General features: G+C 39.6%; 7 protein-coding genes across 7 annotated transcripts; all 7 read left to right on the top strand.

Moving 5' to 3' along the window:
• Positions 1-12,876: 12,876 nt before the first annotated feature.
• On the top strand, positions 12,877-13,809 carry LOC129402447 (olfactory receptor 2G3-like). The gene has a single exon (XM_055129049.1). It carries the CDS (start codon positions 12,877-12,879, stop codon positions 13,807-13,809), a length of 933 nt encoding a protein of 310 aa, XP_054985024.1.
• Positions 13,810-23,986: 10,177 nt separating this feature from the next.
• Positions 23,987-24,919, top strand: LOC129402444 (olfactory receptor 2G3-like). The gene has a single exon (XM_055129027.1). The coding sequence runs from the start codon at positions 23,987-23,989 to the stop codon at positions 24,917-24,919; it is 933 nt and encodes a 310-aa protein (XP_054985002.1).
• A 16,817-nt stretch (positions 24,920-41,736) lies between these two features.
• On the top strand, positions 41,737-60,306 carry LOC129402443 (olfactory receptor 2G3-like). Its single transcript, XM_055129024.1, has 3 exons — positions 41,737-42,647; positions 48,400-48,409; positions 59,860-60,306. Exons 1-3 carry the CDS (start codon positions 41,737-41,739, stop codon positions 60,304-60,306), a joined length of 1,368 nt encoding a protein of 455 aa, XP_054984999.1.
• Positions 60,307-69,506: 9,200 nt separating this feature from the next.
• LOC129402440 (olfactory receptor 2G3-like) lies at positions 69,507-70,436 on the top strand. Its single transcript, XM_055129020.1, has one exon. It carries the CDS (start codon positions 69,507-69,509, stop codon positions 70,434-70,436), a length of 930 nt encoding a protein of 309 aa, XP_054984995.1.
• A 14,096-nt stretch (positions 70,437-84,532) lies between these two features.
• Positions 84,533-85,456, top strand: LOC101540535 (olfactory receptor 2G3-like). The gene has a single exon (XM_004622106.2). It carries the CDS (start codon positions 84,533-84,535, stop codon positions 85,454-85,456), a length of 924 nt encoding a protein of 307 aa, XP_004622163.2.
• Positions 85,457-99,152: 13,696 nt separating this feature from the next.
• On the top strand, positions 99,153-103,011 carry LOC129402437 (olfactory receptor 2G3-like). The gene is made up of 2 exons (XM_055129011.1): positions 99,153-100,053; positions 102,902-103,011. The coding sequence occupies exons 1-2, from the start codon at positions 99,153-99,155 to the stop codon at positions 103,009-103,011; spliced, it is 1,011 nt and encodes a 336-aa protein (XP_054984986.1).
• Positions 103,012-114,463: 11,452 nt separating this feature from the next.
• On the top strand, positions 114,464-115,396 carry LOC129402436 (olfactory receptor 2G3-like). The gene has a single exon (XM_055129001.1). The coding sequence runs from the start codon at positions 114,464-114,466 to the stop codon at positions 115,394-115,396; it is 933 nt and encodes a 310-aa protein (XP_054984976.1).
• The last annotated feature ends 15,979 nt before the right edge of the window (positions 115,397-131,375 follow it).

The raw sequence follows: 131,375 nt of genomic DNA, 5'->3' as shown, positions 1-131,375 counted from the left end.
AAAGGCGAAATCATAAAATTATTATTATATTAAAAAAAGCAAAATATTTGATATGATCAGTTTTACTTTGTATTCAGAAGCATGGGTTATATCTTTCAATACTATGCATTTTCTATCTTGATATCAAAAAGAGAAAAAATATGTTGTATATAGAAGCAGTGAATTTTTTACTTTCTGGCATTTGTAGTAAAAGGAATAGAGGGCCAAATTTTGTTAAAGATTGTCCACTAAACATTTACAGAAGTTTTCCCAATAACTTTCCTATGTTCAATTTCACTTTGTTGTCACATGATAAACAGAAGACTTGGCTGATATTGGATAAATTGAATTATTCAAAGTAATTTTTTTTTTTTTTGCTTTTTGGGTCACAACCAGCGATGCTCAGGGGTTACTCCTGGCTTTGCACTCAGGAATTACTCCTGGCAGTGCTTGGGGGACCATATGGGATGCCGGGGATCGAACCCGGGTCGGCCTCGTGCAAGGCAAACGCCCTACCTGCTGTACTATTGCTCCGGCCCCTCAAAATAAATTTTTTAATACAAACTTTTACATAAAATTTCTGTTTCCAAGAACTTGCTGGCAATTACTGAGGGCTCATTGTTTTCTTTGTAACTGTTCATGACTAAAAGGGATAGAGCAGAACACTAAGTATAAATAAAGAATTAAAATATTCTTCAAACATTTGTGAAATTGGAGTTTATTTTATTATGAGAACAAAAAGTCACAGATTGCTTAAGTTAAATACAATATGAAAGAGTTGGTAAAACTAAGGATGAAAAATTCAGATATTTAATAGAGGCAAGAAAAGAAGCAAAATCGAATATCTTTGGAAGATTCTTGGAGAAATGTAAGAAAAATGTTTTTGCTGAGACTGCAGAACAGAAAGTCAAAGTGTACTCTTTGTAACTCCCCGCACTCAATATTTTTTATTTATTTATTTATTTTTAGCAAAGGGTATGGAGCAATAGTACAGCACGTAGGGTGTTTGCCTTGCATGAAGCTGACCCGGGTTTGATTTCTCCGACCCTCCAGCAGGTACTGAGAGTGTCCCTCCCACACTGCAGAAACTGGAAAGCTACCCGGGGTGTATTTGATATGCCAAACACAGTAACAAGTTTCACAATGGAGAAGTTACTGGTGCCCACTTGAGCAAATCAATGAACGGGAGGACAGTGCTACAGTGCTACAGTGAAGGGTATGAGTGTACATCAGTTTCCCATGATAGATCTAAAGTTCATTTTTGCTTTCTTTCTCCTTCTCAATATCCCATAAGATCTGCCTTCTTCCCTTATCTCACTTCCTCCATTCTTATCTTAGTCTCATCATACAAGTGAATATTTGGTGGAAATGTGTCAGAAATTTAAATGCACACTTAAGATGTGTTTGAACTTTTTTAAGATCCTGGGGTTTGGGTCATACCCAGTGGTGCTACAGACTATTTCTGGAGGCTCCCTGGCAGTGTTGGGGGGCGGGTGTTGGGGAGCGGGGTGAGGGGGGAGACAAACCATGTTTGATGCTAAAGATCTAACAGTGGTTATTCACATGTAAGGCAAGTTTTTGTTTTTTTTTTTTACTTCCTGTACAATCTTTGGGCTGGAGTGATAGCACAGCGGGTTGGCATTTGCCTTGCACGCGTCTAATCTGGGTTTGATTTCTCTGCCCTTCTTGGAGAGCCCGACAAGCTACCAGGAGTATCTTGCCCGTAGGGCAGAGCCTGGCAAGCTACCTGTGTGTATTTGATGTGCCAAAAACAGTAACAAGTCTCATGATGGAGTCGTTACTGGTGCTGAGCAAATCGATGAACAATGAATGAGACTGATACAGTGATTTTTCATAAGCTGTAAATTAACTAAATTCATTATAAGCTTCTGACAGCCTTTTCCTCTTCACTCTCTATTTTCCTCCCTGATAAACTTTACCTCACTAGTCTCGTCTGCAAATCTCTCTGCTGATGCAATTAGCCTCCTTCTCTCTCTCTGTACAGTCCTGCTCTTGCTAGCACCTGCTGAAGCATCCCAGGGCAGCTTGCCAAAATGTCCGGCACGAATGACCATTATTTCTCCCTTAGTTAGTGCTTCTCTGAGTTCTTCTCAAGAGCTGAGTTTAGGACCCATAGCCTACACATGATCCTCTTTCTAACCCTGTGACAATATTTCTAAAATTCTTTTTCTGACCAAGATCATGTACTTCCTCAATGGCAGTGTCCACCCAGACTTTATCGTGGTGACCTTCTCTGACCAGCATCACTTGGAAAACATCCTCTTTTTTGTGTTAGAGCTGGTGTCCTACCTCACAACTCTGCTGGGGAACCCGCTCATCATTCTGGTATCTCCTGTAGACCCCAAACTCCACCCCCCATGTACTCTTCCTCACTCAGCTCTCCCTGGTTGGCATTTGCTTTACCACCAGCTTTGGCCCCTGGCTGCTGTCTAACCCGAGAGGTGGCAAGGCCATCACTGTCCCTGGCTGTGCCGTTCGGCTCCTCCCAGTTCTGTGGTTGGGCTCCATTGAATGTGACCTCCAGGCTGTGATGACCTAAGATCGCTCTGAGGCTCTGCAGACCTTTCTTGGATGTGCAGTGCAGGAACCACGCTCATCCAGGGTACCACTGGCCTCCTGATACCTCGCTGAGGACACCAGTTAATCTATACTTTCTTCTGAAAGGTTCCCTTGATGCTTAAGCTTGCAGGTGTGGACACCCACTTCAATGTGGTCCAGTTGTTTTTCACTTAGTCTTGCTCTTTCTGCCTTATCACGGATCTTGATTTCTTAAGGATTTATTGTCAAGGCAGTTGACAAGAATGGCTCCTATGCCCAGAAACACAGCAAATTTATCTCCCTCTTCTATACCATTGTAGTATACCCAACCAAGCCCCTCATTTGCGCCCTGAAGAATAAGGATGTGACATGTGCTGTTGGAAGACTATTTTGCAGAAACCCAGATTAGTGAGAAATGCAGCAGTGCACAAGAACTGATCAAATATTTAGTGGAATCCACCTCAGCAAAATCACCTAAGACATCTTGTGGGATCTTTCACTCAAAATGAACTCACGAGGAATGTATGCACCTTTCAGGGCCTGCACAAATATGACTTGCATGGCCTGCAAGGTTGCATGTTTTTTTTTTCCTCTTTCACTCCACCTGGGTACTTTTTTTCACACTAGTGTCTCTAATATGTCTCCCCTTCCTGCCCCTCCCTCTCCCCCTACCTCTAAGGCAGACAATTTCCCCCATACTCTCTCTCTCCTTTTGGGCAGTATGGTTTGCAATACAGACACTGAGAGGTCATCATGTTCAGTCGTTTGTCTACTTTCAGCACACACCTCCCATCTGGAGTGATCCTTCCAGCTATCATTGACTTACTGATCTTTTCTATTTTCCTTCTTACTGCATGTTCTTGGTTTCAGATCCATCAATATGTTCTGGTCTCTTTCCCAGATTCTTTAAAAAAATTTTTATTTTATTTTATAAGTTACTTCACAATATTTGATTACATTTAATATTCAAACACCAATCCCATGACCATTGCACCTTCCCACCACCATATTCTGGATGTTTCCATCCCAAGCCCCAATCCCAGTCCTATAACAAAAAGGAAAGAATATATTTTGCATTGTTTGTTATGAAGAATTGCTGAACATGCTTACAAAAAAGTGTTCATATAGAAAACAGTGTGAAGATTGTTCCATTTCGGCAGGAACTATTAAGACATTCAATAGGATGTCACTAATATTGTTAATGTTTGGGTGATGTGAGCTTTAGTATTTATGTCTGAAAATATGTATATATACATATATATATTTCCCACTATGATTTGTTGCCTATTGTCTGGATCCCATCAAATATGGCATGGGAATTATGGAAAATGGGGAGGGAATGCTCCCTCTGGGGTGCCCCGAGTGAAAACAGCCTGGCACGGAGTCTGGTGGCTTGGTTAGGGTGGCCTCATTTTATGCTCCCTTCTGAGAGAAGCAGCCTTGAGTTCTGGATGGAGGCCGATGAGGGGATTATCGGGCGAGAGCAGGAGGTGGTTTATGGGTGTGACCCCTGGGTCTCACCCGGGTCTCATTGAGCCGAGTGTCCAAGGTTACAAAGTTCCTAGGTCCCATTGAGCCAAGTGTCCAAGGTTACAAAGTTCCGCAAAATCAAATTAGTAAATAAAAAGTAGTTGTATTTCTCTATATATATAAGGAAGTGGAAGAGGGAAATAAGACAAGAGATTCCATTAAAAATAGTTCAAAATTTGAAACGAGTCAGTTTAATAGAGGCAAAAATTATTGAAAATTGCAAGCCACAATTGAAAAATATATTAAATGACAGCAGGAAGTGGAAAAATATTTCAAGTGCATGGATTGGAAGACTTTATAAAGTCAAAATGACCACCCTATGCCAAAAGTATAGATTCATTGTAATTCTCATCAAACTTCTAATGACATTTTTTAAGAACTTAAAAAATAAGAGAACATATCATGCCAGTGAGAATGATATATATCAAAAAGAACGCAAACAACCTGAGTTGGCAAGGATGTGGTAAAAAGGAACTCTCATACACTGTTGGCAGGAATGTTGTCTATTTCAGTCCATTCGGAAAACAATATGGAGATTCTTCAAAAAAATTCTAAATAGGGGCTGGAGCGATAGCACAGCGGGGAGGGCATTTGCCTTGCACGCGGCCAACCCAGGTTCGATTCCCAGCATCCCATATGGTCCTCTGAGCACCGCCAGCGTTAATTCCTGAGTGCAGACCAGGAGTAACTGCTGTGCATTGCAGGGTGGGACCCAAAAAGAAAAAAAAATTCTAAATAGAACTCCCAATGATTCTGACAATACTTCTTGATGTCTACCCCTAAGAAGATAAGGGAGGGGTGGTGCAAGATGAGGTGGTCTGGAGGAAATATAGGGACAAAAGAAGGAGTGTTGAACATTTCTGGAGTGTAGAATACTGCATGTGTATATCTGAGTCACTACAACCAACACTACAGTTAAACTTAAGAATGTGCCTGTCAAGGAGATAGGGTGGGGGGGGAGGGAAATTGCAGTCATTGGTGGAGGAATGTGGACACTGATATTGGGACTGGTGTTGGAACACTCTATGCCTGAAACCCTCTTGTCAGCAACTTTTAACGTCACAGTGCCTAAATAAAAACGACATAAACATAAAACACACTGGAAAAGAGAAACAAAAAAAGACAAGGAAAACAAGTCAATTAACTTGATGATCCATGATACTGAGCTTCTTAAAATAAATTTGATGCTTTTATTATTAAACCATAGTTGAAGCACTGTAGTTGTAAAAACTTATAGAAATTTAAAAATATTCAGGCTTGCTAAAACCTTTTTTTCATACTAGCAATCAAACCCAGGACCTCACACATGAAAGTAAGGTGCTCTACTGGTGAACCACATCTTCAGTTCAAGGATTACTAATGAACATTCCTAATTCCAATAAAAATTTGTCTCATTAATTTGATTATATAGATAATTAAATTCTTGTTTGAAAGTGGTATTGAACTCTTCCCAGTTCTTTGGATTTACTCCTGACTATTGCTCAGGTATAACTCCTTGCAGTGCTCAGGGGACCATATGCAGTGCTGGAGATCTACTAGGGCAGATCCTGTGCAAGGCCTTAATGCCTGTACTATCTCTCTGGCCCTGATTCCTTATTGCCCAGGCAATTTCTAATAGCAAAGACATTGTTTGCCCACACCTATCTTTTTCTCATTCATCCCCTACAAAGAATATACTAAGATATACTCTGGACAGTGAAATGAGGTGAGGGAATTTATCTCTGATATCATCATTAGAGGCAGAAACATTCACTTGAGAACTGCATTCTTTTAAGCTTCACCCCTGAGAAAAACTTGCTCCGGACACTCTCAAACTCCACGTTAATGAGCATCTTGGAGATACAGGTCCCCAAGTATTTTTCTCTAATGTACTTTTATCCTGGGATTATTGGCTAAGTAGTATTTACTTTCAGGCAGTTTGTAAGCATTGGTCAGAGATATTCACTTCAGGGAGACATTCTAACTTGTGAAAGTCATTCCAGCAGCCTTCTTTTCTGCATTGTGGTGAAAATAAAAGAACTAAGGGGGTGACCTAGAGGAGTAAGTAAGCTTCCCGTTCTCACATCTCTCTCTCTCTCTCTCTCTCTCTCTCTCTCTCTCTCTATCTCTGGTTTTGCCTCCACTTAAATCACCAACTCAACTACTTGAACAATTTACTTAGTCTCATCTATAGATTCTTGACGAGGAGTTATTCTGAGGTCTGACCTCGATGCAGCTTTACCAAATATAACCATTGCTCATATCACAAGAATAATTAGAAAAGTGTCTGGGGGAAAAGCAGTTGAGTTTCTGTCAAAGAAAAACCATCTTTTATCTAACCTATGTCTCCCATTTTCAAATAACTCAATATAGCTTTAGTTCATATTTCAGAGTTTGGAAATATAAATTTTACAGTCAAGTTATGGGGTTGAACATATAGGCATATATACATATATATATAAAACACATACACAAACACTGATTTTTTTTATAGCACGATATACTCTAATTATTTTGACAAGCACAAACGCTAATTTTTGGTTCTTCAATTTCTCAGATCTTCACTTCCTTTTGTTCCACATGAACATAAGTATCAACACATATATCCTAGTCTTGAGCTGTGAAAGGGCAAATGCCTCCACTTCTCATCTCCAATTTCTAGGTGGGAGAAAGTATAGATAGTCTTCAACTTAGTTTGGTCATAAAGTTAGTCAGATATAAGGAAGTGTAGAAGTACAGAAGGTCTTCTTGGAAGAGCTCTTTATAACTGCTTGAAAGATTTTAGAATACTGTAATAGAAAAATATGAGAATAATTAAATTTTATTTTACTAGGGATTCTGATATAAATAGTCCAGTCTTAAGCACATTTCTTAATGTTATGTTCTTGATGAAAATATGAGTTTGTTTCTATAATATTTCCTAAATCTAAAATTATATTAAATTTAGTGATAGTGAAATTTGATGGCAAATTAGAGAATTAGTAATTCCTAAATTATCTAGTTTGAAAAATGTGAATTCAAATTTTGAAAGATATTACTTCTAAACAAATTCCATTGTTTCCCACTATATTTAAACACTGTGATTTATAAAGTTTTTCATGATAACTTTTTGCAGGATTCAATATTCCAACCTCAATCTCCCACTATTGTTTCCATTTTCCCAAACACCCCGCAAGCCTGCCTCTGTAGCAGATCAACACTGATTTATTTTATATTCCTTTAGACAAATTCAAGTTTAAGCTGGATTCTAATTTTAAACAGTGTAAAAATTATGTTGTTTTCTAAAAATCATGAGACTATCATGCTATCATTTGATCTGATTTTTAAAATTTTTGTTGTTTTCTCTCTCTACCTCTCCTTCCCTTTCTCTCTTACTCTCTCTTTTGTTTTAGGGTCATCCTTGGGGTGCTCAGGGCTTACTCATAGATCTGAGTTCAGGTCTTGTTCTGAGAAGGGTTTGGGGGACCAGATGTGATGCTGGGATGGATTTGGGTCAGCTCTGTGCAAGGCAAGTTCCCTACACACTGTACTGTCTCTCCAGCCTGATGAACTTACTGTTGTTTTTTTTTTTAACAATTGAAATATAAATTTTAATGATAAAAGCTAAGGCACGTAGAATGGGAAAAATTTGTACTTGCTGTTAAGTAGCGTTTGGAATATATGGTATATGGACATTTCTATAGTATGATTTTTAGTGTCTGAGTAGAATTTATTATTAGTTACACAAATATATTTATTTTAAAATTCAAAAAATTAAAAAAAACTTTATTAAAGCACTGCAATTTTTAAAGTAATTGACTTTGGACACACAGCATTCTGGCACAGATTCCACCAAAAATGTCCCGGGGGTTGGACCCCCAATCCTCACACTGACTCCTTGGCAGACACAGTGAAAATTTGGGGTTTGGATCTCTTGTTTCCAGTGTTGTTGGGTTTGTGCTTTGGATATACAGCTATATAAATTTAAACATTTAGCTTTAGAATGAAAATATTTAGAGAATCCTTACATATTTTTGGAGGGAATGTAAAATGGTACAGCAATTCTGGAAAATAGTACGACTTAAAAAATTATACATATATGAGTATTATAATTTACACATATAGAGTATTTCAAAAATAGTATGACTTGGGACTAGAGCGATAGCACAGCGGGTAGGGCATTTGCCTTGCATGCGGCCAACCCGGGTTTGAATCCCAGCATCCCATATGGTCCCTTGAGCACCGCCAAGGGTAATTCCTGAGTGCAGAGCCAGAAGTAACCCCTGTGCATTGCCAGGTGTGACCCAAAAAGCAAAAAAAAATAGTATGACTTAAAAATTAATTTATACATATATGAGTATTTATAATTTATACACATAGAGTATTTAAAAAATCTATCTGCATAGACCAAGTTCACTGAAATTATGCACAATAGATTAGAAATGAGAACATCTGGGAAAGGGGTGTGAGGGGGCTGAAGAAGAGAAATGAGAATTACCTAAATGTCTTCCAAGTTATTAATTAAGATCATATGTTTTATATACACATATCAATCATTTTAGTAATAAGTAGGATTCCAACATTAGTACAACCTGTATAAATCAGAGGAACATCATTATGCTACATGAGGTGAAGCAGACAGAGAAAGACAAATACTATATGGCATCAGATATATGAGGAGCCTAAAATAAGACAAAGCCAATACCCTAAGAACAGGAAATAGAATAGGATGGTGGTATCCAATGTCTGGAGGGAAAGGAAGTGAGGATAATATCAGTAAGGGGTACAGCTGCTTACTAGAAAAAATAAGTTCTGAGGAGTCAATGTTCAGCAGGCTGGTCATAGTTAATAAAATGGTGTTGTGCACTTGGAATGTACTTAAATCAAAATCTTAAGCATATGCAACATACATCCAGATACAAAAGTGAACGATATTGAACATATGAGAGGCTAGATGTTAATTATCTTATTTGTGATCGTTCTTCTATATGAGTGGCCATCGAGTCATCCTGGTGGATACTTGTAATATAATAATTATATTTGTGAATTATTCCTTAACACATTAATTAAATAAAATTACTATAGTAAATAAAAATCTAGAATTATATTTATCAAATTTACCTTTTTGAATTTTATACACAACCAAATGAAATGACAATTCTAGGTTTCAAAATTTCTAAAAGTAAATAATTGAATAAGATATGCCCATAAAAGTGATAGCACAGCTTCTAGGGAATTTGCCTTGTAGGCAGCTGACCGAGGTTTGATCCCCGGCATCCCATATGTCCCCTGAACTATGTGAGGATTCTTTAGTGCAGAACCAGGAGCAATCCCTGAGCTTACTGGGCGTGATGCAAAAAGAATAAAAAAAGAAAAAAAGAGGCACAGATTAGGATATTAAAATGGTAAGAGTATAAAATTAGAAATTGAGCTTCCATTCGACCCAGCAATGGCACTTCTGGGAATATATCACAGAGATGCAAAAAAGTATAGTCAAAGTGACATCTGCACCTATATGTTCATTGCAGCACTGTTCACAATAGCCAGAATGTGGAAAAAATCAAAGTGCCAGAGAACAGATGACTGGTTAACTCCACAGTTTGGAAGCTGGCCTCACATGCTAGGTGAAGAAGCAGCTCAGAATCTGGAAAAATCCTGAGTGTCCGAGAACAGGTGACTGATTAACTCCGCAGCTTGGAAGCTGGCCTCACATGCTAGGTGAAGAAGCTGCTCTGATAGAGAAGGGATCACCAAGCAAAGGGTGCTAGGCGGGCCCACTAGGCATGGGAGATATGGGCTGAAAATAGACTACAGACTGAACATGATGCCCACTTAATACCTCTGTAGCAAACTACAACACCCAAAAAGAGCGAGAGCAAAAGGGAATGCCCTGACACAGAGGCAGGGTGGGGTGAAGGGGTCAGGGTGGGGATAGTGGGAGGGATGCTGGGCCCATGGGTGGTATTAAATGGGCACTGGTGGAGGGATGGGTACTGGATCATTGTATGACTGAAACCTAAGCATGAAAACTTGTAAGTCTGTAAACTTTATCTCACAGTGATTCACTAATAATAATAATAAAAAGAATATTTTATACTTAACAAATTTTATTCCCCAGAACAATGCAGACAGGTGGCAGAACACCAGTGCTTCATCTATGCATGTGCATGGGTGAGTTTTTACATTTTTTCTCCCCAATTTCTGCACTGGAGATTGAACCCAGGACCCCACAAGCTTTCAAGCACATACTTTAATGCTAAGACACATATGTGGATCTTTGAACCTATTTTTTTAAAAAAAAATATTTATTTATTTATTTATTTATTTATTTATTATTGAACCACCATGAGAACAGTTACAAAGCTTTTAGGTTTAAGTCTCAGTCATACGATGATCAAACACCCATCCCTTCACCAGTGCACATGTTCTACCACCAAGAACCCCAGTATGCCCCCCATCCCACCCCCTACCCTGCCTGTTTGGCAGATGATTCTCACTTTACTCTCTCTTTACTTTGATTACGTTACATTTTCGACAGAAAACCCACTATTATTATTTGGAATTTTCCCCCAACAATCAGACCTGCCGAAAAGGCATCATTAGATCATATGTTTTCTATGGCTGATAACGAAGAGCATATGATGTCGCACAGCCATGAGAGCAGCCGCGTGGTTTTGAAATTCTGGTATTTTAGTAATTAAGTCCAGAGCTATTTCTGCCAGCAGTCGCTGTGTTCCGAGACTGGGTTGTGTGTTTGTGTGCCTCTAGGATCATGGCTGTTCAGGAGCGGAAGACCATTCACGGGAGGCTGCTCGGGGTCCAGTTTGGGTGGGAAGCAGGGCCTGTTCTGCCGCCCCTCCCCCATCACAAGATTTCCTGTGCACTCCATCACTGCAAGCTCCTACATCTCTGTCCAATTGAAAGGTGGCAGTTGCCATGCTGCGCAAAGGGAAAAGCCTGAGAACATACAAAAACCCTTCCCCTACCGGGGAGGCATGGGGCCATAGCTTAGTTCAAGTCCAGGAGCATGTCTGCCAGCAGCCGCCACATTCTGAGATTGGTCTGTGTGGCTCTGGGGTCATGGCCACTCAGAGGGGAAGGAGCTATTTCTAAATGTCTTTTTCTGTACATCAGGAAAGGTTTGGAGAAATAGTCCTGGTACCCACATACCGGATCCATGTTAGTAGAAGCTCAGTGTTGCAGGGATTTTATCTCCAGCAGGCGGGAGACAGCACCTTCTCCATCTGGGACACCCTAGTGTTATCAGCCGGGTCTTGGGTCTGGAGCATTCTCCAGTGTATGGTGCCCGCCGGCCAGTATTCTTCACTCTGAACTTATTGTTTTTAATTTGACTATTTTTTGGGATTTGGTTTACACCTGGTGGTGCTCAGGGCTTGCACCTGGCTCTGTGTTTAGATATAAATATTGGGAGACCATCTGGGCTGTGGTGCCAGGAAACAACTGGGTCAGATGCATGCAAGGTAAGTTCCTAAAGCCCTGCATGTCTCTCTGGCCCAAAGTTTATTAATATTATTTATTTTTTTATTTTATAAAATAGTTCACAATATTTGATTACATTTAAATTCAACCACCAATCCTCCACCATTACACATTCCCACAACCATATTTTGGATATTTCAATTCAGAACCCTAGCCCCTGTCCCAAAGAGAACTGAAATAATATGTTTAGTATTGTTTCTAACGAAAACCCCACTGAAAACACTCCAAATTGTTTCCTTAAAAGGAAGAGTGTGAAGATTGTTGTATTTCACCCAGGGGCCATTAAGCCCTTCTATAAGAGGTCACTAACATGTTGTTAAAGGTTGAGCCTTGTGGGCATATATATAAGTATATATATTTTATATATGTATATATATATGTGTAAGGGCTGGAGCGATAGCACAGCAGGTAGGGAGTTTGCCTTGCACACGGCTGACCAGGGTTCAATTCCTCCATCCATCTCGGAAGCCCAGCAAGCTACCGAGAGTATTTCGCCCACATGGCAGAGCCTGTCAAGCTCCAAGTGGTGTATTGGATATGCCAAAAACAGTAACAAGTCTCACAATGGAGACATTACTGGTGCCCACTCGAGCAAATTGATGAGCAATGGGATGACAGTGACAGTTCACAGTGACAGAATTATATATTTGTAAAAGAAATATGCCTCTAAGATTGGTTGCCTCCTACTTTGTACCACAACAGTGTGGTGCAGTGCTCTTGGAGTCCGGGTGGCGTGGAGTATGAAGTGTCCAGGAATAGGTTCACTCATGCTTGAGGCTGAGCCTAAGTGTGTGGAGAGCGGCCAAGAGCTGAAAGCAGTTGAGTTCTGGAGGTTTTCAGCTGCCAGGGCTTGGTCCCTTGGGGCAGGAAGGGGTCTCACTCGTCCCCCTCCGGGTGCCCGGAGTGAAATAACCTGGCATGAGGTCCAGTGAGTCCATATGGCGAGTGTCATGTTCTGCTCCCTTCTGGGAGAGAAGGACATGGACTCTGGGTGGTGGCCCATAATGAATTATCTGGCGCCAGTCAGAGGTGGCTTATGGGCATCACTACTGAGTGGCCAGAGATAGGGGATACCCAAACATTATTTTAAATCCTTTAGTTTTTGCCTGTCTTTTTAATCAAAATATTTGTGCATTACTGTACATATATATCTTCCTTTTCTTCCTCCTCTACTAGCAAAATTGTATAAATCAAACCTGAAGCTTTAATGATAATTATCACGGAATAATTATCCTTGATAAGGAACAGGAAATGGATCTAATGTGTATTGAGACAAAACAATAATATAAAGAATACTTTTTTTGAAAAAATTTCCTGTGTCCATATTTTCTTTTTTATCCCAACAGATCAATGGAACAAAACAATGAAACAGATGATGGATATTTTATCTTGCTTGGATTCTCAGACCAGCCCCGAGTGGAGTTCATCCTTTTTGTCGTGGTTTTGGTTTCCTACCTTCTGACGATTGTTGGGAACTCAGTCATCATTCTGGTTTGCCGTCTGGATGTAAAACTCCAGACACCCATGTATTTCTTCCTCACCAATCTCTCCTTACTAGACCTGGGCTTCACAACCAGCGCTGTCCCTCAGTTACTGTGGAATTTGAAGGGACCAGCCAAGACCATCACCTGGACTGGCTGTGCCATCCAACTCTATGTGTTCTTGTCCCTTGGTACCACGGAATGCATCATCCTCACTATCATGGCATTTGATCGCTATGTGGCTGTGTGCAAACCTCTCAATTACACCACCATCATGCACCCCTCCTTCTGCAAGGCCCTAGCTGGAGTAGCTTGGGTGAGTGGAATAGGAAATAGTCTCATCCAAGGCACCATCACCCTTCGGCTTCCTAGATGTGGGCGTCACCGCCTGGATCACTACTTATGTGAAGTGCCTGCCATAGTCAAGTTGGCATGTATTGACACACATGCAAATGAGGTTCAGCTTTTTGTTGCCACACTAGTTCTCATCCTTATTCCTATGTCACTGATACTGCTCTCCTATGGCCTCATTGTGCAAGCAGTGACAAAACTGAAGTCAGTCCAAGCTTGGCGCAAGGCTCTTGGGACCTGTGGCTCTCATCTGATAGTGGTGTCCTTCTTCTTTGGGACCAGCTCGGTCATATACATCAAACCACAGAAGTACTACGGCTATGTCGATGGGAAGTTCCTTACACTCTTCTATGGAGTTTTAACTCCCACCCTCAACCCCCTCATATATACTCTCAGGAATAAGGATGTGAAGGGAGCTCTGAGAAGACTGTTGAGAATAGATGAAAAGTGACTTTCTAAGCTGGAAAGTGACTTAAGACATATCTTCAGACAATTGCTCTAGCATATAGAATATATTGTTTATTATTTTTCTGTATGTAGATACAGTACAAATGACAGGGTTTTGAGAAAAACACTTATATTCACCTTGGAAGGTAATGAACATTTGAATGAATGTATGTTGTGTTCATGTACAAAAAAAAATTCGTGAAATTAAAAAAATTGAGTTTTTAAAACCATTCTCAGCGAAAAATTCATTTATAAGCATATACAGTAAGTATAATTTATTGCTTAAAATCTGGGTGGAATAAAATGATGGGCTAGGAACAAAAGGGAAATCATAAAATTATTATCATATTAAAATAAAGCAAAATCTTTGATGTGATCAATTATACTTTGTATTAAGAAGCATGGGTTATATCTTTCAATTCTATGCAAATTCTATTTTGATATCAAAAAGAGAAAAAATATCTTTCATATAGAAGCAGTGAATTTTTTACTTTCTGGTATTTGTAGTAAAAGGAATAGAGGGCAAAGTTTTGTTAAAGATTTTCCACTAAACATGTACAGAAGTTTTTCCAATAACTTTCCTATGTTCAATTTCACTTTGTTATCATATGATAAACAGAAAACTTGGCTGATATTGGATAAATTGAATTATTCACAATAAATTTTTTAATACAAAATTTTACATAAAATTCCTGTTTCCAAGAACTTGCTGGCAATTAGTGAGGGCTCATTGTTTTGTTTGTAACTGTGACTGAAAGGGTTAGAGCAGAACACTCAGTGGAAATAAGGAATTAAAATTTATATTCTTCAAACATTTGTGAAATTGGATTTTATTTTATTATGAGAACAAAGAGTCACAGATTGCTAAAGTTAAATACAATATGAGATAGTTGGTAAAACTAAGGATGGAAAATTCAGATATTTAATACAGGCAAAAAAGAAGGAAAATAGAATAGCTTTGGAAAATTCTTGGAGAAATGTAAGAAAAATGTTTTTGCTGAGACTGCAGAACAGAAAGTCAAAGTGTAATATTTGTAACTCCCAGGACTCTTTCTTTTTTTTTTTTTTTTAGCGAAGGGTATGGAGCAATAGCACAGCAGGTAGGGTGTTTGCCTTGCAGGAAGCTGACCCAGGTTTGATTTCTCCGACCCTCCAGCAGCTACTGAGAGTGTCCCACCCACACTGCAGAAACCGGAAAGCTACCCGTGGCATATCTGATATGCCAAACACAGTAACAAGTTTCACAATGGAGAAGTTACTGGTGCCCACTCGAGCAAATCAATGAACGGGAGGACAGTGCTACAGTGCTACAGTGAAGGGTATGAGTGTACATCAGTTTCCCATGATAGATCTAAAGTTCATTTTTGCTTTCTTCCGCCTTCTCAATATCCCATAGAATCTGCCTTCTTCCCTTATCTCACTTCCTCCATTCTTATCTTAGTCTCATCTTACAAGTGAATATTTGGTGGAAGTGTGTCAGAAATTTAAATGTACACTTAAGATGTGTTTGAATTTCTTTAAGATCCTGGGTTTGGGTCATACCCATTGGATCTCCAGGGCTATTCCTGGAGGCTCCGTGGCAGTGTAGGGGGCGGGGGAGGGGTAGGCAAACCATATTTGATGCTGAAAATCTAACTGTGGTTGGTCACATGCAAGGCAAGTTTTTGGTTTTGTTTTTTTCCTTCCTGTACTATCTCTGGGCTGGAGCCATAGCACAGCGGGTAGGGCGTTTGCCTGCATGTGGCCGATCCGGGTTTGATTCCTCTGCCCCTCTTGGAGAGCTCGACAAGCTACTAAGAGTATCTCGCCCGCTGGGCAGATCCTGAAAAGCTACCCGTGGCGTATTCCATGTGCCAAAAACAGTATCAAGTCTCATGATGGAGACGTTACTGGTGCCGAGCAAACCGATGAGCAACAAATGAGACTGATACAGTGATTTTTCATAAGCTGTAAATTAACTAAATTCATTATAAGCTTCTGACAGCCTTTTCCTCTTCACTCTCTATTTTCCTCCCTGATAAACTTTACCTCACTAGTCTTGTCCGTACCTGTCAGCAAATCTCTCTGCTGACACAATTAGCCTCCTTCTCTCTCTCTGTACAGTCCTGCCCTTGCTAGCACCTGCTGAAGCAACCAAGGGCACCTTGCCAAAATGTCCGGCACGAATGACCATTATTTCTCCCTCAGTCAGTGCTTCTCTGAGTTCTTCTCAAGAGCTGAGTTTAGGACCAGTAGCCTATACACGATCCTCTTTCTAATCCCGAGACAATATTCCTAAAATTCTTTTTCTGACCAAGATCATGGACTTCCTCAATGGCAGTGTCCACTCAGGATTTATCGTGGTGACCTTCTCTGACCAGCCTCACTTGGAAAACATCCTCTTTTTTGTGTTAGAGCTGGTGTCCTACCTCACAACGCTGCTGGGGAACACGCTCATCATTCTAGTCTCTCCCTTAGACCCCAAACTCCACCCCCCCATGTACTCTTCCTCACTCAGCTCTCCCTGGTTGGCATTTGCTTTACCACCAGCTTTGGCCCCTGGCTGCTGTCTAACCCGAGAGGTGGCAAGGCCATCACCGTCCCTGGCTGTGCCTTTCGGTTCCTCTCAGTTCTGTGGTTGGGCTCCACTGAATGTGTCCTCTAAGCTGTGATGACCTAAGATCGCTATGAGGCTCTGCAGACCTTTCTTGGATGTGCAGTGCAGGAAACACGCTCATCCAGGGTACCACCGGCCTCCTGATACCTCGCTTCAGATAACGGAGCATCTATACTTTCTTCTGCAAGGTGCCCTTGATGCTTAAGCTTGCAGGTGTGGACACCCACTTCAATGTGGTCCAGGTGTTCTTCATTGCATTAGTCTTGTTCTTTCTGCCTTTACCATGGATCTTGATTTCTTAAGGGTTCATTGTCAATGCAGTTGACAAGAATAGCTCCTATGCCTAGACACACAGCAATTTGATCTCCCTCTTCTATACTGTTGTGACCCCAACCCTCAAGCCCTCAAGGGAAGAAAAGATAAGGGGGTGGTGGTGCAAGATGAGGAGGTCTGGAGGAAATATAGGGACAAAAGAAGGACTGTTGAATATTTCTGGAGTGTAGAACACTACATGTATATATCTGAGCCACTACAACCAACACTACAGTTAAACTTAAGAATGTGCTTGTGAAGGAGACAGGGTGGGGAGGAAGGGAAACTGCGGTCATTGGTGGAGGAATGTGGACACTGATATTGGGACTGGTGTTAGAACACTCTATGCCTAAAACCCTCTTGTCAGCAACTTTTAAAGTCACAGTGCCTAGATAAGAACAACATAAGCATAAAACACACTGGAAAAGAGAAACAAAAAAAGACAAGGAAAACAAGTCAATAAACTTGATGATCAATGAAACTGAGTTTCTTTAAATAAAATTTGATGAGTTCATTATTAAATCATAGTGAAGGCACTGTAGTGGTAAAAATTTATAGAAATTTAAAAATATTCATGCTTATTGAAACCTTCTTTTTTTCCACCAACAACGAAACCCAGGACATCACAAATGAAAGTAAAGTGCTTTACTGATGAACCACATCTTCACTTTCTGATTACTAATGAACATACCTAATTACAAAAAAATTGTCTCATTTATCTGATTATATAGATAATTAAATCCTTTACTTGTTTGAAAGTGATATTGAGCTCCATCCAGTTCTTTGGATTTACTCCTGGCTACTGCTCAGGTATAACTCCTTGCAGTGCTCAGGGGACCATGTGCATGGCTGGAGATCTACTAGGGCAGATCCTGTGCAAGGCAAGCACCGTAATCCCTGTACTATCTCCCTGGCCCTGATTCCTTATTGCCCAGGCAATTCCTAATAGCAAAGTCATTGTTTCCCCACGCCTATCTTTTATCCGTTCATCCACTACAAAGAATATACTAACATATACTCTGAACAGTGAAATGAGGTGAGGGAATTTATCTCTGATATCATCGTTTAGAGACAGAAAAAGTTCACTAGAGAACTGCATTCTTTTAAGCTTCACCCCTGGGAAAAACTTGCTCCGGACACTCTCAAACTCCACATTAATGAGCAACTTGGAGATACAGGTCCCCGAGTATTTTTCTCTAATGTACTTTTATCCTGGGATTATTGGTTAGGAAATATTTACTTTCAGGCAGTTTGTAAGCATTGGTCAGAGATACTCACTTCAGGGAGACATTCTAATTTGTGAAAGTCATTCCAGCAGCTTTCTTTTCTGCATGGTTGTGAAAATAATAGAACTAAGTGGTTGACCTCGAGGAGTAAGTAAGCTTCCCGTTCTCACATCTCTCTCTTTCTCTTTTTCTCTCTCCCTCTATCTCTGGTTTTGACTTCACTTGCATCACCAACTCAACTACTTGAACCATTTACTTAGTCTCACCTGTAGTTTCTTTATGAGGAGTTATTCGAGGTCTGACCGGGATGCAGCTTTACCAAATATAGCCATTGCTCATCTCACAAGAATCATCAGACAAGTGTCACAGGGAAAAGCAATTGAATTTCCCTCAAAGAAAAAACATCTTTTATCTAACCCATGTCTCCCATTTTCAAATAGCTCAATATAGCTTTTGTTTATATTTCAGAGTTTGGAATGATAAATTTTGCAGTCATGTTTTGGGCTTGAATATATATATGTGTATATAAACACATACACAAAAACTAATTTTTAGAGCATATATACTCTAATTATTTTGCTAAGCACAAACACTAATTTTTGATTCTTCAATTTCTCAGATCTTCACTTCCTTTTGATCCACATACACACAAGTATCAACCCATACATCTTAGTCTTGAACTGTGAAAGGGCAAATGCCTCCACTTTTCATCTCCAATTTCTTGGTGGGAAAAAGTATAGATAGTCTTCAACTTAGTCAGGTCACAAAGCTAGTCAGATTTAAGGAAGTGTAGAAGTGCATGTCTTCTTGGTAGAGTTCCTTATAGCTGCTTAAAAGATTTTAGAATGCTGTATAAAAATATGAGAATAATTAAATTTTATTTTACTAGTGATTTTGATACAAATAATTCTGTCTTGGGGCTGGAGTGATATCACAGTAGGTAGGGTGTTTGCCTTCCCGACCCAGGTTCTATTCCCAGCATCCCATATGGTACCCCGAGCATCGCCAGGAGTGATTCCTGAGTGCAGAGTCAGGACTCAGCCCTGAGCATTGCCAGATGTGACCCAAAAAGCCAAAAAAAGAAAAAAACTCAAATAGTTCAGACTTAAGCACCTCTCTTAATGTTATGTTCTTTATGAAAATATGAAAATTTGTTTCGATAATTTTTCCTAAAATTGAAATTGAATTAAATTTAGTGATCTTGAAATTTGATGGCAAATTAGAGAATTAGTAATTCCTAAATTTATCTAGTTTGAGAAATGTGAATTCATATTTTGAAAGATACTACTTCTGAACAAATTCCATTATCCCCCACTTTATTTTAACACTGTGATTTATAAATTTGTTCATGGTAATTTTTTGGCAGGATTTAATATTCCAACATCAATCCTCCCACTATTTTTTCCATTTTCCAAAACACCCCTGTAGCAGGTCAACACTGATTTATTTTATATTCCTTAGGACAAATTCAAGTTTAAGCTGGATTCTAATTTTAAACTGTAAAAATTATGTTGTTTTCTAAAAATCATGAGACTAACGTGCTATCATTTGATCTGATTTTTTTGGTTTTATTGTATTCTCTCTCCCTTTCTCTCTTGCTCTCTCTTTTGTTTTAGGGTCATCCTTGGGGTGCTCAGGGCTTAGTCATAGCTCTGAGTTTAGGTCTGTTCCTGGAGGGAATTGGGGGACCAGATGTGATGCTGGGATGGATTTGGATCAGCTGTGTACAAGGCAATTCCCTACAAACTGTACTCTCTTCAGCCTCATATACTTATTTTTTTTAAACAATTGAAATATAAATTTTAATGATAAAAGCTAAGGCACGTAGATTGGGAAAAATTAGTATTTGCTGTTAAGTATCATTTGAAATATATGGTATATGGGAATTTCTATAGTATGATTTTTAGTGTCTGAGTAGAATTTATTACTAGTTACACAAATATATTTATTTTAAAATTAAAAAAATTAAAGCATCGTAATTTTTAAAGTAATTCCATTTGGAGACACTGCATTTTAGCATAGATCCCACCAAGGTGTCCCGGGGGTTGGTCCCAATTCTCACACTGACTCCTTGGCAGACACAGTGTAAAATTGGGGTTTGGATCTGCTGTTTTCAGTGTTGTTGGTTTTGTGGTTTGGATATACAGCTATATAAATTTAAACATTTAGCTTTAATATGAAAAAAATTAAGGAATCCTTATATATTTTTAGAGGGAATGTAAAATGGTACAGCAATTCTGGAAAATAGTATGACAAAAATTAATTTATACATATATGAGTATTAAGTCAGTATTTCAAAAATCTATCTGCATAGACCAAATTCACTGAAATTATGCACAATAGATAAGAAATGAGAACATCTGGGAAAGGGGTGTGAGGGGGCAAAACAAGAGAAATGAGAATTATCTAAATGTCCTCTAAGGGATTAATGAAGATAATCTGTTTTATATACATATATCAATCATTTTAGTAATAAGTAGGAATTCCAACATTAGCTACAAACTGTGCAAATCAGAGGAACATCATTATGCTACATGAGGTGAAGCAGCCAGAGAAAGACAAATACTATATGGCATCAGGTATATGAGGAGCCTAAAATAAGACAAAGTCAATACCCTAAGAACAGGGAATAGAATAGGATGGTGCTGTCCAATGTCTGGAGGGAAAGGAAGGGAGGATAATATCAGTAAAGGGCACAGCTGCTTACTAGAAAAAGAATAAGTTCTGAGCAGTCAATGTTCAGCAGTCTGGCCATAGATAATAAAATGGTATTGTGCACTTGGAATGTACTTAAATCAAAATCTTAAGCATATGCAACATATATCCAGACACAAAAGTGAACGATATTGAACATGTGAGAGGCTAGATGTTAATTATCTTATTTGTGATCATTCTTCCATATGAGTGACCGTTGAGTCATCCTGGTGGATACTTGTAATATAATAATTATAGTTGTGAATTTATCCTTAACAGATTAATTAAATAAAATTTAGGACAGTAAATTAAAATCTAGAATTATTTTTACTGAATTTACCTTTTAGAATTACAAACACAACTGAATGAAATGACAATTCTAGCTTTCACAATTCTGAAAAATAAATAATCTAATAATATATGTCCATAAGAGTGATAGTACTGCTTCTAGGGGATTTGCCTTGTAGGCAGCCGACCGGGGTTTGATCTCTGGCATCCCAGATGGTCCCCTGAACTCTGCTAGATTCCTTAGTGCAGAACCAAAAGCAACCCCTGAGCACCACTGGGTGTGATGCAAAAAGAAAAAAAAAGTAAAAATGGGGCACTGATCAAGTTATTAAAATGGTAAGAGAATAAAATTAGAAAATGAGCTCCTATTTGATCCAGCAATACCACTTCTGGGAATATATCCTGGAGATGCAAAAATGTATAGTAAAAGTGATATCTGCACCTATATGTTCATTGCAGCACTGTTCACAATAGCCAGAATCTGGAAAAAATCCAAGTGTCTGAGAAAAGGTGACTGGTTAACTCCACAGCTTGGAAGCTGGCCTCACATGCTAGGTGAAGAAGCAGCTCTGATAGAGAAGGGATCACCAAGCAAAGGGTGCTAGGCGGGCCCACTAGGGATGGGAGATATGGGCTGAAAATAGACTATAGACTGAGCATGATGCCCACTTAATACCTCTGTAGCAAGCCACAACACCCCAAAAGAGAGAGAGAGCAAAAGAGAATTCCCTGCCACAGAGGCAGCGTATGGTGAAGGGGACAGGGTGGGGGTGGTGGGAGGGATGCTGGGACCATTGGTGGTGATAAATGGGCACTGGTAGAGGGATGGGTACTGGATCATTGTATGACTGAAACCTAAGCATGAAAACTTGTAAGTCTGTAAACTTTATCTCACAGTGATTCACTAATAATAATAATAAAAAGAATATTTTATACTTAACAAATTTTATTACCCAGAACAATGCAGACAGGTGGCAGAATGCCAGTGCTTCTTCTACGCATGTGCATGGGTGAGTTTTTACATTTTTTCTCCCCAATTTCTGCACTGGAGATTGAACCCAGGACCACACAAGCTTTCAAGTACATACTTTATTGCTAAGGCACATATGTGGATCTTTGAACCTATTTTAAAACATTTTATTTATTTATTTGTTATTTTTTATTGAATCACCATGAGAACAGTTACAAAGCTTTTAGGTTTAAGTCTCAGTCATACGATGATCAAACACCCATCCCTTCACCAGTGCACATGTTCCACCACCAAGAACCCCAGTATGCCCCCCCCATCCTACTCCCCACCCTGCCTGTTTGGCAGATGATTTTCACTTTACTCTCTCTTTACTTTGATTACGTTCAATACTCAACAGAAAATCCACTATTATTATTTGGAATTTCCCCCCAACAATCAGAGCTGCCGAAAAGGCATCATTAGATCATATGTTTTCTATGGCTGATAATGAAGAGGATATGATGTTGCATGGCCATGAGAGCAGCCATGTGGTTTTGTAATTCTGGTATTTTAGTAATTAAGTCCAGAGTTATTTCTGCCGGCAGTTGCTGTGTTCCGCGACTGGTTTGTGTGTTTGTGTGCCTCTGGGATCATGGCTGTTTAGGAGCGGAGGAGCCGTTCATGGGAGGCTGCTCGGGGTCCAGTTTGGGTGGGAAGCAGGGCCTGTTCTGTACCCCCCCCATCACAAGATTTCTTGTGCTCCCCATCACTGCATGCTCCTATCTCTCAGTCCAATTGTCTCTGGAAGGTGGCGGTGGCCATGCTGCTGCAAAGGGTAAAAGCTTGAGGGACAGACAAAACCCTTCCCCTACCGGGGAGTCATGCGGCCGTAGCTTATCCAGGAGCATTTCTGCCAGCAGCTGCCCATTCCGAGATTGGTCTCTGTGCTTCTGGGATCGTGGCTGTTCAGAGGGAAAGGAGCTGTTCCTGAATGGTTTTCTTTTTCCTCTATCAGGAAAGGTTTGGAGAAATAGTCCTGGTCCCCACATACCGGGTCCATGTTAGTATAAGCTCAGTGTGGCCGGGATTCCATCTGGAGCAGGCGGGAGACTGCACCTTCTCCGTCTGGGGCACCCTAGTGTTATCTGCCAAGTCTGGGGTCTGAGCACTCTCAGGGTGTGGTGCCCACCGGCCAGGATTCTCCACTCTGAACTTATTGTTTTTAATTTGACTATTTTTGGGGTTTGGTTCACACCTGGTGGAAACAACTGGGTCGGATGCATGCAAGGTAAGTACTTAAATCCCTGTACATCTCTCTGGCCCAAACATTATTCATATTATTTATTTTTTTATTTTATAAAGTAGTTCACAATATTAGATGAGCAATGGGATGACAGTGACAGTTCACAGTGACAGCACTATATATCTGTAAAACAAATATGCCTCTAAGATTGGGTGCCTCCTGCTTTGTGGTTCATCCGTGTGGTGCAGTGCTCTTGGAGTCCGGGTGGCGTGGGGTATGAAGTGTCCAGGAATAGGTTCACTCGTGAGAGAGGCTGGGCCTAAGTGTGTGGAGAGTGGCCGAGAGCTGGGAGCAGTTGAGTTCTGGAGGTTTTCAGCTTCCAGGGCTTGACCCCTTGGGGCAGGAAGGGGTCTCACTCGTCCCCCTCCGGGTGCCCTGAGTGAAACAACCTAGCATGAGGTCCAGTGTGTCCATATGGCGAGTGTCATGTTCTGCTCCCTTCTGGGAGAGAAGGACATGGACTCTGGGTGGTGGCCCATGATGAATTATCTGGTGCCAGTCAGAGGTGGCTTATAGGCGTCACTGCTGAGTTGCGGGAGATAGGGGGATACCCAAATATTATTTCAAATCCTTTAGTTTTTGTCTAAGTATATTTTTAATCAAAATATTTGTGCATTACTGTATATCTGTATCTTCCTTTATTTCCTCTTCTATTAGAAAAATTGCATAACTCAAACCTGAAGCTTTAATGATAATTATCAAGGAATAGGAAATGGATATTATGTGTATTGAGACAAAAATAATAATAAAAATAATACTTTTTTTGGATAAAATTTCCTCTATTCATTTTTTCTTTTTTATCCCAACAGACCAATGGAACAAAACAATGAAACAGATGATGGATATTTTATCCTCCTCGGATTCTCAGACCAGCCCCGAGTGGAGTTCATCCTTTTTGTGGTGGTTTTGGTCTCCTACCTTCTGACGATTGTTGGGAACTCAGTCATCATCCTGGTTTCCCGTCTGGATGCAAAACTCCAGACACCCATGTATTTCTTCCTCACCAATCTCTCCTTACTAGACCTGGGCTTCACGACCAGTGCTGTCCCTCAGTTACTGTGGAATTTGAAGGGACCATCCAAGACCATCACCTGGACTGGCTGCGTCATCCAACTCTACGTGTTCTTGGCCCTGGGTTCCACAGAATGTGTCCTCCTGACTATCATGGCATTTGATCGCTATGTAGCTGTGTGCAAACCTCTCAATTACACCACCATCATGCACCCCTCCTTCTGCAAGGCCCTAGCAGGAATAGCATGGGCGTGTGGAATAGGAAATAGTCTCATCCAAGTATCGATCACGCTCCGACTTCCTCGATGTGGGCGTCACCGTCTGGATCACTTCTTATGTGAAGTGCCTGCCATGGTCAAGTTGTCATGTATTGACACACATGCAAATGAGGTTCAGCTTTTTGTGGCCACACTAGTTCTCATCCTTATTCCTGTGTTATTGATACTGCTCTCCTATGGCCTCATTGTGCAAGCAGTGATCAAACTTAGGTCAGTCCAAGCTTTTCGTAAGGCTCTTGGGACCTGTGGCTCTCATCTGATAGTGGTGTCCTTCTTCTTTGGGGCCGGCTCAGTCATATACATCAAACCACAGAAGTACTATGGCTATGTCGACGGAAAGTTTCTTACACTATTTTATGGAATTTTTTCTCCAACCCTCAATCCCCTCATATATACTCTCAGGAATAAGGATGTGAAAGGAGCTATGATGAGATTGTTGAGAATAGAAAAAATGTGACTTTCTTAGCTAGAAATTGACTTAAGACATATCGTCAGACAATTGCTCTTGCATATAGAATATACCCATTTATTATTTTTTGTATGTATGTACAGTATAAATAACATGTTTTTTAAAAAAACACTTATATTCTCTTTGGAAGGTCATGGAACTTTGTATGAATGTGTATGTTGTGTGTATGAACAAAAGTAAGAAATTGAGAGATTAAAAAACGAGTTTTTAAAATAATTCTCAAGAAAAAATTTTTTTACCAGCATATACATTAAGTATAATATATTGCTTAAATCTAGGTGGAATAAAATGATGGGATAGCAACAGAGGGGAAACGATAAAATTATTATTATATTGAAATAAAGCAAAATAGTATCTTTGATGTGATCAGTTATAGTTTGTAATAAGAAACATGTAAACTGGAGAAATAGCACAATCGGTAGGACATTTGCCCTGAATGCAGGGGACCTGGTTTTGATTCCTCTGTCCCTCTTGGAGAGCCCGGCAAGCTACCAAGAGTATCCTGCCTGCACGCCACAAGCTGGCAAGCTACCCATGGCTTATTCGGTATACCAAAAACAGTAACAAGTCTCACCATGGAGACGTTTCGGTTCCTGCTCGAGCAAATCAATAAACAACAGGATGACAGTGCAGCTGTTCGAAGAAACATGGGTTATATCTTTCAATACTATGAATATTCTATTTTAATATCAAAAAGGGAAAAAATATATTGCATATAGAAGCATTGAAGTTTTTACTTCCTGGTAGTTTTGTTAACAAATAGATGGCCAAGTTTTGTTAAAGATTGTCCACTATAAAAGTACAGAACTTTTTCCAATAACTTTTCTATGTTCAACTTCACTTTGTTGTCACATGATAAAAAAGAAAACTTAGCTTATATTGGACAAACTGAATCATTCAAAATAATTTTTTTAATACAAACTTTTACATAAAATTTTTGTTTCCAAGAACTTGCTGGCAATTAGTGAGGGCTCATTGTATTGTTTGTAACTGTTTGTGACTGAACGGGAAAGAGCAGAACACTAAGTGGAAGTAAAGAATTAAAATATGTATTCTTCAAACATTTTGAAATTGTAGTGTATTGTATTATGAGAACAAAGAGTCACAGATATCTAAAGTTAAATAAAATGTGAGAGAGGAGATAAAACTCAGAGTGAAAAATATAGATATTTAATAGAGGCAAGAAAAGAAGGAAAATAGAATATCTTTGGAACATTCTTGGAAAAATGTAAGAAAAACGTTTTTGCTGAGACTGAAGAAGAGAAAGTCAAAGTGTCATCTTTGTAACTCCCAGGACTCAATTTTCTTCTTTTAGTGAAGAGTATGAGTGTACATCAGTTTCCCATGATAGATCTAAAGTTCTTTTTCGCTTTCTTCCTCCTTTTCAATATCCTACAGAATCTGCCTTCTTTCCTTACCTCACTTCCTCCATTTCTTATCTTAATCTCACTCATCTTACAATTGAATATTTGGTGGAAATGTGTCAGAAATTTAAATGCAAACTCAAGAATGTGTTTAAATTTCTTTAAGACCCCGGGGTTTGGTTCATAAACCAAACAGTGGTGCTCCAGGGCTATTCCTGGGGGCTCCCTGGCAGTGTTGGGGGCGGGGCGAGGGGGAGACAAACCATATTTGATGCTGGAGATCTAACCGTAGTTGGTCACATGCAAGGCAAGTTTTTGTTCTTGTTTTTAACTTCCTGTGCTATCTCTCCGGTTCTGCATTGTGTTTTAAATTAATTTAAAACATAATAAATGAGGTTATCGTGTTAAAAAAAATATCAGGTTGGTGGAAAACCTGGAATTTTATGCTCATATGGAGTCATTTAAAGTAGAATGGAATCACCTATGGGAAAAAGTTTACAGGGCAATTAAAGCTAAAGATAAAAGGTAGAAAAATATGACAAAATAAGATCTGAATAAGCCAGTTAAGCTATTTTTATCCATGTGATCACATATATCAAGATGTTAAAGTGCTTCAAAAGCTGGCATGTGAACTGCAAGATCTTTGTGGGCCTGAAGGGAAGGGCTATTGTAAAGCAGAGAGTGTGTTTCATTGCTAAGGGCATTTGCACTCACAATTAAACTCTGACCTTCCAACCAGACATGCTCCCAAACTCTTCAGCTCAGAACAAAGGGCGAGGAATGTGAATGAGATAAAAGGAATAAGCTGAGACGATGCTGGGGTATAAGATGAAGACTTTTGGGGTCTGGAGAGGTAGTACAGGGATTCAAGTCAACTTCCCTTGCATGTGGGCGGCCCACCATGGTTTGAATCTCCAATACCACATGTTGTCCGCTGAGCCTTGCAGGAGTCCCATTTGAGCACAGAGCTATGAATAGCCCCAAAGCACCACCAGCTGTGAGCCAAACTGAAGCAAAGCAAAAATGCCCACCGTGCTGGGAAGATGTACTGTGGGTAAGCAACTTGTTTTGCACAGAGTCGATCCCATTTGATATCCAGCATGGCATATGGTCCCCGGAGCACCACCAAAAGAGATACCCACTCACAGAACCAGCAGTAAACTCTGAGCACTGCTGGGTGTGGCCCAACCCTCCCCTTCCAACAAAAGTTTAAAAAGATTTTTTTATGCACAGATCTAAATACGCCAACCTAAACATGCGCAGGGATTTCACATAGAGTTAGTGTTTAGTTAGGTCTCTATAATATTTCCTTTAATGACAGTTATGGCTTCAGGTATCATTTTAATTCTTTAATTCCTTTCAAGTTCATGTTTAAGTTCTTTTAAATAGGTGTTCAATTTTATACATTGGCATGTGGCTATTCAGTCTTCCCAGATCGTTTATCAAAAAAGAACATTGTTTTTTTTTTTTTTTTTAAAGAATATTCTTTCCTGTTGATTATTCTTGTTTTCCTTGTCAAGAGTTTTCTTACCAGGTGTAAGAGTTTATTTCAGGGCTTTTGCTTCAGTATCACTGGTCTACGTATTTATTTTTTAAATGCCCAGTAACATCATTTTTCAGTTATGGTAGCTTTGTAGTGTTTGAAATCAGAAACTGCATTGCCTCCCCCATTTGTCATTTTCAGATTGCTTTTGGTATTTTTTCACTTTTCTTGGTTTTATATGTTTATAAAATAGAGAATATGTTTTATTCTCTATTTCCATGAAAGTGCCATGAGATGTTTCTCACCACACTGCTATCAAACGTATAAAAAGCACTCACAAAACTTAACAGAGGGGGCCAGAAAGATAGTACATTGAGTAGGTCACTTGCCTTGCACATGGCCTACCTGGGTTCAATCCCTGGCACCCTGTATGGTTCTCCAAAGCCCACCAGGGAATTTATGGTGTTGTTTAGAGTCTCCAGAATCTCATATAACTTTCTTGTGAGTTGATTTTCTTTTCATTAATTTTTGACATGTAACATTATTACATAATATAAACAGATATAAGTTATCATCATTGATAATAGCTTAATATATTTATTCCCATGATTAATTTCACAACAAGTAATAGAACTTTCTCAGAACATATCTATTCCATTATGAAAGAATGTTGAGGCAATGTTTTTTGTGACTTTTATTGATGACATGTAAGAAAGTCCCTATATATCCTAAACGTGACGTACATGAAAAATTTAGTGAGTATGTTTTTTATAAGTACATTGAAATCTGCATATTTATAATTATTTGTACTTTCAAAAAATCCATTAAGACCTTGGTTTCCTTAGTCTTTTAAGAAGTGAAAATTACAGTAACTTTGATGTAGACTGAGGAAACTTTTAAAAACTCCCACCAAAGACCTCTCTTTTCCTGATCCTTATTCTCTTTATTCAGACTCCATGACTCCTTCATTGAACACGAGAGATGAGAAAGCTGGGTAGCTTCTCAAGCACTGCACATCAAGAGGGCAAAGAGGCTTGTTCCAAATACATTATTAAATCAACATCATTAATAAAGTGGTGCAAGGTGTGCAATACTAACATATTTTGAATAGTAGTGAAATTATACACCTACTATATATAGTAGTTTAAACTAATGTTAAAAGATGGTGGACTAATTAGTTAACTACTTTTTAAATGACAATTAAATTGTAATTAGAAATTTTGTGTTTATGCTGATCAAATGTTTAGATGACTCTTATTATTATTGCTTCCAAGAAATAAATGTTTGCCATATTATAAGCTATAAGAAAAGTAACTTCAATTTTCTTTAGAAACTATTATTGACTAATATAAAAAACTTAAAATGTTCACTTGAAAATAATGAAAAATTGAAATGTTATTTACCCTTATTGTTCACATATACTGTAAATACTTTGATGTGCCTGTTTTCCCCAATTTAATTTGAGTGATTTTTCATAGGGCTGGAGTGATAGCATAGTGGGTAGGGCATTTGACTTGCACGTGTCTGACCCGGGTTCGATTCCTCAGTCCCTCTCAGAGAGCCAGGCAAGCTACTGCGAGTATCCCGCCCACATGGCAGAGCCTGGCAAGCTCCCTGTGGTGTATGCAATATGCCAAAAACAGTAAAAACAAGTCTCACAATGGAGACATTACTGGTGCCCGCTCAAGCAAATCAATGAGCAACGGGTGACAGAGTATCACTTGTATCATTTGTCATCCTGTTGATCCTCGATTTGCTCTAATGGGCACCAGTAAGTCTCCATTCATCCCTGTCTCGTGCTAGTGTAGGCCAATGACATCTGCTCACTCCAGGAACAGGAAGAGTATCAAACCATTAAATCAGGATGCCGGAGGGCAGTCATCTTGGTCTTGTAGTTGGGGAAGGACAGATGAGGATTGCGAATACTTTTCCCGGCTTCTGCCGCATCGGCCAACACTGCTGCTCTTCTCTCTTTGAGGACTTCCTTTACCGCTTCTCTGCACAGTGTTGCAAGCTTGGACGTTAGCTGTCATTGCCTGAGGCTCGTGCCAAACCACGTAGGCGAATAAGCTCAAGAGTTTCCAAGGACAGGCGTCTGTTTGTGGCTTTTCCACTCTCGGTATTCTCTGCATAGTGATGGAGGTGCTGAATGTCGATGTTGTCAATGACAACATCTTCCCACGTAGCCACAATGGTGCCAAAGAACTCCCAATTGGTGGTCATTCTGGGAATTCTCTTCTTAAACTTAAACTTTGCAGACCTTTCTCCCTGCTCTGTGAAGTAGAATTTTGCATGAAGGAGACCGTGGTCTGATCCCGTTTGAAATTTTGGAACAACAACATCAGCCAGGAAAAACCTTCAGTTGAATATGATGTGGTCAATTTTATTGTGGAACTGTCCACCGGGAGACTCCCATGTCCAACGTTTAGATTTGGCCTTCTGGAACTGTGAGTTACCATGGATGGTCTTGGTTGACATGATTAACTCAGACAGTTTCTCACTGTCCATTCATTCCATTCTAGGCCATGGGTCCCAATGTGGAGTTCTTTGGGCAACCTTCTCAGTCCTATCTTGGCATTAAAATTGATATTGTACAAGGTGTGGTCTTCTTTATAGAACTTCTCCAGCTCCATGTAGAACTTCTCAATTTCTTCTTCATCATAGTTGGATGGTGGTGCATAGATGACGAAGATGAAACTGCCGGCAGTGAGTCACATCTATGCAAGCATAATTGTCCGATTCAGGTTGTTAGGCATTCGAATGAATCAGTGCTCATGGCCAAGTTTATGTTGACAAGGACACCTACGCCACAGACACCTCTGCGGTCACATGTTCCAAGGACCAGTTCTTCTCCAGTGTTGAAAATGGCGTGATGTGTTCGATACCTTCTCAGGCAATTTCTAATAGCAAAGGCATTGATTCTCTACAACTATCTTCGGTCAGACCAATGATGTCGTACTTGATCTTCTGCACTTGCACCATCAGGTCCTCGATGGATCCTTCTGATGCCAGCGTACATGCATTGAATGTACAGACAGTCAGTCATTTTAGTCTTTCTTTGTTTTGGCAGTCTAGTTTGTCCCTGAGGTTTTATCAGCCTCTCCTTGCTCATCCTTCTTAATGCTGCCATATTGGTTTCTCTCTCTCTCTCAGGCAAATGAGGCTCATTGTTGTTACTGTTTTTGGCACATCAAGTATGCCATTGGTGGCTTGCCAGGCTCTGCCGTGCGGGTGGGGTACTCTCGGTAAGCTTACCGGGCTCTCCGAGTGGGATGGAGGCTTTTAGGGTGGCCTCCAATTGCCCTTACAGGTGTTTCTATGGTTCATGCTATATTTGAACCCTATATAATATGGTATGGGAATTATGGAAAATGGGCATTAAGTGTCTTATGTTGGGTGGTGGAGGTAGTGGAGTTCTGCTTCTGAGGCATTTATCTGGCTCTGGCAGGGTGGGGCATCTGGGTTTGATCCCTGGAGCACCGGAGATTGGAGGAGGCCGACAGAGGATCTTGTTTCCGGGTCTCGTTGAGTCTGGAGTCCAAGGTCTCGAAGTTCTGCTTACCTGGTTGTGTGGGGCTTCACACATGGGTGAGGTTCAGCCCGAGTGTCCGGAAAGCGGCCTTGAGTGTCGCTGTGGCTGGGTAGTGGAGGTGACAGTGATGCAGTGACTTTTCATAAGCTGTAAATTCACTAAATTCATTATATGCTTCTGACAATCTTTCCCTTTTTGCTATTTTCCTCCCTGATGAACTTTACTTCACTAGTCTTGTCCGTACCTGTCAGCAAATCTCTCTGCTGATGCAATTAGCCTCCTTCTCTCTCTCTGTACAGTCCTGCCCTTGCGAGCACCTGCTGAAGCATCCAAGGGCAGCTTGCCAAAATGTCCGGCACGAATGACCATTATTTCTCCCTTAGTCAGTGCTTCTCTGAGTTCTTCTCAAGAGCTGAGTTTAGGATCCGTAGCCTACGCACGGTCCTCTTTCTAACCCTATGAGAATATTCCTAAAATTTTTTTTCTGAACAAGATCATGGACTTCCTCAATAGCAGTGTCCACCCAGACTTTGTCGTGGTGACCTTCTCTGACCAGCTGCACTGGGAAAAAATCCCCTTTTTTTGTAATAGAGCTGGTGTATTTACCTCACGACTCAGCTGGGGAACACACTCATCATTTTGGTCTCTTCCGTAGACCCCAAACCCCACCCTCCCTCCCATGTACTCTTCCTCACTCAGCTCTCCCTGTTTGGCATTTGCTTTATCACCAGCATTGGCCTCCAGCTGTTGTGGAACCCGAGAGGTGGCAAGGCCATCACAATCCCTGGCTGCGATGTTCATCTGGCCAGTCCCTGTGGTTGGGCTCCATCGAATGTGTCCTCCTGGCTGTGATGGCATTTTATTGCTATGAGGCTCTGCAGGCCTTTCTTGGATGTGCAGCGCAGGAAACATGCTCATCCAGGGTACCACCGGCCTCCTGATACCTCGCTGCGGACACCAGTGCATCTATAATTTCTTCTGCAAAGTGCCCTTGATGCTTAAGTGCTTGGGTGTGGACACCCACTCCAACACAGTCCAGGTGTTCTTTGTTGCCTTAGTCTCGCTCTTTCTACCCTTATCATGGATCTTTATTTCTTCAGGATTTATTGTCAAGGCAGTTGACAAGAATAGCTTCTATGCCCAGACACACAGCAAATTTATCTCCCTCTTCTATATGGTTGTGACCCCAACCTTCAAGCCCCTCATTTGCACCCTGAGGAATAAGGATGTGACGTGCTGTTGGAAGACTATTTTGCAGAAGCCCAGATTTGTGAGAAATGCAGCAGTGCACGTGAAGTGATCCAATATTAAGAGGAATCCACCACAGCAAAACCACTTAAGACATCTTGTGGGATTGCTAACTCAAAATGAACTCGTGAGGAATGTATGCAGCTTTCAGGGCCTGCCTGCACAAATATAACTTGCATGGACCGCAAGATTGCATGTTACTTTCTCCCCTTCCTTCTACCAGGGTACAGTTCCCACCACCAATGTCCCCAGTATCCCTCCCCCAGCCTCTATGGTAGAAAATTTCCCACATAGTCTCTCTCTCCTTTTGGGCACTATGATTTTAAATACAGATACCAAGAGGCCATCATGTTTGGTCCTTTGTCTACTTTCAGCACACATCTCCCATCCGGAGGGATCCCTCCAACCATTGACTTAGTGATGCCTTCTCTATTCCTACCGATTGCATGTTCTTTCTTTCAGAGCTGTCAACCTGCTCTAATCTCTTTCCCAGAATCTTTTTTATTTTTTAAAAAATTTTATTTATTTTTAATTAGAGAATCACCGTGAGGGTACAGTTACAGATTTATACACTTTTGTGCTTATGCTTCCCTCATACAAAGTTCGGGAACCCATCCCTTCACCAGTGCCCATTCTCCACCACCCGTAAACCCAGCGTCCCTCCCACCCTCCCCAATCCCATCTCCCCCCACCCCACCCTGCCACTGTGGCAGGGCATTCCCTTCTGTTCTCTCTCTCTATTTAGTTTCTACGGCCCGCAATAAAGGTGTTGAGTGGCCGCTGTGCTCAGTCTCTAGCCCTCATTCAGCCCGCAACTCCCTTCCCCGACATGGCCTTCGACTACAATATAGTTGGTGATCGCTTCTCTGAGTTGCCCTTTCCCCAGAACGTGACCAGAATCCCTTTTAATTTTTTTTATTTTATAAGTTACTTCACAATACTTGATTACATTTAATATTCAAACACCAATCCTGTGACCATTACACTTTCCCACCAACATATTTGGGATGTTTCCATCCCAAGCCCCAATCGGACTCCCAAAACACAAAGGAAAGAATACATTTTGTATTGTTTGTTATGAAGAATTGCTGAACATGCTTACAAAAGTGTTCATATAGAAAACAATTTGAAGATTGTTCTATTTTGGCATGAGCCACTAAGACATTCTACTGGATATCACTAACATATTGTTAAAGTTTGCATGATGTAAGCTTTGGTATATATGTCTGAAAATTTGTATATATTCATATATATATTTCCATTTATGATTTGTTGCCTATTGTCTGGACCCCATCAAATATGGTGTGGTAATTATGGAAAATGGGTAGGGGGTTCCTTATGATGTGTCTCGCAGCGACTTTCATGGCCACGCAGTCCAGGAATATTCTCATTCATATGTAAAGCTCGGCTCAAGTGTGTGGACAGTGGCCTGGAGAGTGGCGGCTGTTGGGTTGTATATGTTGGCTGCTGGGTTGGGTCACTTGGGGGAGGGTCTCTCACCCTCCTCCCTCTGGGGGGCCCTGACTGAAAACAGCCTGGCTCGGAGTCCAATGGCATGGTTATAGTTATAACCATGTTATAGGGTTATAGTTATATGGGCATTATTTATATGGTTATAAGGGCATTATTTTATGCTCCCTTCCGGGAGAAGCAGTCGTGAGTTCTGGACAGTGACTGATGAGAGTATTACTTGGCACGGGCAGGAGGTGGCGTATGGGTGTGACCCTGGGTCTCCAGAGACCCCAGGGAAATAGGCAGAGATGTCTGCTCCTGGTCCCATTGAGCCCAGTGTCAAGGTTACAAAGTTCTGCAAAATCAAATTAGTAAATAAAAATTAGTTGCATTTCTCTATTCACATAGAGAAGATGAAGAGAGAAATAAGAAAAGAGATTCCATTAAAAATAGTTCAAAATATCAAACATAATTTATAAACAAATTATAAATCAGTTTAATAGAGGCAAAAATGTATTGAAAATTGCAAGCCACAATTGAAAGATATATTAGAGGACACAGTAAGTGGAAAAGTATTTAAAGTGCATGGATTGGAAGACTTGAAAAAGTCAAAATGACCACCCTATGCCAAAAGTATAGATTCACTGAAATTCTCATCAAATTTCTTATGACATTCTTCAAGGACTTAGACAATAAGAGAGCATACCATGCCAGTAGAATGATATATATCAAAAAGAATGCAAACAAACTGTGTTCGCAAGGATGTGGTAAAAAAAGAACCTCTCATACACTGTTGGTGGGAATGTTGTCTATTCCAGTCCTTTTGGAAAAGAGTATGGAGATTCTTAAAAAACAGTCTAAATAGAACTCCCAATGATTCTGACTATACTTCTTGGTATCTACCCCTAAGAACAAAACATTCATTCAAGAATATACATGACATGCATAACTCTGTTTGTTGCACTCACTATTTCAATAGCCAGGTTTGGAAGCAACCCAGGCATCCAATAGTGGATGCATGGGTAATGAAGCTGTGGTATATAAAACTAAACAGCCACAAGGAAGGATGAAATCATGCAATTTTCTTCAAATTGGATTGAACTGGAGAATCTCCTGTTGAGTGAAGTAAGTCAGAAGGATAAGAACAAATACATGTTATTACTAATTTATGGTCTACGGTATGCCAGGTCAAGGGAATAGGAGGTAGAGGAGATGGGCAAACGCTTGGTCCTATATTACAAAACAAAAACACTAGGGAAGGAGAGATAAGGGGGTGGTGGTGCAAGATGAGGCGGTCTGGAAGAAATATAGGGACAAAAGTGGAGTGTTGAACATTTATGGAGTGTAGAATAGTGCATGTATATATATCTGAGCCACTACAACCAACACTACAGTTAAACTTAAGAATGTGCCTGTCAAGGATGTGAGGAGTGGGGAGGGAAACTGCAGTCATTGGTGGAGGAATGTGGACATGATGTTGGGACTGGTATTGGAACCCTGTATGCCTGAAACCCTCTTGTCAGCAACTTTTAAAGTCACAGTGCCTAAATAAAAACAACAGAAGCATACAACACACTGGAAAAGAGAAACAAAAAAAGACAAGGAAAATATATCAATAAACTTGATGATCCATAATACTGAGCTTCTTCAAATAAATTTGATGCATACATTACTAAACCATAGTTGAGGCACCAAAAGGGTAAAAATTTATAGAAATTTAAAAATATTCATGCTCATTAAAACCTTCTTTTTTTTTACACCAGTAATCAAACCTAGGACCTCACACATAAAAATAAAAAGTGCTCTACTAATGAACCACAGCTTCAGTTCTGTGCTTACCAATGAACATACTTAATTACAAAAAAACCCTCTCATTTATCTGATTATGTAGATAATTAAATTCTTTCCTTTTTTGGAAGTGGTATTGAGCTCCACCCAGTTTTTTTGATTTACTGCTGGCTCTGTGCTCAAGTATAACTCCTTGCAGTGCTCAGGAGACGATATGCAGTGCTGAAGATCTACTAGGGCAGATCCCATGCAAGGCAAGCACCTTAATCCCTGTACTAGCTCTCTGGCCCTGATTCCTTATTGCCCAGGAAATTTCTAATAGCATAGACATTGCCTCCCTACAACTATCTTTTTTCTTTCGTCCCTTACAAAGAATATACTAATATACACACTGGACAGTGTAATGAGGTGAGGAAATTTGATATCATCTGTCGGAGACAGAGCAAATTTCCCTTGAGAACTGCCTTCTTTTAAGCTTCACCCCTGGGAAATACTTGCTCCAGACACTCTCCAGCGCCACGTTAATGAGCAACTTGCAGATTTAGGTCCCCAGGTATTTTTCTCTAATGTACTTTAATCCTGGGATTATTGTCTAAGAAGTATTTACTTTCACCCAGTGTGTAAGCATTGGCCAAAGATATTCACAGGGAGACTTTCTTACTTGTGAAAATCATTCCAGCAGCCTTCTTTTCTGCATGGTTGTGAAAATGAAAGACCAAAGGGCGTGACCGGATGAGTAAGTAAGCTTTCAGTTCTCACATCTCTTTCTCTTTCCCTCTTTCTCCTCTCGCTCTCTGTTTCTCTCTCTCTCTCTCTCTCTCTCTCTCTCTCTCTTTGATTTTGTCTCCACTTGCATTGCCACCTCAACTACTTGAACATTTTACTTAGTCTCACCTATAGATTCTTGTCCAGGAGTACATTCTGAGGTCTGACCTTGATGCGTCTTTACCAAATATAACCATTGCTCATATCACAAGAATAATCAGAGAATTGTCTGGGGAAAAAGCAGTTGAATGTCTGTCAAAGAAAAACCATCTTTTATCTAACCCATGTCTCCCCTTTTCAAATAGCTCAATATAGCTTTTGCTCATATTTCAGAGTTTGGAAAGATAAATTTTACAGTCAGGTTATGGGGTTGAACATATAGGCATATATACATACATATATATATAAACACATACACAAACAAGATTTTTTTAGAGAATGATATACTCTAATTATTTTGACAAGCACAAACACTAATTTTTGGTTCTTCAATTTATCATATCTTCACTTCCTTTTAATCCACATACACACAAGTATCAACCCATCTATCTTAGACTTGAACTGTGGAAGGGCAAATGCCTCCACTTCTCATCTCCAGTTTCTAGGTGGGAGAAGGTATAGCTAGTCTTCAACTTAGTCAGGTCAGAAAGCTAGGCAGATATAAGGAAGTGTAGAAGTGCAGAAGGTCTTCTTGGAAGAGCTCCTTATAAGTGCTTAAAGGATTTTACAATGTGGTAATAGAGAAATATGAGAATAATTAGATTTTACTTTATTAGTGATTCTGATACAAATAGTTCAGTCTTAAGCACTTCTCTCTATGTTATGTTCATTATGAAAATTTGTTTCTATGATCTTTGCTAAATCTAAAATTGTGTTAAATTTAGTGATCTTTAAATTTGATGACAAATTAGAGAATTAGTATTTCCTAAATTTATCTGGTTTGAGAAATGTGAATTCATATTTTGAAAGATATTACTTCTAAAAAATTCAATTTCCCCCCTTTATTTAAACACGGTGATTTATAAAGTTGTTCATAATAACTTTTAGCAGGATTCAATATTCCACCTCAATCCCTCCACCATTGCTTCCATTTTCTCAAGCACCCCGGAGGCCTGGCCCTATAGCAGGTCAACACTAATTTATTTTATATTCCTTCAGAGAAATTTAAGTTTATGCTGGATTATAATTTTCAAGAGTTTGAAAGTTATGCTATTTTCTAGAAATCATGAGACTAACGTGCTATCATTTGATCTGATACTTTTGGTTTTACTGTATTCTCTCTCCTTCTCTCTCTCTTTCTCTGTTGCTCTCACTTTTGTTTTTGGTCATCCTGCTGGTGCTCAGGGCTTACTCATAGCTCTGAGTTCTTAGAAGGGTTTGGGGGACTCTATGTGATGATGGGGTGGATTTGGGTCAGCTCTGTGCAAGGCAAGCGCCCTACACACTGTACTCTCTCTCCAGTCTCATGAACTTATTTTTTTTTAAAACAATTGAAATATAAATTTTAGTGATAAAAGCTAAGGATAGTGGTTTTGGAAAATTTAGTATTTGCTGTTAAGTAGCATTTGTAATATATGGTATATGGAATTTCTATAGTATGATTTTTAGTATACTGAGTAGAGTTTATTATTAGTTACACAAATATATTTATTTTAAAATTCAAAAAAATTAAAAATACCTTGATTAAAGCACCGTAATTTTTAAAGTTATTGTATTTGGACACACAGCATTCTAGCACAGATCCCACCAAAAATTCTCCAGGGGGTTGGTCCCAATTCTCACAATGACTCCTTGGCAGACACAGTGTAAAATTTTGATTTTGGATCTGCTGTTTTCAGTGTTGTTAATTTTGTGGTTTGGATATACAGCTATATAAACTTAAACATTTAGCTTTTGAATAAAAATATTTAGAGAATCCTTACATATTTTTGGAGGGAATGTAAAATGGTACAGAAATTCTGGAAAATAGTATGACTTAAAAATTAATTTATACATATATGAGTATTAAACCAGTATTTCAAAAGTCTATCTGCATAGACCAAGTACAATAAAATTATGCACAATAGATAAGAAATGAGAACATCTGGGAAAGGGGTGTGAGGGGGCTGAAGAAAAGAAATGAGAATTATCTAAATGTCCTCCAAGTGATTAATTGAAATAATCTGTTTTATATACATATATCAATCATTTTAGTACTAAGTAGGAATTCCAACATTAGTACAACCTGTACAAATCAGAGGAACATCATTATGCTACATGAGTTGAAGCAGCCAGAGAAAGACAAATACTATATGGCATTAGATATATGAGAAACCTAAAGTAAGGCAAACCAATACCCTAAGAACAGGGAATAGAATAGGATGGTGCTGTTCAATGTCTGGAGGGAAAGGAAGGGAGGATAATATCAGTAAAGGTGCAGCTGCTTACTAGAAAAAGAATTAAGTTCTGAGGAGTCAATGTTCAGCAGGCTGCCCATAGTTAATAAAATGGTATTGTGCACTTGGAATGTACTTACATCAAAATCTTAAGCATATGCAACATACATCCACACACAAAAATAAGCAATATGGAACATATGAGAAACTAGATGTTAGTTATCATGTTTGTGATTATTCTTCATTACGAGTGACCATCGAGTCGTCCTGGTGGATACTTGCAATATAACAACTACATTTGTGAATAATTCCTTAACACTTTAATTAAACAAAATTAGGAAAGTAAATAAAAATCTAGAATTATATTTACTGAATTTAACTTTTTGAATTATAAACACAACTGAATGAAATGACAATTCTAGCTTTCACAATTCCTAAAAGTAAATAATCAAATAAGATATGCCCGTAAGAGTGATAGTGCAGCTTCTAGGGTATTTGCCTTGTAGGCAGCCATCTGGGGTTTGATCCCCGGCATCCCAGATGGTCCCCTGAGCTCTGCTAGGATTCCTTAGTGAAGAACCAGGAGCAGTCTCTGAGCACCACTTGGTGTGATGCAAAAAAGAAAAAATATCCACAGATGAGGATATTAAAAAAATAAGGAAATAGACATAAAAGAATATTTTTACTTCACAAATTTTATTACCCAGAACAATGCAGACAGGTGGCAGAATGCCAGTGCTTCATCTACGCATGTGCATGTGCATGGGTGAGTTTTTACATTTTTTCTCCCCAGTTTCTGCACTGGAGATTGAACTCAGGACTACATGAGCTTTCAAGCACATGCTTTATTGCTAAGGCACATATGTGGATCTTTGAACTTACTGTTTTTAATTTGACTATGTTTTGGGATTTGGTTCATACCTGGTGGTGCTCAGGGTTGCTCCTGGCTCTGTGTTCAGAGATCACTCTTGGGGGACTGTCTGGGATGTGGTGGCAGGAAACAAGTGGGGTCAGATGCATGCAAGGTAAGTACCTAAATCCCTTTACAATTCTCAGGCCTAAACATTATTAATATTATTTAATTTTTTATTTTATGAAGTAGTTCACAATATTTAATTACACTTAATATTCAACCACCAATCCACCACCATTACACCTTCCCACCAACCACCAAATTTCAGATGTTTCCATCCCGAACCCTAACCCCTGCCCCAAAGCAGAACTGAAATAATATATTTTGTATCATATTTTATGAAAACCCACTGAAAATGCTCCAAAAATTTCTTAGGGGGAAGCTTGTGAAGACTGTTTTATTTCACCCAGGGGCCATTAAGCCCTTCTAGAAGAGGTCACTAACATGTTGTTAAAGGTTCACACACACACATATTCAATATACATATATCTGTAAAACAAATATGCCTCTAAGATTGGTTGCCTCCTACTTTGTGCCACAACAGTGTGGTGCAGTGCTCTTGGAGTCCGGGTGGCCTGGGGTATGAAGTGTCCAGGAATAGGTTCACTTGTGAGTGAGGCTGGGCCTAAGTGTGTGGAGAGCGGCCGAGAGCTGGGAGCAGTTGAGTTCTGGAGGTTTTCGGCAGCCAGGGCTTGGCCCCTTGGGGCAGGAAGGAGTCTCACTAGTACCCTTCCGGGATGCCCCAAGTGGAACAACCTGGCACGAGGTCCAGTGTGTCCATATGGCGAGTGTCATGTTCTGCTCCCTTCTGGGAGAGAAGGACATGGACTCTTGGTGGTGGCCCATGATGAATTATCTGGTGCCAGTTAGAGGTGGCTTATGGGCGTCACTGCTGAGTTGCCGGAGATAGGGGGATACCCAGACATTATTTTACATCCTTTAGTTTTTGCCTAAGTGTCTTTTTAATCAAAATACTTGTGCATTGTAAGTGCATCAACCTGGAAAGTATCATGCTAAGTGAAATGAGCCAGAAAGAGAGGGACAGACATAGAAAGATTGCACTCATCTGTGGAATATAAAATAACAGAGTAGGAGACTAATACCCAAGAATAGCAGTATATAATCCCAGGTGGTTGGCTCTATAGTTTGGAAGTTGGCCTCACATGCTGGGGGAAATTCATCCCAGATAGAGAAGGGAACACACAGTAAAATGGGTTTGGAGATACCATGTGGGAAGGGAGATGCATGCTGCTGAAAGTAGACTAAAGCCTGAACATGATGGCCACCCAATGCCCCTACTGCAAACCACAACACCCAAAAGGAGAGAGAGAGAACAAATTGGAATTCCCTGCCACAGAGGCAGGGTGGGATGGGGGGGATTTGATTGGTGGGTGGGAAGGATACTGGGTTCATTGGTGGTGGAGAATGGACACGGGTGAAGGGATGGGCTCTCGAACATTGCATGAGGGAAAAACAAGCACAAAAATGTAGAATCTGTAATTGTACCCTCACTGTAACTCATTAATTAAAAAAAATTTAATAAAAAAAACAAAGATTCTTACCTATGCAATGCTAACGTTATATTGTTGTAAAAATAATCTAATCAACTGAGTTATATTTCAAATAAATTTCTATGAATAGATAAAAATAAATACAAGTGACACTGAAAAAAATATTTGTACATTACGGTATGCCTGTATCTTCCTTTACTTTCTCTTCTAATTGCAAAATTGCATAACTCAAACCTGAAGCTTTAATGATAATTACCAAGAATTACGAACTGGATCTAATATGTATTGAGACAAAAATGATGATAAAAGGAATACTTTTTATTTTTGGATAATTTTTCCTGTGTTCATTTTTTCTTTTTTATCCCAACAGACCAATGGAACAAAACAATGAAACAGATGATGGGTATCTTGTCTTGCTTGGATTCTCAGACCAGCCCCGAGTGGAGTTCATCCTTTTTGTGGTGGTTTTGGTCGCCTACCTTCTGACGATTGTTGGGAACTCAGCCATCATCCTAGTCTCCATCCTGGACGCAAAACTCCAGACACCCATGTATTTCTTCCTCAAAAATCTCTCCTTTCTTGACCTTTGCTTCCCCACTTGCACTGTCCCTCAGTTATTGTGGAATTTGAAGGGACCGGCTAAGACCATCACCTGGACTGGCTGCTCCATCCAACTCTACGTGGGCCTGTCCCTGGGTTCCACGGAATGTGTCCTCCTCACTATCATGGCATTTGATCGCTATGTAGCTGTGTGCAAACCTCTCAATTACACAACCATCATGCACCCCTCCTTCTGCAAGGCCCTAGCAGGAGTGGCATGGGTGAGTGGAATTGGAAATAGTCTTATCCAAGGAACGATCACGCTCCGACTTCCTCGATGTGGGCGCCGCCGTCTGGATCACTTCATATGTGAAGTGCCTGCCATAGTCAAGTTGTCATGTGTTGACACACATGCAAATGAGGTTCAGCTTTTTGTGGCCACACTAGTTCTCATCCTTATTCCTATGTCACTGATACTGCTCTCCTATGGCCTCATTGTGCAAGCAGTGGTAAAACTTAAGTCAGCCCAAGCTTGGCGCAAGGCTCTTGGGACCTGTGGCTCTCATCTGATAGTGGTGTCCTTCTTCTTTGGGACCAGTTCGGTCATATACATCAAACCACAGAAGTACTACGGCTATGTCGACGGAAAGTTCCTTACACTCTTCTATGCAGTTTTTACTCCCACACTCAATCCCCTCATATATACTCTCAGGAATAAGGATGTGAAGGGAGCTCTGAGGAGATTGTTGAGAATAGATGAAAAATGACTTTCTAAGCTGGAAAGTGACTTAATACGTATCATGAGACAATTGCTCTTGCCTATAGAATATATCCATTTATTATTTTTCTGTATGTAAAAATAACATGGTTTTGAAAAAAACACTTATGTTCACCTTTGAATGTCATTTAATCTGGTTTGTATGATTGTGTAAGTATTGTGCATGAACAAAAGTAAGAAATTGAGAGATTAAAAAAATGAGTTTTTTAGGTCATTCTCAAGAAATAACTCATTTACTAGCATACACAGTAAGTATACTTTATTGCTTAACTCTAGGTGGAATAACATGATAGGATAGTAACAGAGGTGAAATGGTAAAATTATTATTATGTTGAAATAAAGCAAAATAGTATTTTTGATGTGATCAGTTATAGTTTGTATTAAGAAACATGGGTTATATCTGCAAATACTATGAATTTTCTATTTTAATATTAAAAAGAGAAAAAATATATTGTATATACAAGCAGTGGATATTTCACTTTCTGTTAGATGTAGTGTTAAGGAATAGAGGGCCAAATTTTGTTAAAGATTTTCCACTAAAAAAGTATAGAAGTTTTTCCAATAAATTTTCTATGTTCAACTTCATTTTGTTGTCCCATGATTAAAAAAGAAAACTTAGCTGATATTGGTCAAACTGAATCATTCAAAATAATTATTTTAATACAAACTTTTACATAAAATTTTTGTTTCTAAGAACTTGCTGGCAATAATTGAGGGCTCATTGTATTGTTTGTAACTGTTTTTGACTGAATGGGAAAGAGCAGAACACTAAGTGGAAGTAAAGAATTAAAATATGTATTCTTCAAACATTTGTGAAATTGGAGTATATTGTATTATGAGCACAAAGAGTCATAGACTACTACAGTTAAATAAAATGTGAGAGAGGAGGTAAAACTCAGAGTGAAAAATATAGATAATAGAGGCAAGAAAAAAAGGAAAATAGAATATCTTTGGAAGATTCTTGGAAAAATGTAAGAAAAACATCTTTGCTGAGACTGAAGAAGAGAAAGTCAAAGTGTCATCTTTGTAACTCCCAGGATTCAATTTTCTTCTTTTAGTGAAGGTTATTAGTGTATATCTGTTTCCCATGATAGATCTAAAGTTCATTTTTGCTTTGTTCCTCAATAGCTCATAGAGTCTACCTTCTTTCCTTATCTTACTTCCTCCATTTCTTATCTTAGTCTCATCTTACAAGTGAATATTTGGTGGAAATGTGTCAGAAATTTATTTATTTATTTATTTAGCTTTTTGGGTCACACCCAACAATGCACAGGGGTTACTCCTGCTCTGCACTCAGGAATTACTCCTGGTGGTGCTCAGGGGACCATATAGGATGCTGGGAATTGAACCCTGGTCGGCATCATGCAAGGCAAGCGCCCTATCAGCTGTGCTATCGCTCCAGCCCCTTGTGTCAGAAATTTAAATGCAAACTCAGGAATGTGTTTAAATTTCTTTTAGACCTCAGGTTTGGTTCATACCCAGTGGTGCTCCAGGGCTATTCCTGGAGGCTCCCTGGCAGAGTTGGGGGTGGGGGGAGGGGGAGCAAACCACATTTGATGCTGGAGATATAGCTGTGGTTGGCCACATGCAAGGCAAGTTTTTGTTTTTGTTTTTAACCTCCTGTGATATCTCTCCAGTTCTGCATTGTGTTTAAAATTTAAAACATGGTAAATGAGTTTCTGGTGTTTAAAAAAAAGAAACAAGTAATCAAGTTGGTGGGACACCTGGAATTTTATGCTCATAGGGAGTCATTTAAGGTAGAGTAGAATCACCTGTGGGGAAAAGTTTATAGGGCAATTAAAGCTGTAGCTAAAATGGTAGAAAAATACAACAAAATAAGATATAATAAAGCCAGTTAAACTATTTTTATCAATCTGATCACATATATCAAGATGTCAAAGTGCCTCAAAAGCTGGCATGTGAACTGCAAGATCTTTGTGGGCCTGAAGGGAAGGGCTTCCTTCAGAGAGTGTGTTTCATTGCTAAGGGCATTCTCACTCACAATTAAACTCTGACCTTCAAAACAGACATGCTCCCAAACTCTTCATTTCAGAACAGAGGGTGAGGAAATGTGAATGAGATCAAAGGAATGAGTTGAGACAACTCTAGGGTATAAGATGAAGCCTTTTGGGGTCTGGAGAGGTAGTACAGGGATTAAAGCCGACTTTCCTTGCGTGTGGCTGGCCCACCGTGGTTTGAATCTCCAATACCAGGTATGGTCCACTGAGCTTTGCCAGGATTTCCATTTGAGCACAGAGCTATGAATAGCCCCAAAGCAGCACTGGGTGCAAAACCAAACTGAAGCAAAGCAAAAATGCCCACAGGGCTGGGAAGATGAACTTTGGGAAAGATACTTGTTTTGCACATGGCCGATCCCATTTGATATCCAGCATGGCATATAGTCCCCTCAGAGACCAAAAGAGATACCCAAGCACGGAACCAGGAGTAAACTCTGAGCACTGCTGGGTGTGGTCCAACCCCTCCCCTCCAACAAAAGTTTAAAAAGATTTTTTGTGCACAGACCTAAATACGCCAACCTGAATATGCACAGGAATTTCATGTAGAGTTAGTGTTGAGTTAGGTCTCTATAATACTCACTTTAATGACAGTTATGGCTTCAGGTATTATTTTAATTCTTTTATTCCTTGCAAGTTCATGTTTGTGATGTTTGTAAGTGTTTAAAATAGGTGTTCAATTTTATACATCTTCATGTGGCTATTCAGTCTTTCAGAACATTTATCAAAAAGAACATTCTTTTTATTTTATTTTAAATTTATTTATTTTTTAATCAGTGAATCATCATGAGGGTACAGTTACAGATTTACACATTTTGTACTTGTGTTTCCCTCATTCAATGTTTGAGCACCCATCCCTCCACCAATGTCCATTTTCCAACACCGATGAACCCAATATCCTTCCCGCCCCCCAATCCCATCTCCCCCTCCCCTCCCCACCCCACCTCTGTGGCAGGGCATTCCCTTTTGTTCTCTCTCTCCTTTTGGGTGTTGTGGTCTGCAATAGGGGTATTGAGTGGCCATTGTGTTCAATCTATAATCAACTTTCCGTATGCATCTCCCCTCCCGAGAGGGTCTTCCAACAACAGTTTACTTGGTGTTCCCTTCTCTGTCTGAACTGCCTCTTCCCCCAGCATGTGAGGGAAGCTCCAGGGCTTCCAAGCCATAGAGCCAATCTCCTGGTACTTATTTCTACTGTTCTTGGGTGTTAGTCTCCTACTCTGTCATTTTATATTCCACAGATGAGTGCAATCTTTCTATATCTGTCTCTCTCTTTCTGACTCATTTCACTTAGCATGATACCTTCCATGTCGATCCACTTATATGCAAAATTCATGACTTCATCTTTTCTAACAGCTGCATAGTGTTCCATTGTATAGATGTACCAAAGTTTCTTTAACCAGTCATCTGTTCTCAGGCACTCCGGTATTTTCCAGATTCCGGCTATTGTAAACAGTGCTGCAATGAACATATAGGTGCAGATGTCATTTTGATCATACTTTTTTGCTTCTCCGGGATATAATCCCAGAAGTGGTATTGCTGGGTCAAATGGGAGCTCAATTTCTAGTTTTTTGAGGAGCGTACATATTGTTTCCCAAAAGGCCTGGACCAATCAGCATTCCCACCAACAGTGTAGAAGGGTTCCTTTCTTCCCACATCCCCTCCAACAGCGGTTTTTTTTGTTCTTTTGAATGTGTGCCATTCTCTGTGCTGTGAGGTGGTATCTCATAGTTGTTTTGATCTGCATCTCTCTGATGATTAGTGATGAAGAGCAGTTTTCCATGTGCCTTTTGGCCATTAATATCTCTTCCTTGAGAAAGTTTCTGTTCATTTCTTTGCCCCATTTTCTGATGGGGTTGGATGTTTTCTTCTTGTAGAGTTCAGCCAGTGCCTTATATACCCTTGTATCAACCCTTTATCGTATGGGTATGGGTTAATATCCTTTCCCATTCTGTAGATAGTCTTTGTATTCTGGTCACTGCATCATTTGTGGTGCAGAAGTTTCTTAGTTTAATATAGTCCCATCTGTTTATCTGTTTCCCCTGGGTTGATGAGTTGTGTGTCATCTTTGAAGATAGCTTTAGCTTCAATATCCTCGAGGGTTTTGCCAACTTTGTCTTCAATGAACCTTATGGATTGTGGTCTGATGTTGAGGTCTTTAATCCATTTTCATCTGACTTTTGTGCATGGTGTCAGGTCGAGGTCTAAGCCCATTATTTTGCATGTGATTGTCCAGTTATGCCAGCACCATTTGTTAAAGAGGCTTTCTTTGCTCCACTTCACATTTCTTGCTTCCTTATCAAAGATCATACATTTGGTGTTGTGTGTAGGAATATTCCACCCTGTTCCCATGGTCTGTGGCTCTGCCTTTGTTCCAATACCATGCTGTTTTAATTATTACCGCTTTGTAGCAAAGTTTAAGGTTGGGGAGGGTGATGTCTCCCATCATCTTTTTCCCAAGAATTGTTTTAGCTATCCGTGGGCATTTGTTATTCCATATGAATATCAGGATTGCTTGATCCATTTCTTTGAAGAATTTCATGAGTATTTTTATAGGTATTGCGTTGAATCTGTATAATGCTTTGGGGAGTATTGCCATTTTGATAATGTTGATTCTCCCTATCCATGAGCAGGGGATATGTTTCCATTTCCTCGTATCCTCTTTTATTTCATGGAGTAGAATTTTATTGTTTTCTTTGTAGAGATCCTTTGCTTCCTTAGTTACGCTAATTCTGAAGTACTTGATTTTCTGGGGCATGATTGTGAATGAGATTGCTTTTTCATGTCCCTTTCCTCAGTCTCATTGTTTGCATATAGGAAGGCCATGGATATTTGGGTATTGATTTTATAGCCTGCAACTTTACTGTACAAGTCTGTTGTTTCTAAGAGTTTCTTAGTAGAGGTTTTAGGCTTCTCTAGATATAGTATCATATCGTCTGCGAATAGTGAGAGTTTGATCTCTTTCTTTCCTATCTGGATGTCCTTAATATCTTTTTCTTGCCTAACAGCTATTGAGCTATTGCAAGTACTTCCAGTACTATGTTGAACAGAAATAGTGAGAGTGGGCATCTTTGTCTTGTCCCTGATCTTAGAGGAATGGCCCTTAGTCTTTTTCTGTTGAGGATAATGCTTGTCATGGGTTTGTGGTAGATGGCTTTGACTATCTTGAGGAAAGTTCCTCCAAAACCCATTTTGGTGAGAGTTTTCATCATAAATGGGTGTTGGATCTTGTCAAATGCTTTCTCTGCATCTATTGATATGATCATGTGTTTTTTATCTTTACTTTTGTTGATACGATGGATTATGTTGATTGATTTCCGAATGCTAAACCATCCTTGCATCCTCAAGATGAATCCCACTTGGTCATGGTGTATGATATTTTTGATGAGTTGTTGGATTCTATTTGCTAATATTTTGTTGAGGATCTCTGTATCGGTATTCATCAGGGATATTAGTCTACAGTTTTCTTTTTTTGTGGTGTCTTTGTTTGCTTTTGGTATTCGGGAGATATGTGCCTCATAGAAACTGTTTGGGAGAGTTCCTGTTTCTTCAATTTCCTGGAAAAGCTTGAGGAGAACTGGCAATAGGTCCTCTTTAAATGTTTGGAAGAATTTGCCAGTGAATCCATCTGGACCTGGGCTTTTGTTTTTGGGGAGAGTTTTGATTACACTTTCAATTTCCTTGATATTAATGGATCTATTCAGGTATTCCAGGTCTTCTTGGTTCAGTCTTGGGAGATTGTAGGAATCAAGGAATTCATCCATTTCTTTTAAGTTCTTTTCTTTTGTGGCATACAGACCTTCAAAGTTGTCTCTGATGATCTTTTGAATCTCATTGGTTTCTGTTGTGATGTCCCCATTTTCATTTCTGATTCGATTTATTAGGGTTCTCTCTCTTTCTTTGTGAGTTTTGCTAGCGGTTTATCAATCTTGTTTATTTTCTCAAAGAACCAGCTCTTGGTTTCATTGACCTTTTGGACTGTTTTTTGGGTTTCCATGTCTTTAATTTCTGCTCTAAGTTTCTTTCGGCCGGGTTGGGGTTCCTTTTGTTGATATTTTTTAAGGTCTTGAGCTGTGAAGTCAAGTTATGTATGTAGGCCCTTCCTTCCTTTTTAAGGAATGCTTACAAAGCTATAATTTTTTCAATTAACACAGCTTTAGCTGCTTCCCATAGATTTTGGTAGCTCGTGTCTTCATTCTCATTTGTTTCTAGGTATCTTTTCATTTCTTCTTTGGCTTCCTTCCTGACCCACTCATTGTTCAACATTGAGTTGTTTAATTCCCAGTTGTTTGATTTTGTTCTCCGTGTCTGTGTGAGATTAGCTTCTATCTTCAGTGCATCATGGTCTGAAAAGATGGTTGATACAATATCTATTTTTCCTATTCTATTGAGGTATGTATTGTGGCCTAATACCTGGTCCGTTTTGGAAAATGTTCCGTGTGCACTGGAAAAGAATGTGTATTCTTTCTTTTTGGGGTGTAGGTCTATTAGGCCTCTATCTTCAATTTCTTCTTTCAGAGTCAGTGTTTACTTGTAGAGTTTTGTTCTTGTCGATCTATCCAGAGGTGATAAGGTGGTGTTGAATTCTCCAACACTATTGTGCTGTTAGTGATGTCCTCTTTAAAGTCTGTTAGGAGTTGTTTTAAGTATTTAGCTGGTCGTTCATTAGGTTTGTATATGTTTAAGAGTGTGATTTCTTCCTGTTGTAGATATCCCTTGATAAATAGAAAATGCCCTTCAGAACTGTCCCTTCTAATCTTTTTCAACCTAAAATCTATGTTGTTGGATACTAGTATGGCCACTCCAGCTTTTTTGAGGGAGTTGTTTGCCTGCAGGATTTTTTCCCCTTTTTTTGACTTTGAGCCTGTGTTTTCTCTGACTGTTCAGGTGTGTTTCTTGCAGGCAGCAGAATGTTGGGTTTAGTTTCTGGGTCCATTTTGCCACTCTATTTCCTTTGTTAGGTGCATTTAGGCAGTTGACATTGAGAGAGATTATTGTCATGGGGTTTTGTGTCATCTTTCTGTGGGGTTTGTTGTTCTTATGGGGTTCCTCCTTGTCTTACAATAGCCCCTTTAGTCCTTCTTTTAAGTTTGGTTTTGAGTCTATGAAGTTCCTAAGCTGTTGTTTATCCGAGAAATAGTGTGTGGTTCCTTTGAGTTTGAGTGAGAATTTAGCCGGATAAAGTATTCTTGGTGAGGTGTTATTTTCATTGAGTTTTTTCATTATGTCCCACCATTCTCTTTGGGCTTGGAGGGTTTCCTCTGATAGGTCTGCTGTAAATCTGAGGGGTGCTCCTTTGTATGTGATTTCCTTCCTTGACCTTGCTGCTGGTAGTATTGTTTCTCTATCCACAGCATCTGTCATTTTGACTATGATATGCCTTGGAGTCTTTTTATTCAGGTCTCTTTTTGCTGGTACTCTTTGGGCTCTTTGGATCTAGATGCCTGCCTTCTCCAGCTCTGGGAATTTCTTAGCAATGATATCTTTAACTGTGTTTATTTTTTCATTGGGGTTACCTCCCTGTGCTTCTGGTACACCAATGGTTCTTATGTCGTTCCTCTTGAGGTCACCCCCTAGGACTTTTTCTTTCTTTCTTTCTTTCTTTCTTTCTTTCTTTCTTTCTTTCTTTCTTTCTTTCTTTCTTTCTTTCTTTCTTTCTTTCTTTCTTTCTTTCTTTCTTTCTTTCTTTCTTTCTTTCTTTCTTTCTTTCTTCCTTCCTTCCTTCCTTCCTTCCTTCCTTCCTTCCTTCCTTCCTTCCTTCCTTCCTTCCTTCCTTCCTTCCTTCCTTCCTTCCTTCCTTCCTTCCTTCCTTCCTTCCTTCCTTCCTTCCTTCTTTCTTTCTTTCTTTCTTTCTTTCTTTCTTTCTTTCTTTCTTTCTTTCTTTCTTTCTTTCTTTCTTTCTTTCTTTCTTTCTTTCTTTCTTTCTTTCGACTTACAACTTTTTGTGCTTGTGTTTCAGTCATACAATGCTCGATTACCCATCCCTCCACCAGTGCCCATTCTCTACCACTGATGATCCCAGTATCCCTCCCACCCCACATCCCATCCCCCCACCCCACCTCGCCTCAGTGGCAGGGAGGGGATTCCCTTTTGTATTCTCTCTCCTTTTGGGTGTTGTGGTTTGCAATATAGGCATTGAGTGGCCATCGCGTTTGATCTATAGTCTATTTTCAGCGTACATCTCCCATCCCCAGCAAGTCCCTGAAGGACACTTCACCTGGTATTCCCTTCTCTATCTGAGCTGCCTTTTCCTCCAGTGTGTGAGGCCAGCTTCCAACCCATGGAGCCAAACTCCTGGTACTTATCTCTACTATTCTTGGGTGTTAGTCTCTTATTCTGTTATTTTATATTCCACAGATGAGTGCAATATTTCTATGTCTGTCTCTCTTCCTGACTCATTTCACTTAGCATGATGCTTTCCATGTTGATCCACTTATATGCGAAGGTCATGACTTCATCTTTCTTAACAGCACCATAGTATTCCATTGTGTAGATGTACCAAAGTTTCTTTAACCAGTCATCTGTTCTCGGGCTCTTGGGTTTTCTCCAGATTCTGGCTATTGTAAACAGTGGTGCAATGAACATTCAAGTGCAAATGTTGTTTCCACTATACTTTTTTGCCTCTCTGGGATATATTCCCAGGACTGGTATTGCTCGGTCAAATGGGAGCTCAATTTCAAATTTTTTGAGAAGCTTCCATACTGTTTTCCAAAAGGGCTGAACTAGTCGGCATTCCCACCAGCAGTGAAGGAGGGTCCCTTTATCCCCACATCCATGCCAACAGCAGTTGCTTTTGTTCTTTTGGATGTGTGCCAGTCTCTGTGGTGTGAGGTCGTATCTCATTGTTGTTTTGATCTGCATCTCTCTGATGATTAGTGATGAAGAGCATTTTTTCATGTGCCTTTTTGTCATTCATATTTCTTCCTTGAGAAAGTTTCTGTTCATTTCATTGCCTCATTTTTTGATAGTGTTGAATGTTTTCTTCTTGTGGAGTTCAACAAGTGCCTTATATATCCTTGATATCAGCCCCTTATTGGATGGGTATTGGGTTAATATCCTTTCCCATTCTGTAGATTGTCTTTGTATTCTGGTCACTGTATCTTTTGCAGTGCAGAAGCTTCTTAGTTTAAATATAGTCCCATTTGTTTATTTCTGTTTCCACTTGGTTGGTCAGTGGCATGTCAACTTTGAAGATACTGTTAGCTTCAATGTCGTGGAGGGTTTTGCCAACCTTGTCTTTAATGTACCCTATGGATTTTGGTCTTATGTTGGGATCTTTAATCCATTTTGATCTGACTTTTGTGCATGGTGTCAGGTCAAGGTCTAAGCTCATTTTTTTTGCATGTGGTTGTCTAGTTATGCCAACACCAATTGTTAAAGAGGCTTTCTTTGCTAACTTCACATTTCTTGCTCCTTTATCAAAGATTAGATGTTCATACATTTGGGGTTGTGTGTAGGGATATTCCACCCTGTTCCCTTGGTCTGTGTCTCTGCCTTTGTTCCAGTACCATGCTACTTTAGTTATTACCGCTTTGTAGTAGAGTTTGATGTTGGGGAGGGTGATGCCTCCCATCGTCTTTTTCCCAAGAATTGCTTTAGCTGTTCGTGGACATTTATTGTTCCATATGAATTTCAGGAGTATTTGTTCCATTTCTTTGGAGAATTTCATGGATATTCTTATAGTGATCGCATTGAATCTGTATAGTGCTTTGGAGAATATTGCCATTTTGGCAATGTTAATTCTTCCTATCCATGAGCAGGGAATATGTTTCCATTTCCTTGTGTCCTTTTTTATTTTGTGGAGTAACGTTTTATAGTTTTCTTTGTAGAGATCATTTACCTCAGTTAGGCTGATTCCGAGGTACTTGATTTTCTGGGCACGGTTGTGAATGGGATTTTTTTATGCCACTTTCCTCTGGCTCGTTATTTGCATATAGGACAGCCATGGATTTTTGGGTATTCATTTTGTAGCCTGCGGCTTTACTGAACAAGTCTATTGTTTCTAGAAGTTTCTTGGTAGAGGTTTTAGGATTCTCTAGTATAGTATCATGTCATCTGCGAATAGTGAGAACTTGATTTCTTTCTTTCCTATATGGATGCCCTTAATATATTTTTCTTGTCTTACAGCTATTGCAAGTACTTCCAGTACTATGTTGAACAGAAGTGTTGAGAGTGAGCATCCTTTTCTTGTCCCTAATCTTAGAGGGAAGGCCCTTAGTTTTTCTTCATTGAGGATAATGCTTGCCATGGGTTTGTGGTAACTGGCTTTGACTATTTTGAGGAAAGTTTCTCTTAAACCCATTTTGGTGAGAGTTTTTGTCATAAATGGATGTTGGATTTTGTAAAATGCTTTCTCTGCGTATTGGTATGATCATATGGTTTTTATCTTTGCTTTTGTTGATATAGTCCATTATGTTGATTGATTTCTGAATGTTAAACCATCCTTGCATTCGCAGGATGCATCCCATTTGGTTGTGTGTATGATCTTTTTGATGAGTTGTTGGATTCTATTTGCTAATATTTTGTTGAAGATCTTCGAATCCGTGTTTATCAGAGATATTGGCCAGTAGTCTTACCTGTTAGTGGTGTCTTTGTTTGCTTTTGTTATTAGAGAGATATGTGCTTCTTAGAAACTGTTTGGGTGAGTTCCTGTTTCTTCAATTTCCTGGAAAAGCTTGAGGAGAACTGGCAACAGGTCCTCTTTAAATGTTTGGATGAATTCACTAGTGAATCCATCTCGGCCTGGGCTTTTGTTTACTGGGAGACTTTTGAATACAGTTTCAACTTCCTTGATGTTGATGGGTCTATTCAGGTAATCCAGGTCTTCTTGGTTCACTCTTGGGAGATGATACAAATCTAGGAAATTATCCAATTCTTCTAGGTTCACTTGTTTCATGGCATACAGACCTTCAAAGTAGTCTCTGATGATCTTTTGAATTTCATTAGTTTCTGTTGTGATTTCCCCTTTTTCATTTCTGATTTGTTTTATTAGAGTTCTCTCTCTCTCTTTCTTTGTGAGTCTTTTAGTGGTTTATTAATCTTGTTTATTTCCTCAAAGAACCAGATCTTGGTTTCATTGACCTTTGGACTGTTTTTTGGGTTTTCATGTCTTTAATTTCTGCTCTGTTTCCTTCAGCTGGGTTGGGGTTCCTTTTGTTGATATTTTTTTAAGGTCTTGAGCTGTGAATTCAAGTTATGTATGTAGGCCCTTCCTTCCTTTCTGAGGAATGCTTGCAAAGCTATAATTTTTCCAATTAACACAGCTTTAGCTGCATCCCATAGATTTTGGTAGCTCTTGTCTTCATTCTCATTTGTTTCTATGTATTTTTTGATTTCTTCCTTGGCTTCATTCCTGACTCACTCATTGTTCAACATTGAGTTGTTTAATTCCCAGGTGTTTGATTTTGTTCTTCGTGTCTGTGTGAGATTAGCTTCTATCTTCAGTGCATTGTGGTCTGAAAAATTAGTTGATACAATTTATATCTTCTTGATTCTATTGAGATATGTTTTATGAGCCAGCACCTGGTCTACTTTAGAAAATGTTCTGTGTGCACTGAAAAGAATGTGCATTCTTTTTTTTTTATGGGTGTGAGGTCCTGTATATGTCTGTTAGACCTCCCTCTTCCTTCAGTGCCAGTGTTTCCTTGCTGAGTTTTGTTCTTGTTGATCTATCCAGAGGTGACAAGGTGGTGTTGAAGTCTCTGACTACTATTGTATTGCTAGAAATGTCCTCCTTAAAATCTGTTTGCAGTTGTTTTAAGTATTTAGATGGTCCCTCATTAGGTGCATATACATTTAAGAGTGTGATTTCTTTCTGTTGTACATAACCCTTGATAAATAGAAAATGGTCTTCACTGTCCTTTCTGATCTCTTTCAACCTGAAATCTATGTTTTCAGATACTAGTATGGCCACCCCAGATTTTTTTAGGAAGTTGTTTGCTCGGAAGATTGTTTTCCATACTTTAACTTTGAGTCTGTGTTTGTTCTGATTGTTCAGATATGTTTCTTGTAGGCAGCAGAATGTTGGTTTCAGTTTCCAGATCCATTTTGCCACTCTGTGTCTCTTGATGGGTGCATTTAGACCATTGACATGAGAGAGATTATTGTCATGGGGTTTTGCGCCATCTTTATATAAGGGTTTGTTGCATTTATGGGTGTTTTCTTCTTGTCTTTCAGAAGCCCTTTGAGTCCTTCTTTTAATTTGGTTTTGTGTCTATGAAGTTCCTGAGCTGTTGTTTATCTATAAAATGGTGTATTGTTACAACGAGTTTGAGTGAGAGTTGGATAAAGTTCCAATGAGTTTGAGTGAGAGCTAGATAAAGTATTCTTTGTGAGGCATTCATTTCGTTGAGTTTTTTCACTATATGCCACTGTCTTTGGGCTTGGATGGTTACCTCTGGTAGGTCTGCTGTAAATCTAAGGGGTGCACCTTTGTATGTGATTTCTGTTTTAGACCATGCTGCTTGCAGTATTGTGTCTCTATCCACAGCATCCATCTTTCTGACTATTATATGTCTTGGAGGGTTTTTGTTAGGGTTTCTTTTAGCTAGCACCCTTCTGCCTCCTTGGATCTGGATGCTTGCATTCTCTAACTCTAAGAACTTTTCAGTGATGATTTCTTTAATCATCATGTGGTTTTTTTAATTGTTTTTTTTTTCATTAGGGTTGCCTCCCTGTCCTTCCGGTACTTCGATGATTCTAATATTGTTCCTCTTGGAGTCATCTCCTTGGTCTCTGATTCACCTTAAAGCTATTTTGAGGTCTTTTCCCATTGTTTGTTGTTTCCTGTATGATTTCTGCTGTTCATCTTCAAGTTTGCTGATTCTGTCTTCAGCTATATACATTCTACTGTTGAGGGCACCTACTGAGTTTTTAATTTCATCTATAGAATCCTTCATTTGTGACATTTCTTTTTATAGCTTTATTATTTCTGCTCTCATTTCTTCCTGTATTTTCTCAGCTATCCGTTCCCCCATTTCTCTCATTTCTTCCTTTAATTTTCTGTATGACTGTTCCATTGATTCTTTGAGTTCCTTGAACATCCTCAGCATTTCATCTCAAAATTCTTTGTCGGAGAGAACATATTTGTGGGTACCCCCTGTTGAGGATTCGGGAACCTTTTCTGTGTCCTCTACTTGTAGTGGAGATTTGTGCTTTCTTCATGTTGTTGTGGGTAGATAGAGATAAAACCTTCAAGTTCACTGGCCCTGTTCCCTCTTATTGCAGGAAAGGATTCTGAATAAGCTCGCTGGATGGTAGTCAACCTTCTCCTCGTCGAGAGTATGTCTTTCCTCTTTGATATTATTTTGTGACTTATGATAGTCATCTAGTAAAGCATTGGAGGAGATATTCTTTCATATTGGGCTTTCTAAAATTTTTGTACACACTGGTCTTTTGGTGGAATTGGAGTAGGCCAGTGGATTATTGTATTGTGTTTGAGGTGGCCAGAATGTTTTCCACAGAATTAGATAATAAAGGTTGGGATGAGAGTTGAGAGTGCTGGGATTGGGAAATATAACTGCTGCTGAGTGAGTGGCCACCAGCCCCAGAGAAGGCCACTCCCACTTTTGAGGCGGCCACGCCCCCTCCATGGGAGGTTACACCCCCAGCCTGTCCAGATGTTAATGCCCGGGTCCACAGACCTATTGAGAAGAGCAAGAAGAGCATAGATAGTTGTGCAGGCACTGCAGGCAGAGGTGAAGGCAGATGCCCCCCTGAGCTGGTCCTGGCAGCAGTCTACATATATATACACATATGTATATATATATGTATATATATGTCTCTAATACCATATATGTATATATATGTCTCTCTCTATATATTTTTTAAATGCTTGGTAACATCATGTTTTAGTTACGGTAGCTTTTTAATGTGGTTTGAAATCAGAAACTGCAGTGCCTCCCCCACTTGACCTTGGCCTACCTGGGTTCAATCCCTGGCACCCCGTATGGTTACCCAAAGCCCACTAGGGATTTTATGGTGTTGTTTAGAGTCCAGACTCTCATATAACTTTCTTGTGAGTTCATTTTATTTTCATTAATTTTTGACATGCAACATGTAATATATATGTTCTGTAATATATATATTACAGAATATAATTAGACATAAGTTATCATCATTGATAACTGTATCACTTGATGCTGTTGCTCATCGATTTGCTCAAGCAGGCACCAGTAACTTCTCCATTGTGAGACTTGTTGTTACTGTTTTTGCCATATCAGATATGCCACGGGTAGCTTGCCAGGCTCTGCTGTGCAGGCGAGACACTCTCGGTAGCTTGCCAGGCTCTCTGAGAGGGGCAGAGGAATCGAGCCTGGGTCGGCTGCGTGCAAGGCAAATGACCTACCCACTGTACTATAGCTCCAGGAGTCACTAATGAGATTTAATGTTTTTAGGCTGTGGAGAAGGCTTAAAAGGGTTGGAGCACGTGCTTTGCATGTAGAAGCGCTAGGTTAGATCTCTATTCTCTGGGTTAGATTCCCACCACCACATGGTTCCCCAAGCACCAAGTACCACTGGCTATGGCACAAAATACCACTGAAACTTAGTATTTTGAAATCAGTGTTCTGAAAATGGAAAAGCACTATGTTATCACTATATGATAGGTCCAGAACATGAAAAAATGTCTTAGTACTGAGCTGTGCTGATTGAGTGGTTAAGGAGTTGGACTCGAAATCCAATGGGGACTCTCCATGCAGGTTCAATCCTGCTCACACGGATGTTTGTATCATCATTGATAATTGCTTAATATATTTATCCCACGATTAACTTTCACAACTATTAATAGAGCGTTTTCAGGATATGCTATTCCATTATGAAAGAATATTGAAGCAATGTTTATTGTCACTTTTATTATTGATGACATGTAAGAAAGTCCTTCTAATCCTAAATGTGAAGTGCATTAAAAATTTAGTGAGTATGTTTTGTATTATAAGTACATTAAAATCTTTAAATTTGTAAGTATTTGTTCTTTCAAAAATTCCATTAAGACCTTGGCTTCCTTAGTCTTTTTTTATTATTATATGTAGGAGCGCTGCTATTTATTCAGCCATTGTTTAAGGTGATTGAATTGGGCATAATTTCCACATTATCTTTTTAAAAATATTTTTAATTTATTAAGTTGGTACACAATGTTTGATTACACTCAATATTCAAACACCAATCCAATCACCATTACACCTATCTTCCACCAAATTCGGGATGTTTCCATCCCAAACCACAATCCCTGTCACAGGGATATATGAAGTAATATATTTCATATTGTTATGAAAAACTGCTGAACATGCTTACAAAAAAGTGTTCATATAGGAAACAGTGTGAAGATTATTCAATTTTGGCAGGAACCAGTAAGACATTCTATAGAGATTATTAACATGTTAATGTTTGGGTGGTATGAGCTTTGATATACATAACTGAAAATATATATATATATATTTTGCTCTATGATTTATTGCTTACTATCTGAACCCCATCAAACATGGTGTGGCAATTGTGGAGAACGGGTAAGGAGTGTTTTATGATGTGTTGCGCGGCCGCTTTTGCAGCTATGCAGTCCGGAATATGTTTACTCATATGTGAGGCTCTGCTCCATCACATGGGGTGTGGCCTTGAGCATGGAGGTGGTTGGGTTGTGGAGGTCTTTGGCTGCAGGAGCTGGATCCCTTGGGGAGGGGAGGGTACCGCGTGTGAAACAACCTGGTGTGGAGTCCATGGCATGGTTATGGGGGCCTCATGTCTGGGCAGTGGCCGATAACTAGATTATCTGGCGCCGGCAGGAGGTGGTTTATGGGCATGAACCTGGGGAGACTGGGGAAAGCGGACAGAGGATCTCCGCTCATGGTCCCATTGGGTCCAGAGTCCAAGGTCACAAAGTTCCACATTACCTGGGTTCCATAGGACTTCACTCATGCATGAGACTGGGCCAAAGCACGTGGGGAGTGACCTTGAGTGTGGCAGGGGTTCCTGCCTATGTCTGCTCTACGGGCCCTAACTGCATTTTTTGATCACTTTGAAGATTTATGGGTCTCTGAATAAAGGCCAATAAATGAGCTTGTATAGCTGAGCCGCTGGTGGTTTATGGGTGTGTCTCCCACATATCTAACTTTTGGCCGCTTAATTTCTTGGTAAACTTAGCTGCAAATTGTTTGAGTCTGGCCAAAGGCACAATAGCAATTTGGGGGTGTCTGGAAGTCTGAAGGCACCATCAGGCTGCTGATACACTCGCCCCACAGGTACAGGTTGACCTGCTGGCGGCATCATACCCCTCCTTAGTCTTTTAAGAAGTGAAAATTATAGTGACTTTGATGTAGACTGAGGTAACTTTTAAAACATCCCACCAAAGACCCCTCCTTTCCTGATCCTTCTTCTCTCTATTCAGAATCAAAGACTCCTTTTTGAACGTGCAAGATGAGAAAGCTGGGCAGCTTCTTAAGCACTACACATCCAGAGGGCAAAGAGGCTTGTTCCTAATACATTATTAAATCAACATCATTAACAAAGTGGTGCAGGGTGTGCAATACTAACATACACTTTGAATAGTTGTGAAATTATACATCTACTATATATATAGTAGTTTAAACTAGTGTTAAAAGATGGTGGACTTTCCTTTTAAGTTTAAACTAATGTTAAAGGATTGTGGACTTTCGGTCATACAAAAAATAACTTCAATTTTCTTTAGAAACTATGATTTACTAATTTAAAGCAATTAAAAATGTTCACTTTAAAATAATGAAGAACTTAAATGTTATTTACTCTTACTGTTCACATATGCTGTGAATAATTTGATGTGCCTGTTTTTCCCCAATTTAAGTGATATTTTCAATAAGCTGTAAATTAGCTAAATTTATTTTATGCTTTTGCAGCCTTTTTCTCTTCACTCTCTATTTCTCTCCCTGATAAACTTTATCTCACTAGTCTCGCCTTATCTCTCAGGAAAACTCTCTGCTGACGCAATTGGCCTCCTTCTGCCTCTCTGTACCCTTGCAAGCACCTGCTGAAGCACCCAAGGGCTCCTTGCTAAAATGTCTGGCACGAATGACCATTATTTCTCCCTCAGTCAGTGCTTCTCTGAATTCTTCTCAAGAGCTGAGTTTAGGACCCGTAGCCTACACCCGAACCTCTTTCTAACCCTGTGACAATATTCCTAAAATTCTTTTTCTAACCAGGGTCATGGATTTCCTCAAAGGCAGTGTCCACCCAGACTTTATCGTGGTGACCTTCTCCGACCAGCATCACTTGGAAAAAATCCTCTTTTTGTGTTAGAGCTGGCGTCCTACCTCACTCTGCTGGGGAACACGCTCATCATTCTGGTCTCTTCCATAGACCCCAAACTCCACCCCCCTCCCATGTACTCTTCCTCAGTCAGCTTTCCCTGGTTGTTATTTGCTTTACCACCAGCTTTGGCCCCCAGCTTCTGTGGAACCCGAGAGGTGGCAAGGTCATTGTTGTCCCTGGTTGCACTGTCCAGCTCCACGCGACCCTGGGTTGGGCACCACCTAGTGTGTCCTCTGGCCTATGATGGCTTTTGGTCGCTATGCGGCTCTGCAGGTGTTTCTTGGATGTATGGCCCAGGGTGGGAAATGTGCTCATCCAGAATAACACCGGCCTCTTGATATCTCCCTGAGGACACCGGCACATCTATAATTCTTTCTGCAAGGTGCCCTAGATGATTAAACTTGCGGGTATGGACACCCACTCCAACCGCTCCAGGTGTTCTTTCTTGCGTTAGTCTTGCTCTTTCTGCCCTTATCACGGATCCTGATTTCTTTAAGGAGTTATTCTCAAGGCAGTTGACAAAAATAGTTCCTACAACATATGCACAGCGAAATCCTCCTTGTAAGGTTGTGACCCCAACCCACAACCTCCTCATTTGCACGCTGAGGAATAAGGGTGTGAAACATGCTGTTGGAAGACTACTTTGCGCTGTTGGAAAACTACTTTCCCTTGTCGGAAGAATACTTTGCAGAAGCCCTGATTGTGAGAAATGCAGCAGTGCACACGGAGTGATCCAATACTAAGATGACTCCACCACAGCAAAACCACCTAAGACATCTTGTGGGATCTTTGACTCAAACACAAACTCATGAGGAATGTATATACCTTTCAGGGCCTGCACAAATGTGACTTGCATGTCCTGCAAGGTTGCATGTTCTTTTTTTCCCCCTTCCCTCCACCAGGGTATATTTTCCACCACCAATGCCCTCAGTATTCCTCCCCCTCATCATCCCACCCCTTCCCCTGCTTCTAAGGCAGACAGTTTCCCCCATTCTCTCTCTCTCTCTCTCCTTTTGGGCATTATGGTTTGTAATACAGATACTTAGAGGCCATCAAATTCAGTTGTTTGTCTACTTTCAGCACACATCTCCCATCCGGAGCGATCCTTCCTACTGTCATTGACTTAGTGATCCCTTCTCTACCCCTGCTGATTGCATGTTCTTGGTTTCAGAGAAGTCAGTCTGTTCTGGTCTCTTTCCCAGATTCTTTTTTAATTTTATAAGTTACTTCGCAATATTTGATTACATTTAATATTCAAACACCAATCCCACCACAATTACACCTTCCCACCACCAAATTCGGATGTTTCCATCCCAAGCCCCAATCCCAGTCCCAAAACACAAAGGAATGAATATATATATATATATATTTTTATTTATTTATTTTTAATTTTTTTATTGAGTCACCATGTGGAAAGTTACAAAGTTTTCAGGTTTAAATCTCAGTTATACAATGCTCGAATACCCATCCCTTCACCATTGCACATATTCCACCACCAAGAATCCCAGTATAGCTCCACCCCCACCACCACACCCCTAACCCCCCACGCCCCTAGCCCCCCCACCCTTAGCCCCCCTGCCTGTGTAACTAATAAATTTCACTTTACTTTCACTTTGATTGCATACAATATTTCAACAAAACTCACTATTATTGTTTGGAGAGTCTCTCCCCTAAAGTCAGACCTGCTGAAAAGGAAGCATTAGATAATTTGTTTTCCATTGCTGAGGATGAAGAGGTATGAGGTCAAGTGACCACACTTATCGGCCTCTCCGTTTTCGGTTTCTGTATTTTAGTATTTTAGTAACTAAGTCCAGAGAGAAAACTGCCAGAAGTTGCATCGTTGCCAACTTGTACTTCTCAGTTAGGAATGAATATATTTTGTACTGTTTGTTGTAAAGAATTTCTGAACATGCTTACAAAAACGTGTTCATTTAGAAAACAGTGGGCTGGAGTGCTAGCAGAAGTGGCAGGGCGTTTGCCTTGCACTTGGTCCACCTGGGCTCAATTCCTCCGGCCCTCTCAAAGAGCCCGGAAAGGTACCAAAAATATCTCGCCTACACGGCAGAGCCCAGCAAACTCCCTGTGGCGTATTCAATATGCCAAAAACAGTAACAATAAGTCTTACAATGGAGACGTTACTGGTGTCCACTTGAGAAAATCGATGAGCAACAGGATGACAGTGACAGTGGTAGAAAACAGTGTGAAGATTGTTTGACTTTGTCAGGAGCCATTAAGACATTCTCTAGGATATCAGTAACATGTTGTTAAATTTGCGTGATGTGAGCTTCGGTATATACGTCTGAAAGTATGTGAAGCTCGGCTCAAGTGTGTGGAAAGCAGCCTGGAGTGTGGCAGTGTTTGGGTTGTATTTGTTGGCTGTTGGGCTGGGTCCCTGGGGGCAGGGGGGTGGACTCTCACCCGCCTTTCTCTGTGGTGCCCCATGTGAAAACAGCCTGGTGCGGAGTCTGTTGGCAGGGTTAGGGTGACCTCATTTTATGCTCCCTTTTGGGAGAAGCAGCCATGGGTTCTGGATGGTGGCCGATGAGGGGATTGTCTGGCGTGGGCAGGAGATGGCTTGTGGGTGTGACACTGGGTCGCCAGAGACTGGGGGGTATGAGAAGAGGATCTCTGCTCCCAGGTCCCATTGAGCCCAGTGTCCAAGTTTACAAAGTTTCGCAAAATCAAAATAGTAAATAAAAATGGGTTGCATTTCTCTATACATATAAAGAAGTGGAAGAGAGAAATAAGGAAAGAGATCCACTAAAAATAGTTCAAAATATCAAACAACTATGAATTAGTTAAATAGAGGCAAAAACGTATTGCAAATTGCAAGCCACAATTGAAAGAAATTAGAGGACACCAGGAAGTGAAAAATAATTGAAGTACATGGATTAGAAGTCTTGATTAAGTCAAAATGACCACCCTACACTAACATGTGACAGGGACAAATGGAGACGTTACTGGCGCCTGCTCGAGCAAATCAAAGATCAATGGGACGACAAGTGATACAAGTGACCACCTATGCCAAAATATACAGACTCACTGAAATTGTCATCAAATTCTAATGACATTCTTCAAGGACTTAGACAATAAGAGAGCATATCATGCCCGTGAGAAAGACATGTATCAAAACAAATGCAAACAACCTGTGTTGGCAAGGATGTGGTAAAAAAGAACCTCTCATACACTGTTGGTGGGAATATTGTTTATTTCAGCCCTTTTGGAAAACAATGAAGATTCTTAAAAAAAAGTTTAAATAGAACTCCCAATGATCCTGAGTATAATTCTTGGTATCTACCCCTAAGAAAAAATCATTCATTCAAGAAGATATATGATATGCATCACTATGTTTGCTGCAGTCACTATTTCAATAACCAGGTTATGGAATCACCCAAGCATCCAATAATGGATGTGTGGATAATGAAGTTGTGGTATATAATACTAAAGAGTTAAAAGGAAGGATGAAATCATGCAATTTGCTTCAACTCCTATGGAACTGGAGAATCTCCTGTTGAGTGAAATAAGTCAGAAGGATAAGAACAGAACATGTTATTACAATTTGTGGTCTATAGGATTCCATGTCAAGGGAATAGAAGGTAGAAAATATGGACAGACACTTGGTCTGATTTTACAAAACAAAAACTCTAGCGATGGAGATTTAAGAGGGTGGTGATGCAAGATGAGGCGGTCTGGAGGAAATATAAGGACAAAAGAAGGAGTGTTGAACATTCCTGGAGTGTAGAATAGTGCATGTATATATCTGAGCCACTACAACCAACACTACAGTTAAACTTAAGAATGTGCCTGTCAAGGAGATAGGGTGGGGGTTGTGAGGGAAACTGCGGTCATTGATGGAGGAATGTGGACACTGATGTTGGGACTGGTATTGGAACCCTGTATGCCTGAAACCCTCCTGTCAGCAACTTTTAAAATCACAGTGCCTAAATAAAAACAACAGAAGCATAAAAAACATTGGAAAGTAAAAAGAAAAAAAGACAAGGAAATATGGTAATAAACTTGATGATCAATAATACTGAACTTCAAATAAATTTGATGCATTCATTAGTAAACCATAGTTGAGGCACTGAAGTGGTAAAAATTTATAGAAATTTAAAAATACTCATGTTCATTAAAACCTTCTTATTTTTACACCAGCAATAGAACCCAGGACCTCACACATGAAAGTAAAATTCTGTTCTGATGAATCACATCTTCAGTTCTATGCTTACTAATGAACACACCTAATTACAAAAAAAATTGTCTTATGTATTTGATTATATAATTAAATTCTTTTCCCTTTTGAAAGTGGTATTGAGCTCCATCCAGTTCTTTGGATTTACTCCTGGCTATTGCTCAGGTATAACTCCTTGCAGTGCTCAGGGGACCATGTGCATGGCTGGAGATCTACTAGGGCAGATCCTGTGCAATCAAGCACCTTAATCCCTGTAGTAGCTCTCTGGCCTTGATTCCTTATTTCCCAGGCAATTCCTAATAGAAAATACATGGGTTTCCTATAACCATCCTTTTTTCCTTCATCTCCTACAAAGAACATACTAATATATACACTGGACAGTGTAATGAGGTGAGGGAATTTATCTCTGATATCATCTGTCGGAGACAGAGCAAAGTTCCCTTGAGAATTGCATTCTTTGAAGATTCACCTTTGGGAAAAACTTGCTCCAGACACTCTCGAGCTCCACGTTAATGAGCGACTTGGAGATACAGGTCCCCAAGTATTTTTCTCTAATGTACTTTTATCCTGGGATTATTGTCTAAGAAATATTTACTTTCACCCAGTGTGTAAGCACTGGCCAGAGATATTCACAGGGAGACATTCTTACTTGTGAAAATCATTCGAGCAGCCTTCTTTTCTGCATGGTTGTGAAAATAAAAGACTGAGGAGGGTGACCCGAGGAGTAAGTAAGGTTTCATTTCTCACATCTCTCTTCCTTTCTCTGTCCCTCTCTCTCCTCTCTCTCTCCTTCTCTCTCCTCTCCTTCTCTCTCTCTGTTTCTCTCTCTTTGGTTTTTGTCCTGACACTTCACATGCATTGCCAAATCAACTACTTGAAAAATTTACTTAGACTAACCTATAGATTCTGGTCCAGGAGTACATTCTGAGGTCTGACCTTGATGCGTCTTTACCAAACATAACCATTGCTCATATCACAAGAATAATCAGAGAATTGTCTGGGGAAAGAGCAGTTGAATGTCTGTCAAAGAAAAACCATCTTTTATCTAACCCATGTCTCCCCTTTCAAAAAGCTCAATATAGCTTTTGTTCATATTTCAGAGTTTAGAAAGATAAATTTTACAGTCAAGTTATGTGTTATGGGGTTGAACATATAACCATATATACATATACATATATAAACACATACACAAACACTAATTTATAGAGCAAGATACTCTAATTATTTTGACAAACACAAACACTAATTTTTGATTCTTCACTTTCTCAGATCTTCACTTCCTTTTAATTCACGTACACACAAGTATCAACCCATCTATCTTAGACTTGAACTGAGAAAGGGCAAATGCCTCCACTTCTCATCTCCAGTTTCTAGGTGGGAGAAGGCATAGCTAGTCTTCAACTTAGTCAGGTCAGAAAGCTAGGCAGGTATAAGGGTGTATAGAAGTGGAGAAGGTCTTCTTGGAAGAGCTCCTTATAAGTGCTTAAAAGATTTTAGAATGCTGTAATAGAAAAATATAAAAATAATTAGATTTTATTTTATTCGTAATCCTGATACAAAGAGTTCAGTCTTAAGCACTTCTCTCTATGTTATGTTCTTTGTGAAAATATAAAAATTTATTTCTATGATCTTTGCTATTTCTAATATTGTATTAAATTTAGTGATCTTTAAATTTTATGGCAAATTAGAGAATTAGTATTTCCTGAATTTATCTAGTTTGAGAAATGTGAATTCATATTTTGAAAGATATTACTTCCCAAAAATTCAATTTTCCCCCACTTTATTTAAACACGGTGATTTATAAAGTTGTTCATGATAGCTTTTAGCAGGATTCAGTATTCCAACCTCAATCCCTCCACCATTGCTTCCATTTTCTCAAGCACCCCGAAAGCCTGGCCCTATAGCAGGTCAACACTAATTTATTTTATATTCCTTTAGACAAATTCAAGTTTATGCTGGATTCTAATTTTCAAGTGTGAAAGTTATGTTATTTTCTAGAAATCATGAGACTAACGTGCTATCATTTGATCTGATACTTTTGGTTTTATTGTATTCTCTCCTTCTCTCTCTCTTTCTCTCTTGCTCTCTCTTTTATTTTTGGTCATCCTGGTGGTGCTTAGGGCTTACTCATAGCTCTGAGTTCAAGTTTTGTTCCTAGAAAGGTTTGGGGGACTATATGTGATAACTGTACTCTCTCTTCAACCTCATGAACTTATTGTTTTTTTTAAACAATTGAAATATAAATTTTAATGATGAAGCTAAGGCACGTAGATTTGGAACGATTAGTATTTGCTGTTAAGGAGCATTTGGAATATATGGTATATGGAATTTCTATAGTATAATTTTTAGTGTTCTGAGTAGAATTTATTACTAGTTAACAAATATATTTATTTTAAAATCCAAAAAATTAAAAAAAGCTTTATTAAAGCACCGTAATTTTTAAAGTAATTGCGTTTGGACACACAGCATTCTAGCACAGATCCCACCAACAGTGCCCTGGGGGTTGGTCCCAATCCTCACACTGACTCCTTGGCAGACACAGTGTAAAATTTGGGGTTTGGATCTGCTGTTTTCAGTTTTGTTGATTTTGTGGTTTGGATATACAGCTATATAAATTTAAACATTTAGCTTTTGAATAAAAAAATTTAGAGAATCCTTACATATTTTTGGAGGGAATGTTAAATGGTACAGCAATTCTGGAAAATAGTATGACTTAAAAATTAATTTATACATAATTGAGTATTAAACCAGTATTTCAAAAATCTATCTGCATAGACCAAATTCACTGAAATTATGCAAAAAAATAGGAAATGAGAACATCTGGGAAACGGGTGTGAACGGGCTAAAGAAAAGAAATCAGAATTATCTAAATGTCCTCCAAGTGATTAATTAAAATAATCTGTTTTATATACATATATCAATCATTTTAGTAATAAGTAGGAATTCCAACACTAGGTACAACCTGTACAAATCAGAGGAACATCATTATGCTACATGAGGTGAAGCAGCCAGAGAAAGACAAATACTATATGGTATCAGATATATGAGAAACCTAAAGTAAGGCAAGCCAATACCCTAAAAACAGGGAATAGAATAGGATGGTGGTATCCAATGTCTGGAGGGAAAGGAAGGGAGGATAATATCAGTAAAGGGTATGGCTGCTTACAAGAAAAAAATAAGTTCTGAAGAGTCAATGTTCAGCAGGCTGCCCTTAGTTAATAAAATGGTATTGTGCACTTGGAATGTACTTAATCAAAATCTTAAGCATATGCAACATACATCCACACACAAAAATGAACAATATTGAACATATAAGAGGCTAGATGTTAGTTATCTTGTTTGTAATTATTCTTCAATACGAGTGACCAGGAGTCGTCCTGGTGGAGACTTGCAATATAATAACTATATTTGTGAATATATTTGTGAATAATTCCTTAACACTTTAATTAAACAAAATTAGGACAGTAAATAAAAATCTAGAATTAAATTTACCGAATTTATCTTTTTAAATTATAAACACAATTGAATGAAATGACAATTCTAGCTTTTACAATTCCTAAAAGTAAATAATCGAATAAGATATGCCCGTAAGAGTGATAGTGCAGCTTCTAGGGTATTTGCCTTGTAGGCAGCCATCTGGGGTTTGATCCCTGGCATCCCAGATGGTCCCCTGGGCTCTGCCAGGATTCCTAAGTGAAGAACCAGGAGCAGTCTCTGAGCACCACTTGGTGTGATGCAAAGAGAAAAAAAAAGAAAAAAATCCACAGATGAGGATATTAAAAATAAGGAAATAGGCATAAAAGAATATTTTATACTTCACAAATTTTATTACCCAGAACAATGCAGACAAGTGGCAGAATTCCAGTGCTTCATCTACGCATGTGCATGGGTGAGTTTTACATTTTTTCTCCCCAGTATCTGCACTGGAGGTTGAGCTCAGCACCCCAGAAGCTTTCAAGCACATACTTTATTGCAAAGGCACATATGTGGATCTTTGAAGTTACTGTTTTTAATTTGACTATATTTTGGGATTTGGTTCACACCTGGTGGTGCTCAGGCTTGCTCCTGGCTCTGTGTTCAGAGATCACTTGTGGTGCCAGGAAACAATTGGGGTCAGATGCATGCAAGGTAAGTACCTAAATCCCTGTACATCTCTCTGGCCCAAACATTATTCATATTATTTAATATTTTTATTTTATAACATAGTTCACAATATTTGGTTGCTTTAGTATTCAAACACTCCAAAAAGTTTCCTTACGGGGAAGAGTGTGAAGATTGTTGTATTTCGCCCAGGGGCCATTAAGCCCTTCTGGAAGAGGTCACTAACGTGTTGGTAAAGGTTGAGACTTGTGGGCATATGTATATATAAATATATTTCATATATTTCATATATATTTCATATGTACATATATCTGTAAGGGCTAGAGCGATAGCACAGCAGGAAGGGAGTTTTCCTTGCACGTGGCCGACCAGGGTTTGATTCCTCTGTCTCTCGTGGAGAGCCCAGCAAGCTACCGAGAGTATTTCGCCCACAGGGCAGAGCCTGGAAAGCTCTCCCTGGTGTACTGGATATGCCAAAAACAGTAATAACAAGTCTCAAAATGGAGATGTTACTGGTGCCCACTCGAGGAAATAGATGAGCAAATGGGTGATAGTGACAGTTCACAGTGACAGCACTATATATTTGTAAAAGAAATATGCCTCTAAGATTGGTTGCCTCCTACTTTTACCCCATCAATGTGGTGCAGTGCTCTTGGAGTCCGGGTGGCGTGGGGTATGAAGTGTCCGGGAATAGGTTCACTCGTGAGTGAGGCAGGGCCTGTGTGGAGAGCGGCCAAGAGCTGGGAGCAGTTGAGTTCTGGAGGTTTTCAGCTTCCAGGGCTTGGCCCCTTGGGGCAGGAAGGGGTTACACACGTCCCCCTCCGGGTGCCCTGAGTGAAACAACCTGGCACGAGGTCCAGTGTGTCCATATGGCGAGTGTCATGTTCTGCTCCCTTCTGGGAGAGAAGGACATGGACTCTGGGTGGTGGCCCATACTGAGATTATCTGGCCCCAGTCAGAGGTGGCCAGAGATAGGGGATACCCAAACATTCTTTTAAATCCTTTAGTTTTTGTCTAAGTATATTTTTAATCAAAATACTTGTGCATTACTGTACGTCTGTATCTTCCTTTATTTCCTCTTCTATTAGCAAAATTACATAACTCAAACCTGAAGCTTTAATGATAATTATCAAGGAATAGGAAATGGATCTTATGTGTATTGAGACAAAAATAATAATAAAAAGAATGCTTTTTTTGGATAAAATTTCCTTTATTCATTTTTTCTTTTTTTATCCCAACAGACCAATGGAACAAAACAATGAAACAGATGGATATTTTATCTTGCTCGGATTCTCAGACCAGCCCCGAGTGGAGTTCATCCTTTTTGTGGTGGTTCTGGTCTCCTACCTTCTGACGATTGTTGGGAACTCAGTCATCATCCTGGTTTCCCGTCTGGATGCAAAACTCCAGACACCCATGTATTTCTTCCTCACCAACCTCTCCTTACTAGACCTGGGCTTCACGACCAGTGCTGTCCCTCAGTTACTGTGGAATTTAAAGGGACCATCCAAGACCATCACCTGGACTGGCTGCGTCATCCAACTCTACGTGTTCTTGGCCCTTGGTACCACGGAAGCTGTCCTCCTCACTATCATGGCATTTGATCGCTATGTAGCTGTGTGCAAACCTCTCAATTACACCACCATCATGCACCCCTCCTTCTGCAAGGCCCTAGCAGGCATGGCATGGGTGAGTGGAATAGGAAATAGTCTCATCCAAGGCACCATCACCCTTCGGCTTCCTCGATGTGGGCGTCACCATCTGGATCACTTCTTATGTGAAATGCCTGCCATGGTCCAGTTGTCATGTGTTGACATACATGCAATCGAGGTTCAGCTATTTGTGGGCACATTAGTTCTCCTCCTTATTCCTGTGTCACTGATACTGCTCTCCTATGGCCTCATTGTGCAAGCAGTGGTAAAACTGAAGTCAGTCCAAGCTGGGCGCAAGGCTCTTGGGACCTGTGGCTCTCATCTGATAGTGGTGTCCTTCTTCTTTGGGACCAGCTCGGTCATATACATCAAACCACAGAAGTACTATGGCTATGTCGACGGAAAGTTCCTTACACTCTTCTATGGAGTTTTTACTCCCACCCTCAACCCCCTCATATATACTCTCAGGAATAAAGATGTGAAGGGAGCTCTGAGGAGACTGTTGAGAATAGACAAAAAGTGACTTTCTATGCTGGAAAGTGACTTAAGACATATCATCAGAAAATTGCTCTTGCATATAGAATATACTATTTATTATTTTTCTGGTATGTAGATAGAGTACAAATGACAGGGTTTTGAAATGAACACTTATATTCACCTTGGAAGATTCTGAACTTTGTTTGTATGAATGCACGTTGTGTTTATGCACAAAAGAAAGAAACTATGAGATTAAAAAATTGAGTTTTTCTTTCCGGCCCCGCGCGAGATCAACCCTGGAGGCAACTGAACCACTTTGGACACGAGTGGTGCCCCCCAAATGCCTCCAGACTGTGTGCTCAGAGCCTTTGGCCCAGGTGCTGCCAGCGGGGTATGGTCTTTTCTCTCTCAACTCTTTCTTTTTGAATGCAGCGAGGCAATAGCCGGTTTTTAGACTATGCAGGAAGCCCCGGAAAACTGATGGGCGGGACTTCCGGATCCGCCCTGTGCCGGCCGACATTTAAGCACAGAGCCATGTGGGGACGCTCCTTTGCAGCCCCGCTCGAGATCGACCCTGGAGGCAACTGAACCACTTTGGACACGAGCGGCGCCCCCCAAATGCCTCCAAACTGTGTGCTCGGAGCTTCTGGCCCAGGCGCTGCAGCAAGTGATGCAATTACCAAAAGAATTTTCCCTGGACTTCATATAGAAATCCAAAACCGCGCGGCTGCTATCGCAGCTGTGAGACCTAATATCTCTTGAGTGTCAGCAACGTGTAAATGTTCCTTTTTGGCAGGGCTTACCATGGGGGGAAACTCCAAACAATAGTACTGAGTTTTTTGTTGAAGGGTAAAAGATTGTAGCGATAGAATTTTAGGCAGAATTTTCCCTGGACTTTATATAGAAACCCAAAACTGCGCGGCCGAGGCAGCCTAATGTCATCTAATCATCAGCAATATGAAATGGTTCCGTTGTAATGGGTTGGACTTTGGGGGGGGACCATAATAGGGTTAAAGTTTGTAGCGACGTGTAATTTCTGGCTGAACTTTCCCTGGACTTTATACAGAAATTCAAAGCCGCGAGGCTGCTGCCATGGCCGCGCAACCTATTGTCATTTAATCATCACCAATATAGAAATGGTTCCTTTTTAATGGGTCGTACTTCGGTGGGAAATCCTAACAAGAATAGTAAGTCTTTTGCTGAAATATTGAAGGCTACCAAAGTGGTAGCCATCTCTATAGACTGAACTAAGCCATATCCCCACGCCGGCTGAGAAGAAATATCCTTCTTTCTCGGGAAGAAACGCAGTGTGGCGTTAACCATAGTATGAGGTCCATTAAGCTGACATGGACCTGATGGTGTGGGAATGGGATACAAGGAAATAAATTATTATGTACTTGGAACAGCAGGATGCTGGTGGAATCTCGAGCCGGGGCTGATACCAGCGTATTACTTTTGGTTCCAGAAACTGCTTGCAGACATTCTACCAGACTATCAACTAAGCCAGAGCCCCACGCCGGCTGATGACGGGAAATAACCATCTTTTTTGGTTTGTTTTCCCTTTGTCAGGCAGCGTGGTGATTTCTAAACAGGCGTGAACTCAGTGGTGCGGGACGAGAGGGGAAAAAAAAAATAGAAAAGTTATGTAACAAACAGCGGGACTTAATATCTCTGCATTCTGAGCAATGGAGAGCCATCAAATGCTTCCTTGACAGTGGGACTGTCTTTTCTTTTTGGGGGGGAAACCCTAGCAACAATAGTGAGCTATGTGTTGAAACATGGAATGTAACCAAGATAAAGCGTAAAACGAAGTGAAACTTATCACTTACAAGGGCGGGGACTGGGGGGGCGGGAGGGGGCGGGAGGGGGCAGGAGGTATAATGGGGTGGTTGGTGATGGAATATGGGCACGGGTGAAGGGAAGGGTGTTTGAGTATTGTATAACTGACATAATCCTGAGAACTATGTAACCCTCCACATGGTGATTCAATAAAATTTACATTTTAAAAAAAATTGAGTTTTTAAATTCATTCTCAAGAAAAAATTCATTTACAAGAATATACAGTAAGTATAATTTATTGCTCTAAATCTGGGTGGAATAAAATAATGGGCTAGGAACAAAGAGGAAATAATAAAATTATTATTATTTTAAAATTAAGCGAACTTTTTGATGTGATCAGTTATACTTTGTATTAAGAAGCATGGATTATATCTTTCAATATTATGCAAATTCTATTTTGATATCAAAAAGAGAAAAAATATATTGTATATAGAAGCAGTGAATTTTTTACTTTCTGGTAATTGTAGTAAAAGGAATAGAGGGCCAAGTTTTGTTAAAGATTGTCCACTAAACATGTACAGTTTTTCCAGAACTTTCCTATGTTCAAGTTCACTTTGTTGTCACATGATAAACAGAAGACTCGGCTGATATTGGATAAATTGAATTATTCAAAATAAATTTTTTAATACAAACTTTTATATAAAATTTCTGTTTCCAATAACTTGCTAGCAACTAGTGAGGGCTGATTGTATTGTTTGTAACTGTGACTGAAAGGGATAGAGCAGGACACTAAGTGGAAGTAAAGAATTAAAATATGTATCCTTCAAACATTTGTGAAATTGGAGTTTATTTTATCATGAGAACAAAGTGTCACGGATAGCTAAAGTTAAATACAATATGAGAGAGTTGGTAAAACTAAGGATGGAAAATTCAGATATTTAATAGAGGCAAGAAAAGAAGGAAAATAGAATATCTTTGGAAAATTCTTGGAGAAATGTAAGAAAAATGTTTTTGCTGAGACTGCAGAACAGAAAGTCAAAGTGTAATCTTTGTAACTCCCAGGACTCATTTTTTTTTTTTAAGTGAAGGGTAGGGAGCAATAGCACAGCACGTAGGGTGTTTGCCTTGCACGAAGCTGACCTGGGTTTGATTTCTCCGACCCTCCAGCAGCTACTGAGAGTGTCCCACCCACACTTCAGAAACTGGAAAGCTACCCGTGGCGTATTTGATATGCCAAAAACAGTAACCAGTTTCACAATGGAGATGTTACTGGTGCCCACTCGAACAAATCAATGAACAATGGGAGGACAGTGCTACAGTGAAGTGTATCAGTGTACATCAGTTTCCCATGATAGATCTAAAGTTCATTTTTGCTTTCTTCTTCCTTCTCAATATCCCATAAAATCTGCCTTCTTCCCTTATCTCAATTCCTCCATTTCTTATCTTAGTTTCATCTTACAAGTGAATATTTGGTGGAAATGTGTCAGAAATTTAAATGCACACTTAAGATGTGTTTGAATTTCGTTAAGATCCTGGGGTTTGGGTCATACCCATTGCAGCTCCAGGGCTATTCCGGGAGCCTCCGTGGCAGTGCTGGAGCCGGGCGGAGGGAGGCAAACCATATTTGATGCTGGAGATCTAACTCTGGTTGGTCATATGCAAGGCAAGTGTTTGTCTTGCCTACTTGCTGGTAGGGAGTTTGCCTTGCACATGGCCGATCCGGGTTTGATTCCTCTGCCCCTCTTGGAGAGCCTGGCGAGCTACCAAGAGTATCTCGCCTTCAGGGCAGAGCCTGGCAAGCTACCCGTGGCATATTTGATGTGCCAGAAACAGTAACAAGTCTCACGATGGAGACGTTACTGGTGCTGAGGAAATCAATGAGCAACGAATGACACTGATACAGTGACTTTTCATAAGCTGTAAATTCACTAAATTCATTATATGCTTCTGACAATCTTTCCCTTTTTGCTATTTTCCTCCCTGATGAACTTTACCTCACTAGTCTTGTCCGTACCTGTCAGCAAATCTCTCTGCTGACGCAATTAGCCTCCTTCTCTCTCTCTGTACAGTCCTGCCCTTGCGAGCACCTGCTGAAGCATCCCAGGGCAGCTTGCCAAAATGTCCGGCACGAATGACCATTATTTCTCCCTCAGTCAGTGCTTCTCTGAATTCTTCTCAAGAGCTGAGTTTAGGACCCGTAGCCTACACCCGAACCTCTTTCTAACCCTGTGACAATATTCCTAAAATTCTTTTTCTGACCAGGGTCATGGATTTCCTCAAAGGCAGTGTCCATCCAGACTTTATCGTGGTGACCTTCTCCGACCAGCATCACTTGGAAAAAATCCTCTTTTTGTGTTAGAGCTGGTGTCCTACCTCACTCTGCTGGGGAACATGCTCATCATTCTGGTCTCTTCCATAGACCTCAAACTCCACTCCCCCCTATGTACTCTTCCTCACTCAGCTCTCCCTGGTTGGCATTTGCTTTACCACCAGCTTTGGCCCCCAGCTGCTGTGGAACCCGAGAGGTGGCAAGGTCATTGCTGTCCCTGGTTGCACTGTCCAGCTCCACGCGACCCTGGGTCGGGCACCACCTAGTGTGTCCTCTGGCCTATGATGGCTTTTGGTCGCTATGCGGCTCTGCAGGCATTTCTTGGATGTACGGCCCAGGGTGGGAAACGTGCTCATCCAGAATACCACCGGCCTCCTGATATCTCCCTGAGGACACCGGCACATCTATAATTTTTTTCTGCAAGGTGCCTTCGATGATTAAACTTGCGGGTATGGACACCCACTCCAACCGCTCCAGGTGTTCTTTCTTGCGTTAGTCTTGCTCTTTCTGCCCTTATCACGGATCCTGATTTCTTTAAGGAGTTATTCTCAAGGCAGTTGACAAAAATAGTTCCTACAACATATGCACAGTAAAATCCTCCTTGTAAGGTTGTGACCCCAACCCACAACCTCCTCATTTGCACCCTGAGGAATAAGGATGTGAAACGTGCTGTCGGAAGACTACTTTGCACTGCTGGAAGACTACTTTCCCTTGTCTGAAGAATACTTTGCAGAAGCCCTGATTGTAAGAAATGCAGCGGTGCACACGGAGTGACCCAATACTTAGATGACTCCACCACAGCAAAACCACCTAAGACATCTTGTGGGATCTTTGACTCAAACACAAACTCATGAGGAATGTATATACCTTTCAGGGCCTGCACAAATGTGACTTGCATGTCCTGCAAGGTTGCATGTTCTTTTTTTCCCCCTTCCCTCCACCAGGGTACATTTTCCACCACCAATGTCCACAGTATTCCTCCCCCTCATCATCCCACCCCTTCCCCTGACTCTATGGCAGACAATTTCCCCCATTCTCTCTCTCTCTCCTTTTGGGCATTATGGTTTGTAATACAGATACTGAGAGGCCATCAAGTTTGGTTGTTTGTCTACTTTCAGCACACATCTCCCATCCGGAGTGATCCTTCCTACTGTCACTGACTTAGTGATCCCTTCTCTATCCCTGCTGATTGTATGTTCTTGGCTTCAGAGCCATTAATCTGCTCTAGTCTCTTTCCCTGATTCTTTTTTTAAATCTTTTTTATTTTATAAATTACTTCGCAATATTTGATTACATTTAATATTCAAACACTAATCCCACCACCATTACACCTTCCCACCACCGAATCTGGGATGTTTCCATCCCAAGCCCCAATCCCAGTCCCAAAACACAAAGGCATGAATATATTTTGTACCGTTTGTTATGAAGAATTTCTGAACATGCTTAGAAAAGAGTGTTCATCTAGAAAACAGTGGGCTGGAGTGGTAGCAGAGTGGCAGGGCGTTTGCCTTGCACTTGGTCCACCCGGGTCTGATTCCTCCGCCCCTCTTGGAGAGCCCAGGAAGCTACCAAGAGTATCTCGCCCACACCTGGCAAGCTTCCTGTGGCATATTCAATATGCCAAAAACAGTAACAATAAGTCTTACAATGGAGACATTACTGGTGTCCGCTCGAGCAAATCGATGAGCAACAGGATGACAGTGACAGTGGTAGAAAACAGTGTGAAGATTGTTCTATTTTGGCAGGAGCCATTAAGACATTCTCTAGGATATCAGTAACACGTTGTTAAATTTGCGTGATGTGAGCTTCGGTATATATGTCTGAAAATATGTGAAGCTCGGCTCAAGTGTGTGGAAAGTGGCCTGGAGTGTGGCAGTGTTTGGGTTGTATTTGTTGGCTGTTGGGTAGGGTCCCTGGGGGCAGGGGGGTGGACTCTCACCCGATATCTCTGTGGTGCCCCATGTGAAAAAAAGCCTGGTGCGGAGTCTGTTGGCAGGGTTAGAGTGACCTCATTTTATGCTCCCTTTTGGGAGAAGCAGCCATGAGTTCTGGATGGTGGCCGATGAGGGGATTATCTGGCGTGGGCAGGAGGTGGCTTGTGGGTGTGACACTGGGTCGCCAGAGCCCGGAGGATTCAGTCAGAGGATCTCTGCTCCCAGGTCCCATTGAGCCCAGTGTCCAAGGTTACAAAGTTCTGCAAATTCAAAATAGTAAATAAAAATTAGTTGCATTTCTCTATACATAAAAAGAAGTGGAAGAGAGAAATAAGGAAAGAGATCAACTAAAAATAGTTCAAAATATCAAACAACTATGAATTAGTTAAATAGAGGCAAAAACGTATTGAAAGTTGCAAGCCACAATTGAAAGATATTAGAGGACACCAGGAAGTTGAAAAATATTTGAAGTACGTGGATTAGAAGACTTAAGTCAAAATGACCACCCTACATTAGCATGCGACAGGGACAAATGGAGACGTTACTGGCGCCTGCTCGAGCAAATCAAAGATCAATGGGATGACAAGTGATACAAGTGACCACCTATGACAAAATATACAGACTCACTGAAATTGTCATCAAATTCTAATGACATTCTTCAAGGATTTAGACAATAAGAGAGCATATCATGCCAGTGAGAAAGACATGTATCAAAAGGAACCCAAACAACCTGTGTTGGCAAGGATGTGGTAAAAGAGAACCTCTCATACACTGTGGGTGGGAATATTGTCTATTCCATCCCTTTTGGAAAACAATATGAAGATCCTTCAAAAAAAGTCTAAATAGAACTCCCAATGATTCTGAGTATAATTCTTGGTATCTACCCCTAAGAAAAAATCATTCATTCAAGAAGATATATGATATGCATCACTATGTTTGCTGCAGTCACTATTTCAATAACCAGGTTATGGAAGCACCCAAGCATCCAATAATGGATGTGTGTGGATAATGAAATTGTGGTATATAATACTAAAGAGTTAAAAGGAAGGATGAAATCATGCAATTTGCTTCAACTTGGATGGAACTGGAGAATCTCCTGTTGAGTGAAATAAGTCAGAAGAATAAGAACAGATACATGTTATTACAATCTGTGGTCTGTAGGCTTCCATGTCAAGGGAATAGAAGGTAGAAAATATGGACAGATATTTGGTCTGATTTTACAAAACAAAAACTCTAGCAAAGGAGATATAAGAGGGTGGTGATGCAAGATGAGGCGGTCTGGAGGAAATATAAGGACAAACGAAGGAGTGTTGAACATTCCTGGAGTGTAGAATAGTGCATGTATATATCTGAGCCACTACAACCAACACTACAGTTAAACTTAAGAATGTGCCTGTCAAGGAGATAGGGTGAGGGGGTGGGATGGAAATTGCAGTCATTGGTGGAGGAATGTGGACACTGATGTTGGGACTGGTATTGGAACCCTGTATGCCTGAAACCCTCCTGTCAGCAACTTTTAAAATCCCGGTGCCTAAATAAAAACAACAGAAGCATAAAAAACATTGGAAAGTAAAAATAAAAAAAGACAAGGAAATATGGTAATAAACTTGATGATCAATAATACTGAACTTCAAATAAATTTAATGCATTCATTAGTAAACCATAGTTGAGGCACTGAAGTGGTAAAAATTTATAGAAATTTAAAAATACTCATGCTCATTAAAACCTTCTTATTTTTACACCAGCAATCGAACCCAGGACCTCACACATGAAAGTAAAATTCTGTTCTGATGAATCACATCTTCAGTTCTATGCTTACTAATGAACACACCTAATTACAAAAAAAATTGTCTTATGTATTTGATTATATAATTAAATTCTTTTCCCTTTTGAAAGTGGTATTGTGCTCCATCCAGTTCTTTGGATTTACTCCCGGCTATGTGCTTAGGTATAACTCCTTGCAGTGCTCAGGGGACTGAGCATGGCTGGAGATCTACTAGGGCAGATCCTGTGCAATCAAGCACCTTAACCCCTGTACTAGCTCTCTGGCCTTGATTCCTTATTTCCCAGGCAATTGCTAATAGAAAAGATATGGCTTCCCTAGAACTATCCTTTTTTCCTTCATCTCCTACAAAGAATATACTAATATATACTCTGGACAGTGTAATGAGGTGAGGGAATTTATCTCTGATATCATCTGTCAGAGATAGAGCAAAGTTCCCTTGAGAATTGCATTCTTTGAAGATTCACCTTTGGGATCAACTTGCTCCAGACACTCTCGAGCTCCACGTTAATGAGCCACTTGGAGATACAGGTCCCCAAGTATTTTTCTCTAATGTACTTTTATCCTGGGATTATTGTCTAAGAAATATTTACTTTCACTCAGTGTGTAAGCACTGGCCAGAGATATTCACAGGGAGACATTCTTACTTGTGAAAATCATTCGAGCAGCCTTCTTTTCTGCATGGTTGTGAAAATAAAAGACTGAGGAGGGTGACCCGAGGAGTAAGTAAGGTTTCATTTCTCACATCTCTCTTCCTTTCTCTGTCCCTCTTTCTCCTCTCTCTCTCCTCTCCTTCTCTCTCTGTTTCTCTCTCTGTGGTTTTTTTCTCACATGCATTACCAACTCAACTACTTGAACATTTTACTTAGCCTCACCTATAGATTCTTGTCCAAGAGTACATTCTGAGGTCTGACCTTGATGCATCTTTACCAAACATAACCATTGCTCATATCACAAGAATAATCAGAGAATTGTCTGGGGAAAAAGCAGTTGAATGTCTGTCAAAAAAATCCCATCTTTTATCTAACTCATGTTTCCCCTTTTCAAATAGCTCAGTATAGCTTTTGTTCATATTTCAGAGTTTGGAAAGATAAATTTTACAGTCAAGTTATGTGCTATGGGGATGAGCATATAGCCATATATACATATACATATATAAACACATACACAAACACTAATTTTATAGAGCAAGATATACTCTAATTATTTTGACAAACACAAACACTAATTTTTGATTCTTCACTTTCTCAGATCTTCACTTCCTTTGAATCCACGTACACACAAGTATCAACCCATCTATCTTAGACTTGAACTGTGGAAGGGCAAATGCCTCCACTTCTCATCTCCAGTTTCTAGGTGGGAGAAGGTATAGCTAGTCTTCAACTTAGTCAGGTCAGAAAGCTAGTCAGGTATAAGGGTGTATAGAAGTGGAGAAGGTCTTCTTGGAAGAGCTCCTTATAAGTGCTTAAAAGATTTTATAATGCTGTAATAGAAAAATATAAAAATAATTAGATTTTATTTTATTCGTCATAGTGATACAAATAGTTCAGTCTTAAGCACTTCTCTCTATGTTATGTTCTTTGTGAAAATATGAAAATTTGTTTCTATGATCTTTGCTAAATCTAAAATTGTGTTAAATTTAGTGATCTTTAAATTTGATGGCAAATTAGAGGGTTAGTAATTCCTAAATTTATCTAGTTTGAGAAATATGAATTCATATTTTGAAAGATATTACTTCTAAGAAAATTCAATTCCCCCCTTACTTAAACACTGTGATTTATAAAGTTGTTCATGATAGCTTTTCTCAGTATTCAATATTCCAACCTCAATCCCTCCACCATTGCTTCAATTTTCTCAAGCGCCCCACAAGCCTGGCCCTATAGTAGGTCAACACTAATTTATTTTATATTCCTTTAGACAATTTCAAGTTTATGCTGGATTCTAATTTTCAAATGTTTGAAAGTTATGTTATTTTCTAGATATAATGAGACTAACGTGCTCATTTGATCTGATACTTTTGGTTTTATTGTATTCTCTCTCTCCCTCTTTCCCCATTTCTCTGTTGCTCTCTCTTTTGTTTTTGGTCATCCTGGTGGTGCTCTGGGCTTACTCATAGCTCTGAGTTCAGGTCTTGTACCTGGAGGGGTTTGGGGGACCAGATGTGATGCTTGGGTGGATTTGGGTCAGCTGTTTGCAAGGCAAACAACCTATACACTGTACACCTCTCCAGCCTTATTAACTAATTGTTTTTTTAAACAATTGAAATATAAATTTTAATGACAGAAGCTAAAGCACGTAGTTTTGAAAAAAATAGTATTTGCTGTTAAGTGGCATTTGGAATATATGGTACATGGGAATTTCTATAGTTTGATTTTTAGTGTTCTGAGTAGAAATTATTACTAGTCACTGTCACTGTCACTGTCATCCCGCTGCTTATCGATTTGTTCGAGCGGGCACCAGTAAAGTCTCTCGTTGAGAGACTTAGTGTTTCTGTTTTTGGCATATCCAATAAGCACAGGTCGTTTGCCAGGCTCTGCCGCGCGGGCTCGATACTCTCAGTAGCTTTCCGGGCTCTCCAACAGGGGTGGAGGAATCGAACACAGGTTGACTGCGTTTAAGGCGAATGCCCAACCGCTGTGCTATCGCTCCAGCCCTATTACTAATTACACAAATATGTTTATTTAAAATCCAAAAAATTAAAAATATCTTTATTAAAGCCCCATAATTTTAAAATTTTTTTAAATTTTTTAATTGAGTCACCGTGAGAACAGTTACAGGGCTTATGGATCGAGTCTCAGTCATACTATGCTCAAACACGCATCCCTTCACCAGTGCACATTCCACCACCAATAACCGCAGCATACCCAGCCCCCCTACAGCTCCCCCTCTGTCTTTGTGGCAGATGATTTTCACTTTACTATTTCCTTACTTTGATTACATTAAATTTTTGACAGGAAACTCACTATCATTTATTGGAGTTTTTCCCCCAACAGTCAGACCTGTTGGAATGGCATCATTAGATTGTATGTTTTCTATTGTTGGTAACAAAGAGCATATGATGTTGCATGGTCATGAAAGTGGCCACCGGGATTTGGAATTCTGGTATTAAGTCCAGAGGCATTTCTGCCAGCAGCCGCTGCATTCCGAGATTGGTTACTGTGTCGCTGGGATCATGGGTGTTCAGGAGCAGAGGAGCTGTACATGGGCAACTACTCAGGGTCTCATTTGGGCAGCAGGCATGGCCGGTTCTGCCTCCGCCATCGCAAGATTCCCCATGCATCCCTTCCCATCACTGCAAACTCCTACCTCTCTGTCCAGTTGGTTCTGAATGGTGGCAGTCGCCATGCTGTCCAGGGGGTAAAAGGCCAAGGGACAGAAACCCTTTCCCTCCCGGGGCTGCTTGCATGGGGCTGTAGCTTAGTTCAGAGTCCAGGAATATATCTGCCAGCAGCTGCTGCATTTCTGAGATTGGTTTCTGTGCCTCTGGGATAATGGATGCTCAGGGGTGGCGAAGCCATTCCTGAGCATATATTTTGTATATCAGGAAAGGTTTGGAGGTGTCCCAGTCCCGAATACCGGAGCCATGTTAGTAGAAGCTCAGTGTCTCCGGGGTTCCATCTGGAGAAGGCATGCTGGCTGTACCTTCTCCATCTGGCACCCCGGTGTTTTGGCCAGGTCTGGGTTCCAGGGCAGTCTCTGGCTAAAAGCCCCATAATTTTTTAAAGTAATTGCATTTGGACACACAGCATTCTAGCACAGATCCCACTAACACTGCCCTGGGGTTGGTCCCAATCCTCACACAGCTATTCTGGAAAATAATATGACTTAAAATCAATTTATACATATATAAGTATTAAAATAGTATTTAAAAAATCAATCTGCATAGACCAAGTTCACTGAAATTATGCACAATAGATAAGAAATGAGAACATGTGTGAAAGGGGTGAGAGGGGGATAAAGAAAAGAAATGAGAATTATCTAAATGTCCTCAAAGGGATTAATAAAGATAATCTGTTTTGTATACATATTTCAATCATTTTAGTAATAAGTAGGAATTCCAACATTAGCTATAACGTGTGCAAATCAGAGGAACATCATTATGCTACATGAGGTGAAGCAGCCAGAGAAAGACAAATACTATATGGCATCAGGTATATGAGGAGCCTAAAATTAGACAAAGTGGATACCCGAAGAACAGGGAATAGAATAGGATGGCGGTACCCAATGTCTGGAGGGAAAGGAAACGTGGATAATATCAGTAAAGGGCACAGCTGCTTACTAGAAAGAGAATTAGTTCTGAGGAGTTAATGTTCAGCAGGCTGCCATAGTTAATAAAGTGGTATTGTGCACTTGGAATGTATTTAAATCAACATCTTAAGCATATGCAACATACATCCAGACACAAAAGTGAACGATATTGAACATAGGAGAGGCTAGATGTTAATTATCTTGTTTGTGATCATTCTTCAATATGAGTGACTTCGAGTCATCCTGGTGGACACTTGCAATATAATAATTATATTTGTGAAATATTCCTTTATACTTTAACTATACAAAATTTAGGAGAGTGAATAAATATCTAGAATTATATTTACTTAATTTACTTTTTAGAATTATAAACACAACTGAATGAAATGACAATTCTAGCTTTCACAATTCCTAAAAGTAAATAATCAAATAAGATATGCCCATAGAGTGATAGTATCGCTTGTAGGGTATTTGCCTTGTAGGCAGCCATCTGAGGTTTGATCCCCAGCATCCCAGGTGGTCCCCTGAGCTCCGCTAGGATTCCTCAGTGCAGAACCAGGAGCAACCCCTGAGCACCACTGTGTTTGATGCAAAAATAAAAAAAAAGGGGGCACAGATGAAGAAATTTAAAAAGTAAGGAAATAGACATAAAAGAATATTTTATACTCCACAAATTTTATTACCAGAACAATGCAGACAGGTGGCAGAATGCCAGTGATTCATCTATGCATGTGCATGGGTGAGTTTTTACATTTTTTCTCCCCAATTTTTGCACTGGAGATTGAATCCAGGACCCCACAAGCTTTCAAACACATACATTATTGCTAAGGCACATATGTGAATCTTTGAACTTACTGTTTTTAATTTGATTATTTTTGGGGATTTGGTTCACACCTGGTGGAGCTCAGGCTTGCTCCTGGCTCTGTGTTCAGAGATCACTCTTGGGGTGTGGTGCCAGGAAACAACTGGGGTCAGATGCATGCAAGGTAAGTACCTTAATCCCTGTACATATCTCTGGCCAAAACATTATTAATATTATTTAATTTTTTTATTTTATAAAGTGGTTCACAATATTTGATTACATTTAATATTCAACCACCAACCCACAACCATTACACCTTTGCACTACGATATTTTGGATGTTTCCATCCCAAACCCTAACCCTTGCCCCAAAGCAGAACTGAAATAATATATTTTGTATTATATTTTATGAAAACCCACTGAAAATGCTCCAAAAAGTTTCCTAGAGGGAAGCGTGTGAAGATTGTTGTATTTCACCCAGGGGCCATTTAGCCCTTGTATAAGAGGTCACTAACATGTTTGTTGCTAAAGGTTGAGATTTGTGGGCATACACACACATATATAATATACATATATCTGTAAAATAAATATGCCTCTAAGATTGGTTGCCTCTTACTTTGTACCCTATCAATGTGGTTCAGTATTCTTTGAGTCTGGGTGGCCTGGGGTATGAAGTGTCCAGGAATAGGTCCACTCGTGAGTGAGGCTGGGCCTAATTGAGTGGAGAGCAGCTGAGAGCTGGGAGCATTGAGTTCTGGAGGTTTCCGGCTGCCAGGGCTTGACCCCTTAGGGCCGAAAGGGGTCTCACCCAACCCCATCCGGGGTGCCCCTTGTCAAACAGGCGGGCACGAGGTCCGGAGGCACGGTTATGGTGAGTTTCAGGATATGCTCCCTTCTGGGAGAGAAGGACAGGGACTCAGGGTGGTGGCCCATGATGAGATTATCTGGTGCCAGTCAGAGGTGGCTTACGAGCATCACTGCTGAGTTGCCCGAGATAGGGAGATACCAAAACATTGTTTTAAATCCTTTAGTTTTTGTCTAAGTGTCTTTTTAATCAAAATATTTGTGCATTACTGTATGTCTGTATCTTCCTTTACTTCCTCTTCTACTAGCAAAATTGCATAACTCAAACCTGAAGATTTAATGATAATTATCAAGAAATAGGAAGTGGATCTAATGTGTACTGAGGCAAAAATAATATAAAAAGAATACTTTTTTTTTGGATAGTGTTTTCTGTGTCCATTTTTCTTTTTTATCCCAACAGACCAATGGAACCAAACAATGAAACAGATGATGGATATTTTGTCTTGCTCGGATTCTCAGACCAGCCTCGAGTGGAGTTCATCCTTTTTGTGGTGGTTTTTGTCGCCTACCTTCTGACGATTGTTGGGAACTCAGTCATCATCCTGGTTTCCCGTCTGGATGCCAAACTCCAGACACCCATGTATTTCTTCCTCCAAAATCTCTCCTTTCTTGACCTGATGTTCACGACCACCGTTGCCCCTCAGTTACTGTGGAATTTGAAGGGACCATCCAAAACCATCACCTGGACTGGCTGCGTCATCCAACTCTATGTGTTTTTAACTATGGGTTCCACGGAAGCTGTCCTCCTCACTATCATGGCATTTGATCGCTATGTAGCTGTGTGCAAACCTCTCAATTACACCACCATCATGCACCCCTCCTTCTGCAAGGCCCTAGCATGGGTAAGTGGAATAGGAAATAGTCTCATCCAAGTATCCATCACGCTCCGACTTCCTCGATGTGGGCGTCGTCGTCTGGATCACTTCGTATGTGAAGTGCCTGCCATGGTCAAGTTGGCATGTATTGACACACATGCAAATGAGGTTCAGCTTTTTGTGGCCACATTAGTTCTCCTTCTTATTCCTGTGTCATTGATACTGGTCTCCTATGGACTTATTGTACAAGCAGTGGTAAAACTTAAGTCAGCCCAAGCTTGGCGCAAAGTTCTTGGGACCTGTGGTTCTCATCTGATAGTGGTGTCCTTCTTCTTTGGGACCAGCTCGGTCATATACATCAAACCACAGAAGTACTATGGCTATGTCGATGGAAAGTTCCTTACACTCTTCTATGGAGTTTTAACTCCCACCCTCAACCCCCTCATATATACTCTCAGGAATAAGGATGTGAAGGGGGCTCTGAGGAGACTGTTGAGAATAGACGAAAAGTGACTTTCTATGCTGGAAAGTGACTTAAGAGATATCATTTGACAATTGCTCTTGCCTATAGAATATACCCATTTATTATTTTTCTGTATGTATAAAATGGTTTTGAAAAAAGCACTTATATTCACCTTGGAAGTTCATGAAACTTGTTTGTTATGAATGTTTATGTTGTGTGCATGAACAAAAGTAAGAAATTGAGAGATTAAAAGAAGCGTTTTTAAGATAATTATCAAGAAAAAACTCATTTACTAGCATATACAGTAAGAATACTTTATTGCTTAACTCTAGGTAGAATAATATGATGCGATAGTAACAGAGGTGAAATGGTAAAATTATTATTATATTGAAATAAAGCAAAATAGTATCTTTGATGTTATCTGTTATAGTTTGTATTAAGAAACATGGGTTATATCTTTAAATACTATGAATATTCTATTTTAATGACAAAAAGTGATAAAATATATTGTACATAGAAGCAGTGAATATTTTACGTTCTGGTAGTTAAAGTGTTAAGGACTAGAGGGCCAAGTTCTGTTAAAGATTCTCAACTAAAAAAGTACAGAAGTTTTTCCAATAACTTTTCTATGATCAACTTCAATTTGTTGTCACATGATAAAAAAACCAGCTGATATTGGACAAATTGAATCATTCAAAATAAATTTTTTTAGTACAAACTTTTACATAAAATTTTTGTTTCCAAGAACTTGCTGGCAATTAGTGAGGGCTCATTGTATTGTTTGTAACTGTTTGTGACTGAACGGGAAAGAGCAGAACACTAAGTGGAAGAATTAAAATATGTATTCTTCAAACATTAGTGAAATGGTTGTTTATTGTATTATGAGAACAAAGAGTCACAGATAGCTAAAGTTAAGTAAAATGTGAGAGAGGAGGTACAACTAAGAGTGAAAAATTTAGATACTTAATACAGGCAAGAAAATAAGAAAAATAGAACATCTTTGGAAGATTCTTGGAAAAATGTAAGAAAAATGTTTTTGCTGAGACTGGAGAATAGAAAGTCAAAGTGTAATCTTTGTCACTCCCAGGACTCAATTTTCTTCTTTTAATAAAGGGTATGAGTGTACATCATTTTCTCATGATAGATGTAAAGTTCATTACTGCTTTCTTCCTCCTTTTCAATATCCAATAAAATCTGTGTTCTTTCCTTATCTCACTTCCTCCATTTCTTATCTCAGTCTCATCTTACAAGTGAATATTTGGTGGAAATGTGTCAGAAATTTATTGATTTATTTTGCTTTTTTGGTCAAACTCGGCAATGCACAGGGGTTACTTCTGGATCTGCACTCAGGAATTACTCCTGCCAGTGCTCAGGGGACCATATGGGATGCTGGGAATCGAACCCTGGTTGGCAGCATGCAGGGCAAACACCCTACCTGCTGTGCTATTGCTAAAGCCCCATGTGTCAGAAATTTAAATGCAAACTCAAGAATGTGTTTAAATTTCTTTTAGACCCGGGGTTTGGTTCATATCCAGCGGTGCTCCAGGGCTATTCCTGGGGGCTCCCTGGCACTGTTGGGGGTGGGGCGAGGGGGAGACAAACCATATTTGATGCTGGAGATCTAACTGTGGTTGGCCACATGCAAGGCAAGTTTTTGTTTTTGTTTTTAACCTCCTGTGCTATCTCTCCAGTTCTGCATTGTGTTTTAATTTAATTTAAAACATGGTAAGTGAGGTTCTGGTGTTTTAAAAAAAAGAAAGAAATAATCAAGTTGTTGGGAAAACTGGAATTTTATGCTTCTTTAGTCATTTAAAGTAGAATAGAATCACCTGTGAGAAAAAGTTTATAGGGCAATTAGCTATAGCTAAAAAGGTAGAAAAATACGACAAATTGCAATATGATTAAGCCTGTTATTTTTATCAATGTGATCACATATATCCAGATGTTAAAGTGCCTCAAAAGCTGGCATGAAAAACTGCAAGATCTTTGTGAGCCTGAAGGGAAGGGCTATTGTAAAGCAGAGAGTGTGTTTCCTTGCTAAGGGCATTCGCACTCACAATTAAACTCTGACCTTCCAACCAGACATGCTCCCAAACTCTTCATTTCAGAACAGAGGGTGAGGGAATGTGAATGAGATCAAAGGAATGAATTGAGACAGCTCTAGGGTATTGAATGCTGGCGGACTTTGACCGTGGGTGTGAAAATGTCGAACTGCATCTGAAGACAATATTCATGAGAAATAGACCAGTTCCTGATGTTCCATTTGCCCTCAACGGAACGAACATCTCCGAATGCAGCAGTTATGTGTACCGAGGTCGAGAACTCAACATGACAAATGACCTGGCACTGGAACTGTGCAAGAAGAAGAGAGCAGCATGGAGCACCTTCAAGAGCGTTGAAAAAGTGATTAAGAGGACGAAGACCCTCCGACTCAGGCACATCTTTTCTACTACACTAGCATATGCTTCAGAGACCTGGGCCCTGTGAAGACAGGAAACAGGATGAGAATGCTATTTGGGTATCCCAAAGAGGAATCAAAAGGTTTATGCTTGGAGTATCATGTTTCACTGAAGTGAGAGAAGGAATCTGGAGTTCCGACCTCCATCAATGGTCAAGAATCAGGGATGCTGTCTCGTTTGCAAAGGCGTCGAAAATCAGATGACCAGACACGTAATGCAATTTAGAGATGACTGCTGGACTAGAGCTGCTACCGACTGGATTCTACGGGACGTCCAAAGACTTCGTGGCTGCCCATCTACGAGATGGTCAGACTTCTTTGCCAAGACCCTGAATGAATGGTTTGAGGCTCGTCCTGTTCCTGGATTGAGCAGATGCCATTGGGCTACACTAGCAGGCAACAGGGACAAATGGAGATGTTACTGGCGCCCACAGAAACAAATTGATGAACAACGGGATGACAAGTGATACAAGCAAAGTGATACAAACCTAATGATTGTGACAATTGAGTTGACTTCTTATTTTACTATTTGTGCTTTTACATTCCCAGAGTCTAGGGGAAAACAGTTCTCACACAAGCTCTAAACTACAAGGAATCGAAACACTCTGCAGTAAAACTCTACTCAAATAGTCAACATCCTAAACCTACAATCTAGGTCACGCGGCAGAGCAATATTCAGTGAGGGCTTGGTTGGCAAAGGGTTTTTCTTTGTTTGTTTATCATTATTATTTTTTTATTAGTGAATCACCGTGAGGTTACAGTTACAGATTTACACATTTTCGTGCTTGTGTTTCCATCATACAGTGTTCGAGAACCCATCCCTTCACCATTGCTCGTGCTCCACCACCAATGAACCCAGTATCCCTCCCAGAAGGACAGGGAGGAAACACCAACGAAAAAGCCATAGTTAAAGAAATCATTGCTGAAAAGTTCCCAGAGCTGGAGAACGCAGGATTCAAGGAGCCCAAAGGGTGCCAGCTAAAGAGACACTAATAAAAAGACTCCAAGACAGAAATCAGAATGATAGATGCCATGGATAGGGACACAAAACTGTGAGCAGCAAGGTCAAAGAATGAAATCACATACAAAGGAGCACCCTTAGATTTACAGCAGATCTATCAGAGGAAACCCTCTAAGCCTGAAGACAGTGGTGGGATATAGTGAAAAAACTCAATGAAATGAACGCCTTACCAAGAATACTTTATTCGGCTAAACTCTCACTCAAACTCAAAGGAATAATACACTATTTTATGGATAAACAACATCTCAGGTACTTTATAGACTCAAAACCAACCATAAAAGAATGACTTACTTTCTGTAAGACAAGAACCCACCCTAAAAGCACAACAAACCTTTGTAGAAAGATGTCACAAAACCCCAATGACAAGAATTTCTCTCGATGTCAATGGTCTAAATGCACCAATTAAGAGGCAGAGAGTGACTAATCGGATTCAGAAACTGAACTTAACATTCTGCTGCCTACAAGGCACACGTCTGAACAGTCAGAGCAAACACAGACTCAAAGTCAAAGGATGGGTAACAATCCTGCAAACAAGCAACTCCCTCAAAAAGACTGGGGTGGCCGTACCAGTATCCAACAACATAACTTTCAGGGCTGAAAAAGATTAGAAGGAACAGCGAAGTGCTCTGCTATCTATAGACAGTGGAGGAACCGCATATGGGCGACTCTTCACCTCACTCTCTCTGGGGAAATCCTGACACCACCTCTCTTCAGCCAGGTGCTTTGTGGCTTGCAATGGCGTATTTCCAGGTAGACAACATTTTCTTTGGCTTCTGCTCCTGTCACAGGCCTCCAGCTGTTGGTGCTTCCTCCAGGTAAGCCCAGTCCTTTGCTACATTCTTGGCTCTGACCCTGCGATGGTTGTTCATTCTGGTCTTTCTACTCCAACTTAAATTCAACTGAGAATATCTTTCCCATCATTTTTGTAACCAATCAATGCATTATAATCTTATTTAAATAACCGAGAGTCCAAAATAATTTGTATCCTTTATTACCCCTTTGTTACAATTAAGCAACCATGTTTGGCAAAGTTGTTCATACTTGAGTGTCAGTGTTCCAGCACCAGTCTCACCACCAGTGTCAGTTTCTTTCCTCTGTTGCCCCTATGTTTCTTCCCACTCACCTTACCCCCCGACATCTGCCATCTTGATAGGCACATTTTAAGCTTAGTTGTTGTAGTTTGGATCCCATGCTTTAAGTGTTGTTGAGCCTGTAATTGGGGCATATGGTTATGCCACTCCTCTCCACCATCGATGTACCCAGGACCCTCGAGCCCTGTCCCTTATTACTTCCCATCCACTTATTCTTACTCTTGATTTTGTATTCTTTCTATTAACTGCTAGTGAAAAATGTTAATTGATTCTAGTGTCCTGTTGATAAAAACTACTTAATTTTTTTAAAAAGTGAACAAACATTTTGTGTTTAATTGTTCTAAGTGTCTATATTATTACAGTACAAAATCTTAGCTAACTAAATCCAACATTGTATTAAAAGAATCACACACCATTATCAAATGAGAATCATCATAGGGAGGCAAGGATGGTTCAATATACATAAATCAACCAATGTAGTTTATAATATAAACAAAAGTATGTATGAAATAATATGAATGATATTAATTGACTCTTAAAGCTTTTCACAAGAAAACTAAGCATCCATACATGATAAAACTTCCATAAAAATATAGGGATATAAGGAACATACTTCAAGATAGTAAAGACTATTTGCAATAATTCCATAGCCAGCATCATAATGAACAGCAAAAAAGAAATCTGAAATCCTTTCGTTTCATATCAGGTGCAAGGCAAAGTGATCCACTTTCTCTACTCTTATTTGATATAGCTTTTGAATTCCTTGCTACAATAACTAGGCAAGAAGAAGAAATAACAGAGTAATGAGGTGGAGAAGAAAGTTACTCTCTCACTGTTTGTAAACGACTTGATAATATATGCAGAAGACCGCAATGACTGTAATTTTAAAAGTTTAGTAACAATAAACAAATACAACAAAGTAGATTACAAAATTAAATTAGTAAAAAATATTAGTTGCATTTCCCTATACATATAAAGTGGAAGAGAGAAATAAGGAAAGAGATTCCATTAAAAATAGTTCAAAATGTCAAACAAACTATGAATCAGTATAATAAAGGAAAAAGACATATACTAAAAATTGCAAGCCACAATTGAAAGGTATATTAGAAGATACCAGGAAGTGTAAAAATATTTCAAGTGCATGGATTGGAAGACTTGATAAAGTCAAAATGACCACCCTATGCCAAAAGTATAGATTCATTGTAATTCTCATCAAAATTCTAATGACACACTTGCTGCCCACAAACGGCTTTATGGCTCCTGAATGGCCGTGATCCTAGAGGCACACAGACCAATATCGGAAGCCAGCGACTTTTGGCAAAAATGCATCTGGACTGAGCATTAAACTATGGTGCAGTGTCACCCTGGGTGGGGAAAGGTGTTTGTCCCTTCCACCTTCTTGGTATCTACCCCCAAGAACAAAACATTCGTTCAAGATGATATATGATATACATTACTATGTTTGTTGCAGTCATTATTTCAATAGCCAGGTTATGGATGCAACCCAACCATACAATAATGAATGCATGGATAATGAAGTTGTGGTATGTAATACTAAACAGCCACAAGGAAGGATGAAATCATGCAACTTGCTTCCACTTGGATGGAACTGGAATATCTCATGTTGAGTGAAGTAAGTCAGAAGGATAAGAACAAACAGATGTTTTTACTAATTTATGGTCTATAGAATGCCATGTCAAGGGAATAGAAGGTAGAAAAGATGGGCAAACCCTTGGCCCTAGATTAAAAAACAAAAACACTAGTGAAGGAAATATAAGGGGGTGGTGGTGCAAGATGAGGCAGTCTGGAGGAAATATGGGGAAAAAAGGAGTGTTGAACCTCTCTGGAGTGTAGAATAGTGCATGTATATATCTGAGCCACTACAACCAACACTACAGTTAAACTTAAGAATGTGCCTGTCAAGGAGACAGTGGGTGGGAGGGAAACTGGGGTCATGGGTGGAGGAATGTGGACACTGGTGGTGGGACTGGTGTTGGACCACTGTATGCCTGAAACTCTCTTGTCAGCAACTTTTGAAGTCACAGTGCCTAAATTAAAAACAACAGCATAAAACTGGATAAGAGAAAGAAAACAGACAAGGAAAACATGTCAATAAATTTAATAACCAATAATATTTAGCTCCCCCCAAAGTAGAGAGAGAGTATGGGGGAGTTGCCTGCCATGGAGGCAGTGGGAAGGTTAGAAAGGGGAGAATACTGGGGACATTGGTGGTGGAGAATGTGCACTGGTGGAGGGATGGGTGTTTGATCATTGCATGATTGAAACTCAAACATGAAAGCTTGTAACTGTACCTTATGGTGATTCAATAATAAAAAAAATTAAAAATATATACAGCAGGTAGGGCGTTTGCCTTGCATGCAGCTGACCTGGGTTCGATTTCTCCATTCCTGTTGAAGAGCCTGGCAAGCTACCAAGACTATCCTGCCCGCATGGCAGAGCCTGGCAAGCTACCCGTGGTGTATTTGATATGCCGAAAACAGTAACAACAAGTCTCACAATGGAGACTGGTGCCAGCTTGAGCAAATCAATAAACAATGGGACAACAGTGCTACAGTGCTACAGTGCTACAGCTCCTTCAAATAAATTGTATACATACATTAATAAACCATAATTCAGGCACATAAGTGGTAAAAATTTATGTGCCTGAAATTAAAAACTATTCAAGTTTATTAAAGGTTTTTTTTTTACACCTATGATTCAACCCAGATCTCACACATGAAAGTGAAGTGCTCTATTGATGAACCACATCTTCAGTTCTATGCTTATTAATGAACATGTCAAATTACAAAATAAATTTATCTCATTTATATGATTATGTAGATAATTGAATTCTTTATTTTTGTAAGTAGTATTGAGCTCCACCCGGTTCTTGGGATTTATTCCTGGCTCTGTGCTCAGGTATAACTCCTTGCAGTGCTCAGGGGACTATATGCAGTGCTGGAGATGTAACCAGGGCAGATCCTGTGCCAGGCACCTTAATCCCTGTCTTAGCTCTCTGGCTCTGATTCCTTATTGGCCACGTAATTTCTAATAGCAAAGATATTGTTTCTCTGTAGCTATCTTTTTTTTTTCCTTCACTTTCTACAAAGAATATACTAATATATCCACTGGACAGTGTAATGAGTTGAGGGAATTTATCTCTGATAGTGTCTGTCAGAGACAAAGCAAAGTTCCCTTGAGAACTGCGTTCCTCTAAGCTTCACCCCTGGGAAAATTTTACTCTGGACACTCTCCAACTCCACGTTAATGAGCAACTTGGAGATACAGGTCCCCAGGGTTTTGAGAGAATCTACATTCTATGTCTTTAATTTTCTCTAATGTAATTTTATCCTGGGATTATTGGTTAAGAAATATTTACTTTCACCCAGTTTGTAAGCATTGACCAGAGATATTCACTTCAGGAGGAAATTCTAACATGTTAAAGTCATGCCAGCAGTCTTCTTTTCTGCATGATTGTGAAAATAAAAGACTGAAGGGGGTGACCTAGAGGAGTAAGTAAGCTTTCAGTTCTCACATCTCTCTCTCTCTCTCTCTCTCTCTCTCTCTGGTTTTGTCTCCACTTGCATCACCAACTCAACTTCTTGAACAATTTACTTAGCCTCACCTATACATTCTGAGGTCTGACCTCAGTGCAGCTTCACCAAATATAACCATTGCTCATATCAGAAGAGTAATCAGAGAAGTGTCTGGGGAAAGAGCAGTTGCATGTCTGTCAAAGAAAAACCGTCTTTTATCTAACCCATGTCTCCCTTTTTTCCCAATAGCTCAATATAGCTTTTGTTTATATTTCAGGGTTTGGAAAGATACATTTTACAATTATGTTTTTGGGTTGAATATGTGGGCACATATATAAAACACATACACAAACAGTAATCTTTGATTCTTCAATTTCTCAGATTTTCACGTCCTTTTAATCCACATACACACAAGTATCAACCCATCTATCTTAGACTTGAACTGTGAAAGGGCAAGTGCCTCCAACTTTTCATCTCCAATTTCTACATGGGAGAAAGTATAGCTAGTCTCCAACTTAGTCAGGTCAGAAAGCTAGTCAGATATAAGGAAGTGGAGAAGTGGAGAAGGTCTTCTTGTAAGAGTTCCTTGTAACTGCTTAAAAGATTTTAGAATGCTGTAATAGAAAAATATAAAAATAATTAGATTTTATTTTATTAGTGATTTTGATACAAATAGTCCAGTCTAAGCCCTCTCTCAATGTTACGTTCGTTATGAAAATATGATAATTTGTTTCTATGATCTTTCCTTAACATAGAATTGTATTAAATTTAGTGGTCTTTAAATTTGATGGCAAATTAGAAAATTATTAATTCCTAAATTTGTCTAGTTTGAGAAATATGAATTCATATTTAGAAAGATATTACTTCTAAACAAATTTAATTTTCCCTCACTTTGTTGAAACACTGTGATTTATAAAGTTGTCCATGATAACTTTTTGCAGGATTCAATATTCCAACCTCAATCCCTCCACCGTTGTCTTCGTTTTCCCAAGCACCCCGCAAACCTGCCCCTGCAGCAAGTCAACACTAATTCATTTTTTATTCCTTTAGACAAATTCAACTTTCAGCTGGGTTCAGATTTTCAAAAGTGTGAAAATTATGTTACTTTCTAGAGATAATGGGAATAATGTGCTATCATTTGATCTGATTCTTTTTGGTTTTATTGTGTTCTCTGTCTCTGTCTCTCTTCTTTCTCTTTCTCTCTCTTTTGTTTTAGGGTCATCCTTGGGGTGCTCAGGGCTTACTCATAGCTCTGAGCTCAGGTCTTGCTCCTGGAGGGCTTGGGGACCAGATGTGATGCTGGGATGGATTTGGGTCAGGTGTGTCCAAGTCAAGCGCCCTACACACTTTACTCTCTCTCCATTCCCATCAATTTACTGTTTTTTTAAAACAATTAAAATATATATTTTAAGGATAAAAGCTAAGGCACGTAGACTTGGAAAAATTAGTATTTCCTGTTAAGTGGCATTAGGAATATATGGCATATCGGAACTTCTATAGTATGATTTTTGGCATTCTGATTAGAATTTATTACTAGTTACATAAATGTATTTATTTTAGAATTTAAAACATTTTTAAAAAGCTTTATTAAAGCAACATAATTTTTAAAGTTACTGCACTTGGACACGCAGCACTCTGGCACAGATCCCAGCACCACTGCCCTCAGGGTTGGTCCCAATCCTCACACTGACTCCTTGGCAGACACAGTGTAAAATTTGGGGTTTGGATCTCCTGTTTCCAGTGTTGTTGGTTCTGTGGTTTAGATATACAGCTATTCAAATTTAAACCTTTAGCTTTAGATTGAAAAATTTAGGAATCCTTACATATTTTTGGAGGAAATATAAAATGGTACAGCAATTCTGGAAAATAGTATGACTTAAAAATTAATTTATTCATATATGAATATCGAAATCAGTATCTCAAAAATCTATCTGTATAGACCAAGTTCATTGAAATTATGCACAATAGATAAAAAATGAGAACATCTGGGAAAAAGGTGTGAGGGGGCTGAAGAAAAGAAATGAGAATTATCAAAATGTCCTCCAAGAGATTAATTAAGATAATCTGTTTTATACTGGAGTGATAGCACATGGGCAGGGCATTTGCCTTTCACACAGCCAACCCAGGTTTGATTCCTCCGTCCCTCTTGGAGAGCCTGGCAAGCTACCGAGAGTATTCTGCCCACACGGCAGAGTCTGGCAAGCTACCCGTGGCACATTCCATATGCCAAAAACAGTAACAACAAGTCTCACAATGGAGACGTTACTGGTGCCTGCTTGAGCAAACTGATGAACAATTGGGGATGACAGTGCTACAGTGCTAGTCTGTTTTATATACAAATATCAATTATTTTAGTAATTATAAGGAATTCTAACATTTGGTTCAACCTGTAGAAATCAGAAATATGTCATTAAGCTACATGAAATGAAGCAGTCAGAGAAAGACAAATACTATATGGTATGAGATATATGAGGAACCTAAAATAAGACAAAGCTAATACCGTAAGAACATAGAATAGACAGGATGGTGATATCCAATGTCTAGAGGAAAAGGAAGTGAGGATGATGTTTAAAGGATATAGCTGCTTACAGGAAAAAAAATAAGTTCTGAGGAGTTAATGTTCAGCAGGCTGGCCATAATTAATAAAATTGTATTGTGCACTTGGAATGTACTTAAATAAAAATCTTAAGCACATGCAACACACACCCAGACACAAAAGTGAATGATATTGAACATATTAAATTCTAGATGTTAATTTTCTTGTTTGTGATCATTCTTCAATATGAATGACTATTGAATCATCCTGGTGGATACTTTCAATATAATAATTACATCTGCAAATTATTCCTCAACACATTAATTAAATAAAATATAGGACAGTAAATAAAAATCTAGAATTATATTTACCTAATTTACTTTTTTGAATTATAAACACAGCTAAATGAAATGACAATTTTAGTTTTCACAATTCATAAAAGTAAATAATCGAACAGGATATGCCCCTAAGGGTGATTGTACAGCTTCTAGGGTGTTTGCCTTATAGGCAGCCATCCAGGGTTTGATCCCCAGCATCCCAGATGGTCCCCTGAGCTCTGCTAGGATTCCTTAGTGCAGAACCAGGAGCAACCCTGAGCACCACTGGGTGTTATGCAAAAAAAAAAAAAAAAAACAGAGGCACAGATTAGAATATTAAAAAAGGTAAAGGAATGGACGAGAAAAAATATCTTATATTTAACAAATTTTATTACCCAGAACAATGTAGATAGGTGGCAAAATGCCAGTGCTTCACCTACACATGTGCATAGGTGAGTTTTTACATTTTTACCCCCAATTTTTATTTTTTATCGAACCACCCTGAGATACAGTTACAAAGCTTTTATGTTTGAGATTCAGCCATACAATGATCGAACACCCATCATTTCACCAGTGCAAACTTTCTACCACCAATGTTCCCATTATCCCACCCCTCTCCACCCCAGTCCTTACTCTGCCTCCATGGCAGACAATTGATCAGAAATTCTCTCTCTCTCTCTCTCTCTCTCTCTCTCTCTCTCTCTCTCTGGGCATTAAATTTTGCTCGAATTTTCCCACCACCATTCAAGCCTGTGTTCCAGGGGGCAGACGCTAGATCATTTATTTTCCATTGCTTATTTTGTATATCACGAGAGGTGTGCGCTTCTGAAAGTCTAAGATTATAAATGATTGGGTTCCAGAGACTTATCTGTAGGGAGCTATTCCAATTTGAGATTCAATTGGGAGTTTCTGGGCCAGGGCCATTGTTATGCCAAGACAGCACCCAGGGTCAGGTTGTGGGTGTGACTTCCGGCATCAGGAGCGGACAGGAAGCCGGGGTGAGTCTGCCTGTTCCACCGCCGCCATGCGGTTAGGAGATAATCCTGAAAGCCACCTACTGGGGTCTTGCTTGCATAATCTCATGGTCACTGGGATTCCATCTGGAGAAGGCGGGGAGACTGCACCTGCTCCATCTGGGGTGCCCTGGTGAAATCGGCTCAGTTTGGGGCCCGGAGAAATCTCTGGTGCTGTGGTGCCCTCTGGGACTGGTCGCTGATGTGTGCCTTCCCCCGATTTCTGCACTGGGGATTGAACCCAGGACCGCACAAGTTTTCAAGCACATACTTTATTGCTAAGGCACATACATCTTAGCAATAAATCATACACATCTTTGAACTTATTATTTTTACTTTAATCTTTTTTGGGGGGGGATTTGGTCCACACCTGGTGGTGCTCAGGATGTGCTCCTGGCTCTGTTCAGAGATCACTCTTGGGAGACCATCTGAGGTATGGTGCCAGGAAACAACTGGGGTCAGATGCATGCAAGGTAAGCACCTTAATCCTTTAATCCTGCCTGCACAACAGAGCCTGGCAAGCTATCTGTGACATATTCAATATGCCAAAAACAGTAACAACAAGTCTCTTTGGTCAAACATTAATATTATTTTAAAAAAATTATAAAGTAGTTCACAATATTTTATTACATTTAATATTCAAACACCAATCCACCACCGTTACACCTTCGCACCACCATATTTTGGATGTTTCCATCCCAAACCCCAACTCCTGAGCAAAGCAGAATGAAAATGATGTATTTTGTATTGTTTGTTGTGAAAACCTGCTGAAAATGCTCCAAAAAAGTTTCCTTAGATGAAAGAGCGTGAAGACTGTTGTATTTCACCCAGGGACCATTAAACCCTTTTACAAGAGATCACTATCATGTTATTAAAGGTTGAGCTTGTGTGCGCCCTGCAAGCTACCGAGAGTATCCCGCCCGAACAGCAGAGCCTGGCAAGCTCCCCGTGGCATATTGGATATGCCAAAAACAGTAACAACAAGTCTCATAATGGAGACGTTACTGGTGCCTGCTTGAGCAAATCGATAAACAATGGGACAACAGTGCTATATGTAATATATATTATATGATAATTATAATATAAAATATATCTAAAAAACCCTGTAAAATTAGCTGCCTCCTACTTTGAACCCCATCAAATATGGTGTGGTACACTTGGAGCACGGGTGGTGTGTTGTGTGACGTGTCCAGGAATAGGTTCTCTTGTGAGTGAGGCTCTGCTAGAGCGTGTGGAGAGTGGCCTTGAGCTCGGTGGCAGAAGAGTTCTAGAGGCTTTAGACTGTGGATCCCTTGGGGCACGGAGGCCTCTCACCTGCCACCCATCTGGGGTGACTGAGTGAAACAGCCTGGTGCTAGGTCCAGCGACATGGTTATGGCGAGTGTCATGTTATGCTCCCTTCCGGGAGAGAAGGACATGCAACTCTGGATGAGACTAGATGACGAGATTATCTGGCGCCAGCCAGAGTTGGTTCATGGGCATGACTGCTGAGTTGCCAGAGACAAGGGGATACCCAAACATTATTTTAAACCTTTTAATTTTTACCTAAATTTTTTATAATCAAAGCACTTGTGCATTAGTGCACATCTGTTTCTTCCTTTACTTCCTCTTCTACTAGAAAAATTGCATAATTCAAACCTGAAGCTTTAATGATAATTAAAAAGAAAACGGAAATGGATCTAATGTGTATTGAGACAAAAATGATAATAAAAAGGATACTTTTTTTTTATAAAGTTCACTGTGTCCATTTTTTCTTTTTTATCCCAACAGACCAATGGAACAAAACAATGAAACAGATGATGGATATCTTGTCTTGCTTGGATTCTCAGACCAGCCCCGAGTGGAGTTCATCCTTTTTGTGGTGGTTTTGGTCTCCTACCTTCTGACGATTATTGGGAACTCAGTCATCATCCTGGTCTCCCTCCTGGACGCAAAACTCCAGACACCCATGTATTTCTTCCTCAAAAATCTCTCCTTTCTTGACCTTTGTTTCACCACTAGCACTGTCCCTCAGGTACTGTGGAATTTGAAGGGACCAGCCAAGACCATCACCTGGACTGGCTGTGCCATCCAACTCTACGTGTCCCTGTCCCTGGGTTCCACGGAATGTGTCCTCCTCACTATCATGGCATTTGATCGCTATGTAGCTGTGTGCAAACCTCTCAATTACACCACCATCATGCACCCCTCCTTCTGCAAGGCCCTAGCTGGAGTGGCATGGGTGAGTGGAATAGGAAATAGTCTCATCCAAGGCACCATCACCCTTCGGCTTCCTCGATGTGGGCGTCATCGTCTGGATCACCTCGTATGTGAAGTACCTGCCATGGTCAAGTTGTCATGTATTAACACACATGCAAACGAGGTCCAGCTTTTTGTGGCCACACTAGTTCTCATCCTTATTCCTATGTTATTGATACTGCTCTCCTATGGCCTCATTGTGCAAGCAGTGATAAAACTTAGGTCAGTCCAAGCTTTTCGTAAGGCTCTTGGGACCTGTGGCTCTCATCTGATAGTGGTGTCCTTCTTCTTTGGGACCAGCTCGGTCATATACATCAAACCACAGAAGTACTATGGCTATGTCGACGGAAAGTTCCTTACACTCTTTTATGGAGTTGTGACTCCCACCCTCAACCCCCTCATATATACTCTCAGGAATAAGGATGTGAAGGGAGCTTTGAGGAGATTGTTGAGAATAGATGAAAAGTGACCTTCTTAGCTAGAAAGTGACTTTAGATATATCATCAGACAATTGCTCTTGCATATAGAGTATAACCATTTATTATTTTTCTGCATGTACATACAGTATAAATCACATGGTTTTGAAAAAAAACACTCATATTCACCTTTGGTAGGTCACAGAACTTTGTGTGTATGAAAGTGTATGTTATGTGCATGAAAGAAAGAAAGAAATTGAGAAATGAAAATTTAGTTTTTAAAATAATTTCAAGGAAAAACTCATTTACAAACATATACATTAAGTAACATTTATTGGTTCACTTTGGTGGAATAAAATGATGGACTAGGAACAAAGGGGAAATGATAAAATTATTATTATATTGAAATAAAGAAAAAAGTATCTTTGGTGTGATAAATTATAGTTTGTATTAAGAAACATGGGTTGTATCTTTCAATACCATATGAATTATATTTTAATATCAAAAAGGAAAAAATATGTTGTATATAGGAGCTGTGGATTTTTAACTTTCTGGTACTTGTAGTGTTAAGGAATAGAGGGCCAAGATTTTGTTAAAGATTGTTCACTAAAAAAGTGCGGAAGTTTTCCCAATAACTTTCCTATGTTCAACTTCACTTAGTTGTCACATGTAAAAGAACACTTGCCTGATATTGATCAAATTGAATTATTCAAAAACTTTTTAATGCAAACTTTTATATAAAATTTTTATTTCTAAGAACTTGCTGGCAATATTAAGGGCTCATTGTATGAAGAATGAATATATTGTTTGCAACTTTTTGTAACTGAATGGGATAGAGCAGAACATCAAGTAGAAGTAAAGAATTAAAACACGTATTCTTCAAACGCTTGTGAAATTGGAGTTTATTGTATTATGGAACAAAGAGTCACAGATTGCTAAAGTTAAATAAAATGTGATAGATGTGGTAAAACTAAGAGGGAAAATTTAAGATACTTCATATAAAAGTTGTTCACAATGATTTATCGCAATCAATATTCCAACACCAACCCCATCACCATTACACCTTCCCAGCACCATTTTTTCTGATTTTCCCAACTACCACCCCAGCCTGCCTCAATCACTGTCTCACTGTCATCCCATTGCTCATCGATTTGCTCAGCGGGCACCAGCAATGTCTCCATTAGAGACTTGCCTTTACTGTTTTTGGTATATCAGATATGCTACGGGTAGCTTGCCAGGCTCTGCTGTGTGGGCGACATACTTTCAGTAGCTTGCCCGGCTCTCTGAGAGAGACAGAGGAATCGAACCCAGATCGGCCACATGCAAGGCAAACGCCCTACCCACTGTGCTATCGCTCAGGTCCCAGTAGCAGGCCCTAAATGATTCGTTTTGTATTGCTTGTAATGATTAATTCTCTAAAAAATGATCAAAAGAGATTTCCTTAGTATGAAGTACATGAAGATTGTTGCATCTCATCCTGGAGCTATTAAGCCCTGGTGCAAGAGATTACTAATATGTTGTGATAGGTTAAGCCTTGTGTGTTACTATTTTCTTAATAGAAATTGGTTGCCTTCTACTTTGCATCCCATCCAGTGCTACTCCTAGTATATCAGTCATGTAGAATGTAAGATGTTGGGGCCGCAAATTGTGCTGGGGTGATACAGCTGGAGTTAAACTATTAATTTGATGGTGACTCTGGGGTCCAGAAATATCTCTGCAGCTTGCTGATCTCTTTTGAAATTTATTTATGAGTCTCTGGATCATGGCCTGGTGTATGATGCCAATGTTTGGCAGAATTTACCCAAAACTCTAGTTGATACTGAGGTCTTTTGTTGGGTTCATTGGTTTGGTTTTAATTTTTACAGAAAGCTTTTCAAAATTGTTTTTAGTCTCTTGGTTATTATTGCTTCGTTGAAATATCCCTATTTATTTTTGATTCGTTATTGGTTATTAGATGTTTCTAGGTATTTTCCCATTTCTTTCAGATATTGTTTTTTTGTTGGAGTCAAATTATCAGATTATTCTTTTTGGTTCCATAATCTCTTAATTTTTCCTTAGTCTATTTAAAATATATCACCGTGATTTTTTTTAAAGGACCGACTTCTAATTTTGTTGATTTTATTGTATTCTCTTTTTTAAAAATTTATTTAAACATCATGGCTTAAAAGTTGTTCATAATATAGTTCATGGGCTTTTGAGATTCCAAGCCCACACCCTGAGTGACCGTCCCTTCACCATTGGCCCCATTCTCCTGACCATCCCCCAAGCTCGCCCCCTTAGCAGGCCCACATACAATTTGTAACAACAAAATGGCTAAAGGAATTATCCAAAATATTCCAGTAAAGGAAATTTGTAAAAATTGTTATCTCAATGGGTCTATTAATCTTTTTTCTCTTTTATCTCTTCTAGTTTATTGTTATTACTATTGTCATTATTATTATTTTATTTGTTGTCTTTGACTTATCTTAACCTTATGTTTTGACTTAACCATTGTTATTTCTAATTACTTTTTCTTTTTTAATGAAGGATTTTAAAACTATCAAATTTACAATAAGTTGGTTTCACTATCTCGTGAATTTTGGTATGTTGTGTTCTTATTTGCAGTTCATCTCTAGAGTTTTTTAAAATTTAAAATTAAAGTTGAATTTTTAAAATTTTGAATACTTTTGATACTTTACCAATGGTTTTACTGATTTTCCAAATTGTTTAATTTGCACATTTATGCTTTCTGATTTGTGTTCCTTATTTGTCTCTAGCTTGAATCCATGCTTCTCATTTATTCATATTTGTCTGTGGCCCAATACATGGTTTGTTCTGGAAAAAAAAAAGATACTTCATATAGGCAAGAAAAGAAGGAAAATAGAATATATTTGGAAGCTTCTTGGAAAAAATGTAAGAAAAACGTTTTTGTTGAGACTGGAGAACAGAAAGTCAAAGTGTAATCTTGTTAACTCCCAGGACTCAATTTTCTTCTTTTAGTGAAGGCTGTGAGTGTACATCAGTTTCCCATGATAGATTTAAAGTTCATCTTTGCTTTCTGCCTCCTTGTCAATATGCCATAAAATCTGGCTTCTTTCCTTATCTCACTTCCTTCATTTCTTATCTCAATCACATCTTACAAGTGAATATTGGGTGGAAAAGTGTCAGAAATTTAAATGCATATTCAATAATGTGTTTTAGTTTCTTAAGACCCTGGGGTTTGGGTCATACCCAGTGGTGCTCCAGGGCTATCTATTCCTGGAGGCTCCATGGTGGTCTGTGTGGGGGGCAACCTATATTGGTGCTGGGATCTAACTGTAGTTGTCACATGCAAGGCAACTTTTTTGTTTTTAACCTCCTGTGCTATCTCCATTTCTGCATTGTGTTTAAAATTAATTTAAAGCATGGCAAATGAGGTTATGGTGTTAAAAATAAGAAATAAATTATCAGGTTATTGGGAAACATGGAATTTTATGCTAATATGGAGTTATAGCCCATAGCTCATGTAGGCTGGCGCGATAGCACAGCGAGTAGGGTGTTTGCCTTGCACACAGCCGACGCCGGTTAGATCCCTCCTTCCCTCTCAGAAAGCCCGGCAAGCTACCGAGAGTATCTCACACGCATGGCAGAGCCTGGCAAGCTTCCCATGGCGTATTCAATATGCCAAAACCAGTAAAAACAAGTCTCACAATGGAGACGTTACTGGTGCCTGCTCGAGTAAATTGATGAGCAACAGGATGACAGTGATACCGTGATACAATGATACAATGATGGAGTCATATAAACTAGAATAGAATCACCTGTGGGGAAAAGTTTATAGGCAATTAAAGCTATAAATAAAAAGGTAGAAAAATACAACAAAATAAGACATGAATATGCCAGTTGAACTATATTTATCCATGTGATCACATATATCAAGATGTTAAAATGCCTCAAAAGCTGGCATGTGAATTGCAAGATCTTTGTGGGCCTGAAGGGAAGGGCTATTGTAAAGCAGAGAGTGTGTTTCCTTGCTAAGGGCATTCGCACTCACAATTAAACTCTGATCTTCAAACCAGACATGCTCCCAAACTCTTCAGCTCAGAACAGAGGGCGAGGGAATGTGAATGAGATAGAGGGAATGAGTTGAGACAACTCTAGGGTATAAGATGAAGACTTTTTGGGTCTGGAGAGGTCGTACAGGGATTAAAGCCAACTTCCCTTGCATGTGGCTGGCCCACCCTAGTTTGAATCTCCAATGCCACATATGGTCCCCTGAGCATTTTCAGAAGTCACAATTGAGCACAGATCCACAAAGAGCCCCAAGGCACCACCAGGTGCAAAACCAAACTGATGCAAAGCCAAAATGCCCACAGAGCATCTAGACTCAATCAGCAGTAAATTTGTAGGACATAAACATATGGTCTGTGCTCTTAAATAACATTTTTCAGATGAGAATTTGTACAAATATATGACAGCAAAACCATAGATGGAGAAGGTGCAGCCAATCTGCCTTCTCCAGATGGAGTCCCGGCGACACTGAGCTTCTACTAACATGGCTCCGGTATGTGGGACTGGGATATTTCTCCAAACTGGGCGGCCGCTTATGTGGCCGTGCGACCTTTTCTGATAAGCAAAAAAAAAAAGCTCAGGAAAGGCTCTGCCACCCCTGAGCGGCCATTATCCCAGAGGCACAGAAACAAATCTCGGAATGCAGCGGATGCTGGCAGATATATTCCTAGACTGTGTACTAAGCTACAGCCCCGTGAAGCCCCGGGAGGGGAAAGGTTTCTGTCCCGTGGCCTTTTCCCCTTTGTGGCAGCATGGCAACGGCCATCGTTCAGAACCAACTGGACAGACAGGTAGGAGCTTGCAGTGATGGAACACTTGGGGAATCTCATGATGGGGGGACAGAACTGGCCCTGCCACCTGTCCAAATGAGACCCCAAGTGGTCGCTCACAAACAGCTCCTCCGCTCCTGAACAGCCATGATCCCAGAGGTACACAAGCCAATCTCGGAATGTAGTGGCTGCTGGTAGAAATACCTCTGGATTTAATACCAGAATCCCAAAACTGGGTGACCACTTTTGCTCTTTGTTATCGACAATAGGAAACATATGATCTAATGATGCCGTTCCGACAGGTCTGACTGTTGGGGGAAAAACTCCAAATAATTATAGTGAGTTTCCTGTCGAAAATTGAGTGTAATCACAACACCCAAAAGGGGAGAGAGAGAACAAATTGGAATGCCCCGCCACAGAGGTGGGGTGGGGTGGGGGGGATGGGATCTGGGGGTGGGAGGGATACTGGGTTTATTGGTGGTGGAGAATGGACACTGGTGAGGCATGGGCTCTTGAACATTGCATGAGGGAAAAACAAGCACAAAAGGTATGAATCTGTAACTGTACCCTCACTGTGACTCACTAAAAAATAAATAAATAAATAAATAAATAAATAAGAAATTGTGGCTTTAAAAAAAAAGAAAATTGAATGTAATCAAAGTAAGGAGAGAGTAAAGTGAAAATCATCTGCCACACAGGCAGAGGGGGAGTGGGAGGGGGGTATGCTGGGATTCTTGGTGGTGGAACATGTGCACTGGTGAAGCAATGGGTGTTTGACAAAATATGACTGAGACTTGGTCCTGAAAGCCCTGTAACTGTTCTCACTGTGACTCAATTAAAAAAATAAATTATTTAAAACAATTTAAATTTAAAAAAAGGATTGATAAAGAGAAATCAAAGGTTTTTCCATGCTGGTAAGGACCAAATAAGAGAAACATTCAGTTGTTGACTCAATATCCCTTGGGCCTCTTTGTCCATGAGAGGGGAAGTTTAGAAATATCCTTGGGTGTAATTAATCCCAGATGTCTCTACTGAATGAAAAGGAATCAGCAATTCTCCAAAGAAGGCAAACTGGAGGTAATGACGAGTTTTCCAGCGGAAACTATGAATGAACCCTCGTGCACAGGATCATTGATTGTGAGTCCTGAGAGGACGGAAAAACATCCTCAGGTCAACCCAAACCTCCACACAATGCTATGATCAGAGTTCTCACTTTGTGAGGCAGAAGACTCACTACTGTGATGACAAAATGGATTTATATAATGTCAGTAGGACATTAACTCCAGGATGACCATGATGTCCATACATACATACATATACATACATATACACATATATTCAGATATATTTGTACAAAATATTTATTTGTTTACTTTATCTTTACAAAACAGACCCACTCCTTACCTGCCAAGACACTAAGATTTCAAGTTAGTAACTTCAGATACCATTGAAAGGAAATTTTGTTCTTATTTTATTGAGATTTAGTGGTAGTCCTTTGAATAAGAGAAACCATGACAAAGCTTAAAAGTCCTTAATATTTTGGTGTCAGCATGAAGTGATTTTACACTTCAGCCTTGGGGGGGGGTCTCTGACCCACAGCCTTTTTAAGGCTGACTTAAACTTTTCACAAGAAAACCATATATGATAAAACTTCCACAAAAATGTAGGAATAGAAGGAATATAACTCAAGATAGTAAAGACTATTTGCACTAATCCCATAGCCAGAATCATACTGAATAACAACAACAACAAAAAAATTGAAAGCCTTTCCTTTCAGATCAGGTGCAAGGCAAAGTGGTCCACTTTCTCTACTCTTAATTGATATAGCTTTTGAATTCCTTGCTAAAACAATTAGGCAGGCAACAAAAAAAATAAAATGGATACAAGGTGGAGAAAGTTACTCTCTCCCTATTTGTAAACTTCTTGATAATATAAACAGAAGACCACAATGACTCTAATTTAAAAAGCTTAGTAACAATAAACAAATACAACAAAGTAGAAGAATACGAAAACAATTTGTAAAGAAAAATTGGTTGCACTTCCCTATACACATAAAAAACTGCAGGAGAGAAGTAAGTAAAGAGATTCCATTAAAAATAGTCCAAAATGGGGACGGAGCAATAGCACAGTGGGTAGGGCGTTTGCCTTGAACGCGGCCAAACCGGGTTCAATCCCCGCATCCCATATGGTCCCCTAAGCACCGGCAGGAGTAATTTCTGAGTATAGAGACAGGAGTAACCCCTGAGTATTGCTGGGTATGACCCAAAGAGCAAAACAAAAAAATATAGTCCAAAATGTCAAACAATCAATCAGGAAAAAAAAGACATATATTGATAATTGCAAGCCACAATAGAAAGAAATATTAAAAGACAAGAGGAAGTGGGAAAATATTTCAAGTTCATGGGTTGGAAGACTTGACAAAGTCAAAATGACCAGCATATGCCAAAAGTATACAGACTTATTGTAATTGTCATCGAAATTCTAATGACATTCTTCAAGGACTTAGACAATAAGAGATCATGTCATGCCAGTGAGAATGACATATATCAAAAAGAATTCAAACAACCTATCTTGATAAGGATGTGGTAAAATAGGAGCTCTCACACACTGCTGGTGGGAATGTTGTCTGTTTCTACCCCCAAGAACAAAACACTCATTCAAGAAGATATATGACATGCATAACTATGTTTGTTGCAGTCACTATTTCAACAGCCGGGTTATGGATGCAACCCAAGCGTCCAATAATGGACGCATGGATAATGAAGCTGTGGTATATAATACTAAACAGCCACAAGGAAGGATGAAATCATGCAATTTGCTTCCACTTGGATGGAACTGGAGAATCTCCTGTTGGGTGAAATAAGTCAGAAGGATAAGAACAAATACATGTTTTTATTAATTTATGGTCTATAGAATACCATATCAAGGGAATAGAAGGTAGAAAAGATGGGCAAACTGTTGGCCCTAGATTACGAAATCAAAAACACTAGCGAAGGAGAGATAAGAGAGGGTGTGGTGCAAGATGTGGTGGTCTGGAGGAAATGCAGGGACAAAAGAAGGAGTGTTGAACATGTCTGGAGTGTAGAATCATCATCATCATCATCATCATCCAGTTGATCGTCGATTTTCTCAAGAGTTCTAGTAACGTCTCCCTTCATCCTAGCCCTGAGATTTTAGAAGACTCTCTTTAACTCTCCTTCCTAACAATGCCTCGTTGGAGGCTCTTTCAGGTTCAGGGGAATGAGATCTATCATTGTAACTGGTTTTGGCATATGAATACGCCACGGGGAGCTGCCAGGCTCTCCCATGCAGGGGAGTGTAGAATAGTGCATGTATATAACTGAGCCACTACAACCAACACTACAGTTAAACTTAAGAATGTGCCTGTCAAGGAGATAGGGTGGAGGTGGGAGGGAAACTCAGGTAGTTGGTGGAGGAATATGGACACTGGTGGTGGGACTGATGTTGGAACACTGTGTGCCTGAAACCACATTGTCAGCAACTTTTAAAGTCACCGTGCCTAAATAAAAGCAACAACAACATAAAACAAACTGGAAAAGAGAAAGAAAAAAAGAGAAGGAAAACATGTCAAAAAATTTGTTGACCAATAATACTTAGTTCCTTCAAATAAATATGACACACACAATAATAAACAATTCAGGCACTTGTGGTAAGAATTTATAGAAACTTTAAAATACTCATGCTTATTAAAGTTTTAAAAAATATATTTTATTTATTTATTTTTTTGCTTTTTGGGTCACACCCGGCACTGCACAGGGATCCCTCCTGGCTCTGCACTCCGGAATTACTCCTGGTGGTACTCGGGGGAACATATGGGATGCTGGGAATCGAACCTGGGTAGGCCGAGTGCAAGGCAAACACCCTACCTGCTGTGCTACCACTCCATCAGGGTTTTTTTTTAAAATCAATGATCCAACCCAGGACCTCACACATGAAAGTAAAGTACTTTCCTAATGAACCACATTTTCAGTTCTACATTTATAAATGGACATATGTAATTAAAATAAATTTATCTCATTTATCTGATTATGCAGATAGTTGAATTCTTTATTTTTTGGAAGTGGTTTTGGGCCCCACCCAGTTCTTGGAAATTACTCCTGTCTCTGTGCTCAGGTATAACTTCTTGCAGTGCTCAGGGAACCACATGCAGTGCTGGAGATCTAACCAGGGCAGTTCCTGTGCAGGCAAGCACCTTAATGCCTGTACTATCTCTATCTCCCTGATTCCTTATTTCCCAGGTAATATCTAATAGAAAAGACTTTGCTTCACTACAACTATCTGTTTTTCGTCATCTCCAACAAAGAATATACTAATATATCCACTGGACAGTGTAATGAGTGAGGGAATTTACCTAAGATATTGTCTGTCAGAGACAGAGCAAGGTCTACTTGAGAACTGCATTCTTTTAAGCATCTCCCCTGAGAAAACCTTGCTGTGGACACTATCCCACTCCATGTTAATGAGCAACTTGGAGATACAGGTCCCCAGGGTTTTGAGAGAATCTACATTCCATGTCTTTAATTTTCTCTAATGTAATTTTGTCCTGGGATTATTGGTTAAGAAATATTTACTTTCAGGCAGTTTGTCAGCACTGGCCAGAGATATTCACTTCAGGGGGAAATTCTAACATGTTAAAGTCATGCCAGCAGTCTTCTTTTCTGAATAGTTGTGAAAATAAAAGACAGAAGGGGGTGACCTAGAGGAGTAAGTAAGCTTATAGTTCTCACATCTCTCTCTCTCTCTCTCTCTCTCTCTCTCTCTCTCTCTCTCTCTCTCCACTTGCATCACCAACTCAACTACTTGAACAGTTTATTTAGCCTCACGTATACATTCTGAGGTCTGACTTTGATGCAGCTTTACCAAATATAACCATTGCTCATATCACAAGAATAATCAGAGAAGTGTCTGGGGAAAAAGCAGTTAAATGTCTGTCAAAGAAAAACCATCTTTTACCTAACCGATGTCTCCCTTTATCCAATAGCTCAATATAGTTTTTGTTCATATTTAAGGGTTTGGAAAGATACATTTTACAATCATGTCTTGGGGTTCAATAGATAGGCATGTATAAATGCATACACAAACAGTAATTTTTGATTCTTAAATTTCTCATATCTTGACTTCCTTTTAATTCACATTCACACAAGTAGCACTGTAGCACTATCATCCCGTTGTTCACCGATTTGCTCGAGCAGGCACCAGTGAATCTCCATTGTGAGACTTGTTGTTACTCTTTTTGTTATATCGAATATTCCACAGGTAGCTTGCCAGAATCTGCGGTGCGAGCGAGATACTCTGAGTGACTTGCCGAGCTCTCAGGTAGGAAGGGAGGAATTAAACCTGGGTCGTCTGCATGCAAAGCAAATGCTTAACCCTCTGTTCAATCCTATAGACATTTTCACACAAGTGTCAACCCATATATTTCAGACTTCAACTGTGAAAGGGCAAATGCTTCTGCTTTTTTTTTTCCAATTCCTTAGATGTGAGAAACTAAGAAACTAGTCTTCTTAGTTTCTTCCACTTAGTCAGGTCAGAAAGCTAGGCAGATATAAGGAAGTTTAGAGGTGGAAGGAGATCTTCTTGGAAGAGTTCCTTGTAACTGCTTAAAAGATTTTAGAATATTGTAATTGAAAAATATGAGAATAGTTAAATTTAATTTAATTAGTGACTAATAAAATAATCACTAATATTATAAATAGCACAGAGTAGGGTGTTTGCCTTGCACGCGGTCCACACAGGTTCAATTCCTCAGTTCCTCTTGGAGAGCACAGCAAGCTACTGAGAGTATCCTGCCCTCAAGGCAGAGCCTGGCAAGCTACCTATAGCGTATTCTATATGCCTAAAACAGTAACAACAAGACTCACAATGGAGAGGTTTACTGGTGGTGCCTGCTCGAGACAATCGATGAACAACAGGAGGACAGGACAGTGCTACAGTCTTATTAGTGATTCTGATGCAAATAGTTCAGTTCTGAGCACCTCTCTCAATGTTATGTTCTTTATGAAAATATGAAAATTTGTTTCCATGATCTTTCCTAAATCTAGAATTGTATTAAATTTAGTAATCTTGAAATTTGATGGAAAATTAGAAAATTAGTAGTTCCTATGTTTATCTAATTTGAGAAATGTGAATTCATATTTAGAAAGATATTACTTCTAAACAAATTTAATTTCCCCCTCACTTTATTGAAACACTGTGATTTATGAAGTTGTCTATGACAACTTTTTGCAGGATTCAATATTCCAACGTCAATCCCTCCACCGTCGTCTCCATTTTCCCAAGCACCCCGCAAACCTGCCCCTGCAGCAAGTCAACACTAATTTATTTTTTATTCCTTTAGACAAATTCAACTTTTAGCTGGGTTCGGATTTTCAAAAGAGTGAAAGTTATTTTATTTTCTAGAGATCATTGGAATAATGTGCTATCATTTGATGTTATTATTTTTGGTCTTATTGTGTTCTCTATCTCTGTCTCTCTTCTTTCTCTTTCTCTCTCTTTTGTTTTAGGGTCATCCTGGTGGTGCTCAGGGGTTACTCATAGCTCTGAGTTCAGGTCTTGCTTCTGGAGGGCTTGGGGACCAGGTGTGGTGCTGGGATGGATTTGGGTCCGCTGTGTGCAAGGCAAGCGCCCTACACACTTTACTCCCTCTACAGCCCCATGAACTTTTTTTTTTTAAGTAATTGAGATATAAATTTTAATGATAAAAGCTAACACACTAGATTTGGAAAAATTAGTATTTGCTGTTAAATAGCATTAGGAATATGTGGTATATAGAAAGTTCTATAGTATGCGTTTTGACATTGGAGTTGAATTTATTACTAGATGCACAATGTAATTTATTTTAAAATTAAAAAAAATTGAAAAAACTAAAGTAATTGTGTTTGGACACACAGTATTCCAGCACAGACTCCACCTGCAGTGCCCCGGGTTGGTCCCAATCCTCACACTGACTCCTTGACAGACACAGTGTAAAATTTGGGGTTTGGATCTTCTGTTTTCAGTGTTGTTAGTTTTGTGGCTTGGCTATGTAGCTATAAAAACTTAGACATTTAGCTTTAGAACGAGAAATTTAGAGAAATCTTATATATTTTTGGATAAAATGTAAAATGGCACAGCAATTCTGGAAAATAGTATGACTTAAAAATTAATTTATACATATGTGATTAATTTTATTGAGGAGTATTGAAAACAGTATCTCAAAAATCTATCTGCATAGATCAAGTTCATTGACATGATGCAAAATAGGTAAGAAATGAGAACATCTGGGAAAGAGGTGTGAGGGGACTAAAGAAAAGAAATAAGAATTACCTAAATGTCCTTTCAGGGATTAATTAAGATCATCTGTTTTCTATACATATCGCAATTATTTTAGTAACAAGAAAGAATTCTGACATTACAAACAACCTGTACAAATCAGAGGGACATCATTAAGCTACATGAAATGAAGCAGTCAGAGAAAGACAAGTACTATATGGTATCACACATAAGAGGAACCTAAAATAAGAAAAAGCTAATACCATAAGAACAGAGAATAGGATAGAATGTGGTATCCAATGTCTGGAGGTAAAGGAAGTGAGGATGGTGTCCGTAAAAGATACAGCTGCTTACTAGAAAAAGAATAAGTTCTGAAGAGTTAATGTTCAGCAGGCTGGCCATAGTTAATAAAATGGTATTGTGCACTTGGAATGTGATATTTCAATTAAAATTTTAAGCATATGCAACACACACCCAGACACGAAGTGAAGGATATTGAAGATATGAGATACTAGATATTCATTTTCTTGTTTGTGATCATTCTTCAATATGAGTGACTATTGAGTCATCCTGGTGGATACTTTCAATATCATAATTACATTTGTTAATTATTCCTCAACACATTAATTAGATAAAATTTAGGACACCAGATAAAGATCTAGAATTATATTGACCTAATTTACCTTTTTGAATTATAAACATAGCTGAGTGAAATGACAATGTTAGCTTTTGCTATTCCTCAAAGTAAATAATAATTGAATGAGATATGCCCTTAGGAGGGCACAGTGGGGGGCCAGAGTGATAGTACAGCTTGCATTGTGTTGGCCTTGGAGGCAGCCATCCGTGGTTTCAACCTCGCCATCCCATATGTTCCCCTGAGCTCTGCTAGGATTCCTGAGTGCAGAACCACGAGTCACCCCTTATCATCACTGGGAGTGACCCAAAAAGAAAAAAATGAAGAAAAAGGGCACAGATAGGATATTTAAAAAGGTAAGGGAATCGATGTGGAAGAATATCTTATATGCAACAAATTTTATTACCTGGAACAATGTAGATAGATGGCAGAATGCCAGTGCTTCATCTATGCTTGTGCATTTTTCCCCCAATTTCTGCACTGGAGATTGAACCCAAGCACATACTTTACTGCTAAGGCACATATGTGGATCTTTGAACTTATTACTTCTAAGTTAATTTTGTGGGGAGATTTGGTCCCCACCTGGTAGTGCTCAGGGCTTGCTCCTGGCTGTGTTCAGAGATCACTCTTGGGGACCATCTGGGGTGTGGGGCCAGGAAACATCTGGGCCAGATGCATGCAAGGTAAGTACCTAAATCCCTGTACGTCTCTCTGGCCCAAACATTATTATTATTTAATTTTTCTTCTTGTATAAAGTAGTTCACAATATTTTTATTACATTTAATATCCAAACACCAATCCACCCCTATTACACCTTCCTAGCCCAATGTTTCCATCCTGAACCCCAACCCTAAGCAGAACCAAAATAATATATTTTGTATTGTTTGTTATGAAAACCCGCTGAAAATGCTCCAAAAAAATTTCCTGAGAGGAAAGAGTGTGAAGATTGTTGTATTTCACCCAGGGGCCATGAAGCCCTTCTGTAAGAGATCACTAGGAATATTCTCGGTAGCGTGCTGGCTCTCTGAGAGGGACGGAGGAATCTAACCCGGGTCCTACACATGCAAGGTAAACGCCCTAGCACTGTGCTATTGATCCAGTCCATCAGTGAATGTGTTCATGTGAGTATATGTGTGTGTGAGTAATATGAGTGTGCGTTGGTTGTCTGAGTGTGAGTGTGTGTGTGAGTATGTAATTGTGCAGGTGTGTGTGCATGTGTGTGTGTGTGTGTGTGTGTCTCATGGGGCTAGGTTCTGTGACTCTTCCTTTGGAAAATGCTGCACTAATATATATATATAATAAATATATGTAATATATAATATAATGTGATATATATAGCACTGTCGTAGCACTGTCATCCCATCGTTCTTCGATTTGCTCTAGCGGGTACCGGTGGTGTCTCCATTGTGAGACTTGTTGTTACTGTGTTTGGCATATCCAATGTGCCACGGGTAGCTTGCCAGGCTCTGCAATGCAGGCGGGATAGTCTTGGTAGCTTGCCAGCCTCTATGAGAGGACTGGACGAATCGAACCCAGGTCCGCCACGTGCAGGACAAACACCCTACCCACTGTGCTATTGTTCCATCCAATGATAATTACCAAAAAACAGGAAATGGACCTATGTGTATTGAGACAAAAATAATATAAAAAGAATATTTTTTTTGGATAAAATTCCCTCTGTTCATTTTTTCTTTCTTTCTTTTTTTTTTTTTATCCCAACAGACCAATGGAACAAAACAATGAAACAGATGATGGATATCTTGTCTTGCTTGGATTCTCAGACCAGCCCCGATTGGAGTTTATCCTTTTTGTGGTGATATTGGTCTCCTACCTTCTGACAATAGTTGGCAACACAGCTATCATCCTGGTTTGCTGCCTGGATGCCAAACTCCAGACACCCATGTATTTCTTCCTCACCAACCTCTCCTTTCTTGACCTGGGCTTCACGACCAGTGCTCTCCCTCAGTTACTGTGGAATTTGAAGGGACCATCCAAGACCATCACTTGGACTGGCTGCGCCATCCAACTCTACGTGTCCCTGTCCCTGGGTTCCACGGAATGTGTCCTCCTGACTATCATGGCATTTGATCGCTATGTAGCTGTGTGCAAACCTCTCAATTACACCACCATCATGCACCCCTCCTTCTGCAAGGCCCTAGCAGCAGTGGCATGGGTGAGTGGAATGGGAAATAGTCTCATCCAAGGCACCATCACCCTTCGGCTTCCTCGATGTGGGCGTCACCGTCTGGATCACTTCGTATGTGAAGTACCTGCCATGGTCAAGTTGTCATGTGTTAACACGCATGCAAATGAGGTCCAGCTTTTTGTGGCCACACTAGTTCTCATCCTTACTCCTATGTTATTGATACTGCTCTCCTATGGCCTCATTGTGAAAGCAGTGATAAAACTGAAGTCAGCCCAAGCTGGGCGCAAGGCTCTTGGGACCTGTGGCTCTCATCTACTAGTGGTGTCCTTCTTCTTTGGGACCAGCTCGGTCATATACATCAAACCACAGAAGTACTATGGCTATGTTGATGGAAAGTTCCTTACACTCTTCTATGGAGTTGTGACTCCCACCCTCAACCCCCTCATATATACTCTCAGGAATAAGGATGTGAAGGGAGCTCTGAGGAGATTGTTGAGAATAGACGAAAAGTGACCTTAGCTAGAAAATGACTTTAGATATATCATCAGACAATTGCTCCTGCATATAGAGTATACCCGTTTATTACTTTTCTATATGTAGGTACAGTGTAAATAGCATGGTTTTGAAGAAAAACACACGCACTTTTTTTTTCTTTTTGGGTCACACCCGGCGATGTGCAGGGGTTACTCCTGGCTCATACGCTCAGGAATTACTACTGGCGGTGCTCAGGAGACCATATGGGATGCTGGGAATCCAACCCTGGTCAGCCGCGTCCAAGGCAAATGCACTACCCGCTGGGCTATCATTCCAGCGCCCCCCCTTCAAGGAAACACTTTTATGTTCACCTTGGAAGGTCATGGAACTTCTTTTGTATGAATGTTTATGTTGTGTGTGAACCAAAAAAGAAATTGAGAGATTAAAAAAATTAGTTTTTCGATGGGATTGGGGGGTGAGAGGGATACTGGGTTTATTGGTGGTGGAGAATGGGCACTGGTGGAGGGATGAGTTCTCGAACATTGTATGAGGGAAACACGAGCACAAAAATGTGTAAGTCTGTATCTGTACCCTCACGGTGATTCACTAATTAAAAAAATAAATAATTTTTTTAAAATAAAAGGTTAAATAAAAACAGTTTATCAAATTAAAAAATAAAATTAAATAAAATAATTCTCAAGGAAAAACTCATTTATTTACAAGCATATGCGTTAAGTATAATTTATTGGTTAACTCTAGGTGGAATAAAATGATAGGATAGGAACAAAGGGGAAATGATAAAATTAGTATTATTTTGAAATAAAGCAAAATAGTATCTTTGGTGTGATCAGTTATAGGTTGTATTAAGAAATAAGGGTTATATCTTTTAATACTATGCAAATTCTATTTTAATATAAAAAAGAGAAAAAATATGTTGCATACAGAAGCAGTGACTTTTAAAATTTCTGGTCACTGTAGTGTTAAGGAAGCACAAGTTTTGGTAACAATTGTCCATTAAAAAAGTACAGAAGTTTTTCCTGTAACTTTCCTATGTTCAACTTTCCTATTTTCAACTTCACTTTGTTGTCACATGATAAACAGAAAACTTGGCTGATATGGGATTTATTTTGAATAATTTATTTTGAAAAATTAGAATTATCAAAATACAATTTTTAATACAAACTCTTACATAAAATTTCTCTCTCCAAGAACTTGCTGGCAATAAGTGAGGGCTCGTATTGTTTGCAACATTTTGTGACTGAACAGGAAAATGCAGAACACTAAGTGGAAGTAAAGAATTAAAACATGTATTCTTCAAAGATTTGTGAAATTGTAGTTTATTTTATTATGAGAACAAAAAGTCACAGATAGATAAAGTTAAATAAAATATGAGAGAGGAGGTAAAACTAAGGGTGAAAAATTTAGATACTTAATAGAGGCAAGAAAAGAAGAAAATAGAATATCTTTGGAAGATTCTTGGAAAAATGTAAGATAAATGTTTTTGCTGAGACTGGAGAAGAGAAAGTCAAAGTGTAATCTTCGTAGAACTCCCAGGACTGGATTTTCTTCTTTTAGTGAAGGGTATGAGTGTACATCAGTTTCCCATGATAGATCTAAAGTTCATTTTTGCTTTCTTCCTCCTTCTCAATATCCCACAGAATCTGTCTTCTTTCCTTATCTCACTTCCTCCATTTCTTAGGGTTTTTTTTCATATTTTTTGGGTCACACTCGGCAATGCTCAGGGGTTACTTCTGGCTCTGCACTCAGGAATTCCTCCTGGTGGTGCTCAAGGGACCATGTGGGATCCTGGGAATCGAACCCGGGTCACCCGCTTGCAAGACAAACGCCTTACCCACTGTACTATCCCTCCAGCCCCAACTTTTAAAAAGTGAAAATTATAGTGACTTTGATGTAGACTGAGGTAACTTTTAAAAAATCCCACCGAAGACCCCTCCTTTCCTGATCCTTATTCTCTCTCTTCAGAGCCAAAGACTCCTTTTTGAACGTGCAAGACGAGAAATCTGGGCAGCTTCTCAAGCACTGCACATCAAGAGGGCAAAGAGGTTTGTCCCGCATACCTCATTAAGTCAACATCATTAATAAAGCGGTGCTGGGTATGCCATAGCAACATATATTATGAATAGTTGTGAAATTATACACCTATTATATACATAATAGGTTTAACTACTGTTAAAAGATGGTGGGGGCTGAAGCAATAGCACAGCAGGTAGGGCGTTTGTCTTGCATGCTGTCGACCCGGAACCATCAGAACCGTCCTAGCTGTCTATGCCCAGGCGAATAGCAGATTCATTTCCCTCTTCTACAATGTGATGACCCCAACCCTCAACTCTCCAATTTGCACCCCGAGGAATAAGGAATAAACGTGTGTCGGAAGACTGTTTCTCAGAAGCAGATTCGTGAGAAATGCAGCGGTGCACACGGAGTGATCCGATATTAAGGCGAATCCACCACAGCAAAACCACCTGAGACAGCTTGTGGGATCTCTGACTCAAAACGAATGCATGAGGAATGTATGTACCTTTCAGGGCCTTCACAAATGTGACTTGCATGGCCTGCAAGCTTGCTTCTTCTTTTTTTTCTTCCCTCCACCCACCGAGGTACATTTTCAACCACTAATGTCCCCAATATCCCTCCCTCTTCCCGGTTGCACCCCTCCCTCTGTCTCTATGGCAATTTCCTTCTTACTCTCTTTTTCTCTCCTTTTGGGCATTATGATTTGCAATACAGATACTGAGAGGCCATCAAGTTTGGTCCTTGGTCTACGTTCAGCAAACATCTCCCATCCGGAGGCATCCCTCCAGCCATCATTGACTTAGTGGTCCCTTCTCTATCCCTGCTGCTTGCATGTTCTTGGTTACAGAGCAGTCAGACTGCTCTGGGCTCTTTCTCAGATCCTTAAGGACCCCCACTGAAGGCAATATTTTCCTCAAACCCTTTAATTATTCTATTATTCTTAACATTTATCTTGTCCTTTCCCAATTTCTGTTTTTCCTTCAGTATTTCCTTTCTCGGCTGGAGCGATAGCACAGCAGGTCAGGCATTTTCCTTGCATGAGGCTGACCTGGGTTCGATTCCTCCCTCTCTCTAGGAGAGCCCAACAAGCTACTGAGAGTATCCTGCCCCCGCATGGCAGAGCCTGGCAAGCTCCCCGTGGCGTATTTGATATGCCAAAAACAGTAACAAGTGTCACAATGGAGACATTATTGGTGCCTCCTTGAGCAAATTGATGAAAATGGGATGACAGTGCTGTTAGCATTTTCATATTCAAATTTATGTATGAGTGAAAATGAGATGAGATATATGTGCAAAGCAAGGGATAGTCAGGAGTATCAATAATTGTATTTTTGATCTTGTAATATTCTGACATATATCCTAATTTGATCTAATTTATCCTTATTAAATTTAATTGTCTCTTATACAAAATCTCCAGAGTAGTTGCACATTTACTTTTATATTTGGGTAAAGTTGCAGTCACCTGAAAACATGAGAAAGTAATTTAATCCTCTTTTGACTTGAAATATATGAAAAAATGTGATTTGTTTTCACACTTATTTTATGCGTCACCCTTTCCACGGTGGTAATAGAGCTTAAGAGCCTAGATCATGTCCCCACAATTTATTTATTAACTCTATAATTCAGGGTAAATTCCTAACAACTCAAACTCACAGATTTTTCTCTGTCTAAAGTGAGAACTTCAAAATATTTGTTTTATATTTACAAATATAAGGTATGTAGTAAAAACTCAGCAGATCAAACATATCAACTGTCCTCAGTGAAATGTTGATATTACTAATAATCAGGACATTAAACCAAGTGACTCTAATGGCAAAATATACATGTTTCCCAGGTATGAACCATGAGGGTAATCACTTGTCACTATTAATACGATACAGTCCCATTTGTGATGATCATGCATTCTGATTTCGACAGCTGACCAAATACTTTTTTAAATTTCAATTTAAACATGCAACAGACAATGCAATAGTATTGTGGTCTGATTTAATTATTTTGACCCAACAAAGCCTAATGATTGTGACAATTAAATTTACTTCTTTTTTACTATCTGTAGTTTCCCATTCCCAGAGTCTAGGGGAAAACGTAATTTTCACACAAGTCTAACAAGGAATCTAAACACTGTGCAGCACAACTCACACTCAAATAGTCAACCTCCCAAACCTATAATCTAGGTCACACGACAGAGCAATATCAGTTGAAGGCTTGGTTGGCAAAGTTTTAAAAAGCTATCTTGGTGTGATATATTACTCACCTGTATAATTTCCCATATTTTTGAGTTTTCTTTTATATAGCTTTGTAATGACAAAATATTTCTATTATTTTCAGTCACCTCTTTTCACATTCTTATAATCAATCTCTTACTCATTTATTACATTAAGACCTAATCAAAATAAATATGTTTGACATATACATATGGTTTATGCTCTTGAATAATATTTTTCAGATGAAAACTAGTACAAATGTATGATAGGCAAACCCATAGATAAGCATATAAAATTTATTCTTAAATAATGTATCTATAATTTCTGCAAAAGTATATGATTATCACTGTGAAGGATTAGAACATCAGAGAACTCCCCACAATGACCTTTGGTCATTCTAGGAAATATATTTTGTGATTTATGCAACAATTAAAATAATTTATGTTACAGTTTACATAAAATAAAGCAAGAGGCAAAGTATATTCAACGTCTTAAGTTTGAGAAATTGATAGTGAAGATAGTAAAGATTATATTTATTGATTCCAGTGGTCTTTGGCCGCCAGGAGCTCTGCTCGGGGCAGGGAGGAAAGCTGGAGCCCATCCCCTCTGAGGGACCCCGGGGAAGACAGCCAGGGAAGACAGTGGGCAAGAGACCACCGGAACCTAGCCACAGCCATGCTCAAGGCCCCTCTCCACACATTTGGAAAAGCTTCATGCATGAAGGTACCTGCAGAGGAACCCAGGTGTGTGGAATCCCATCAACGGCCAACATCCAGAGACTTAAAAGCAAGCTCCCAGAAGAGAGTGATGCAGAGAGTTTCTTGCCTGCACGCCTGGCTGTCTTCCCCGGGATCCCTCGGAGGGGATGGGCTCCAGCTTCCCTTCCTGCCCCGAGCAGAGCTCTTGGTGGCGGAAGACCACCAGAACCTAGCTACAGCCATGCTCGAGGCCCCACTCCACATGTTCGAACAGGCCTCATGCATGAAGGTACCAGCAGAGGAACCCAGGGGTGTGCAATCCCATCAACGGTCAATATCCAGAGACTTAAAATCGAGCTCCCAGAAGATATCTTATAACCTACTTCTCCCTCTGGGAGAATCTAGCAAGCTACTGAGAGTTTGCTGCCCACATGGGACAGCCTCGCAAGCTTCCCATGGTGTATCCATATGCCAAAGCCAGTAACCAGCTGAATCTCATTCCCCTAACCTTGAAGCCTTTAGAGGCTTCTAAAATCTCAGGGATAGAATGAATGTAGATGTTACTGAGACCACTCGAGCCATGCTTGGAGGTACTGCAGACAGTGCTGGAGGGACGATGCAGTACCTGGGTTTAACCTGGGGCACTCTCATGCAACGTATATAGTCCAGCCCTTTGAGCCATGTCCTAGCAAGAGTACTAGTTTAGAGAAAGACATTAAATTACAATGATGCATGTTAGGTAAACAAAATGACTTTCCAGTGGAAGAATGTCCTGAATATGCAAAGACTCAGATGCCATAAACTATGGAGGATGGAAATCAAATCACTGGTTTTCAATTATACAACACACACACAAACACACACATGCATATATATAATAAATGTAGGATGACACCTCTGATTTTAATAATTGTATTAATGTTTTATTGAGTTAAAAAATCAAGTCACCTATTTTCAAGTTCAGCCCACTTTTTTTTTTTTTATTTCATCCTAAAAATCAGTAAGGTAGATAGACTTTAGAGGCTGTGTAAAATAGCTGATTAAGGATCTGAGGTTGGAGAAAAAGATGTTTTTCTGGTGTGAAACCATGAAAATAAATTCTATACAAAATGATATGAATCCAGAGGAATTGTTAGGATGAACCGAGGGAGAGAAGAGAGAAGGCTCTGGAAGCTAAGATGGAAGAACTAGTGACTTCGAGCAGAACAGATTGCTTTGAAGAAGACTGGGAGAACAGGGGGAGAAGGCAGTAGGAGTAAAGGCACTTTGTATTGCAGAGTCCCCAGTGACACTTGGACGGTGGTGAGAATGCTTGTTGTAGAGTCAGGTCTGATGGGGAGGCCACAATCAATGAACAAAACCCCCTTAGAGGTGTCTGCTCCCCTGGTCCCACCCCCAAAGAGTCTTAGGAAGGCATTGTCCTCAAAACCAGCTGTCCACTACCTTTCACTAAATTCTAAATACATCGAAGAAATAGGTCGACTCTTAAGTATTTTTCTAATATGGCCTTCAAATGAATACCTCACAACATTATTTTGGTTATTCTACGTGCATGGAAATTGCTGACACAGAAGTAACATTTACTGCCTGAGGGGCAGGAGAGGAGGTGGTGGATGGGAGGGGTCCTTGGGACACTGAAGAGGGGAAGTGGGCACCAGGTGGTGAGTGAGGTATTGAAACGGTGTATGCAAGTAAGCTGTCAATCATTAGCAGTATTATAAACTAGATATCACAAGAAAAATGGAGTGTGGAAAAAAAGACAATTATTTGGTATAATTAATAAGAAAATTCTTCTGGGCCAGAGAGATAATATGGGGGTTAGGAACTTGTCTTGTTTGCAGCTGACCTTAGTTTAATCCACAGCATGGCATATGGTTTTCCAGTCCTCAGGAAAGATCACTGAGCATAGAGCCAGGAGGAAGCCCTGAGTACTGTGAGATGTGGCCTATTTCCCCATTTATCTTACAGTGCATATCTAAAGTATTGATAAAGAGAAATCAAAGGTTTTTCTATGCTGGTAAGAACCGAATAAAAGAAACATTCAGTTATTGACTCAATATCCCTTGGGCCTCTTTGTCCATGAGAGGGGAAGGTTAGAAATATCCTTGGGTGTAATTAATCCCAGATGTCTATACTGAATGAAAGGAATCAACAATTCTCCAAAGAAGGCAAACTGGAAGGTAATGAATGACCAGTTTTTCAGTGGAAACAATGAATGAACCCTCATGCACAGGACCATTGATTGTGAGTCCTAAGAGGGCGGAAAAACATCCTCAGGTAAATCCAAACCTCCACACAATGCTATGATCTGAGTTCTCACTTCGTGAGGCAGAAGAGTCATTACTGTGATGACAAAATGGATTTATACAATGTCAGTAGGACAATAACTCCAGGATGATCATGATGTCGTATATACATACATACATATACACATATATTCATATATATTTGTACAAAATATTTATTTGTTTACTGTATCTTTACAAAATACCCCCGCTCTTTACCCCCCAGGAGACTAAGATTTCAAGTTAACAACTTTCTTCTTATTACTTTCTTATTTTATTGAGGTTTAGTGGTAGTCCTTTGAATAAGAGAAACCATGACAAAGCTTAAAAGTCCTTAATATTCTGGTGTCAGCATGAAGTGATTTTGCACTTCAGCCAAAGGGGGGTCTCTGACCAGCAGCCATTTTAAGGCTGACTTAAACTCTTTAATTCAGAGGATTAAATAATGGTGTCACTACAGTGTAGAAGAGTGTGAGGAATTTAGTGTGATTCTGCGTGTACTTACTCTTTGGCTGAATGTAGACACAAATTGCAGTCGACGATCAAGAATCAGGGATGCTGTCTCGTTTGCCAAGGCGTAGAAAATCACATGGGCTGGACACATAATGTGATTTAGAGATGACTGCTGGACTAGAGCTGTTACCGACTGGATTCCATGGGATGTCAAAATATACATAAATCAATCAATGCAATTGATTATAAAACGCAGTATGAAATAATATGACTACTATTAGTTGACTCAGAAAGCTTTCCACAAGAAAACTAAGCATCCACATATGATAAAACTTCCACAGAAATGTAGGAATAGAAGGAATATACCTCACGATAGTAAAGACTATTTGCACTAATCCCATAGCCAGCATCATACTGAATAACAACAACAACAACAAATTGAAAGCCTTTGCTTTCAGGTCAGGTGCAAGGCAAAGTGGCCCACTTTCTCTACTCCTGGTTGATATAGTTTTGAATTCCTTGCTACAACAGCTAGGCAAGAAGAAGAAATAAAATGGATATAAGGTGGAGGAGAAAGTTACTCTCTCCCGATTTGTAAACATCTTGATAATATAAACAGAAGACCACAATGACTCTAATTTAAAAATCTTAGTAACAGTAAACAAATACAACAAAGTAGAAGATTATAAAATCAAATTTGTTTTTATATTGAAAAAATTTGGTTACACTTTTTTCAAAAAATTGGTTACACTTCCCTAACACATAAAAAAACTTTAGGAGAGAAGAAAGTAAATACCCAAATGAGACCCTGAGCGACCGCCCACGACCAGCTCCTGAAGAGCCAGATTCCAGAGGCACACAAACCATCTCGGATGCAGTGGCTGCTGGCAGAAATGCCTCAGGGGTTAATTTTTAAAATACCAGAATCCCAAAACTGGGCAGCCGCATTCATGACCGTGCAACATCATATGCTCTTTGTTATCAACAATAGAAAACATATGATCTAATGATGCCAAAAAAAGAAATAAATAATGTCAGAACAAACAAACAAAAAAAGATTCCATTAAAAATAGTCCAAAATGGGGCCAGAGCTATAGCACAGCGGGTAGGGTGTTTGCCTTACACGCGGCCAACCCAAGTTCAATCCCCGGCTTCCCATATAGTATCCTGAGCACTGGCAGGAATAATTCCTGAGTGCAGAACCAGGAGTAACCACTGAGCATTGCTGGGTGTAACCCAAAAACCAAAACAAAACAAAACAAAATAGTCCAAAACGTCGAACAATGCATCAGGAAAAAGACATATATTGATAATTGCAAGCCACAATAGAAAGAAATATTAAAGGACACAAGGAAGTGGAAAAATATTTCAAGTTTATGGATTGGAAGACTTGACAAAGTCAAAATGACCACAGTATGCCAAAACTATACAGACTCATTGTGAGTGTCATCAAAATTATAATGACATTCTTCAAGGACTCAGACAATGAGAGATCATGTCATGCCAGTGAGAATGAAATATACCAAAAAGAATTCAAACAACCTGTGATGGTAAGGATGTGACAAAAATAGGAGCTCTCACACACTGCTGGTGGGAGTGTTGTCTGTTTCAGCCCCTGTGGAGAACAATAGGGAGATTCCTCAAAAAAAGTCTAAGTAGAAATCCCAATGATTCTAATTATACTTCTTGGTATCTACCCCCAAGAACAAAACACTCATTCAAGAAGATACATGACAGGCATAACTATGTTAGTTGCACTCACTATTTCAATAGGCAGGTTATGGAAACAACCCAAGCATCCAATAGTGGATGCGTGGATAATGAAGCTGTGGTATATAATACTAAACAGCCACAAGGAAGGATGAAATCATGAAATTTGATTCCACTTGGATGGAACTGGAGAATCTCCTGTTGAGTGAAGTAAGTCAGAAGGATAAAAACAAATACATGTTATTACTAGTTTATGGTCTATAGAATGCCATGTCAAGGGAATAGAAGGTAGAAAAGATGGGCAAACCCTTGGCCCTAGATTACGAAATCAAAAACACTAGCGAAGGAGAGATAAGGGAGGTTGTGGTGCAAGATGTGGTGGTCTGGAGAAATACAGGGACAAAAGAAGGAATGTTGAACCTGTCTGGAGTGTAAAATCATCATCATCATCATCCCGTTGATTGTTGATTTTCTCAAGCGGTCTCAGTAACGTCTCCATTCATCCTAGCCCTGAGATTTTAGAAGCCTCTCTTTACTTGCCCTTCCCATCGATGCCACTTTGGAGGCTCTTTCAGGGTCAGGGGAATGAGACCTATCATTGTAACTGGTTTTGGCATATGAATATGCCACGGGGAGGTTTCCAGGCTCTCCCATGCAGTGGAATATAGAATCGTGCATGTATATAACTGAGCCACTACAACCAACACTATAGTTAAACTTAAGAATGTGCCTTTCAAGGAGATTGGGGGGGAGGGAAACTGGGGTCATTGGTGGAGGAATAAGGACACTGGTGGTGGGACTGATGTTGGAACACTGTGTGCCTGAACCACATTGTCAGCAACTTTTACAGTCACAGTGCCTAAATAAAAACAACAATAGCGTAAAACACACTGGAAAAGAGAAAGAAAGAGAAGAAAAACATGCCAATAAATTTGTTGACTTATTACTTAGTTCCTTGAAATAAATTTGATGCACACATTAATAAACAATAATTCAGGCACTTGTAAGAATTTATAGAAATTTAAAAATATTCATGCTTATTAAAGTTTTTTTTTTAATTTTTATTTTAGTTTTCTTTTTCTTTGCTTTTTGGATCACACCTGGCACTCGACATGGGTCATTCCTGGCTCTGCACTCAGGAATTACTCCTGGCGGTTCTTGGGGAACAGGAAGGGATGCTGGGAATTAAACCCGGGTCGGCCGCAAGGCAAACACCCTACACACTGTGCTATCATTCCAGTCCCTAATTTTTTTTCTTAAATCAATGATCCAACCTAGGACCTCACACGTGAAAGTAAAGTACTTTACTGATGAACTACATTTTCAGCTCTATGTTTATTAATGGACATATCTAATTGCAAAATAAATTTATCTCATTTATCTGATTATGTAGATAATTGAATTCCTTATTTTTTGGAAGTGGTATTGGGCCCCACCCAGTTCTTGGGAATTACTCCTGTCTCTGTGCTCAGGTATAACTTCTTGCAGTGCTCAGGGAACCACATGCAGTGCTGGAGATCTAGCCAGGGCAGTTCCTGTGCAGGCAAGCACCTTAATACCTGTACTATGTCTATCTCCCTGATTCCTTATTTCCCAGGTAATTTCTAATAGCAAAGACATTGCTTTACCACACCTATCTTTTTTTCTTCATCCCCAGCAAAGAATATATTAATATATCCACTGGACAGTGTAATGAGGTGAGGGAATTTACCTAAGATATTGTCTGTCAGAGACTGAGCAAAGTTTACTTGAGAACTGTATTATTCTCTTAAGCATCTCTACTGAGAAAACCTTGTTGTGGACACTATCCCACTCCATGTTAATGAGCAACTTGGAGATACGGGTCCCCAGGGTTTTGAGAGAATCTACATTCTATGTCTTTAATTTTCTCTAATGTAATTTTGTCCTGGGATTATTGGTTAAGAAATATTTACTTTCAGGCAGTTTGTCAGCATTGGCCAGAGATATTCACTTCAGGGGGAAATTCTAACATGCTAAAGGCATGCCAGCAGTCTTCTTTTCTGAATAGTTGTGAAAATAAAAGACAGAAGGGGGTGACCTAGAGGAGTAAGTAAGCTTTAGTTCTCACATCTCTCTCTCTCTCTCTCTCTCTCTCTCTCTCTCTCTCTCTCTCTCTCTCTCTGGCTTTGATTCCACTTACATCACCACCTCAACTACCTGAACAATTTACTTAGCCTCACCTATACATTCTGAGGTCTGACCTCGATGCAGCTTTACCAAATATAACCATTGCTCATATCACAAGAATTATCAGAGAATTGTCTGGGGAAAAAGCAGTTAAATGTCTGTCAAAGAAAAACCATCTTTTGCCTAACCGATATCTCCCTTTTTCCAATAGCTCAATATAGTTTTTGTTCATATTTAAGGGTTTGGAAAGATACATTTTACAATCACGTCTTGGGGTTCAATAGATAGGCATGTATAAATGCATACACAAACAGTAATTTTTGATTCTTAAATTTCTTATATCTTGACTTCCTTTTAATTCGCATTCACACAAGTAGCACTGTGGCACTATCATTCCGTTGTCCATTGATTTGCTCGAGCAGGCACCAGTGAATCTCCATTGTGAGACATGTTGTTACTGTTTTTGTTATATCTAATATTCACAGGTAGCTTGCCAGAGTCTGCGGTGTGGCGAGATACTTGAGTGACTTGCCGAGCTCTCAGATAGGGAGGGCGGAATTAAACCCGGGTCAGCTGCGTGCAAGAAAACTGCCCAACCCCCTGTGCTATCACTATAGCTCTTTTCACACAAATAAAAACCCACATATCTCAGACTTGCACTATGAAAGGGCAAATACCTCCACTTTTTTATCCAATTCCTTAGATGGGAGAATGTATAGCTAGTCTTACACTTAGTCAGGTCAGAAAGCTAGTCAGATATAAAAAAGTTTAGAATTGGAAGGACATCTCCTTGGAAGAGTTTCTTGTAACTGCTTAAAAGATTTTAGAATATTGTAATTGAAAAATATGAGAATAGTTAAATTTTATTTTATTAGTGATTAACAGAATAATCACTAATATTATAAATAGCACAGTGGGTAGAGTATTTGCCTTGCACGCGGCCAACACAGGTTTGATTCCTCCGTTCCTTTTGGAGAGCCCAGCAAGCTACCGAGAGTATCCTGCCCTCAAGGGAGAGCCTGGCAAGCTACCTATAGCGTATTCTATATGCCAAAAACAGTTACAACAAGACTCACAATGGAGAGGTTTACTGGTGGTGCCTGCTCGAGCCAATCGATGAACAACAGGAGGACAGGACAGTGCTACAGTCTTATGAGTGATTCTGATACAGATAGTTTCGTTCTGAGCACCTCTTTCAATGTTATGTTCTTTATGAAAATATCAAAATTTGTTTCTATGATCTTTCCTAAATCTAGAATTGTATTAAATTTAATAATCTTGAAATTTTGTGGCAAATTTGAGAATTAGTAGTTCCTAAATTTATCTAATTTGAGAAATGTGAATTCATATTTAGAAAGATATTACTTCTAAACAAATTTAATTTCCCCCTCACTTTATTTAAACACTGTGATTTATGAAGTTGTCTATGATAACTTTTTGCAGGATTCAATATTCCAACCTCAATCCCTCCACCGTTGTCTCCATTTTCCCAAGCACCCCGCAAACCTGCCCCTGTAGCAAATCAACACTAATTTCTTTTTCATTCCTTTAGACAAATTCAACTTTTAGCTGGGTTTGGATTTTCAAAGTGTGAAAGTTATGTTATTTTCTAGAGATAATGGGAATAATGTGCTATCATTTTATCTGATTACTTTTGGTTTTATTGTGTTCTTTGTCTCTGTCTCTCTTCTTTCTCTTTCTCTCTCTTTTGTTTTAGGGTCATCCTGGTGGTGCTCAGGGCTTACTCATAGCTCTGAGTTCAGGTCTTGCTTCTGGAGGGCTTGGGGACCAGGTGTGATGCTGGGATGGATTTGGGTCAGCTGTGTGCACGGCAAGCGCCCTACACACTTTACTTCCTCTACAGCCCCATGAATTTATTTTTTTAAAGTAATTGAGATATAAATTTTAATGATAAAAGCTAACACACTAGATTTGAAAAAATTAGTATTTGCTGTTACATAACATTAGGAATATGTGGTATATAGAAATTTCTATAGTATGCGTTTTGGCATTGGAGTTGAATTTATTACTAGATGCACAATGTAATTTATTTTAAAATTTAAAAAAATTGAAAAAACTAAAGCACCGTAATTTTTAAAGTAATTGTGTTTGGACACACAGTGTTCCAGCACAGATCCCACCTGCAGTGCCCTGGGGTTGGTCCCAATCCTCACGCTGACTCCTTGGCAGACACAGTGTAAAATTTGGGGTTTGGATCTTCTGTTTTCAGTGTTGTTAGTTTTGTGGTTTGGCTGTGTAGCTATAAAAATTTAGGCATTTAGCTTTAGAATGAAAAATTTAGAGAATCCTTATATATTTTTGGATAAAATGTAAAATGGTGCAGCAATTCTGGAAAATAGTATGACTTAAAATTAATTTATACATATATGATAAATTAATTTTATTGAAAAGTATTGAAAACAGTATCTCAAAAATCTATCTGCATAGATCAAGTTGATTGAAATGATGCACAATAGGTAAGAAATGAGAACATCTGGGAAAGGGGTGTGAGGGGACTAAGGAAAAGAAATAAGAATTACCTAAATGTCCTTTCAGGGATTAATTAAGATCATCTGTTTTCTATACATGACGCAATTATTTTAGTAACAAGAAAGAATTCCGACATTAGGTACAACCTGTACAAATCAGAGAGACATCATTAAGCTACATGAAATGAAGCAGTCAGAGAAAGACAAGTACTATATGGTATCACACATAAGAGGAACCTAAAATAAGAAAAAGCTAATACCATAAGAACAGAGAATAGGATAGAATGGTGGTATCCAATGTCTGGAGGTAAAGGAAGTGAGGATGGTGTCTGTAAAAGATACAGCTGCTTACTTAGAAAAAAAATAAGTTCTGAGCAGTTAATGGTCAGCAGGCTGGTCATTGTTAATAAAATGGTATTGTGCACTTGGAATGTGATATTTCAATTAAAATTTTAAGCATATGCAACACACACCCAGACACTAAGTGAAGGATATTGAACATATGAGATACTAGATGTTCACTTTCTTGTTTGTGATCATTCTTCAATATGAGTGACTATTGAGTCGTCCTAGTGGATACTTTCAATATCATAATTACATTTGTGAATTATTCCTCAACACATTAATTAAAAAATATTTAGGACAGCAAATAAAAATCTAGAATTATGTTGACCTTATTTACCTTTTTGAATTATAAACGTAGCTGAATGAAATGACAATGTTAGCTTTTGCTATTCCTCAAAGTAAATAATTGCATAAGATATGCCCTTAGGAGGGCACAGAGGGGGGCCGGAGTGATAGTACAGCTTGCAGTGTGTTGGCCTTGGAGGCAGCCAGCCGTGGTTTCATCCTCGGCATCCCAATCCTGAGCTTTGCTAGGATTCCTGAGTGCAGAACCACGAGTCACCCCTTAGCATCACTGGGAGTGACCCAAAAAGAAAAAAAAATGAAGGAAAAGGGCACAGATAAGATATTAAAAAAGGTAAGGGAATCGATGTGGAAGAATATCTAATATGTAACAAATTTTATTATGCAGAATGGTGTAGATAGGTAGCACAATGCCAGTGCTTCATCTATGCTTGTGCATAGGGGAGTTTTTACATTTTTTCCCCCAATTTCTGCACTGGAGATTGAACCCACAAGCTTTCAAGCACATTTTTTCCTGCTAAGGCACATATGTGGATCTTTGAACTTATTATTTTTAAGTTGATTTTTGGGGGAGATTTGGTCCACACCTAGTGATGTTCAGGGCTCCTGGCTGTGTTCAGAGATCATTCTTGGGGGGCAGTGTGGGGTGTGGTACCAGGAAACTACTGGGTCAGATGAATGCAAGGTAAGTACCAAAATCCCTGTACATCTCTCTGGCACAAACATTATTAATATTTAATTTTTTAAAATTTTATTAAGTATTTCACAATATTTTTATTACATTTAATATTCAAACACCAATCCACCCCTATTACACCTTCCTAGCACAATGTTGCCATCCTGAACCCCAACCCCTGCCCCCAAACAGAACCAAAACAATATATTTTGTATTGTTTGTTATGAAAACCCGCTGAAAATGCTCCAAAAAATGTTTTTGTAGAGAAAAGAGTGTGAAGATTGTTGTATTTCTGCCAGGGGCCATTAAGGCCTTCTGTAAGAAATCACTAGGAATATTCTAAGTAGGTTGCTGGGCTCTCTGAGAGGGACGGAGGAATCCAACTCGGGTCCACCACATCCAAGGTAAACACCCTACCTGCTGTGGTATTGCTACAATCCATGTGTGAATGTGTATGTGTGAGTATATGTGTGTGTGTGTGAGTAATATGAGTGTGTGGTGGTGTCTGAGAGTGAGTATGTGTGTGTGTGTAATTGTGCATGTGTATGTGCATGTGTGTGTGTGTGTCTCCCGGGACTTGGTTCTGTGACTCTTCCTTAGGGAAACGCTGCACTAAAAATATATATATAATAAATATATGTAATATATAATATCATATAATATATAATATGCA

This window comes from Sorex araneus, chromosome 2 (assembly GCF_027595985.1).
Source record: "Sorex araneus isolate mSorAra2 chromosome 2, mSorAra2.pri, whole genome shotgun sequence".
Lineage (NCBI taxonomy): Eukaryota > Metazoa > Chordata > Mammalia > Eulipotyphla > Soricidae > Sorex > Sorex araneus.
Note: the sequence above shows the minus strand (reverse complement) of the source record. Positions and strands in the feature narration are given on the sequence as shown.

What these genes read in the sequence shown, in the direction of transcription:
- LOC129402436 (XM_055129001.1), top strand. Translation starts at nt 114,464, where the DNA reads ATGGAACAAAACAATGAAACAGATGATGGATATCTTGTCTTGCTTGGA.
- LOC101540535 (XM_004622106.2), top strand. Translation starts at nt 84,533, where the DNA reads ATGGAACCAAACAATGAAACAGATGATGGATATTTTGTCTTGCTCGGA.
- LOC129402440 (XM_055129020.1), top strand. Translation starts at nt 69,507, where the DNA reads ATGGAACAAAACAATGAAACAGATGGATATTTTATCTTGCTCGGATTC.
- LOC129402444 (XM_055129027.1), top strand. Translation starts at nt 23,987, where the DNA reads ATGGAACAAAACAATGAAACAGATGATGGATATTTTATCCTCCTCGGA.
- LOC129402447 (XM_055129049.1), top strand. Translation starts at nt 12,877, where the DNA reads ATGGAACAAAACAATGAAACAGATGATGGATATTTTATCTTGCTTGGA.
- LOC129402443 (XM_055129024.1), top strand. Translation starts at nt 41,737, where the DNA reads ATGGAACAAAACAATGAAACAGATGATGGGTATCTTGTCTTGCTTGGA.
- LOC129402437 (XM_055129011.1), top strand. Translation starts at nt 99,153, where the DNA reads ATGGAACAAAACAATGAAACAGATGATGGATATCTTGTCTTGCTTGGA. An exon ending in TAAGGATGTGAAGGGAGCTT is followed by an intron (nt 100,054 to 102,901) that starts TGAGGAGATTGT and finishes AAATAGAATATA; the next exon opens with TTTGGAAGCTTCTTGGAAAA.